The 114163-nt window shown below is 37.6% G+C and overlaps 3 protein-coding genes across 4 annotated transcripts; 2 read left to right on the forward strand and 1 right to left on the reverse strand.

Annotated features, from left to right (window-relative positions):
* The first annotated feature begins 11338 nt into the window (after window positions 1–11338).
* On the forward strand, window positions 11339–29562 carry LOC139115883 (uncharacterized). Its single transcript, XM_070678290.1, has 5 exons — window positions 11339–11676; window positions 12195–12826; window positions 17378–17558; window positions 27139–27271; window positions 28948–29562. The coding sequence occupies exons 1-5, from the start codon at window positions 11392–11394 to the stop codon at window positions 29088–29090; spliced, it is 1374 nt and encodes a 457-aa protein (XP_070534391.1). The 5' UTR covers window positions 11339–11391; the 3' UTR covers window positions 29091–29562.
* A 20464-nt stretch (window positions 29563–50026) lies between these two features.
* LOC139116508 (uncharacterized) lies at window positions 50027–61647 on the reverse strand. Of its 2 annotated transcripts, XM_070679124.1 has the most exons (5): window positions 61337–61647; window positions 60091–60713; window positions 58902–59076; window positions 55469–55601; window positions 50127–50595 (listed from the first exon to the last, which is right to left on the reverse strand). In XM_070679124.1, the coding sequence occupies exons 1-5, from the start codon at window positions 61562–61564 to the stop codon at window positions 50450–50452; spliced, it is 1305 nt and encodes a 434-aa protein (XP_070535225.1). In that variant the 5' UTR covers window positions 61565–61647; the 3' UTR covers window positions 50127–50449. The 2 variants fall into 2 exon arrangements, with proteins under 2 accessions (XP_070535226.1, XP_070535225.1); XM_070679125.1 differs by lacking the exon at window positions 55469–55601 and having other exon boundaries at window positions 50027–50595.
* Window positions 61648–72264: 10617 nt separating this feature from the next.
* Window positions 72265–109203, forward strand: LOC139115884 (alpha-2,8-sialyltransferase 8E-like). The gene is made up of 7 exons (XM_070678291.1): window positions 72265–72419; window positions 87545–88075; window positions 101728–101878; window positions 104417–104529; window positions 106384–106473; window positions 107801–108045; window positions 108666–109203. Exons 2-7 carry the CDS (start codon window positions 87576–87578, stop codon window positions 108887–108889), a joined length of 1323 nt encoding a protein of 440 aa, XP_070534392.1. The 5' UTR covers window positions 72265–72419; window positions 87545–87575; the 3' UTR covers window positions 108890–109203.
* The last annotated feature ends 4960 nt before the right edge of the window (window positions 109204–114163 follow it).

Genomic DNA, 114163 nt, shown 5'->3' on the forward strand with positions numbered 1-114163 from the left:
AAAAGAAAGGCCAACTCTCATATGCTGAAACAACAGAGTGTACACTCTGCGATGTTTAACTAATGTTTTATATGCGATTGTGATTACTAAAGACATGTGTTAGCTGTGATTATGCGCCAGTCAATGTAAACCCCCACCCCCCCCACCTCGGGCGATACGGGAAAAATGTGGGGGATTAGACCGTGTGTGCCATGAAACTGTGCCCGAGGGGGTGGGGCAATTGCCTCGTTTTGATCCCCCTATTCCTTTGACGGACAGGCCCAGAAGATGTTCGTAAATAACTACGCATGCGCACGTATGCAGGGCCTGAAAATTACCCGAGGTCCCGGACCAGTGATTTTTTATCCCGAACCAGTACTAATTACCCCTAAAAAGTCCGCAGACCAATACAAAAAAGAAGACAATTTATTTTGCAAGGGAATGTCCAGTGCTTTTCCCAGATTGTGTTCTAGTGTCTTTTGACGAAAAATTAGAAACTACGTCCCCCCAAAATACCGAAGTTACTGAAACCATGGGGGTAGCAGAGACGCACTAAAGCCAGTTACACGAAAACCAAGAGCCCATTCCATTGAGAGACTACGTCTTTTAGCTACAAAAATTACAATAATTATCGCGTCTTTAAGTCAATCAAACATTTAAAATTTAGTCTATTTCTTTCATCACAACATAAACTCTAAAGGAAAATCAGTTACTCTATTACAGTTTGCGATTCATGATATGAGCCAGGCGATGTGCGTCCACTAGCCACTGCACTGCAAAAATCAAATGACGGGCCACGTACTCATTTTACATGTAAAATTTAATGACGGGCCTCCACGAGTACTCGTGTTACATGTAAAATTTAATGTGGTAAAAACCAGACCATAGCCTCAGCTAAAAATATCAGCAACCCAAAAATTGTGTGAAAATATTATATCTCTGTCTATCAAAGTAGTATTTTGCAGTAAAATTCTCTGGAAGGAGTCTCATTACAACTTTCCGATCGTCCGTAGCACGTGAGGAGTGTCCGTAGTAAGCAAGCTTCTGAATTTAGAAGGTCACCATGCTGAATTCCTATTTTGTCAAGACCCCCTAGCTCGATTGTAGTTGACCTTAACAAGAACCGCCTAGCTTGTCAAAACAGCGTTATGGCAATTTACTATTGCTATCAAAGGAAAAAGAAGTCCCTCTCAGATATTTGGTGTTTTCAACCTATTTTTTACAATTAACTGGAAAAGAATCAACCGCTGGGCAATTACAAAAATGAAGTGAACTTTATAGCAATAGTAAAAAACATGTCAAGTGTGTGTACAAGAACTTGAGAAAACTACCAAGTAAATGTTTATGCAGTGTGTCTGTATTAAAAAGATTGGCAGTTTATGCTGTATGTAAATCCCAAGCAAATCTGATAGAAATGCATATATAACATGAGTAAACTGAGTATGAGAAATGAATCATTCTTGTATTGTTATGCAAATTTTTGAGGACCAGTGGATTTTACCTTTGGACCAGTGAAAAAAAACCCAGGTCACTGGTCCTGGGACCAGTGGGAAAAAACAGAAATTTTCAGGCCCTGGTAATGGTATGTTGTTGTTCAGAGCGGTAGCATGGCGAAAGGTGGCTGTCAAGGCCATGTGGGCCGGTAAGCAGCTTTTCAACTGGCTATTGATGAACGCTGCAGCAATATTCAGAGGTGTGCATGACAGTTCATTTGTGATTGATGGCTTAAATATCGATAACTAAATAAATGATTTTCATCCGCCGTGTATTCTTATTTTTTGGAAAACTGAACATACCTTACGCAAAATTTCCCACATTTTCCCACGTGAGCGTGACATTTCGGATGTTCACGATGCGTCATCGACATGGTCCAGCACTAAAAAGAGCCTCCGGGTCAACTCTATTTTTGATAAAGCTTAAAGGGACTTTTTCATGAATTTTGTTTGATGCGATATACTACTTATTTTGTTTGACATGTTGAAAGATACTGAATGAATGAGTGACCATACATATATTCGACCCCAGTTTTATACAAATTAAGTAAAACCATCGCGAAAACGAATTAATGGTCATGACCATTAATTCATTTTCGCGATGGTTTGCATGTATCGTGTCTAAAACTGGGGTCGAATATAGCATGGTCAGCCATTCTTTCAGTATCTTTCGACATGTCAAACAATATAAGTAGTATCTCACATCAAACAAAATTCATGAAAATGGCCGACTTTGTCCCTTTAAATGCTTGTGTATTTGGAAAACATGTTCGGTCACGACGGGATTCCTTTTTATGTTCGCTAAATGTATTATCAAATTTATTCATGATGACCAGTAGCTAGGGAAACAGTTCTGTTTCATCAGTGTGATCATTCCGATCATCTGTTCTGTTGAATTTTACACAGTATCTTTCTGCCGTGTTTTGTGATGAATAAACACGGATCATTGTGAATTTTCATTCCTCTGCTTGTTTTAAATCAGTGCATGACTGATGTAGAATGTGTCATTGTGCTTGTAGCATGAGAGAGAGAAGACAAAAAAGCTGCACTTGTGAGATTGGACATCATGTCTCTTGTGTATCAGCTTAATTAGTTTATTGAGGCGACATGTCTTGTGTGATACATCTGGTGTTTTGATCTAATTAAATCATTTGTTCTAGCCTGAAATATGTTTATGCCTGACAACATACAAGCAAACTAGACTGAAAAATATTGTAAATGTTTGCTCCAATAGGTGACGTGACAGTGACACACTCAACACTTTTATCTGGTCACAGTATAAGTGGCTGAAAAACAAATGCGAAAAGTATGTTATTTCCTGGATCTATTTGTGTTGATTGTGATAGACATTTGTGAACAGCATAAATGTCACAAAACCTATGCTGTTTTAAATAATAAAAATTGTTCTAAAGTTGAACATGAACTTTTTATATTGATGCAGGTTGTTTACGACATGAAAATTCCAAAGACTGCATGTGTGTAGGAATTTACAAATTCCCCACCCCATATGTGGGGGATTTACTTGGGTTAGGTGGGGATTTTCCGGATTGTCTTGCCCCAGGGGATGGGGCATTTGGCAGATTTCACAGGTCTAATTTCCAAATCCCCACTAAACCCCGAGGTGGGGTGTACATTGACTGGCGCATTACGCAGCGGTGTGTGGCATATCGATCGCGCTCGGGTCAAGGGTCATCGCTACAGTTTGCTGTGATGACCCTTGACCCGAGTGCGATCGATACGCCATGGCCCGAACACCGCTGCGTATTGATAGCTAGTGTATAGTATACAAGCCACTGAAAGAAAAAAGGTTTCTTCACGTATTTTAGCTATTCCAAAGTACTACACAAATAATTTCAAAGAATAATAATACAGATGCTTCAAAATTCAACACCTTTTACTATTTTGGAGAGAAAACTTTCCCTTTCTTGTCTTCTTCCGCATGATCACGACTTCAGCGTGCGTTTACAAAAAAAATGTCGCAACTTCCGTTTTGATGCATGACGGGATAAGAAGAGGCACCAAACTTGAACACCAAGTGTTAAGGAGTAGAACGCCTCTTGCACGCCGATGTTAAAATTAAAACGTTCATGGTGGTTATCTGATTTTCTTTTCCAAATTTCAAAATTTCAACCCGTAATAAATGTGTAAAATTATTTTGTATACTTTCTTTTTTAGAAAAAACATGCTTTCAGTAATTTTAGACCGGAGATATTTTTCACTTGGTGGGAAATTCGTTACATCAAAATCCATGTACCTTTGCCTAACAGCGATGCTATAGTTTATTTTATATAGCCATAGTAAAGTAAAAAAACACTAAAGATTGTCAATTGTTTTACAGTATTGTAAAATTTCTGTAATGCTGAGTTTTTGAACACTTGAAGGAGATGGTTGTTAACACTACGTGTTCAGGTTAGAACATCATTGTCAATAATATGAACACTAGTGTTAACAATATGAACACAGCCGTTCAAATTTGAACACCGACATCTACATTTTGAACGCGTAAAGACGCGTCTGGCGTCCGCTATTTTTACAGTGTAGGTTGATGCAGGGTGATATGTTTGTCTCCATCATCTCACATCTAAAACTCAGGAATTAATCATAAAAAGATCACAGGTCGATTCATGTCGAAGGGCATTATACATTTTACCAACTAATTCTGCTTGGTACAATAACAATGTAAACAGTGTAAACTATTAAATACAAACTTAATATATTTCATCAAAATGCAAATAAAATCTAATCAATTTTTCTTGGCAAGCTGTTCTAACATCTTCATTTGCATTTCAAGTTGCTTTTTCTGTAATGCGAGCCGCCTCTTCTCCACCTCCAATGCATCCTGCTTATATTTTATTTCTGCCTCATGCTTTTGCTGCAAATATGTCACCAGATCCGCTGTTGATGCTCTGCTGCTCTTGTATCTTTTCTCTGTATGAGGAATTAGAAAGACATCAATCATCAGCTAATATATTGAAAATGTATAAATTTGACCCTATTTTTGAAAACAGCATTTCTATAAAGCAAGTGATAATAAGAAATACATCTTGCCATTACTCGTCTGTATTCCCGCGCCATAATTTCTAACATAAAAGAACTGTTTCTTTGATTTAATATAGCCTCATTGTGTTGACTAAAAATTTTACATTTACAAAGGGTTTCAATGTTTGTGGCATCGCTGATTTTGACTAAAATTCAGTTTGCATTTTTATTTTAGGCAGTATTTATTTATGTTGTTGACTTGTAATGATTTCTTCTGATATGCAACCATACAAAAGGTATCATATTAAAAGTTTTTGACAGCTTCGCAAAACTTTAGATTTTTAAATTTACCTTCTGGGTCATTATTTTCGTTAGTTGCCATCCTCTTCATTGCACTTTCTCTGATTGCAAGTGCTTGTTGTCGCATCTCGTGCTTCTTCTTGGACGCCACAGTATCTATAGATGCATTGGCTACTTGGCTTTCAACGTATGTCAGAACTTCCTGACACAGTTGCTGCACCTCATTATACTGCTCTTCTGTACCTGATTTGAAATTGTCACATGTCAATTGTATGAATCAAGAAATAAAGCGTTCAACAAAAAATGTTCAATTTAAAAGATAAATTAATTCCTTAAGAGTATTTCTTTAGGAAAAAGTCAATTATCGATAGTCACCAAATATTAATTTCATAAGTCAAAATTCACTGTGAGTTTGGTGAATAGGGAGTACAGTCTACATGTAGTGAAAGCAGGTGTTTGTTGATCTAGTTTTAAAAATAAGCGATCTATATATATATATATATATAATATTATACATATATATATATATATATATATATATATATAGAGAGAGAGAGAGAGAGAGAGAGAGAGAGAGAGAGATGCATTGGCTACTTGGCTTTATATATATTAAATATATATCTATATATCTATATCTATATCTATATATATATATATATATATATATATATATATATATATATATATATATATATATATATATATATATATATATATATATATATATATATATATATAATTTTGTTCACAATTACCTTTTCATTGCCTTCTTATCATTTTCTATTTAACTTCGTCAACAATATATCAGTATGCTCCCTGACAAATCGCGGTCTAACTGTCGGTTTGTCGTCATTCCAGCCCCAATGTATCATCAAGGTGTTGGCTATGGCTTGCCACTCTGCTGATGTTGTAGGCCTACCAGCGACAACAGCTCTTAGTAAATCAACATCTTGTTGAATAGACCAGCGCAAGATATTCCTTTTCTGTGTTGTCATTTTGTTCCTAATCTATCTACAATTTATAGGGAATCAAACCAATTAAAGTTCAAATTTATGAATAATCATGCCATTACAGTCTGAAAACATACAAAACAAGCAGGGAACAGTGGCATTGGTTATGATTTTAGAAACATGCAATGTTTCAGGTGTAACTTTCAGCAGGATAATTTTTCTAATTTTCCTTCGGTAAAATACATGTAGCAATTTTCAGCTGCAGCTTGATTGTCAAACCACAGTTATCCGTGGTCTATTGCACTCTGCGTCTATGCGCCCCATAGACGTGTGTACATATACCTGAGAAGCTTCTCTAACACGTCTATGGGGCGTATAGACGCAGAGCGCAATAGACCACAAGTGATGTGGTCAAGCAATCACCGTACTTGCAAAATGTCAAGTGATTACTCAAGAGACCCATTTACAAACAATACAATATTCTGTTGATATTCATAGACGTGCCCCCCCCCCAAAAAAAAAGAATAAAAACGAAAGTGTAAAATGACACCGTGGTCGTTGCAAGAGTAAGTGGTCACCCCGGAACGATCTGCGAGGCTTATATTCCAAATGCACAACGACGGGCCGGTGGTTGACAAACCTTCGGCAGAGCCTCCAACACATCAACCTGGGCTACATCATGTGTGTGATCGACCCTGTGTGTCGTCCCACCAAGCTAATGCGTTTGTTTCCAACATGATGAGGATAATAGATGGAAAGTTGGTCTCAACATATACAGTGCGATGCAAGCTGGTGCCAGAAACATGGGCGTAAGTAACATCGTTACGTCCATGGTAGAAATCACTCAGATCGGTCACCGCGCCGAAAACAAGCCATCACACGGCCCTTATTTGCAACGACAACTAGTGTTAACATTGTACATTTTGTGTGTAAAATGTATCAATATCAGTCAATTATCAAAAAACATAAAATATATTCAAGTATAAGAGGTACAACCATAGATATTTAAATTACTGACAAACTAAACAAATGAAATGCTCTCGGGATTGACTTACGAGAAACTTACCTGTTTCACGTAAAATACGACTGGCAGACAACAGGTGAACGTGTGACATAGTTAGATTACGGGAAAGGCGCGCAGAAAGTGATAACGTATCCGTTCACGTTACGTTCTTGTAAGCAATCTTAACCTCTCTATTATATCATGCAAAGTGTACTTTTGTCCCTTTTGGGCCGGGAAGAGGGTGAGTACATTCGTGCTTAATCAGTGGGTTTCGGCCGTATATTATATTTGTAGTGATGAAATTTTGATATTCTAATATATTTTATATTTCCATCATGTTTAAGACTGACCGAAGAGTGATAAAAATTTGGCGGATGAACTTTCAGCAAAATCAAATTGAAACATATCCCCGAGACATAACACCATAATTTATAATGTTGAGAATCAAAATCTCTTAATTATGAAGTAAAAACTCGCAATAATTTAACGGTCCAAAAATCGTATTAACGAGAATATCGCCATTACGGGAATCAAAACCTCGTAATTACCAAAATCAAACACTCATAATAATGAGAATTTAAAACTCATTAATAGAATAAAACTCGTAAATACTAAAATTTGAAATCGGTAATCATGAGAATTATCTGGTCGAGAGAATCTAAAGTCTGTCTTTGTCATTACGAATGAATGAATATTTGTTGTCAAAAAAACTTTGGTCAAGTAATCACGAATTTATTAAAATCTCAAAATTTGTGGTTTTCAAAACGTTAGTATGTGTGCTTAATGATGATGTTACAAATGTTCATGAAATCTAGTGAAAATTAAATTAAACACTGTTTTTTCAAACTGATCGTATCTTTTGTGATCTCATTTTCACTTTTACTTGATAACTTGAATAAAAATATTTTCGTTTTCATTTGCCACTTTCATTTTTTTGTCCTTGAAAGGAGTTGTTGTACTTCAATACGGCCATGTACCGTTCTTTTACATTTGGAGGAAACAATGCAAGGACGCTTATTGTGAAATATTCTTCCCTTTATCTGTCTCAATACAAACTTTAATTTTGTATATCTTTTTGAATAATAAGTAACAATCTTGAAGTTTGGAAATATGCCCAACTTCTTCACTGACTGCTGTTTTGGATATGTTTTTTGTATATGAAAGGGGTGTCGGTTAGACACATAGAAATCGCAGAGCTGTGTAGTGCACATATTTGAGAAGATGTCAGTTGCTCGTCCTAATTCCAGTGCAAACCAAACAGGAGAACAAGTGCCGGTCCATGCTAAATAATAAAAAAATAACATCACATTGGCAGGTTTTCGTAAAATTGGGATTATCTTCGGGGAGGAAGGAAGTTAAGCTTTATGGAGAAAATCCAAATAAAGATGTGAATACGTGTGAAAAGTTTTGACAATGGAATACCAGTGCACAATTCGCTCCAAAAAGGTTGTTTATCCGGCCAGATGAAATTTACAGGCCATGCATGCTTGTCATGATGTTTGGCATGACTTTGATCTGCTGGAATAATACTTACTTATTAGTATACCTCTACCATCGAGAACAACTATATATTATTCCCTAATATTTTTCTTCGTTCAGCGAAGGAAAATACGAGTGATGTAATGACGCTGTCACCACAAGTCGAAGACTGTGACACGGTCACAACGTCACGAGTGTTTTTCCGAGCTGAACGAAGAAAAATATTAGGGAATAATATAGTTATCACATGCACAAACCAAGAATTCGTTATTTTTCGCAAGGAAAAAGAAGTTTTCCATGACGATTCCGCGTTTAAACTTTTGAACTACTTTAGGAATAATATCAATACGCCGTGCGCAAGTTGTCAATCATTTCCAGTCGTCCGTCGCGTGAGCGAGGAACACAGCGTTCACGTTCGTTCGTGTATGGAGCAAATGCCAGACGACCTCTCGGTCTACACGTACCTTCCGCAAAGTTATACACTATTTCAAAGATAGCATAGGCCTAGAAATTTACCTTAGACGAAGATATGCTATTTTTCGGGAACAAAAATCGACTGAATCTCGACGGCGCGAACACTGTAAACGTCGCGCCTGACCCTGTTTGCAATGCTTACGGAACCCACGGTAACGCGAACAGCTTCGAGTTCGTTGCTTCCACAAATTATTCACTAACTTCCTTCCGAATATACAGGCGGTACACTCTAAAACATTGTTCGGACTATTTTTGTCGTATTCTGTGAAAATATCGATTTCATTGCATGACTTTTGGAGGCCTGGACACCTCACTTGACCCCCTTGTTGCAGTGGAAACCGTGATAAAAGTGTCAGTGCGTTGAACGTTCAGGGGTCGGCTTGGTCTATGCGAATACGAACCCCCATGCATATTGGCGACAAAACTAAACCAGAGGACTCAAAAATTGCCTAGTTGATGTATTTTGTCAGACTCTAATAATCATGACTTATGTTTACGATATTTTTTCAAACACATTTTGATCGTGGGAGAAATACCGGCCGCCATGTTGCTTGTTTACATTGACGAGCACACGATTTACGGAAGATCGACGCAAAAAAGGTCCGACGCACCAAAATTGATGGCATAGATGCGGGTTATCTTGACGTCGAACGACCAGAGAATAAATCCCGTATTTTTGTTCGGAGACGACAAACTTTGCTTGTGCATGTGATACTAGAATTTTACGTACGCTAAAAAAGCCGAACGGAACGCCCTTAAGCGTACGTTTTTCAAGGCGCCCCATCCCCTGCAGCTATATCTTCGCGTTCATTGTTGAACGGTTTCAAGAGACTCACATAGGACCAGCACCAGAACATGCATCGCCCACGCTCTGTACGTACGTACGTGTGTAGTGTATGTGTGATCTATTCTTGACTGCGAGGTATCCGGTTACTCGCGGATATTGCATCAAAGCGAGTTGAAAACAAATTTTCGTACATTTTACCTCAATGATGTCACCTCGTAGTCAAGATTCTCACTGTCATTTCTGTTTGCTATATGGCCGGCATCGGGTGACCCTTGCATATCCTGAAAACTTGCTGCCAGCGTTGTGTATGCTGCCAAGTGATTTGCGAAAATGTTGTCTGTGATTCATACATTCATTGTAGCAATTAAATTTGGTATATATGGCTCTCATAGTTCTTTAGACTAACAAAGCTATATTTCCACTCGGCGCTCTCACTAACTGTTGGGCAAACGGTGGAGGCGATTTGCTATGGTAATCCCGGAATCTACGGAATTATCGTGTGCAGCGGTGACTGCGATTTTACTCGTGAAGGTATATCACATGTTGGCTATATGCATCATATATTAAGACAAAAGATAATAATTGAATACTCAAAATCCTCCCTAGGGTGTAAGAGATAGACAAAGTGTTTACCTCCCTGATAAACCATAGTTTCACGAGAATTAAAAAAACCGCCCAGTGTATGCTAATAATTTACGTCATCAGTAATCCTAGTTTGTACACCCACGGCCCTGTACATACGGCGAAAATGAATATGAGCCGGCAACGTCAAAATGTCCGCATTGGTAGTGGGGCATCTTCCTCCTCGTCTTTCTGGAATAAAAAAATGCTTCAATGTTCCTCCTTATCAAGATACTATAAAAAATAAAGCTGTTCAAAATTAAAGGCAGTTTATTGTCGAAAGTTGAATTTGCTAGTTTGGGTCACAATAACAGAAAGTATTTTTGCATTGTCTACAGTAACTTTTTCGTCTTCCTGATATTTGCAAAAGAATATTCTTTCCTCTAGTCTGCCTTGGACATAGATACCTTACTCTTTGTGAAGAACAATTTATTCTTTTAACCTGTTTTGGAGATGTCAGAAATTTGTGCTCTTCCCTGTCGTTCTAAAGATTTCCATCGTTCGGGGTTTTTTTATTTGTCACTAAATTGCATTATGCACGCTTTACAGACATACTAATTGAGAGCCTGTCTAGAATTCTTAATCACGATAGTGCGGCATTTGTTCATGTCTATTTCCTTAATTTTTACTTAAACCTGAAAGGTATTTGTCAAATATCAGTATGTCCATATTAATCCCTTTAAATCCAATTAATTTTCCGATATTAAGTCATAAAATATAGTTATCTAGCAAATACTTTCAAGCTGTTTCGTATTAGAGAAATCATTATGACAGATCACTATCAATACTGGGATAATACTTTTTTACAAGCAAGAAGACAAATGTACTAATACTGATATCGAGGACAAAAACGAGATAAAGAGAGTGAGGGAGAGAGAGGGAGAAAGACAGACGTAGACAGACAGTACTAGACAGATAGACAGACAGTTTATATATATATATATATATATATATATATATATATATATATATATATATATATATATATATATATATATATATATATATATATATATATATATATATATATATATATACGTGGAGTCTTATTTCTTCTCTGTAAGCTTCCAGCACTCTCTGCTGGTGGCCGTTTGATAAATAAAGATGATGATGTTACGCGTAGAAAAATCATCAAGAGACGCTAATACGAAACAGGTTGCCAAACATTTGTCAGATTTATACGGTGGTTTAGTAGCCTGTGTTCATTAATACGGAACAGGTTGCCTAAAGCCATTTGTCATATTAATATCATGATTTAATAGGCTATCATTGCAAAGGTTAGGGGGTAGCGTTTGGATTGAGTATTGCAGATGTCTCACCTAAAGAATGATTGTGTTCGACAGCAACTCCTCTTGTTTGAAAATCACTCTGACCATGCTGCTAAGAGGCTTCGTTGCAATTCTTTCAGTGTCGATTGTACTTTTCTTTTTTACACTGTTCTGGCTAAATATTGATGATGATCATTTTGGAAGATTCAACGTACCACGACCAAATAGTGTACTGAAGATCCTGAAGAAAACCGAAAACAAAATCCCATCTGGTATGAAAGACACAATAAGTAATGTAACCTCTTCGACGTCACTTAACTGGCAGCAGACACCTTTTAAATCTGTAAGTGTAAACAGAGTTATATCAGTAATTGTGTCGTTTAGTCTTATTGCATCTTTCTAGTGCATTAGCGTTGTTTTTAGGACTTCAAAATTAAGTTTGGGCGTTCTGCAATCTAAGGTAATTGAAGCTTCTATTGATGTGTATTCGCTATTTATATATACCTCGTGGAACTCTTCCTCTCAATTAAGGTAGGGCGCTAATACGGCATCACGAAGGAACAACCACATTTAAAATGCACCTTTTGTGAAAACGAGTCTGCAATTCACCAGCCTTTTAAAGAGTCCTCTCCTTTAACTAGTCTGGTCAATAGTCAGCATGTATTACTACCTCGCAACAAGTAACACAGATAAAAAACAATGTCACATCGTGGCGTCTCATCGTCATACATACTGTACTTGTATTAGCGTCATTAACACTAAGATAGGCTTTTATACTTGTCTGATACAGAAGAGTTTGACCTGTTGCTTTAATGGTTAAATTTAACAGGCTACTTTCAATACATCTCATTACGTCCGTAGGTCAATACAAATTCATCTACACGCCTACTGCTATACATCAGTGCCATAGGACGCGGTGGCCCAAACTGTCAATATGGCCATTTTAAATCTGCTGTGCAATACGCTATCACGCAAAATCGTTCTTTGGTGAACTCAGTCGTGTTTTATGAACATTTTATGTTCGCTGCACACGAACAAGTGACAGACACAAGGACACTAGGAGAGACATATGATATCAACCGGTTGAAGGAAATTGTGAATATTGTCTCTCTGGAAGAGTTTAACGAATTTTGCAACAAAACAGTCGAAACTGTCATAGCCATCCGTCGAGAAGAAAAGCTTGTTACACATGCGTATTCAGAATCTGCAAAACTTTATCGTTCTGCTTTCGGTATAGCACTACCAGAGTACGAACAGTTACCGGCAACAGACGATCAATTCATAGAACGACTTGAAGCAGCGTCTTCAATGAACTGTGTTGGAGTTTGGGCCCTACACACTGGAGGTCTTTTCACGCATGCTACTCAAGAAAAAGTCATCAAGCATCTGGTACCGTCACTAGGTATACAGCATTTAGCAGAGAGCATTCGTAAAAATGTATTGAAGGGATGGCCATACCTTGCGATTCATTGGAGGAACAAACCGAATGAAATGTAAATATGTCGATATCCATCTTTCCTCAATTCTGAAGAAAATGTTTACACCTATACGGGCAAACTTGAATGAACTACACGTAGTACGTGTGTGTCTTGAACTGATGAGCTAGTAATTGTTAGAAAATAACATAAAACTCAACAATTGCTTGCACATAAGACGAACGGCTTTGCGAGAGTTTTAATATTGCTTCTTTTCTGCGAAACTGGGTCTCCTTATATTGGTGTGTATGATTGAAATTATAACTAATTTACGATACAAGTGTCGATTGTCTCACATTGGTATGGGCAAACTAAAGCAAGTTTAGAATATAAACTCAACTTAAATTGTATATTTCGATTAACTGTATGTACTTATATTAGGAAACAGTCAGCAAATTTCTATACTTTTAACATGGCGTAAACAGTCATGTTATTTCTTGCACAGAGACGATTGCCAACACTTCCGGTATATTCTTCAGGAGAAGTATGTCATTATGTCATTTTTAAAATAGATAAAAGCTGGAATTACAATGATTTAGTCGCTATGCTATAGCTTCCTATAGAAATTGAATCCGTGGCACAATTCGGCCAACCAATAAACCAACTGGCATTTTCAAAAAAGAAAATAGAAATGGAGCTAATTTTCAATTTTTTAAATGGTTTTATCATCTTGATTATTAACTTTTAGACCTATTTCTAAATTAAACTCTTTGGGCTGAGATTGAAATATAGGAAACAGGTGTATACTGCTGTGAGGATGGCACTTTACGGCCATTCAAATTTCCCTCTGACAAACTCTATTTCCCACAATTCGTATTTCCGTTTTTTTCAATTTCCAATATACCAAATGTCCGATTTCCCCATTTCATTTGGGGCGTGGCAGCTGATAGTATCTATCTTTGGCCTAGGAATGCATCAAATTGTGACAGTTGTTTGCGCGGGCAAGTCGTTCAACGGATAGAGTAATGAACATAAAAAGAACAATAGTGTTGCGGCCGCCGGAAAGGAAAGTCCGATATTATCAGTTTGACCTGACCTGCTGAAGTTTTGCGCGCTTCCCGTCAACGTCGCAAACTGGAACATTGTGTAAATTGTGACAGTCATCAGCCCACGGCATCCACATTTAATTTTATCTGATTAATTTATTCAGCTGTCAATCTTTGTACGCAATGATGTTCTCCTCATAATGATCTAAGTGACCAATCATAGTTTTAATTCGTATGCCGGCTCACTTTATAAATTGCACCTGTTCCAACCCTATCAAAATCTTGACCTTAAAGGCGTTTGATATCATGTTTGAGACATCATCGTCTAACAGTTCGTTCAGAGATACCACTTGCCCTTGGCAAAACATTTTGGAGATGAACACCTATTTCGCGGTGACTTCTTCCTTTTTCACCCATTTCTTGAATTTCTTGCGGCTGAAGTGCATGCGCAGTCTACCATCCAAAGAACAGGTTTTTTCTTGTCTTCCAGTACATGACGATGTTAGGGACTGGCCAATTTGTTCAGCCTCGCGCGCTCTGTACGTACGTGAGTAGTACACACACTCCAGAGCTTGCAGAAGCCGTCTGAGATAGCGTTCTACATTTGCACTATAAATCGGAAGAAAAAATGTTGATATTGCACTAAAATGGTCACTACTCTGACAATTTGTAGCTGTGGAAAAGCAGTTATTGTTGGCATGGTAGCGTGCGCCGCTATGCGGGTCATCAAAAGGCGGGGTTGACCTTTTGATGACCTGCATAGCCACGCACCCTATCTCGCCAACAGATAGCTGCACAGCTAGACAATTTGATGTCCCAGTGAAGAATGTAAGATGTATAATAATAAGATTATCACGAAAATACCGCAAAGGATGCACTATGACATCGGCGCCGTGCATCACCCTCCGCTTCGCGTCGAGCGATACGCTACGCCAATGTACTGTCCTCGTGCATCCTTTGCGGTATTTTCGTGATATGATAACCTCATACTAGTAAAGTTACGCGCCCAAAGGGCGCGCCGAAAAATGAAACTGAATGATGAAATTCATGGCTAGTACGATGCATTTTAGGCAAGTATGAGCCCGTGTCGAAATTTAAAAACACACTGACCCTCTAATTGGGCACTAAAAAATAGGTGACACCATCACCAAAGTGAAAAACAGGATGACCCCCATGAATCCACCGGCCTGCAAGGCCGAAGAAACTGACCAGTCCCTCATTCCCGCTAATTTTTAAAAGTATCTTGTTCTAATTATCGTAAGCCCCGCCCCAGTACATTTGGTCACACTGAGATAAATGTTACACCTTAATTCCAATTCGATACAATTATTTCCGCCATAGTATGAAAAGATACTGGGCCACGCCCCAAATGAAATGGGAAAATCGGACATTTGGTATATTGGAAATTGAAAAAACGGAAATACGAATTGTGGGAAATAGAGTTTGTTAGAGGGAAATTTGAATGGCCGTAAAGTGCCATCCTCACAGCAGTATAACCTGTTTCCTATATTTCAATCTCAGCCCAAAGATTTTAAATTTAGAAATAGGCCTAAAAGTTAATAATCAAGATGATAAAACCATTTGAAAATTGAAAATTAGCTCCATTTCTATTTCTTTTTTGAAAATGCAAATTGGTTTATGGGTTGGCCGAATTGTGCCACGGATTAAATTGGGACCACATTTGTGTATTCGCTGCAAAAGAGTTGTCGATTTGATTGAAAAAGCATTTTTGCAGATAAAAAACATTAGGGACGACCATTAGATCTTGGGAGGGGGTGGTCAAAAACAGAAAAAAAAAATTTCAGAGCAGAAAGTTAGGAAAAAAAAATCTTCAAACTAGTTTGCAAAATAAAAAAAAATAAATAAGAAGACAAAGGCGTAAAAAAAAAATCTGCAAAAGTCTTTAAAATTTTGAATTTTTTTTAGATTTTACCGACAGAAAGCAACTTTCTGTATTTTTAGTACATCCTCCCGGCACATTTTTAATTTTAATTTATACATTTAGAGTGACTGTATCCCTTATACTGGAAGTTGTGATTATCTTATCTTTTCAGGACTTTTGTATTCTGATCACTTGAAATTATGAAATTATAGAGCCTGTTTTCTACTTGTTTCCTGCGTACAAACCAAGCAGGTACACTAGGTAAAACATTGAAACTATGGTATGGTTGTCAAGACAGAAAGTTGTATTTGCCTTTTAAGATCAAGGTAAACAGATGCAGGCCACATCAGTTTCATTTTTTTCACAGCATTTTATTGCAATGATGAATGCAAGAATGGGTGAACAAGTAGAAACACGTCAATAATGATAAAACAACATACCAAGTCATTATGTATTATTTTGCTTTAAAAAGGTATTTAATTCTTTTTTCTCAAAAAACAGCCTCAAAAACAACAGCAACACATGTTTTAACATTCAACAATACACTACGTAGAATGCCATCTATCCAACAAATCCAAACACAAAAACAGACAAAAGGGGTTGAACTTTGAAAGTTTCTCGATAGCAAATACTGAATAAATCTGCATGAATAATCGTTTTTGTGTAGCAAATTTCAAAGAAATTGGACAAGCCCTTTCAGAGAATACAGATGTTTTGACCATGAATGGCATAAATTGCCCTAAAAGACAAATATTGAAATTTCAACACATCTATACACATCCAATCAATTTGGACATGCTGCTACAGAGAAATAGATGTTTTGATCAAAAAAGGGCAACAATTGCTCTAAAAACACAAATATGCAAATTTAACTATATTATTTAGCTTATTTTAGCTTCTCAGCTTGTTAAAATCAATTGTAAATCATGAGATATGCATGATGTTTGGTGGGGTGAATGTAGCCATTTATCCACGCAGTAGAAAGGGAAGCCAGGAAACCAAAATAGTCAATTTTCAAAACTATAGGAAGCTACTGAGGAGCAAGAAGACCATGTTTCAGAGGAAGATGTGTAATCCGAAAAAAATGCTCCCAAGTGCCACCAAATAACACCATTTTTATCTCTATTTTTCAAAAGCTCCAACAGCAGGAGGGGGGACCCCCCTCCTGACCTCCCCCCCAAAAATACTCCCCAAGTGCCACTGAATAACGCCATTTTAATCTCTATTTTTCAAAAGCTCCAACGGCAGGAGGGGGACACCCCCTCCTGACCACCCCCCGCAAAAATACTCCCAAAGTGCCACCAAATAACACCATTTTAATCTCTATTTTTCAAAAGCTCCAACGGCAGGAGGGGGACACCCCCTCCTGACCTCCCCCCGCAAAAATACTCCCCAAGTGCCACCAAATAACACCATTTTAATCTCTATTTTTCAAAAGCTCCAACAGCAGCAGGGGGACACCCCTCTCCTGACCTCCCCCCCCCCCCAGTGACCGCTTGCGTGGCCGCTTGTGGTGCTTGGCACCACATCTTTGCCCTCTTTATCTTCAGACAGCGACGAACTAAAAAAAATTATAAATCTGAAATTACTCTGAAAAAAAAATTTGCACAGCTAATCTCAATTGGAAAAAAAAATTTCAGAAATTTACAATAGTAAAAAAAATTTTTCACAATTTCATTGTGACCACCCCCCCCTCCCAAGGTCTAATGGTCATCCCTTATGTGAAGATGTCGACAGTGGTAATAATGAACGATGTGAATACTACAGGCGCGACATTGCACTAATGATGAATCTCACGCGCAACATTGCTAAATCTATTCAGAATTTCATGAAAACCAACAATTTAACACAAGTGTACGTTGCTACTCCACCTATCTCAACGGTAAGTTCTTGGAATACTATTCTAGTGACTCGTTACTTTGTATCCCTTAATGTTGATATATGTACACTATTGTTAGGATTATTTGAAATGTCATTGTTCGATGTTTCTCAGAGGTCTAAAATACAACATCGCACACTGCATGAAAACCCAATAATTCAGATAAATTCACATTAATGAGTTGCCTGTATTATAGTGTATTATATTATAGCTTTGTCAATACCAGTGAATTTTGTGACGTCATACCCATACATTATTACTGATAATGTATTCCATTATTCAGCATTGCGGCCCCACAGCGAGCAAGTTTTGTTTTGGAAAACGAAAAAAGGACTGCGCATTTAAAAGGAGGGAAAGTATCGGATAAACCATGTAATACACAAAACCATAAATCTTGATAATGGTGCACAATATTGATAATAATGTTTTACTGAACGATTTATCACATTTTTTGAGTCCTCACGCACGCATTTGTCGTCTGTCAGGCTGGCGCTCAGCATGCAGTCCCCGTCCGATAAGCTGGTTGTACTACCACGTTTGTTGACAACATAGTTCGCTTCGTTGCCGTATAGGTGAAACAGAACTCAGTACGTTTGCAAACTCCTAGACGATACTGGGTTTGACACATGGCATATTATGTATGTCAGTGGCATTGTAAACGATGCAGGCATGAAAGGGCCACTCGAACCAGCCAACAACGGCAGCTTGCTGTCATCAACCTTGACCGGAAGTGTCTACGGATATAAAACAGAGCCATTCAAAGTCTCGGTCCAAGGTCAGCTACTACCAACAATCATGACGACCGTTGACTGATCTAACATCTCGGCCACCTAATTCTGATGCACTGACTGTAATCGGAGACAACTTTCATTCATCGTTTGTTTCTCAATGTCTGTGATTTTACCTTGCCTTGTTCTCGATATCGCGACGGTACCGAAACCCTCCAGTATGTTTGTCAACTGTACCTTTCAAGCACCCGTTTACGTCAAGTTCTGTTGTTCGCCGAAAGAAAATAGCTCTTCTCAGGAAGTCATCGAAAATTAAATTTATAGACACAATTATTATTGAAATATAAACACTTGAATAACAATGTTGAACTCTGTTGATATCGTTTGCAATGAATGCTGTACTACTAGCGACATAATAATGATCGTATTATTGATCAGCTGATACCATGGCATGCAGCTCGCTGATCCTGCTGATGAACATTCCGTTTTCTTTATCTCTGGCATTTCACCGTGTCGGCTTTTTGAATGGCATGATATTTAAAGGTGATGTTTCAAGTTCGATATAGACGGTAGGGATGCAGTTACGTTTCATTTCCTTCGAAAATACATCGTTTTTCAATTCAAAATGAACCGTGAAAGTGCTAGTCATTTTTTGTGCTGAACGCGTGTTCAGTGCAGTGCACTGTGCAGTGTGGAGTGCATGTAATATGTACAGAGTCAGGGCCGATCATGCTGTACGACGCTCACTGGCTTCAAACTCAGTTTAAATTTCCTTTTTTATTCGTTTTCTACAACTACAAATTCACTGGCATTGCCAAAACTATAAAATAATAGCAATAATGTACCCCCTCCCGGCCCATAATGGACTCAAGCAAACTTTGCACTCCATAATGTACTCGGCTTCGCCTCGTACATTATGTCGTGCAAAGTTTGCTTTCGTCCATTATGGGCCGGGAGGGGGTGCATTATTGCTTAAATATCCGTAAATTCACATGAATCCACATGAATACAGAGTTGCTGAATACAAAAAAAATGGATTTTTGACTGTATTCATCTGTATATGCACTCTTCAGCTAAAATAAGGGCAATAATCCATGTTAATACAGTAAGTATTATAGGGGTTTTATGCAGTGTCAATACCGGGTATTGATGTGGGATATTCTGAGTGGGGCAGACAATCGGTTGGAGATTACACTATTCAATTTTAAGAAAAGTGTGCAGTATTGAATAAAAGTGTACTAACCGCGATTGTAACTAATTCGGGACATTTAGATAGTGAAATTATATAAGGTTATTCACAAAATACCGGGATTTACGTCCGAGTACATCGAGCAACGGAGGTATTATCCGAGATACGTAGCGTCACAGAGAACAATATCGAAGCGTACGATGTACTCGACATAAATCCGAGTATTTTGGGAATAACTTATATTATTAATTATACGCCTGTTTAGTCAAACTTTACAAGAAAAAATTCTAAATTGAGGCGTCTTTTGGATGCCCGTCGCGCACTCTACTGAGCGATCGCGAGCAGTATGGGAACGCGTTGAGCGCGTCCGCTAAGCGCAATGAAATTGTACGTCAGCATTGTAATTTCAATCGAATTCACAGGTTTTGGACTTGCCATGATTTAATTTGTGAAGTACTGAATGCTAAGAAGTATATATTCTTGTAAAATATGTAAAATATGCTCTTCTTTTCCCCCTTGTTGACGTAAAGGTGTGTTGAGGTCAAAGGTCAAATAGCGTCCAATAACACCTAAAGATATTGTACTCTGCGTCAAAGTTATTGGACCCCGCGTCTCCTGATACCGAAACTTACTGTACGACGAAACTCGATAGATTACAGACGCAGGTGTATAATAATGTAGTTTTAATCTACAAATGTAAGCTCATCTGCTTTTCTTTTTAATTTATACACTTTTACGAGTAATTTGTAACATTGTAACATTCAGCTATAGGGCACCTAACACTTTTGAGAAATTTGAAAAATATCAAGATCTAATTACTAATTATCCCAAATTAGTTCCGATTTTGTTACTAATGAACCTTCCACTGCTGAAACTTAGTGTATATGGCTGGACAAAAGCAATCGACAACTCCTGGCATATGGATTAGCTAACATTCTAACAATAGGCAAATAATGTGAATTAGAATTTCACTAAGCAGACATTATGAGCGTATCTACCGTTTATGATATATAGACAAATTAGTCAGTACGCCTCTCGGTAAAAACGTTCGACAGTGGCCCAAAAGTGCGAGTTCTTCGTATTTAGTAATTTCTCCCCGACTTATGTGTCAGCATTCAATGTTTGCGTCGCATTCAATTGTTTCTCTCCGACATATGTGTTCGCATTCAATGTTTGCGTCGCATTCAATTGTTTCTCTCCGACATATGTGTTCGCATTCAACTGTTTCTCTCCGAGATATGTGTCCGCGTTCAATGTCTGCGTCACAGTCAAATTATTTATATTGAGCATTATCACATACACAAGCCAAGTTTGTCATCTCTTGACAAAAAATACGGGATTTATCTCTGGTCGTTCTTCGTCACGACAACCCGCGTCAATGTCATCAATTCTGGTGCGTCGGAACTTTTTTAACGTTGACCTTCAATGTGCCTCAAATGTAAACATTGTATGGCAGCCATTACCCGCCGGCCTGTGCATACAATCGTACGTCCGAATACGGAAAGAGGGTGGGATTTGAAGACCAGGGAAATGAGGTATTGAATAGCATATTCTAATAAAAACACATGTTAAAATACGAACGCAAGCATCCTGAACGATCAATATTTGGCGAATAGACGGTACCAAATATCCCAGTAACACTGTGTTGGGGCCGCTTGCTGTATGGTGGAATGCGCGCCAGACCGCGGCGCCAATGGCAAGCATTCCGTAGTCTGTGGGTAGAACGAAAATTGGCCTGTGTAAAAAGTTAGACAACTATGTTCAAAAATTTTGAGCAGTTACTACTCAGACTTGCCACGTTTATGTATGTTTAAAACAGTGTGCAATTACGACGATATTTCATAGGTTTTTGATAGAAAATGTGTCTATATCGGTTGAAAGTTAATCAGTTCGAGATCATGGACGAAGACTTCAACATAGCCCAGCTCTTCGCTCTCGCCGATGAACTCACAAACGACGAAATTTTCAAGGAGGCGCCAAAGTCCGATCAAACCCAGCATAGAAATCGATACGCTACTTTCACTCACTCCTAAGAGGATGAATTTATTAGTCTTCTGTAAAAAAACACAAACACGGCCGTCGCCAAGTTTACCGAGTACGTTTGGTTTGTAGACCCTCTGGAGAGCAGGCCAATCTAAGATATGCCGCCGAATGTTCTGGATGACTACTTATCCACTTTTTTTCTCAGCACAAGTCAAAAGGTTGTGAATATGAGCCAGATACATTTATTAACTAATTATCAGAAAGGCATCGACCGTTATCTCCAAGAAAAGAACTACGGACTTTCCATTTCGAAACATAACGAATTCAAGCGCTCTCTTAACGTTTCGCAGCAAAGCGTTAGGAACTGAAAAAACAAGGGAAAGAAACATGCTACCGAAGCATTGACGGAAGACGAAGAAAAGATCATTCGAGAGAAGAATATTATTGTAGTACATTCCCCCAAAGCACTTCTGTATGCTGTTTGGTTGAACAACACCAAATAGTTCGGTTTCCGTGGCGGCCAAGAAAACCGTTCACTGATATGGGGCGACATAAAAACCAAGCACACGGCAACAAACCTCGCGTACTTTATGAAAGAGCTACGAAAACAAGATAGGGGTAAGTCGGTACATCGCCGCGTCTATTTAATCCTAAAGATGTCGCGGCTACGCCGGACAATCCAGAAACGTGTTCCGTCGAAACATTCAAGGAGTACGTTCGACGCCGCCCCAAAGATTTCACCTCCGATGACCACCTGTTTTACCTCGCGATAATCTACAAACCCGACGCCGAGGTGTGGTTCAAACGCCAAGCCATGGGTGAAAATAAATAAGCCACCATCGTTCAGTCAATTGTGGAGGAAGCTTGAATTCCTGGGAAAAAACAAACCATAGTGTACGGAAGGCTTGTGTTTCACGACTTTTACATGCTGGCGTACCTCCAACTCAAGTCCAGGAGTTGTCCGGACATTCTTGTGTACAAAGCGTGAACACATACGGAGTGGAATCGTTCGACCAACAATGCGAAATGTCCGACATATTGAGTAATCCAGAGCCGCGGCAAAGCAAAGCCTTATCGATGGCAAGACCGGTCGCGAACTTCGTTACCACGGCATCGTCTCACAAATACCTACAGCCCCCACCGTTTGTTATCAGCAGTAGTCATCAGCAGGATACCACATCAGGATTTCTCAACAGAGCATTTATTTATGGCGGAACGTTTACGTTCAAAATAACATCGACAAACAACACTGATCACCAGTCACCGGGTTCCCGCTCATTCGAAAGCCCGGTTCGTAAGCGTTACAGGAGAGCGATAATTTATGATTAATCAGACAGTTCACAAGAGCAAATTTGAACATTGTGTTGTTGTTATTGTTAAGAAATATCCAAGTTCCGATTTTCACATTTCAATAGTAAATTTATTATACATTATTTGCTTTTTCAAGTTGCATAGTTTTAAACACAGACGACTCTCTTGCTAGGGAGGTCAAGCGTTCATTGTAATTAAAGTTAAACGTTCTTTGAAAGGTATACTAACGCGTGTTGTGATAATTTCTGGAATGGATATGCAAGGTTAATAACATGACAAATATGTCTACACAGAAATCAATGCAAATGACTACCTGTCTCTAGAATTCGCCGATATTCAAGTGTCAAAAAGCAAATGTCAGGATGTCCATCATCAGGTTCCATCATGTCAACCTGTCTTGTACTTGTGTACACCACTGAGGTACCAGAAAAAGACTCCATATGTGCAAGTACCTGGCCCTTTCCTTCATAGTCGATATAGGGTCATCTCCTTCGAAAACAGATCAAACTAGTCTAAGATGATTGTCTAAACTAGGCAAAACACTGCTTAATCACGAAGCAAAAAGCCTATAAACTTGTCTTGTCGACATCTCAAGACAGTTCATCAATAGCAGACACGCTAGACCAAACATCCAATCACGTGATCAAACAACAGCGAATGATTGACAACTGACGTTCAGCGGGATTGATATATCGAAAAATAGTTCCAATCTGAATATACGAAAATAAGTTGCTAAGATATTATTTTTCGTAAAAAATAAAAACTTGGTCTGTGTATGTGATAAGTATATTATTCCCTAATATTTTCCTTCGTTCAGCTTGGGGAAGTACTCGTGACGTAATGACGGTGTCAACACTCGTCTTCCACTCGTGGTGACCCGGTCATTAAGTCACTCGTATTTCCCCCAGCTGAACGCAGAAAAATGTTGGGAATAATATCTTATTATTTCTGTTAATACATTTTTTTCGTGATTATAGTTGCAGACAAAAAAGAGGGTCCTTGGCCATGTATTGTTAAACATGCAATCCTTTATTCAATTGAAAGCCAGTCTAATTACTGAAAATGAGTGACATTAATGTGTGTTTGAGGATGCATATCCAAACAAATATCGTTATCTTAATTTTGTTTTGTGTTGTTTTCTATGCGACGTTTAGTTGTTGCATTAAGCCCCAAATACGAAAACATGCATTCATCGTCGTAAATGCAATTAATTAAAGCGTAGGTTTCAAGTTTCCTGCTATCAAAATCAAGTAAATAAAGTTTACGATATAGTAATTTGAACCAAGAATTTGTTTTTCTCGATAACACCTCTGGTTATATTGCCAAGTTTCATTCTTTGGTCAAAAAAAACCTCAATGGCTGACAACATCTTTGGGAAAATTTTTGTATTATAACATGTGATACCTGATTCGGTACAGCTTCTTAATTAACGGCTTGATCACAAAAAAGAATCGACTCGATATTACCTAGCTGCAAAGCTCAATGTTGGCCTTAATTCTGCCATTCGTTTAAACTTTTTAAATCAAGGATAAAGTTATCCTGAATTTATCTTACATTGTTTCCAGAGACAAGTCAAGAAGAATGATGAGTACACGATGAAAGATCCGTGTAGAATACCCCGAATGATTCGATTTACAATTATGTTACCATGCCCTTTTCATCGCATTTTGATTGGCTAGGCTGAACCACGTGACTGACCACAAATACAGAGTAATGGTTTGTTTACATACCCGTGAATATGAATAAATAGATTAACAACTCAAAGTATCGTAATTTTATAGCTGAAATCATGATCAATCAAAAATTAAAATGAAGCACTTGTGAGCTAAGTTGAGATACTTTTTCTGAAAATAAACATCTCCGGATTTGCCAAATATTTACAGCGCATTGCTCAGTTCTTTGGCCCAGTTGTCGTTCGCTTGGAAAATTTTCGCAGATTTTGACTAACAGACCCCGCCCTGGCCACTAACGTTTATTTATAGGCGTGGGCTCGAGGAAAGCCAAAATTAACGGGCTCGACAAGCCTCGCCCGTTAATTTTTGGCTGTAATGGTCAGCGCGTCGCCAGTTATTTCTCTATTGAAGTATATTCACGGTAGCGACCTGTTGTTTCCCTGTCGGTCAAATATGATCTGAACAAATCAACACTCTTGTCGTTAAAATCAATTGCTTTCAATGTAGGTAACAAGATGTCATATTCAACCATGTCGACAGCATTCTGCAAATCAATTTAGATCATCCCTGTCTTGTTACCGTGGTAAATTACTGTTTGATTTGATCTGTAATGTTAATGGACACGTTTTAAACCCTTTAAATAATCCGATTAAAATTAATGAAATAAATTATTATTAGATATATTTTTCTACTTTATAATAGAGACAGTTTTAAGGCATTTAATATTTACAGATAACACCGGCATTTACAGATAACACCGACTCTGCCCAGTAGTAGCCTATGGCAGATCTATCACCCTTCTTAAAAAGTAGCACCATGTGCACTTAAGTACACTTAAGATAGCTAGATAGCTTAAGGATACTTTCAGATTTTTATTTTTTTCTCAGTTATAGAAGTCCCTAACCCCAATAAAGTATATGTTTTATAAAAACCCTTATATTTGGAAATCCGACCGTGCACGCGTACGGTACACAGTCATTATTTGCATAATAGTCACGTGACAAGCGTTTGCTGAACCTTCCACAAATCGGTATTTCCTCCCTTTAGCGAACACAATGCACGATTTCCGATTGAAATTTGTGCATTGACAAGCCTTTGCAATACCCTTCAAACCCGTGTCTGGGATTTTCCCTATATCCCTTATTTGAAATGCACTATTATAAAGGTGTTAGACTAAGTTGCTTTTCAAGGAATTGTAATTGTCGCGCCATATAATTTGAATTGAGACTCGAGAAAAAATTGCAGACACGTATTTGATGGGTATTGCTAAGGATTGTCAATTATTTCAACAATCTATCGGCATACCAATGGGTACAAATTGTGCACCCTTCTTGCAGACTTATTTCTGTATTCATATGAAGCAGAGTTCCTACAGTCTCTCTACAAATCAGGGTCTAAAAAACTTGCAAGGCGTTTTAACAACACGCATAGATATATCGATGATCTGATTAGTCTAGACAATCCAGACATATCAAATTACTTACATCATATTTACCCTGATGAGTTGGATATCAAAGAAACAACAGAGGTAGGAACTCTGCTTCAAATCTTGATCTGTTCCTACAAGTGGGTACTAATGGGCTACACACTAAGCTGTATGACAAAAGGGATGATTTCGATTTTGAAATCATAAATTATCCCCACTTGTCAAGTAATATTCCATCTGCACCTGCTTATGGTGTGTACGTGTCTCAACTTCTCAGGTATTGTAGGGCTTGTGATTCCTACACTGATTTTCAACTGAGACACAGTTCATTGGCATCAAAATTACTGAGACAAGGACACACAACAAAAAGACTCGTTAGGACTTTCAAAAAGTTCTACGGTCGATATGACGACATTGTGGCCAAATATGACACCTCGGTCACTCAAATGATTAACGACAGCATTCCCGGCTTTGACTTATTACAGTGATTCATATCCTGTATCTTTTCATACAATATTTAGACGATTTTGGGACCAATTCTGATCGGTGTAGCATGCTAGCATGGTACGCTTACCCATTCCGGACACCTGGTACCACCACTAACTATCAGTGGTTCAGGATGGTCCTACTTAAATTTGTAAATCACAATTGTCCCATGGACCTGGTAATATTACCTTGAATGGAAACGATTGTTGGACCAGTTTAATGTCATATTACTAACATTAGAACAATTGGATGACATTAAAATGTCATTAAATTTTCATTGAATTACCCATCAACCTTTGAATATTTAAAGGGAACCAAAAATATTTAGTCCCCTTCAGGTGGAGCAAAACTTTCAAGTCCCCAACCGCCTCTACTACCCCCAAAATGTTCGTATCCCCCCTGAATTGCTCCAGCCACCCCCAACTGTTTTTTTGTGAACGCATCCTTAGATTGAACGAACGAATCAATACCTTGAGTAAAGCAGCTCTATCTATCAATGTTGTAAGGAAAAGTGTCTTTTGGAGCAAAACATTTTCAGTCTGTTTTCATTGTGAATTTTTAAAAGTTTTAAAAGTGTTTTCAGTTTTTGTTTTGTGATGCGGACGGTTGTTGTTTAGCGTCACATCTAATATTTGAACAATTTCTCGAAATAGACATTAATATGATATTCTATTATTATCATAGAATATAGCATACTCTACGTGTCTTGGATCAGAGGTATTGCTTCGAATATCTATACGTTTATCAATAATTGTTTTCAAGGAAAGTGTTCCCTTATGTTTTGTAGAATTTCTTGCAAGTACTTAGAAGCTTAGGGGTCGCAAATACATTTTCTGCTGAAAATATCACAAATGAAAGACATGCAACAGCGAAGAACGACCCTTATATATGGTCTCTCATTGAACAAGACCTCTGTGCAAGTAAGTTTACATGTGCCAAATCTTAAAGCAAATTCTTACCACTTTCTTTATCTTACCTATAAGAACCATGCATTATATGAATAACCATTCTATGCAATATCGCATTTTAGATACCTTCACAAAATTATCTATCCATTAGTTAAAAACAATACGTCACATTTTAGTTATCAATCTACAGGATTAACCGATATTTGACATTCAGAATGATAACTTTGCCGCATGTTACCCATGTAGAGGAAACTTTTATTCTCGATTTTTCCAAAATTAAGGCGAGCAAAACAACGTTGTCTGAAGACAGCACCGAGAATATATGCCTTTCAACTGCGAACATTAGTTATAATGCCAGTTTGACTTTAATAGTCTGAAATTAGGTCGGTAGTGCTGCGTGTCATTTGATGACAAGAGAGTAAAACTTCAATTTTTCTGAACTCTATGATAATCATCACTTATATCGTCTTATACTACGTGAAAAGTAGGTGTTTTAATCCTTTTCAGCTTTAGATGATTGGTGTTCCTCAACAGAAATGCAACGACTTAAGGAGGCGCTGCCCAAACACAGCGTATTTTACTTTATTTTACTTTTTGTTGCAAATATTCTTTTAATTTTAATTAATTTGTTAAACCAAGGTTATAATGTTGCTAGGGTTCATCTTTTAGCTTGTCAAGCAGTCGTCAGTTGCCTGATAAAGAAATGTTTCCTGGCTTCTCTTTTCTCTCAAAATCGAGAACTCTAAAGAATTTAACTCCACTTTGGCTGGGTCACATTTTCTGAAATTTTCAGATTACGTCCTTTAAATGCCATATAACATAACGACGATTTTGTGTGGCAACAAAGTTCTTATTTTTTGAATAAGAGGCATTTCAATTTTCTTAATTGTGTGTTAGTCACTTTTTGAGTGCCAGTCTTTCGACTTATGCCATTTTAGAATAAGGATAGATAGTGCAAAATTAAATAGTCGTTTTTTTCTATACTCTTGTTTCAAGTGAAATATTTCATTTCAGAAAATAGTATCACGTTTTTGACTTAAATTTATTTTTATCATGAATACAAAATATTCACGCGCTTCATCCTTGGAGTAAACTATTGCAATCATACCAAACTTTAGATTCTCCGCTTTTGAAAATATATAATATGAGCGGGGTTCCTTGTCATCTTAGATGAGAAAAATTCCTGAGAAAACAAAAACAAAAACAAAAACAATATCAAAAACAAAATGTTGGCAAAGTGAAGCTCTACCTTAACATTTTCAACAAACATGTTACCTCGAACATCACTTAAAAATTCTTCTTCAAGAACGTGTTGCCTTCAATGAAATACTCTCACATTAATTTGATTTTTTCTCACCAACTTCTAGTCTTACGAAGGACTTAATAACAACAGAGTTCACAATACATAAAATATAACTTTTTATACTGAATAAAAATCATTAAAATGTCATTTTTTTAACAGTACCTATGAATATTCTCACCAGGAAAAGCAAGTTAAGACAAACCACTTAGAAAAACGGAAACCGAGTTATTGACTAGACGTCCCAAGTCCTTAATAGAATATTTCTTTTTTACTTATGACGCTCTGCAAATGCTGTTCTTCCTTGCACTTGAATATCCCTTGTTAATGATTTTCTTTCATAGAGAAACAATAATGAGTTGATTTTTTATAATTTTTCTTGTCGCAGATGCCGACGTATTTATTGGGCACCACCAGAGTACTTGGTCGATGAGAGTTCGTGAGAGAAGGTTGGGAGATGCGGCTAAACATCTAACAATTAAGGACTTTGCAGCTAACTATACCACTGAACTATTTAGCCGTCGTCGCTAACGTGAAAGCAAAATGAAAAAAAAAAGTAATCTTTCTTCGTTTTATTTAGATTTATAAGAGTTTATTTGGAGAGGTGAGAGACGTTCTTGCTTGTTTTTGCTTTCCTTTTCGATCATATTGTGTTTGAAATATATTAATATCTGCGAGGAATGTCCTCCATTAGTGTGGTATTCGGCGTCAGTAACCCTTATTCAGACGTTTGCAGCGTCTGCGTTTCTTTATAACATCTTCTTTTTTGGCAAATTGATCTCTATCTTAATTTTAATTTGTTTTTGCAAACATTAATACGCATCTTGCACGTATATAAAACTTGTTTGCAAGCCAAATGTTTTCAAAATGATGAAGATGATATACAAAGTTAATGTATGTAATGCAGGAAATAACAATACTAATCTTATGTAATTCCAATTTGCTGTTACTGATTTCATCCGGATGTTTTATCACATAAACATCTATGCTGGTGATATTTTCATCTTTGTTAATTCTGTTTGATATCTTCAAAATCTCATTCATACCTTGCATTGGTTTTGTCTCATGCAAGTTAAATCCGTGGCACAATTCGGCCAACCAATAAACCAAGTTGCATTTTCAAAAAAGAAAATCAAAATGGAGATAATTTTCAATTTTCAAATGGTTTTATCATGTTGATTATTTACTTTTAGGCCTATTTCTAAATTTAAAATCTTTGGGCTGAGATTGAAATATAGGAAACAGGTGTATACTGCTGTGAGGATGGCACTTTACGGCCATTGAAATTTCCCTCTGACAAACTCTATTTCCAACAATTCGTATTTCCGTTTTTTTCAATTTCCAATATACCAAATGTCCGATTTTCCCATTTCATTAAGGGCGTGGCCCAGTATCTTTACATACTATGGCGGAAATAATTGTATCGAATTAAGGTGTAACATTTATCTCAGTGTGAACAAATGTACTGGGGCGGGGCTTGGTTACGATACTTAGCACAAGATACTTTTAAAAATTAGCGGGAATGAGGGACTGGTCAGTTTCTTCGGCCTCGGAGGCCGGTGGATTCATGGGGTCACCCTGTTTTTCACTTTGGTGATGGGGTCACCTATTTTGAAACGCTCAATTAGGGGGTCAGTGTGTTTTTAAATTTCGACACGGGCTCATACTTGCCTAAAATGCATCGTGCTAGCCATGAATTTCATCATTCAGTTTCATTTTTCGGCGCGCCCGTCGGGCGCGTAACTTTCCTAATATGAGGTTTACGAAAATAGCGCAAAGGATGCACGAGGACAATGGCGCAGCGTATCGCTCGACGCCAAGCGGAGGGTGATGCACGACGCCGATGTCATAGTGCATCCTATGCGGTATTTTCTTGATAATCTTATGACATCTTACATTCTTCACTGGGACATCAAATTGTCTAGCTGTGCAGCTATCTGTTGACGGGGTAGGGTGCATGGCTATGCAGGTCATCAAAAGGTCGACCCCGCCTTTTGATGACCCGCATAGCGGCGCACGCTACCCCGCCATGCGCCAACAATAGCTGCGTTTCCACAGCTACAAATTGTCAGAGTAGTGACCGTTTTAGTGCAATATCAACATTTTTTCTTCCGATTTATAGTGCAAATGTAGAACGCTATCTCAGACGGCTTTTGCAAGCTCTGGAGTGTGAGTACTAGTACTACACACGTACGTACAGAGCGCGCGAGGCTGAACAAACTGGCCAGTCCCTAACATCGTCTCACATCATACTGGAAGACAAGAAAAAAACTGTTCTTTGGTTGGTAGAGTGCGCGAGCACTTCAGGCAATGAATTTAAGCTGGTGCGTTCAGCCGCAAGAAATTCAAGAAATGGGTGATAAAGAAAGAAGTCACCTCGAAATAGGTGTTCATCTCCAAGATGTTTTGCCCAGGGCAAGTGGTATCTCTGAACGAACTGTTAGACGATGATGTCTCAAACATGATATATCAAACACTTAAGGTCAAGATTTTGATCGGGTTGGAACAGGTGCAATTTATAAAGTGAGCCGGCATACGGATTAAAACTGTGATTGGTTATGAGGAGAACATCATTGCGTACAAAGATTGACAGCTGAATAAATTGATCAGATAAAATTAAATGTGGATGCCGCGCTCTGATTGGGCTGATGACTGTCACAATTTACACAATGTTCCAGTTTGCGACGTTGACGGGAAGCGCGCAAAACTTCAGCAGGCCAGGTCAAACTGATTATATCGGACTTTCCTTTCCGGCGGCCGCAACACTATTGTTCTTTGTATGTTTGTTACTCGATCCATTGCACGAGTTGCCCGCGCAAATAACTGCCACAATTTGATGCATTCCTAGGCCAAAGATAGATACTATCAGCTGCCACGCCCCAAATGAAATGGGAAAATCGGACATTTGGTATATTGGATATTGAAAAAACGGAAATACGAATTGTGGGAAATAGAGTTTGTCAGAGGGAAATTTCAATGGCCGTAAAGTGCCATCCTCACAGCAGTATACACCTGTTTCCTATATTTCAATCTCAGCCCTAAGATTTTAAATTTAAAAATAGGCCTAAAAGTTAATAATCAACATGATAAAACCATTTGAAAATTGAAAATTATCTCCATTTCGATTTTCTTTTTTGAAAATGCAACTTGGTTTATTGGTTGGCCGAATTGTGCCACGGATTAAGTTAACCCAGAGAAGACTAGAATTGTCATTTTGCGTAAAGGTGGTCACACAGCACGACATGAAACCTAGCATTTTGGTAGCAATCCAATCAGTTTTGTGTCTTATTATAAATATTTAGGCCTATTGCTTTTGTCGAAAAACGTTTGGTCTAAGAAGTATTTAATTGGCCATCTCAAGCCAGCAAAGCACTCAACATTTTGTTATTTACCAGGTGGAAACTCGAGTTCCTCCCATATCAGACTCGCTTTAAACTGTTTGATTCAATAGTCATACCTGTGCTATCTAATAGATTTGAAATTTGGGGCTACCAGTACAATGATGTCATTGAAAAGGTCCACAAAAATGGGTAGAAAATTTCTTGGGGTTCCAAGCCACACATCAAATGAAACAATTGTTGGGGAGTGTGGCCACCTGCCTATTTTCTATTACACGCTTCAGCGATGTATAAGTTACTTGGTTAGCCTTATAGAAATGTGACACGTCTGCCAAAACGAAGTTTACATCATGGTATACAAACTAGATAACCTGAGGCGATATACCTGGGCGACTTCTATTAAGCATAATTATTCATATTGGTTTGGATATGTATGGTTGGCCCGAGAAGTAGGTAACCAGGGTCGTTTGTATCAGCTTTTGAACTTAGAATCTCGGATATTATAAAACAGCATTTGGAAGTAAATCTTATTGTATAAACCAAGATTAAGAACATTCGGATGCTTTAAGAGTATTCTTGAACGAGAAAAATATTTATTGTTTAACTGTAGCTGGAGAGTAACACAAGCGTTTGCTCGTTTTCGAAGACAATAAAAGGAATGGGTGAAGGTAAGCTTCCATCATGCAAAGATATTCTGGTGCAAAAATTAGCACTATTCAACCATATTGCACTTCTATGGAAACACGCAATTGTACAATTTATCCTGACGGCACCATTGAACCATCGGGCCAAGCTTGGAAGAGGTTGTTCTCTACCAGTCAGGCTTACTGGAAAGTCATATGCCAGTTACTTCCTCTCAGATCATTGTATAAGATGGCACAGACAAAGATGATGATGATGATGATGATGATAATGATAATGATGCTGATGATAGCATTTTTTTTGTATTACTGATTCAGAGAGTGAAGATGACAATGATGATGTGATAATTGAATACTGCAAGTTTAATATTTAGGGAACAAATCATTGTTTTGTAATTTACATGTATGTTGGTGTACAATTGGTAACTGAAAAATACCACAAGTCACAGCTTGCAATTAATAGTGTTGCAAATAATTTTACCCATTTTCGTTTTGTGCTTTCAGATTAAAAAGAGATCAGTCAATATCTTAAATGCCGATATATTAATGAATGAACATTTCATACTCTGTAAAGTCGTAATCGTACATTGTACGATAGCAACGATGGACAAGTCAATGAAGTGTGCACTTACATAATCCCGTGTTTAATGATTGAGAACTTTCCAAGAAAACATGATGAATAGAGCATATATCGAGCGAATCAAAACCCCTTATAGCTGTACGTATTCATGTAAAAATATTGTTTGCCAAAAACGTAACATTTATGCTTTTGACAAATTTTGTCGCAATGGTGGTCAAAGATTCTACAATTCAGTCATGCCTTAATAATTTATTTCGTACGTAATCCTGCTTGTATGATTTAGTACCCTTCAAACTGTCAAACAGAGGCAAATATGATTTGCTTCATTGGCAACATTTTTCAATTAGGGGACTAACGTTAACAGCAGTCGCCCATTTTTTCCAATAAACACACTGAATAAAATCTTATTATGTGATACAGTGCCCGTTTAAACAAGTTGGTATGTGCATAGCCATAACCTCAGAATGCAAAGTAATTAAATTGGGCTAAAATGGTCAACAATTGCCACAAAACAGCCTATATTGGGAAAAATTTATAAAAAGTGGCCCGTGATTGCTCAACTTTGTATATCCTGCGTCTTTTAAACAGTACATATTATACAAACAACTATGTTTTAAACATTTACATACATCATAAGAGACACAAATGTAAAGGACATTAATTTTTAACAAATTTGTTCAAATATACATGTTATATCACAGATCGTCGAGAAAAACTCTAGGGTTTATGGTTATATTTAAATAAGGTCAAAAGACTGCATTTTTGAGTCAGTACATTTTGTATATACAGACTTCTAAAACCTTTCTCGCTTTAATGTCTGATAAAAGCCACTGATGTCTTAAAATAGTTGATTTGGCAGTTATAAACGGGGCCACCAAGATTCGATGCATTCAATATTAGGAGGAAACGAAAAATGGATTCCTGGAAACTATCGAAAATATTTTTAAAATTGACTTCTCATTCAAGGACTTTTTGGAAAGAAAATGACAATATTACGAGGATTTCTCTGTTAAAAATATCAGAAATGACAAACATACTGAAGCGAAGAACGACCCTTATATATGATCTCTTGTTGATTCTGCACAAGTAAGTTTACATGTGCTAGATGTTACAGCGGTGGCTACTTTAGTGTTGATCAAGCCTACTTGATACAGACAGAAATTCTGCTTGTATAAAGACAAAACATACCCTGCCAAGGGTTGTAAATGAGAGCTAACGATTGGCACTCTGTGTTAAAAATTGAGACATAAGATACCACTTCGGTTCGTTAAAGCCTCTACGCGGTAATTAGTTTATTAATGTAACACACTTTTATGAGATCACTGCTATAGCATCATTAAGCAAACTTATGTGTCCCATGCAGACAGTATGTCTGGGGAAATTGAAATAAACAAGACTTGTAGATGGACCAGTGCATGGTAATGTTACATTTTATCTCAAACATGAACACAGGGTACAACCCCGGATAGAGCTAGTTTGCCTTTGTACGAACAGAATCTCTGACTGCATCAAGTGGGCTTAATCAACACTAAAGTGGCGAAGGATGCATGTTGAAAAGAAAAAAAGATCTACAACTTAAGCCTGATAATGAATGCTATGCATTATATGAATAACCGTTTTATGCACCGTTGACGGTAACATTTTATTAGATCACTCTATGCGAAGAGTCTATGCAAAGTTGTCCATCAATTATTAAAGACAATGACTTTCAATTTTCATTACCAATCAAGCGGACTTACCAATATTTGAAATTCAAAATAACCGTTTTGCCCTTTGTTACCCATGTAGCGAAAACTTTTTATTCTCGACTTGTACGAAATTCAGACGAGTAGAACAATGTTGTTACAAGACAGTACCAAGAATGCTTGACTTACAACTGCGAGCGTTAGTTGGTTTTGATGCCAGTTGCCCGTTTGATTCTATCAATCCGACATTAGGACGAAAGTGTTGTGTGTCATTCGATGATAAGAGAGTAACACTTGAATAATAACAGCACTATGAAAATCATCACTGATATCGTCTTATACTACGTGAAAAGTATTTGTTTCAATCCTTTTCAGCTTTAGATGATTGGTGTTCCTCAATGGAATGCAGTAAGTAAACGTTTTAAGCAAACATGTTACCTCACATATCACTTGGATTCTTCTTCAGGAACATTTTGCCTTTCATGAAATACACTCTCACATTAATTTAATGCTGTCACATCCTGTACCTCATCAATTATGTCATATGTAATTCTCGACAAGCCAATAGAGCTTGAGGTCTGGTTCTTGGTACAAAAGGATAAGTATGGGAGCCAAGCTGTTCGACAAAATGTCACCTGAGTAGGATGCCCTTTGACCTCAATTTCACCTATAGGAATATAAATCAGTAACCACAATTGCTACACCTTTCATATTCGGTAGGATTGGGGACCTTATGGTGCCACATCCTGTACCTCATTAATTTGCACATATCGAATTTTGGACAAGCCAATAGTGAGCTGGAGGTCTGTTTTGGTGCAGTAAAATCTGTCTATTAAGGACACCTTCAGGAATGGAAAAAGTGTCAGATGTGTCCTAAATAGACAGGTGAAATTCTATTCAAAGTGTAACTTTTGGTTTGATAAATCTGTCATTAATAAAGAGGTGTCCTCATTACCGAGTAAACATACGAGCACAGTTTGAAATACCATTCCATAGTCAACAAAATATCTGTTGATGCGTTAAAACTTGAAAAAAAGTTTTTTAAATAATTATAAAATGTGTTAATTCTTATTACAAAGTGCGAATTAGAACAAAATGCTGATACCCTTGTTAAATTAATGTGTAGACAATTTTTATCACAAAATACTGACACCCTTGTTACAAAACGCATAGACTGCTTTATTGCAAAATACTGTTGATGTTATTACAAAATGCGCCCGTTATTACAAAATGCTGATACCCTCTTTTGCATTTTGCGTAAGTTATTACAAAACATGTCGGTATTACAAAATGCCCCAGTACATCTGTACACTATTTTTCGTATTAGAGAAATCCTTGTGACAGCTCACTGTAAATGCGGGAGCAATACTTTTTACAAACAAGAAGACAAATGCACGAATACTGATATCAAAGGACGAAAAAGAAAGAGTGAGAGAAAGAGAGAGAGAGGGACAGAGAGAAAGAGAGAGAAAGAGAGAAAGGCAGACAGACAGACACTGTCTTTTCAGAGATTTATTATGTTTCGTTTATTATTTTACTTTTATCTTTTGTAATAAACCTTAATTCCATGGGGTATCTCATTAAACCCCTATATCTAAAGAATTTCCCTGGAGGCACATTTCTCCTCTGTAAGCCTCCAACACTCTCTGAAGTAGGAGGCGACCAACAGATTTTGACGATCAAATGTGTTGCCTGCTGGTGGCTTGGTTTTGCAGGCTTTTCCCACTTCTTTAGGGCTCAAGCCTATCGGCTGAGCCCCTATTAGTTACATTGGGGTTTTCTTCACTTCTTCTATGTCAATTTTGCCAGCCTCAGATCCGTAGAAACTGCTGCATGTACACTGTTCAACCAAGCACAGTAATCAGGGCTAATAAGAGGGGATGCACCTGAACCTTGAAGTTTTAATTAGTCACATGACGTGGAGGCCATATTAGAGTTTCCAAACCAGAAAATAGTTTCTCGTGCTAGGGGTCCGTGATATTCTTAAGTTTGTGTTTATCAAGGATGTTATCCATATTGGATTTTTCGAAATTTAATTTTAATCTATAAAAATCTTAAACTCCAGAGCCACGACACAAATTGAACTGAAGTTTTACTCATGTCATTACTAATGTGATTACTTTCAAGATTGTGAAAGGCATTTCGTCGGTCACGTGATTTTGTTGCCATATAGGTGTTTGCCAGAAACCCATGATTACCAGCCAATGATATTCAAAAATCTTCTTCTCCACAACAAACACATTATTGTACTGAAATTTTACTCGTATCCTTCTTAGTGTGAGTACTTTCAAGCTAAATAAAAACGCGACGTGCCAATCGGTCACGTGGTTTGGCGGCCATATTGGCATTTGTGAAAAATTGCAATTTCATTTTCAAAATTCTTCTTCTCAACAATAAACATGCCATTTAAACTTAAATTTTATTCGCATTATCATTAGTGTCAGTGCTATCAAGTGCATGAAATACTTTTGGACCTGTCATGTGGTTTAGCGCCTTATTGTTTTTTGCCAAAAACTTATCACAGCAAGCGAATAATGTTCGAAACTCTTCTTCTCCAAATCCAATATTCAATTTTAACTGAAATATTACTAATATCATCATAGGTGTACATTTGTGTATCTCAAGCACCACTTAACTGCTTTGGCCCCGGTAAAGCTGTTCGCAGCTTTTATCTACAACATTCCATTGTTATGTTATAACCTGTCTAGCTTTACAAATTGTGCATGCCACTCGTTTCATCAATTTCAGTGATTTGTGTTTCACCAGCTTAATCATGTTTGCCTGCAGGGTCTTACCTATTTTATGCTATTGATTCACTGCAACTCTTGTGTGGTTTTAACGGATCTAATATAACCCGTACTAATGCAGACGTTACAGCTGTGCTGACGATGTAAACAGCCAGTTCATGTAACGCATGTGCTGACACCGTGTGGGTGATTCACTGTTACTGTACCCATGTAACCATGCGTGATTGCAAAGTGCACGGTGAGTAATAGTGCAATATGTAAATCGAGATAGCTTGACTCTGCTTTCTTCGATACGAAGTGCATACCAACAGCGAGAGTTCAGGGGCCGTCTTACTCGTCCTCGTCAACGGAAACTATATCTCAATCCTCGCCGCCCAGCTACGCCAGATAGTTTCCTGGCTTCACTCGTTCGTTTCTACGAGGGCATACAAAGAAACAACGACTTTGCAGCCTGCAACGACATAACAACAACAAAAGCAACAACAACAACAATAAAAAAACGACTTTGCAGCCTTCGAGGCGCTGTGAAAGTATCTATGGAAACATGATTATGAATGCAGACGTCATAGTACCTAATGAAGTTCATTACTGTGATCCTTATCGACAGTCTGTGGTTTTGATACATTTGCATAATTTATCTCACGGCCGGGTTCTCATTGTGAACCATGATAAAATCTAAGCTGACGTTTGATTTATTTCATAATGCAATTCGCTTCCGTTGAACTTTTTCAGTTATTTTTACTGTATCTAGGGATTTTATCACAGTAACGTGCTATGCATAATAAATATCCAATGACCCAGACAGTGTGACATTTGATAACGTGACAGAGGGATCTCTTCTTTCTCGCTTCGTGGGATAATATAATACCAAGGTAAAAGTGTCATCTGCTCGTCAGTTGGAATGTGTCATGATGTCAGACATACAATTCCGCAATACTCTGTCCTGTCATGTGGCTGTCTGATAATCAATCAATCAATCAATGCATTCTCCAACCTAGAACCTCTTATAAATGCATTGACAATCCGGCGATGTCTGTGCGATTAATTGCAGACCTAAGAAGTTACGCTATTATATGAATGCAAACTTGAATTGACCATTATACATAGAAAGATCTTCTTCTTCTTTCAACATGATTTGCATAGATATGAATTAAGGTTTTATTCGGCAGCGGTTTGTTTTTTGTTTGTTGAAGAAAAAAATAGAAGAAAAAGCACGCGTCACCGCATCATGTTTGAAGTATGTCTAGAATGAAAAACAACGTTTTTTATTTTTCTTGGCCTAAATGACAGTATTTACTCGGCGACGAACTCTTTGATCAACAGAAAATGAGAAAATGCATGACGAATGTCACAGCACATTAGAAACAACTTACAATTGCAAGCTTCAGGTTCGGCACTCCTACTCGAGAAATTCACTGAGTGTGAAATTTTTCACATGTTTAAATGTGTACTGGATGAACCCTCACAATGTTATTTTTCTGCCGCCTACAGTAACGATAGCCATATCAATCTGTACGAAAGCGACCGTCCGATTACGCAGAGCTGTGCGACATAAAAGTTTTAATCAAAATGGATTTTAGCACGGAAATCGACTTTGCTGCAACATATGCGATACGAATTTGTATTAAAGAATTTACAAAAGTTGAATCAACCGAGTATTACTGATTCGTATTATTTTAACTCGGGGACAATGGTATTTGCCACAAATTTAATAAATCCCCAGCAGCTTTATCGACATTTATTTTAATGTACGTTTTGAGAGATTACATTTTCAAAACAATTTTATTGTCATGCTGTATGCGTTCAGTCGTTTTGATCTTGTGTTGCTCGACGTTTGGCATGTTGATATATAAGATGTCAAGAAAAATATTCTCTCGGCGGTGGCGATACTTTGTCCATCGAATACATCAGTATCGTGCTCCACATTACTTGTGTATACTAAGTATGGTCTTGCCGGAATCAGCGATATCGAGGATAACACGACATGGGCATTTAAAAGACGTGTGATTCCATCGTGTACATTTGAATGACAGCACATCAAGCGCATTTAAACATTTCCCAAAAGGTTTAAACATTGGCCGTCGCTATTGACAGGCACCTGTCAATAGACAGAATCCGGCTATTGACAGGCGCCTGTCAATAGACAAAAGTTGGCTATTGACACGCGGGAGGTTTTTCGCCAAAATTCACAACACTTTAGCCTAACAAACTGCCCAATGCTTGTGAGAATGCCTGATAAAGCCTTTGTACACTAAATGGACAAAGTCGCCGCAATTTTGAGTAATTGTAGACTTTCCCGTGTACGACGTTGCACTAACGCCGCGCCTGTCAATAGCCAATTGCGAGATGTTAACGTTGCTATTGACACGCGGGACGTTTTTCACCTTTACCGTGTACGATGTTGCACCAACGCCGCGCCTGTCAATACTATATCCAAGAGCTTGCTATTGACACGCGGGACTCGATAGCTCTCCAAATTTTAATAGATTTTGTAGCAAAAAACACTGGCCAATGCTCCTTTGAATGTTTTACACAGCCCCTTATTGCACTAAAATACGGACCAGGCGCTGTATACTTTATCTTGTACGGTGTCGTATCAACGCCTGACAGTGGACAGAATCGGGCTATTGACAGGCGGCTGTCAATAGACAAAAGTTGGCTATTGACACGCTAGACTTTCGTGATTTTAGCGAGAGAAACTGCCTCAATCTTATTGGAATTTTTTACTGAGCTATTTGCACGAAAACATTGACTAAGTCGCCGTCGACTTTACCATGCATGGTGTAATGGAACTGTGGCATCTGAGTCGGCGATCGAATGCGATTACACATATTTATCACAGCTTTGAAATTTAAAGGCTTAATCGATATATCGCCTAGTGAAACACTTGACAAGAAATAGAGCTTAACCGTATAAAATTTATTTTTCCTTTTCATTTCCACGTTCGTTTATTTTACTGCATCCCTATTTTCTAAGAATGCATTGCAAGCAAGATTAAATCCAAGTTATTTGTGAACCGATCCATAAAATGTTCATCAGATCAGCTACCTATCTGTAGGCCAAGACACATAATTTGTGAAGTTAACGTGTGAGATTCGCTCACAACTTCCAGATACCTCCAAATGACAAACGTCGCGCTTGGGGTCTCTTCCATGTAAGTGTTCGATTGAGCAATGTTTATAAAAGAATTGAAGTGAAGTGAAGGGGTTATCGCATGCCGGTTCTGTGCCAAGTTTTAGCAGAAGCTCAATTCTATTGTTTGCGAAGGCCGAGCTATAACAATTTATTTGTATTATTATATTATATTTTTAATTATTTAAGTATCTTCCTTTAGGAGATGACCAATAGACTTCGACGATCAAATGAGTTGTCTGCTGATGGCTTTGTTTTGCAAGGTTTTTCCAATTCTTTAGGGGCCAAGCCTATCGGCTAGCCCCTATTGATTTCCTTGGGGTTTTTCTTCACTTCTTCTATGTCAATTCTTTATCTATTCTATTATCTTTATCTATTTGTCTATTCTATTCTTTATGTATTCTATTATCTTATCAATATGATTTGCGAAGAAAATTATTAGCGGTCACGTGACCTTGGCCGCCATATTCAATTTTTCAAAATTTAATTTTAATCCATAAAAATCTTAAACTGCAGAACAACGACACAATTTGAACTGAATTTTTATTCATTTCAGTACTTTCAAGATTGTGAAAGGCGTTTGGTCGTTCATGTTATTTGGTTGCCGTATTGGTAATCGCCAGAAACCCATGATTGGCAGCCACTTATGATAAAAAATCCTTTGTTATGTTATAACCTGTTATGTTATAACCTGTCTAGCTTTGCAAATTGTGCAAGCCATTTGCTTCATCCATTTCTGTGCTTTGTGTTTCACCAGCTTAAACATGTTTGCCTGTAGGGTCTTACCTATTCTATGCTCATTGATTCACGGCAACTCTTGTGGTTTTAATGTATCTAATATGACCGTTACAGACGTTATAGACGTTACAGTTGTGCTGGCAATGTAAACAGGCAGTTCTCGCATATGCTAACACTTTGTGCGTGATTCGCTGTTACTCTACCCATGTAACCATGCGTGATTACAAAGTGTACGGTTAGTTACAGTGCAATAGTATGTAAATCGAGAGAGCTTGACTCTGCTTTCTTCCATACGAAGTGCATGCAATCAGCGAGAGTACAAAGTTTCTTTTTTCTTACTCTGGCTAAAATAAAACTAAGGCCAAGCAAAATAAAAAAGTTTGTTTCTCATCCTCAACCTTTTTTCTGCTCATGAGGAAATAAACTGACAAGGAAAAATAAACGCAAAAATACGCGACGATCAGGAGTGCATAACACAGTGCTATATAACATTCCAATCAGAACTGTACACACATGTCACTATTATATTAAGCTGTTATAACTGTACATTGCTGCACTAAAAGTCGAACTACAGAACAGTTATACTGTTGCTATACAAAATACTAAAGCAACACTGCCATGCATTTAAATCTGCGTGCATTTTTATGTTGTTTTCATATTTTTTTCCGCGTTTTTGCTGATTGAAGAAAAAAAATGGAAAAAAAAAAAACGCCTAACCGCATCATTTTTGCAGTATGTCCAGGATGAGAAACAAAGTTTTTATTTTTCTTTGCCTAAATGACAGTATATAGTTGGCTACGAACTCTATGATCAGCAGAAAAAACGAAAATGCATGAAGAATGTCACAGCATATGAGAAACAACTTACAATAAATGGCAAGTTTTAGGTTCTGCACTCCTACTCGAGAAATTCACTGAATATAAAATGTTTCACATGTTTGAATGTGTAGTCGATAAACCCTCACAGTGTTATTTTCTGCCGCCTACAGTAATGACAGCCATATCCGTCTGTACGAAAGCGACCGTACGATTATACAGAACTGTGCGACATAAGAGGTTTTTAATCAAAATGGATTTAAGCACGGAAATTGACTTTACTGCAACATATGCGATACGCATTTATATTAAAAATTTACAAAAGTTGAATCAACGGAGTATTGCTGATTCGTATTATTCGAACTCGGAACAATAGTATTTGCTACAAATATAATAAATCCCCATCAGCTTTATCGACAGTTATTTTAATGTACGTCTTGAGAGATTGCGTTTTTAAAACAATTTTTTATCGTATTGCTACAGTGCGTTCTCTCGTCCTAATCTTGTATGTTGCTCGACGTTTGGCGTGTTGATATATAAGGTGTTAAGAAAAATATTCTCTCGGCGGTGGCGATATTTTTCCATGGAATACATCAGTATCGTGCTCTACATTACTTGTATATACTAAGTATGGTCTTGCCGGAATCAGCGATATCGAGGATAACACGACATGGGCATTTAAAAGACGTGTGATTCCATAGTGTACATTTGAATGAGCACATCAAGCGCACTTGGTGTGACTTAAACATTTCCCAAAAGGTTTTAATATATACCACAGCTTTGAAAAATGAGAGGCTAAATCGATTTATCGCCTAGTGAAATACCGGACAAGAAATAGAGCTTAAACGTATGAACATTCTTTTTTCCTTTCATTACCACGTTCGTTTATTTTACTGCATCCCTATTTTCTAAGAATGCATTGCAAGCAAGATTAACTCCCAATTATTTGTGGACCGATCCACAAATGTTCTTCAGATCAGCTACCTATCTGTAGGGCATGACATATAATATGTGAAGTCAACGTGTGAGATTCGCTCACAACAGGCAGATGCCTCCCAATGAAAAACGTCGCACTTAGGGTCTCTTCTATGTAAGCGTTCGATTAAGCAATGTTTATAAAAGAATTGAAGTGAATTGAAGGAGTTATCGCATGCCGGTTCTGTGCCAACTTTTAACAGAAGCTACTGTTTGCGAAGGCAGATCTATAATAATTTATCTGATGGGTGGCTGGCTGTGACCCTGCCACCCAGAGGTACAGTCTACAGAGAAATAGCGGCTGCTTGATCAGTGTTTCTCAAGTCGGGCGCGTTCGCGTTCTACATGTACTACTGAAAACGTTGCCTCGAATCTAAACGGAGTGTTTTAGAGGCTAAACCCACGGTTACGTGTGGTTCGATACATAGCGGCCGCTGCGTGGTATGCAGTTTTACTAATAGTATGCACACCCACACGGCGGCCGCTATGTATCGAATCACACACGTGACCGTAGGCTAGCGGCTAGCCATCGTTTTGTTAGGGTAGGACTCCATGGTTTGGGCACTGACTGTCTATAGTTTGGGAGAGGCGGCCCTAAACTGTACAGCGAGGGGATCGCTGGTAGCCAACGTGTATTGTACTAGCGACGGGACCGCCGGCCGCTGGCTTACCATCTCAAGTGTACATTGAGGCACGCCATGAGCGAGGGGACCGCTGGCAGCCGACGAACCACCACGAATGTTTTGTCCACTTGTAACTGTTTAATATAGAATGGGACGTGTCGGTAACTTGGACGTCCATGAGATGATATTGAAGACTAGAAGCTGAGAGTTATCGCTGAAATACCCCAAATATCTTGTCCAACATCCGAGTGTGATGATCCAAAACCCTCTGGCACTGAACTCTAACAATCATGACGTTGAGAATTATTCAATTTACATGCTGGGCTTTTTCTGCGGGGTGTCCCACTCTGTTTTCTTTTCTCGAACTTTTTTTTTCTACTGAGTTTTTTTTTTGGTAACCTCGTTTTGTTTTTTTGCTTTTTTGTAACCTCGTTTTAGTTTTTTTAAACTTGAAGCTGACCTCGTTTTGGTTTCCTTTCATCCTCAACGCCAGCGCGATGATCTCGGTCGACTTTTCAGTTGTGATTCTCTTTTTTTTTTAAGTCAGACCTGATGGTGGTTCGCTTTGTTTTTTGTAGTAGTGGAAGTATTATTTTTGGTTTTGTTTTTAAGCATTTCAATATTTTTTGTATGACTATGTGCTTGATTTTTTTTTGCTTTTTTTACTTATAATCAGCATTCATTGCACCTTTATATCAAATACACGTGTATGTATGTCGATAAGTATGGGAGTGTGGTATTTCCAAATTTTTGCAAATAGTTTATCTTCTCATTACGGTTTAAAGAGTATCTTACAACTAAGTATTATATAACATTCTCCCCTTTTTTGCAATAATAATTCTCTCGTTTATTTTCTTCCGTAATTCCATCGAATTTTTATTTCAATCGAGAAAGACGGTTGCACGTCATCTTTATCTGTACAGACACATTCAAATATTTAATGACACATATTTTCAAATGATTGCTATTTTTATGAAAAAATACATTAATAAAATGCAATGATATGGACGAAAGAACTTTTTTCTTTATTATTCATACACGTTTAAGACTTTATTAAGAAAGAAAATTTGACAGATTATTTTTACTCTATGACGATAAATATTTTTGAAACATTTATCGCGCCGTACGAAACATGTCCGTATTACAAAATGTCCCAGTACATACGTACAATATTTTTTTTTATTAGAGGAATCCTCTTGACATCTCACTATAAATGAGGGAGCAATAAACTTTTTATAAGGAAGAAGACAAATGCACGAATACTGATATCGATGGACGAAAACGAGAGAGAGAGAGGGAGAGAGAGAAAGAGAGAGAGAGGGAGAAGGAGAGAAAGAGAGAGAAAGAGAGACAGACAGACACGACTCTACAGAGTTGTATAATGTTTCGTTGAATATTTTACTATTATCTTTTGTAATAAACCTTAATTCAATGATGTATCTCATTAAGGTTTCAAGACAAGAATTTGACCTTTTTAATCTAACAATTCTCTGGTGTTTAATAAGCTCAGAACGTAACCCGCGTAAATTATACATTTTCTAAGGGCCTAAATATAGGGAAACATTTGGGTAACAACAGTGACACCATTGTTTAAATAATTATCACGTAAAGCTAATTTGCATAACCTTTCAAAAATGGGATTTCCCTATGTTTTGTCTCAATACTTCAAAATATCTTACTCAAACTTGCTGGAATACAAGTTGTCACAACGCTCTTCAAAAGTATGTCTCAGACCTTTTTATACCTTGCTTAGTTTTTTCTTTGAGCACAATTTTAAAGAAATTAACTAGGGTTAAAGTCACTGCTCTGGAAGTTTTCTATTATCTTTATCTATTTATCTATTCTATTCTGTATCTATTCTATTCTATTATCTTATCAATATGATTTGCTAAGAAAATTATTAGTGGTCACGTGACCTTGGCCATCATATTGAATTTTTCAAAATTTAATTTTAATCTATAAACATATTAAACTTCAGAGCAACGACACAATTTGAACTGAAGTTTTACTCATGCCATTACTAAATGTGATTACTTTCAAGATTGTGAAAGGCATTTGATCGGCAAAAAAAACCCCATAATTACCAGCCATTAATATTCAAAATCTTCTTTTCCACAAAAAACACACAATTGTACTGAAATTTTACTCGTATCCTCCTTATTGTTAGTACTTTCAAGCTAACCAATTAAAGACATGTCAATCGGTCACATGGTTTGGCGGCCATATTGGCATTTGTGAAAAATTACAATTTTATTTCCAAAATTCTTCTTCTCCACAAGAAATGTGCCATTTAAACTTAAATTTTATTCGCATTATAATTAGTGTCAGTGCTATCAAGTGTATGAAACACGTATGGATCTGTCATGTGGTTTGCTGCCATATTGGTTTTTGTGAAAAACCTATGATAGCAGGCGAATTATGTTCGAAACTGTTCTTCTCCAAATTCAATATTAATTTTACTGATATCATTATAAGTGTACTTTTGTGTATCTCAAGCACTGTTTAACTGCTTTGGCCCCGTTAAGACTTCAATCTACATAATTCCATTGTTATGTTATGACCTATCTAGCTTTGCAAATTGTGCAAGCCATTCGCTTCATCCATTTCTGTGATTTGTGTTTCACCAGCTTAAACATGTTTGCCAGTTGGGTCTCACCTATTCTATGCTAATTTATTCACGGCAACTCTTGTGGTTTTAATGGATCTAATACGACCTTTACAGACGTTACAGACGTTACAGACGTTATAAACGTGACAGTTGCGCTGACGATGTAAACAGCCAGTCACGCATACGCTGACACTGTGTGCATGATTCACTGTCACTCTAACAATGCGTGATTGCAAAGTGCAAGGTTAGTAACAGTGCAATATGTAAATCGAGAGAGCTTGACCCTGCTTTCTTCCATACGAAGTGCATACCAACAGCGAGAGTTCACGGGCCGTCATACTGGTCCGCGTCAACGGTAACCATATCTCAGTCCCTCGCCTAAGCTTAATTTAAGTTCATGTTACTAAAGAAAATGTTACCAATAAAACAATTTAAATACAAAAAAAAAATCTAAGCTGACGTTTGATTTATTTCATAATGCAATTCGCTTCCTTTGAATTTCCCGATTACTAATACTATATCTAGGGATTTTATCTCAGTTACGTGCCATGCTTAATAAATATCTAATGACCCAGACAGTGTGACATTTGATAACGTGACAGAGGGATCTCTTCTTTCTCGCTTCGTACGCCAATATAATAATAAGGTGAAAGTGATATCAGCTCGTCCGTTACGGATGTGTCATGATGTACATACAATGCCCCAATAGTCTATCCTGTCATGTGGCTTTCTGATAATCAATCAATTAATCAATCGATCGATCAATCAATCAATGCTATGCCAAACCTAGAACCTCCCATAAAATGAATTGAAAAACCGGCGATATCTGTGCGATTAATTGCAGACCTAAAAGGTTACGGTATTGTATGAATGAAAACTTGAATTGACCATAATCCATAGAAAGATCTTCTTCTTCTTTCAACATGATTAGCATGGATATGAATTTTGATTTTTCTGTAGCCGCCATCGCTGTTAATTTTTCAATAAAATATGACAAAAGAACATTTATATTCATACATATGTACTGACAATATTGCTCAGGTTATTGTAAATACGCTTGCCAAAATGGGTTGATACGTAAGATTTGTAAATTATCGCCGGGCCGAGTTGTTCGATCATTAAGTAACAATCGAAGTTTACAGATGCGACGAGAATCCTACACCAGCTCGAAGAGGAAATAACAATACTGATTTTTTTCGCATTTATTCCAATCACCAAAGAACCATGTCGGATCATAATATACAGAAACAAAACATGTCATACAACGATTACAACGTGGACCTAATTTTTATACTGACCTCAACGACTAACAGTTACTGTTACTTTTTTAAATGAATGCCTATAGCGTATAAAATAATATGGAGCTGGTATTTTAGCGGTAAATTAGCAGTGAACGACTTTAGTACATCGCCTCAAATCGAACGATGACTTGGCACGACCTTTGCCTTTGTACAGCATCAAGCACAGCCGAGAAGAATCTTTAGTGGTACGATAGCAGTGAATGTTTTAGGCTGTTCGATCGCTTGCCGGGCCTTGTCGAAAAAAGCGAACAACATGTGTATGTCCTGTCCTGCGCGCGATCTCTTTTAAAGATAAATTTTATTAATCAAAGTGCAATCTGAAATTTTTGAAAAACCGACCGCCTTGTAGTGACTGAGAGGGATGAACCACACCGTTCGCGAGTTCATATGACGATAGTTGCTTGTCTTTAGCATAGTCATTTACGAGCTACACGCTTCGTCAACGGCAAAACAAACCCTTACATCGTACACTGCCATCGCGCGAGCAAAATGAAAGTTTTCCAAGCGCCTCCACTGTTGCAGTAACTGGGAAAGATTTTGTTTGTCAAGATGCAGTCATTTGTTCCGTTTGGAGTTCAAATTTTCATTGATGTCTATTTTTTTTTTTAACAATGATTCTGAGGGATTCATTGCAATAGAAGATTCCATTCAAATGCAGCTCAAACAAGCGCCGTGCAAACTCCCTGTATGCGCTTGAGAATATACCAGCTCAGAGTCGCCTCCGCGACAAGGAAACCAATTTGAAATAGGAAAATATATAAAGTAATAAGAGTGGAGTCTGCCAATAGGCAATTTTTAGTCTTCTTCGTGACTTCTTTTTACTCGCTGCATAGTACGCAGTGTGTGAGTGTGAGTGCTAGCTACGCAATTCATGCACACTTGCTATCGAGGTCCAACGTTTCTTCGAAGGGTACATAAATTGGGTGGGCAAAAATCTCCGCAGCGCCCTCTACATGTACATAGATCATCTCTGAATACACTCTATCTGGCTTAAAACTCTCCGTAACTATCTGCTAGCAGACGGAATTCTGTAGAGGGGATATTTGAAACATCATTTCCCCCTGTCCGCTGGTTGAGCCAAATATGTATATATGTGTGTGTCATCTTTTTAAACAAAGGTGTAGTGATATAGATGCACAATGCTGGCTGAATGATATCAACAAAAGTAGCAAACTTTATCTTTATTCTACCTTCAAAAAAGAGCTGGTATTAGAGCCACACTTGACCTGTATAGATAATCCTGTTTTCAGACATGCTCTTTGTAGTTTTAGAACATCATCACACACTCTGAGGATCGAGACAGGTCTTTGGAATAACATTCCAAGACAAGATAGACTGTGTGAGTTGTGTAAATTGCAGGCAGTAGAAGATGAGTACCATTTTCTACTCGTATGTCCGACGTATAATGACTTGAGAGCTAAGTACATGTCTTCCTATTATTTTAACCCTCCTGTAATGTACAAATTCAAGATACTTCTTTCATCTCAAAATACTGCCACATTGAGAAAACTGAGTAAAGATATTTTTCTAGCAACAAAACGTAGGAAAGAACTTACCATCGATGCGTAAGTTAAGCATACAGTTGTATTCTCTGATGCTTATTTATTTGTAAATAAGGTATTCATATTTTTCTCTCTCTCTTTTTGTAGATGCAATTATTCCATTGACTAGCGATCTGTAAGCAACATTACTGCTACTATTTGTACACATTGGCCGGAGGCCACAAGTACTGAATAAACTGAAATTGAAATTGAATTGAACTTGAAATTGATTAATAATCTGAGAGAGAGAGAGAGAGAGAGAGAGAGGAGGAGAGAGAGAGAGAGAGAGAGAGAGAGAGAGAGAGAGAGAGAGAGAGAGAGAGAGAGAGAGAGAGAGAGAGAGAGAGATCTATATGATTTTCCAGTAAAGCAGACTGGTAGAGAACAACTTCCTTCGAGTATGGCCCCATGGTTCAATTTTCAGTGCCTTTTGGATATATCGTAGACGTGCGTGTTTGCATAGGAGTAGTGCAATAGGGATGAAATGTGCTAATTTATGCACCAGTGAATTTTGTTGGGTCGTTGATTCATATTTTTCTCGGGTGATTTTCAGTCTGGCCTCGTTCAAGGAAGGTAATGCTCCCTGACCACTCAGCGAACACATACATTTCACATACATCACTGAACAAGCTTAAGGTTGTCATCGTCTGCAAAGATGACTGTTCTCTTAAAGGTTGCCGAGTCATTCACGACCCTTCTTTGCGTGGTAAAACATTCACATAGACTCAGACTCAGCAACTTGCAATCTCATAAGATTAGTGTTTTTATTTCCTGCATTACATACATTATGATCACCCGCATCATTTTGAAAACATTTTGATTGCGAACAAGTTTCTTGTGCATGCAAAGTGTATATCCATTTTGCAAAAACAAATGAGAGTTAAAAAAGAAATCCGTGTGCCAAGTATGAAGAAGTTATATAAAAACGCTGCAAACGACCAAATATTGGTTACCGACGCCGACTACCGAAATAATGTAAGACATTCCTCTCGGATTTTAGTATCATACATTGTCATTCAAAAATACGAAGGAAAGGAAGCAAATAGCAAAAGAAGAACTTATAACATTCCAGTAATTTCGATGCCTCTCAACTTTCAAAAATGAAAACTCCCATATCTAAATAAAAAGAAGAAATATCAATTTTTTATTTCCATTTTGCTATCACTTTAGCGACGTCGGCTAAATAGCGCAGTCGTATAGTTTGCTACAAAGTCTTTAATTGTCAGAGATTTAGCCTTATTTCCCAACGACCTTCTGTCAACGACTCTCTGCGACCACGTACTGTTGTAGTGCCCAATAAATACGTCGGCATCTGCGACGAGAAAAAGTACACAATATCATATCATTATTCTTTCTCTGTGAAAGATAGTCATCAACAAGGCAAATTCAAGTGCCACGAATATCTGCATTTGCAGACCGCCACATGTAAAGAAAAAGAAATATTTTATTGACAAAGTTGGAAAGTTTTCCATAACTCGATTTCTGTTCTTCTGTAGTTTGCCTTCATCAACTATTCCAGGTGAGAATACTCATCAGTACTCATGCACACAGACACTTTAACGATTTTAATTCATCATTCTATATTTTATATGTTGTGAACTTTGACCTTTAATACGATTTGAACTAATTTGGGATAATCGGATCTCCGCATTTTTCAAATTTTTCAAAGGTGTTAGGTGAATGATCCGATATTACAAGTTACACATAAAAATGAGTGTATAGTTACGTAAAAAGAAAAGCAGATGAGCTTACATTTTCAGATTAAATCGACATTACTTCACCATCCTATTATCCCAAATTAGTTCAAATCGTGTCCTTCACGAAAATAGGTGTTTTGACAAGAAAATGAAAGTAATGTAAGAGTATGTTTCGTTAAAGGCAAAATGTTATTAAATAGGCATTTTAAGTTATTTATGAGGTAACGTGTTTGCTGCAACGTTATGTAATTTTATTACACTTCACTCATTCATCGTGCACTGCCATTGGTTAAACACGACTCACGTGACATTTAAAAGAACGTGATGATGCCCTCTGCGAATGTGATGATGCCCTCTGCGAACTTGATGATGCCCTCTGCATTTGATATTACATGGATGACGTCATTTTACTTACTGCGCATCCTTTCTGCGCAAAACAAATTGTCGTTCGCTTGTTGTACTTTGGAGTTGGCAACTTATGGCTGCGAACGTCATGCAAAGCTGTCAACGGCACATGTACAGTAAAACGATATTTTGATGCAAGTATACAGCAAACGAATGAAAATGGCAACAAGGAATGCCATTTCTGTGTTCAGCGACTATGCAAGCAACAAATTTGGATACGCCACCGAGGAGATCGGCAAACTTTAGCGGCAACCCTAGACTCGGCACTGACAACATTTTACGCTGAGGTCCGGACTCAAAAGGCGAACTGTACTCGAAGAAGTCTTTGTATTTTTGTTTCTTTGCATGTTTGCTTGTTCGGTGTAATAAAAATAATAACACATGAGAGCTTGGGCAATATCACGATTTTTTGCCTGCCCTCGGGCTGGTGGTCATGATCGAAATACTGATGATGCCCTCGCCTACGGCTCAGGCATCATCAGTATTTCGATCATGACCACCATCCCTTGGGCAGGCAATAAATCGTGATATTGCCCTCGCTCTCATGTGTTATTATGTAATTATATTCCATTGAGGAACACCAATCATCTGCAGCTTAGGGATGCGACTCAGGTTCATTGACACATATTTGCAACCCGCATATTTACATAGAAGAAGAGGTCACAGACCTAATTATAACCTGTGATACTTTTTTGTCAGGTTGGTCACTGTAGAGTTCAAAAATTTTGTGAGTTTTCCAAAAAAGCGCGCATGCGGTTGTTTTACTCAAAACGCTGTTATTTGGTTCTGTTACTCAAAAGAGTGTAATTACATATCCCCAATCGACCTTGGTGATCTACAGCAATCAGCAGCTTGGAATACTGGGCGAAAACCTGTGTCTCGGATTTTTTAAATTTGCTTTTGGTTTTGCACAATTAGCCTTCAAAGTGTCAACGACGATTTCTGAATAAACTTTGGTCTGTGTTCACAATTGTCAAGATATCTTCTCTTCTAGGCAAAATGTGAGACACAGTCTTTCTGATATATATTCATACAGTGTCCACAGGTAAAAATTCAGACAAATCTGTCAAGGCGCCGCCGATTTATACTTGTTGGAATAAATACACGTGGCTAAACATTCACAAAACATGCAGAAAAAGCTTTTAGTCCTTTGCACTGATATTGTATCAATACGACCTAATATGTTTAGAGATTGTACCAAACAAATATGGAAACTACTTGCAAATAGCTGCAATAATTGTAGCCCATGGGCCCACGCCGGCTTTTTTTCATCATGCTGGTTGTGTACATCCATGGGCAATAATTATTCCCCGGGCAATTGTTGCACCTAACCTGCATATGGAGTAATGTTCTAGTACTATGGGCCAGTCAGTCTGTGGTACCATTTTTGCATGTAGAGGGGGTGGCTGTGTGTGTCCGAGGACGGTTGAATTTCAAGCGTAGAAGAGGGTGGGTAATTTGCAGCTCTTGTTTTGTAGCACATCGTGCCGGGTTGTTATTTTCCTTGGTTTACATGAAATTGCAAGCAACGGAGAATTCAAGCTAGTAGAGATGCGAGTCGATAAATTCCATAAGTTTGACTCTCCTACCCCAATGCTCTGACATTAGACTGTGTGTTCAAAGAGAGTATCGACAACAGTCCACAGTAAGTGAGGCTACCCACAATTCTCCGTGATCTGTACACATGGAGATCTTGATCTGTACACACGGAGATCACTCACTGAACTGAAGCAAATTGCTTCTGTACAGAGAACAACTCGGTCCATATTTCAAAATTCTGGCAACATAGATCTGATATTCATAATTTTCAGATTTCCCACTGTGAATAATGAGAAGATCAACCCCTTTTCCGCGGAGGAGATAGCAATTTTGTAATTTTGTCGACGTAGATTTTTTCACAGCCATACACAATATTTTCAAGGAAACTAAGGGAATAAGTAGCATCTGTGTTGGAAAAAAGGGTATTGATTTTTGTTTAATGTTCGTAACAAAAGAAATCTGCATGTCTGACAGGTGGTATGATGAGACCATCTTAGTTGCTGACAACTTTATCTTGGCAAGTGTGCAATTTTTAGCACCTCCAAACAACGACTTCTCATTCAATTTACTCTTGAATTTTAAACATAATCAATAATTTTGGAACATACTTTTAACAAATATACCTGAACTTAAATTGTAAGTTAAAATTGTGAAGAAACTGATGAAATTGAAAAGCCTTTAGCAAAAAATGTCTGAGCGAACAAATCAAGGGGAATTGTGGGTAGCCTCACTTACTGTGCAGTCTAGAGTGGAGTTGCGCAATAGGAAGGTTTCGCTCGACTAGCAATACCAACGCACATTATTTCGCAAATTTTATCGCTCGGTTATTTTTAAGAAAACTTTTAATAACCGACCACATTTTATCCCTAAATCTTTATTCATATAAATTTAAATTGTCAACACTGCTTGTCTAACCACTATATAAGCAGAACCAGCATAAGTTAAAAAAGCAAAGCCAATTAAAGCAGACCGTACCAATCGTTGTCTAGTTAGTCATAGATTGGATAGCCAGAAAAGCACTGCAATGTAAGGCACCACTGGGACGACGATGGCATCCAAAGTATTTTGAATATATTTCTCCCATCACATAATTGAAATGAAAAATGGGTAATCTATATAATGAAATCCTTATAATGATGCGATTGTCATCATCAAAATTCATACCCTCTTACAGATTAATCATAATGTATATAGGTCATTAAATTTAAGACACTAAATTTATTTTACTGTTTGTGATGGGAGATGAAAGAGCTTCTATAATCATACGACCTTATCTTTATGGGGTCATTCGTATATGCCTGTCTACGTAGACACGTAGATAAAAAACATGTGACGTACTGATAAAATGCTAATACTACCATCAGGAATGATACTACCAATTTACAAAGAGTTGTGTGTCGCAAAAAAATGGATTTAATGATGATCTCTTTGGATGGGAGGTGTCAGAAGCAAAGAAAAATAAATTGGCTACTTGCAGATATGATAAAAGCATCATATTTGATGAAATGCAAAAAATATTTTGATGGAAAAGGTTTCACTTATATGTATCATAAAATTTAAACCATCCAGAAATTTTGATCTTGTGAAAGTCCAGATTGTAGCAGTCTAGTTGACCGTTGATCTTGATTGTTGTTGCAATGTGAGCCAGGATCAGCCTGTTTTAAATCGACCTTTGCGAATGTTTCCGTCTTTTTTTCTGGGTAGCTTTTGAGGCCCTTGCTTGTGTTTTCGACTATACTGAGCGCGAGCGCCGGCTTTAATATGCTCATGGAAGTAACAAAACTGGTTCACTTGACGTCAGAAAAGTTTTACAAGGAATCTAGTCACAGCATGGACGAAAAAAGACGTCCGTGGTTATAGTGACCGTAAACCGGCCGAGTTCAGAACGCTTAACATTGCATTGAAGATAGCGCATGCGCACTAACCGGAAATAATGCACATTATCTCTGCATGTTTATCAAAGATATCGTAGTAAGTAATCCGTCACCATTAAGACAAAAGGAAAATAACGACAGGTGGTGCAGCTGATAATTTGCCATTTTAGTAATATTTCAGGACTTTCCCGGTTTGATGTGACCAAACACTTTTCTCCTAAAGAAAGATCTAGCGTCAGTGGTTCGGAATTTGAAATAAAAAAATACTAAAATTGACTTTGAACCTTAGTTGCTACTTTAAAAGGATGGAAACAACTACATTTCACGTAGTATAACACTATGTCATCGATGATTTTAATAGTGCTGAATACATGAAGCATTCTCTCATAATCAAATGACCCTAGACACTATATTTCTCTGTATGGGTAATGTTTGGCAAAACGGCCATTTTGAATTTCAAATATCGATAAATGCGGTAGATTGTTAAATAAAATTGGAAGGTATAGTCTTCAATTAATTTATAGATAACTTTGCATAAAATCGTTGCATAGAACGATCAAATCAAATATGATGGTGGATGAAAAGGTTGTTCATTAAATTCATATTCTAATAGCTAAGCTTACGTGGTAGGGAATTTTTTTACATAACATTTAGCACTTGTAAAACTTACTTATGCAGATTTCTTGTTCAATAAGAGACCATATGTACGGGTCGTTCTTCGCTTTAGCATGTCTGTCGTTTGTGATATTTTCAGCAGAAAAGGTGTTTGCGACCCCTGAACTCCTTAGTACTCGCAAGAAGTTCTACAAAACATAAGGGTGCACTGTCCTTGAAAACAATTGTCGATAAAAGTACAGATATTCGAAACAATACATGTACCTCCGATCTAAGACACACGGAGTATGCTATGACTTAAAATGAAAATGTTGATTTTGCAAAGAGAGCATCCGGATTTGAAAATGTATACATTGAACTAGCTGTGTTATCATGCATTGAGAATAAATTTACATAATTATCAATATCATTCTTCCTGGTTGTGGAGAAAAGCGTTCCAAATAATTAATAACAATTACAAGGATAACCGCTACAGCGTTGGGGACAAGAGTGAGTCCAGGGCCGCATTTCATGTCCAAGTGGCTACAAATATATGAATTTTAGGTTAAGTAAATTCTGTATTAACATAAATAAATTAACAATGAAGCAATTAATTTTGTTTTTGACCGTAATTAATGACCAAACACAACCAAAACCGTCGTCATTAAAACGGACACAATACAGATCATATCAAAAAACAAATTGACAATAGTAACAAGACAGGATATGATTTTTATTGATTAGCAGAAGGCTTTCGACAAGGTTGATTATGATATATCTTGTGTCACAAATTGAAAGCAATTGGTTGAATGACAAATATGTCATAATTGGTTTATATCATACTTAGCGTACAGGGAGACAAAAGATGGTGGTTACCGTGAGTGGACATACGTCAGTGTTAAATCGTATCAATCGGGATGTTCCACAAGGATAGATACTGGGTCCCCTGCTATCGTCCAATAAATGTCAATGACATGTGTTCGGCTATGGATTGTAATCTTTTATTGTATGCTCTTGATTCTACAAAACCTACCTCTGGTAGCATTTTAGACAATTCAGGATAATTTGAGCCTAGAATTGCAAAGTTTTAACGAATGGCTGACTATAGGCTGACAGTTGGCTTTGCAATTTGGTAATATCGAGTCAATTCTTTTCTGGGTCCAACCATAAATTAAGAAGTTGTTCCAAACTAGATATTACCTGTTACAATACAAACATTTTTGCCAAAAACATTTTCAGCTATTTAGGGGCTGGTTTAGGCAAAAGGCTGAAGAAATACAATATAACCTGACACGTTACAGCGAAAACGAATTCTAGGCTCAAATTCCTATGTCGAAAACGCTATTTGCTTGTTTTTGACAGTAGGAAACAAGTAACCGACGGTTTAATTAATTGCACTTACGACTATGCATGCATTGTTCGTATTCGGGGCTAAATGCGACAACTAAACGTCGCTTAGAAACAACGCAAAACAAAAATACCATATTTTTCAATCTTTATCCAAGAACGTACATTATTGTCACTCATTTTGAGAAATTAGGCGGGCTGCGTGACAGTTGAACAAAGGGTTGGATATTTTTGAAACTTAATGCACAAGATATTACATTGTCAAGGACCCTCTCATTTGTCTGCATTTATACTAATGAAAAACAGTATTCACAGATATTGTGATATAGCCCGACGGTTGCTTAGAATTTTACCCTTGAATCTAATTGTAACGGCGACAATGAACTGACTGACAGTAATCCCTACTCGTGATGCACTATGAGAGTGATCTCCCCTTGTTTATTTTTGTTAAAAGTTTGATGTAGCCGATAACTATTTTAACAGCTTGACGACATATCGCTGATCCGGTTTGACATTGTACTTATATGGAACGACCTTCCTTTCCCCTTTTTAGTTAATTTTAGATGTGTACCAAAGTCATGACAAAATGTAGATTAGACGACGATTTAAGTTTTACCTTTTCTAGGGAGAGACTCATTTGACTGAACACAGAAATTTAGACGCTCTGGGACTTTGACGTATTGACTTCAGTTAGAAGCCCAATTTGTTTGACTGTTATGGACACATCTTTGTAGACCGACTCTTCTAGATACTTCAACCATGTAGAAGTATTGTGATTAAACTAACCGAATAATGGTGTACCACTCGCCTGCATGTGCGTTATTACCGGAACCTTGTACGAACAATCCGAATAGCACCGACCAAGCATGATCAATATACGTACCAGGACAATCACGAAACAAACTACCACTCAACTACACCAAGTTACAAAATAATATTCCACATAATAATATTTTGTTTATAAACCATTCGGAGGCAATAGCCCCTAGGTATTTGTTTATTATTCTGCATAACAGCTATTGATTAATTTACCACGTAGCGTCAGGAATTTTGTCTCCAATTGTGTCTTTAAACGAAATGCAAAGCTATATACACAGTTTCCTTGTAGAAAGGTCTAACAATCAGTCCCATTAACTTTACTTTGGTTATTTTGTTCCTTTGTTGAATGTCAATAGTGCTAATGTATTCTTATCGACCGTCCTGGTAGTAAGGCTTAGGATTTTTCATGCCCAAATAGCTTTTGGTCGTAAGTACTATAAGTTTGTGTTTTCACCTGTACTTTTATTATTTTGGTTTACTATTTGTGCAAAATAATTTTATACAAATTAAAAAAATATCAACGAAAATGGCCTACCACATGTGAGGGCTAAATTAAAAGTTTCACTGGCTCATTTTCTTAAAAATGATAAATTTACTTTGCCCAACAGAGTTAACAAAGGGACGATCGTCATTTTGGAATCGCCGTGTCAGTAAAGATTTTGCAGTTCCATAATTTTTTTGTTGATCTACTGTTTTAATTCTTGAATGTGAATGCAAAATGTGTGAAGTTTGCTTACGGAAAGTTTGAAATGAAAGTTTAGTTTTGTTTAATCCCACAATAAATAAAAGAAAATAAAACAAAAACAATAACAACAACAACAACAACAAAACAAAACACTGTACATACACTGCACATACAGAGGAAAGTACAATAAACAGCACACTATGTGGGTAAGAGGTTGGAAAATAGTTAAGAATGAAAGTTTACTACCTAATTTTTTCCATATATCATTAACGCTACGTACATACACTCCGTACTCACCGTTCAGTGAAATCCTCTTTACATTATTTGCTTATTGTTAGAAAGTAAGGTCATTCATATGCCAGACGTCGCCTGTTGATTTTCTCCGATTGACAGGACACACTAAGTTTGAGTTGTGGAAGATTACTTAGTATACTTATATTTAATACTCCACACTTTATAAAAACTTGAATAGGGTGATCTCTAATCAGTTGTTTCCCCTATCAGACGATCCCTGCACATCTAACACCTGGCATTATTGTGTAATAAATCCAACATACATCGGACAATGACATTTAAGATAATCCTAACAATAGTGTACATTAATCTACATTATGGAATACAAAATAATGAGTCAGCATAATAGATTTCAAGAACTTACCGTTGAGATAGGTGGAGTAGCAACATACACTTGTGTTAAATTGTTGGTTTTCATGAAATTCTGAATAGACTTAGCGATGTTGCGCGTTAGATTCATCATTAGCCCAAGGTCCCGCCTGTAGTATTCACATTTTTTATTATCACCACTGTCGACATGTTCACAAAAGTGTTTGTATCTGGAAAAAAACATATTATTGAATCAAAATCAACAACGCTTTGTGCAGCGAATACAAAAATGGTCCAATTTCTGTATGAAGCAATAGCAAATCGATTAAGTCATTGGGATTTCAGCTTTTAAATGTTTTCCACAAAGCTAAAGTACTCGAGATAATATGTTGTTGTTCATAATAACATGTTTCTCCTGTAGAATATACCTCAAGTGTGCGAGAAATTACGTGATAGTTCATGGTATGTTAAAAGCATAGAAATTGGCTTAACGTTTCCAAGGTACATATACGATTTAAGTTTTGAGTTTGTAAAACTTTCTAAACGTGTTTTAGTTTGCCAATAGCAATGTGAGAACATGGTACCAATATTGAAAACTAATGAAAATGTCTAGCTAGAAATTACTCAGTAAATACTTAGACAATTGGGACTCCATCGTTTTAGTAATTCCATATTTTAGTTTGCACATTAGATAGAGTGTGAGAACAGACGGCCCGTCGGGGAAAAATAAATAGTCAATTGTTTACGTCATTATTCCTTAAACGAAACTTCAAATACAATATATAATATTCAAATATAATACCATAGTATCTACATTATGGCACATGTGGCTTCTTATAGTATGCAGACTGCGCTAAATTAGGGGAAGTGGTTTATTTTTTTTCAATAACAGTTGCTCACCATCGAAGCATTGACATTTTCATTTTGATTAAATTGGCAGACACAATATTTGTCATCAGACGCAAACAACTTTTTCTTGTCATCTATATTTCGAAAGAGTGTAACGATCATACACGAAGTTAAGGAGTCTCTTTTTCGCAGAAAAGAAGCACCAGAGAAACTCTCCCAAAGCCATTCGTCTCATGTGAAAAGTGCTTCTTGATTTTGGTGTTATTTCTAACAGTTATTAGCCAATCTTTTCCAGGCGAACGTGTCACTCACTACATGTAGTTAATTCACGTTTTTACTTAATAATTATAAAGTTTTCTTCGGAATTGAGGCATGACCGATATGAAGTTATTTACATTTCCTTTGGCTTGTTCCGCCAATGCATAGCAAGGTACGGTCGTCTCTTCAATACATTTTTACGAATGCTGTCCGCTGAATGCTGTATACTTAGTGACGGTACCAGATTCTCGGTGACCTTTTTATAAGAAGTCCATGTGAAAAATCGTAGGGCCCAAACTCCAACACAGTTCATCGAAGACGCTGCTTCAAGTCGTTCTATAAGTTGATCGTTTGTTCTCGGTAGGTGTTCGTACTCTGGTAGTGCTACACCGAAAGCAGAACGATAAAGTTTTGCAGAATTTGAATACGCATGGATATTATACTTTTCTGTTCTCGGAGATGTTAGTACAGTTTCTACTGTTTTGTTGCAATATGCGTTGAATTCTTCCAGAGAGATCATATTTACAATTGTCTTCATTTGGTTGATATCAAATGTCTCTTCTAGTGTTCTTGTGTCTCTCGGTTGTTCGTGTTTACCGAACATATCATGTCCATTAAACACGATTGCGTTCACCAAAGAACGATTTTGGGTGATAGAGTATTGCAAAGCAGATTTAAAATAATCGTACTGGCAGTTTGGGCCACCGCGTCCTTTCGGATTGATATACAGAAGGAGGCGTGTAGAAGAATTCGTAGTGACCTACGGACGTAAGAAGATGTATTGAAAATGACCTGGTAAATTCAACCATGAAAGCAAAAAAAAAGACAAATTTACAAGCCTATCTTTGTGTTAATGACGCCAATGACGCCAAACGTAGTATACAAGTAGAGTATGTATAACAATGATGCGCAATGACGTGACATGCTGTAATACATGCTGAATATTGACCCAACTAGTTAAAGGAGGAGACTCTTGGGGGAGGGGGGGGGGGGGCTGTGAAGTGCGCTTTCATAAATGGTGTCTGTTGAATGTGAAAATAACATGTGCCTTCGTGATGGCGTGTTACTAAAGAACCACCACATCTCATTGAATACCTGTCGGTCAGATTAATATATCCAAATGTTCCGTAGTATTGCAGGTCGATCTGTAAGCGCCCCATGGTAATGGAGAGGATGAATTTCGCAGAATATATATACATAGTGAATACACATCAACAGAAGATTTAAGCAATCAAATACATTAGTTTGCATAACATCCGAACTTAATTTGGTGGATGAGAGTTAAAGTCCGACAAACAAAGCAAATACACTGCAAAAGAGGCAATCATATCACCATAAAAAACTAAACAACAAAATAATAGCTTAAATAGTGTTTACTCTTACAGATGTCTGCTGCAACTTTTGTGACGTCGATGAGGTTACTTTTCTCCGTGTGTCTTTCATACCATATTGGTTCTTGTTTTCAGCTTTCTCCGGAGTCTTCATTTTCTTCTTTGGTAGTATGCCTCTTCCAAGATGATCATCATCGATATTTAGCCAGAATGACTCTAGAAACCAAATTACAATTGTTATCGTAAGAATTGCAACGAATCCTCTTAGCAGCATGGTCATAGAGTGATTTTTCGAAGAAGAGAGGTTGCCGTTAAACACAACGAAATATGGAGAATGGCACAATCATTCTTTATGTTGAACATCTGCGATGCAATGTGATGTTCTACCCAAACACTATTCATGAATTTTTGCTTAGATAGCCTATAAAACCATTATATTAATCCGAAAAATACTGAGCAACCTGTTCCGTATTAGCGTCCTCTGGATCTTTTGATGATTATTCTGTACAAAATAACAAGATTTTTATCTATCAACCAGCAACAAGCAGACTAGTGATTTGATCGTAGGACTCCCTTGGTCATCTTCTCCTTCAGGGAGCACAAAAGGCTTACAAAGGATTAATGTGCCTGAAAGGATTTCTACAGATATATTGGTGCAATATGATACGCATTTGAATTACGATGCGTAACGAAAAATTATAGTAAAATATTAAACGAAACATAAAACAATCTGGCTGTCTCTGTCTGTCTGTCTGTCTGTCTGTCTGTCTGTCTCTCTCTCTCTCTCTCTCTCTCTCTCTCTCTCTCTCTCTCTCTCTCTCTCTCTCTCTCTCTCTCTCTCTCTCTCTCTCTCTCTCTCTCTCTCTCTCTCTCTCTCTCTCTCGTCCTTCGACATCAGTATAAGTCATTTGGGTTCTTTATTGTAGATAGCATTTTCCCCGTATCAATAGTAAACTCGCAAATCGCGTCGACATGCTTTCTGTGCAAGGATTACTCTAATGCGAAACTGCTGGAACGTATTTGCCAGATAACTATATTTATGAGTTCATATCGGGAAATTTATGGGATTCAGTGTAACTACGTTGAATTTTCAAAGAGATTTGTATAAAATACTAATAACTGTGCATGTTTCGAACAAAATTTGTGATTATCATCAGACAAACTTTTATTTTATTCGAAAAGAATGTATTTATGATCCCACATTTGTATTTTTACCAGACAAAATTTATTTTAGCCATGTACGCCCTATACTGTTACCTTATCATACGCGATGTGAATAACGAACCGACAAAAGTTGTTGATGCTATATCGATACAGACTGTGTGACAAAACTATTGCTTTGTTTATGCATGTTCTTAAAGGGTATATCTCACATAGAAAACATTTTTTGTAACTCAATAATAATACTATTTCTAAGCTAAATGTTGGCGTGTTTTTCCTTTTTCCCGTTGATTAATAATTGCGAAAATGTAAAATATGGAGGCAAAGACACGCATCGGCCTGCCGGAGACTTCATTCAACACAAGATACAATAACCAATGCTATCATTCCGCAACGCAAAATACAGAAACAGCACTGAACAGAGCAAACACATTAGGACACTGAAGATTCAAAGACAGGATACAGGATAAACTGGAAAATAATAAAGCAATGCAATCCATACTCCAACGTCACAAAAATGCAATCTGCGCTACCACGAGAAATTCAGACTTATCAGATATCCAGAAATTTGTCTCTTAACAATAGAAACGAATAAGTATCAACCTGCAGACAAAGGAGAAAATTTCTCCTGTGCAGTCAGTAGCGAACACTAATTTATGCAACTTTTCACACCAACCAAACACGTGTCACCAACAAAAACGAAATAAATTGTTTTCCCGCTAAACATATGCAATCAGCAGCGTAAATGTTTAAGTCGAACAGAGCCACCCGATGAGTGTAGGCGGCCCTGCTGTCTATACGAAACAAATGTGGAGTGGAAATGTAATTTAGATATCCCTGTCCCTTTACCAGCAGATGGCAGTGCATGCACTCCAACAAGATCACGGTAGAGAAGACGTCTGTCTGGTGATACCAGTTCTTGTCCAACACGAGAAATGATGCTTGTTATTGTTTTTAGAATGATGTCCTTAATAAATTCTGTTTGCCATCAGGTAGGTGCTTATGTTTTTTTTTTATAATTATAAAGGGTAATTTATGTGACGAACACAAATCAAACGGAATTATGTTTCTGATATTTTTTCCCAGCAGGAGGGTAGAATTTCAAATCTGTGAGGACAGCAAACAAGAATGTTATTATAGACACCAAACATTTAATATTGATAATAGTACAACTTTACCATTGTACTGCCTTAGTTTCACTTACTTGTTAGGAGAAAATATACCCTAGGTGCATTTCACCAAAAGGAATCTGAGTTTTGGGGGCAACAGGGGATATGACGCCCACTAAGGGTCTGCCTTTTATTTTCATAAGGATATTAAGATCATGTGTGTTATCTTGGATAACCTGTAAAAAATACTAGAGTTAGACAAACAGTAGCTTCGGTGTTTATTGACTTTTAGAAAATACGGTTGCTCTATGTGTTGACCGGAATTTTTATGCCTTAAGGTATGGTGAGGAGGGGCAGATTTTCAGCTTATCAACACAGTCTGTATATATACTGCCAGGGATGCAGCTAATTTTATGAATATCCAGAAGGTTAGGGTTCGTTAGGCCCATCGATATAGTGGGCTCAGCACGCTTTTTGTTTTTTGTCCGCTTTGCAGATGATCAGTAATGCGGTGGCTATTTTACAATGGGTTTCATAAAAATATTTATTTCGCACAAAGGTAAATAAATTAATAAAATAACTTCAGAAAAACACTCACCAAGTCTAACAAGAGTAGTAAACATTCGTCACTTTCCTCTCTTCTATTAAAATATGTATATCAATCTTGTGAAACGGCTCTAACGTCCTTACACTCCTTCAGCACCGCAAAAATTTTGACACCAGTGCTCTTGTAGTTCACCGTGATGCCATGCACATGACCTAGGGCAAGCCCTTTTTCTTGTGATCTTTTTGAAGAGTTTTTCAGAAAGTATGACACTGAAATATTGTCAGAAACGTTTTGCAGACTAGGATTCAGGTTGATCCGTTATTTTCACTCTGAAGGTCAACCTCATGGCCACAAGCTCAAAGCTTGTGCAAGTTGAGGGGCCCAGCAACAGTAACTAAGTAACTTGCTCTGTTCTGCATCTACGGCATCTATTGTAGTCTTGGTTCCCTGCCCCTATGTACCGCTGGCTTCACTTTGCTAGCCAGCGGGAGAAAGCTACATGTAAAAAGGGGGCAGGGAACCGGACTACATCTAATGTACAAAAGCCAAAACTGACGCAAACATTGCCACAATCATGCAACGGCTTTGATTTGCTGATGGAGGTAGAGATTTATAGATGTTTGATTATTGATATAAATATACTTGATTATGCTCGGGTGGTAACAAGTGCATTAGCCTGCAAGAAATTTGATTTTGGAATTTCACCGAAATGTTGATTTACTGTACATTGTGGTCTATGAGGAAACAATGAATATTTTTTTCCTAATACAAAAGTAGCAGAATCTGTGTATTTATAGATGCTTGATTATTGATGTAAATGTCCTTGATTAGGATAGAGTGGTTATAAGTGGAATATTTGATCGAACAGGCCAGATATCATCAACTAATAATAACTGAGAAATTTGTAAATTTATGGCTTTCTTCCTTTTTAAGACAATGATAAGACGTACCGTTTCATATCAATCAACAATACCAATAGGCCTACGTTGTTTTATGCCTGAAGCTCCTTAGCGACAGGTACTGTGTACAACATAATAATTATAAAATTCTTTAAGCACCTCAACTTGTAATCACCATGACCATCATCATCATCATCATCATCATCATCATCATCATCGATTTACAGTGTAACCTGTGATGAACAGTATTACCGTTGAAAATGATTCCATCGGAAATCGTAAAATCTATCAAAGGGGAACGTTTGCAATGGATGTAGTTGGAGTTATTTTCTATCGCCAGAAACGTTTTTTTCTAATCACCCTAGCACGTTCTAATTCAAGCTATTTTTAAATTCACTGTAAGCACTAATGGGAAAAGCCATTCACATTAGGCCACGGGTTAAATTCGAAAGATCTCACAGACTTGACAGAACAATTCAATTTTCTCAAAGTCACAAAAGCACTCCGATTACATCATATTTTTTTCAGACCTGTCACATTGTAAAATATATAGAAATGCTGTGAATTGCGTATACCTTTTTTCAATCGTAAAGAGTAATCTTAATTAACTGCCCATATATGGGGCCTTGTCAACCATATGTAATGGCCGTTCCCCAGATTTCAAATCGATATAAGTGTATGATATACACATAATGATATAAAACCTTAGTATATACAAATGGAAGTAGTTGACGATAGCCAACACCTCAAATTAAACTAAAAAGAATGATCGTCATTTAATCACAAAACGCCATCATTTTTAGGTTCCAAGACAAGACATTGACCTTTTTAAGCTAACAAATCTCTAGTGGTAAATAAGCTAGAACTCCTTGTAAATTATATATATTCGGAAAGCCTGGATATACGGGAATATTTTGGTAACCATACTGACACCATTGTTTACATAACTATCACCTGACAGATAATTTGCATAACCTTTCAAAATTCGATTTTCCCTATGTTTTGTTTCAATGCTTTGAGATATGTGGCTAAACTTTGTGTGAGTGCAAGCTGTCCTTAGGATCTTCCAAAGTGTGTCTCAGAATATTTTAAATCTTCTTAAACAAATTTTATGCCGGAAAAACGTCCAGAGCGGTGAATTTAACCCTATTTGATTTCTTTAAAATTGTGCTCCAAAACCACAAAGGAAAATATAAATAATCTGAGACACACTTAGAAAGAGCGATGTGACAGCTTGCATCGCAGCAAGTTTAAGTAAGATATTTTGAAGTATTGAGACAAAACATAGGGAAAACAGATTTTTGAAAGGTTTTGCACGTTACCTGTCACGTGATAGTTATGTAAACAATGGTGACCCTGTTGTTACCAAAATTTTCCCCTAAATCTAGGCGTTCAGAAAATTATAATTTACGGGGGTTCTGAGCTTATTAACCACCAGAGAATTGTTAGGTTATAAAAGGTCAATATCTTGTCTTGGAACCTTAAGAACAGAACTAGTGTCAAAGACTTAAAAGTTCAATCGTTCAAATATCCTCAAAGTTTGATATTGTGTCGTCTTATTTCCAGACTGACAGATTCAGTCGTGTACATGTGCGGGCGCTCCGGCGCACTGCGACCTACGACTAAAGGGTCGTAGGTCGCAGTGAGCCGGAGCGCCCGCACACGACTGAATCTTTCAGTCTAATTTATTTCCTGACTTGCCACAATACATATGTGCTGATCATATGATCTTGTGAGGTGACTGTGCTCATTAATATACAGTCAAAATGCTGACAAAAATAGCGACCCATACCTCAGCCTATACCTTACCCTATTTGTCGAGCAGCGCAGCCAGCGGTAGCGAATGGGAGAGGAGACCAGACTACACATTACGAATCTACAATCATCTATTCAATATTTTAAAACAATGCCATTACATTCAAATAATTTCACAGAACATTCCACGTTTCTTTGAGTATCATCAAAGGTATCAAAGGATCCAAATATGATACAAAAACCTAAAATGTATTATATTTTCAAAATCTAGGCTATTCTTGTAATAACACAACACACCTGGCATGACAAATGGTCAATATGACTGTGGTAAGTGATATTACTCTAATATATGATCCATTTCAAAACAATTAAACTATTAATTTTATGCTTCTACAGCAAGACCGAGCTAGTTTTCTAGCTACACAAATTTCACAGTATCATTCGAGCTATATTAACCGAACAATCATGTATTTCATGTTAATCATGCCCTTATTTATGAGACCTAGTTTTACACAGTACCCGAAGCTTGTTCTTAGTTACGTTATTACATTTTATGTCCATACTGCCCCAAATAAGGTCAGCAATGTGATGATACAATTGCAGTGAATTTCAAAAAAGCTGGTATTACAACGTGCTAGGGTGATATGAAAAACGTCTCTCGCTATAGAAAATGGCGCCACCTGCATTCATTACAACAGTGCCCCTTCGATAAAGTTTGCGACAATTTACCTAGTACGACGTTCACTGTGCTACAGTTTACATCGTCAGTGCCACCGCTCCCATCGAAAAACTCGCACGTACACTGACTGCATGAACATTTTTAGATTTTCTGTATCACATTTGCCGTAGATGAAACTGCACAGAACGCTAACAATAGCTTTTCCTTGCTACAATGTGTACAGTTCTCTACAACGATTGGTATTTCCTACGATTGACGTGTTCTGTAAGTGAGAACAGTGGACGTCGTATTGGGCTAAATTGTTGCAAAATCTATCAAAGGGGAACGTTTGCAATAGATGCAGTAAGAGTAATTTTATATCGATAGAAACGTTTTTCTAATCACCCTAGCACGTTGTAATTCCAAGCTTTTTTGAAATTCACTGTAAGCACTGATGGGAAAAGCCATTCACATTCAGCCAGGATTAAATTCGAAAATTCTCACACACTTGAGAGAAAAAAAATCAATTTTCTGAAAATCACAAAAGCACTCCAATTACATCATACTTCATCTTTTTAGACCTGCCACATTGTAAAATATATAGAAATGCTGTGAACTGCATAAACCTTCTTCTTTTTTTCAATTGCAAAGAGTAATATTAATTTACTGCCCACGTGTGGGGTTGTCAACCTTATCACAGACAAATAGAAAGACAGACTAGCAACGGGTTTGTTCAAGGTGTAAAGCGCTTACGTGGCCCTCCATGTTCGCCTCGTTTCAGGTAGCTCACGCCTCTCTTTTCCGAAGAGTGCCGACCATGCATCATTCGGTAATTTCCGGATTTTCGCCAATATTTTAGCGAAAGTATGTTCGGCAAAGTTTGTGTTGTTGTTGTCGTGTGGTGCTGAGCGGAATTGGCGTGCTGGCGAAAATGGGAAAGTTTTGAGCTTCGGGAAAGTGAGTTTTACCATATTAAAAATTCCTCTCACATTTTTATGAATATATAATAAGTGTGTTTGAACCAAATTTGAAAGTCTTTTATCGATACTGTATGGTTTTACTCGATGGTTTACGGTTAGTCATATCGTCTTTTAAAAGTTGGTCATGGAAGGACGTGCTTATGAAACTGCTGGCATGTTATGATTTTTTATTGGCGTGAAGAAGTATTTCTGCCCTGAGAGCTCACAAAGTAAGTATGGTTGCTACGCGACTGGCAGCACGATGCCATCTCCGTCGTACTTTTCGCATAATCTCGTGCAATTATCAACCATGAACAAAGTCTCCAAAAAATCAAACACCTGTGAAGCTCATTTTAATATGAAACGGCCATAGTCTACCGAGACGACCATGGAACAAAAGGCATGCCGCGTTGCTAGTCTGTCTTTCTATTTGTCTGTGACCTTATGCAATGGCCATTCCCCAGATTCTAATCGATATAAGTATGTGCATAAACAAGAAAAGTAAATTCATTAATTTTGATACACGCGGTTGGTATAGACCCCAGAGTAGAAACAGAGGACCTTATTTGCGCCTCAAACAAAACTTTGTAGTAGCGTAACTGCCTATGGGTCAGTACAAATGATGAGAACAGCCATTTAATCCTTTAAGGTACGCTTTTCCTGAAAGGTGTCGAGAGCATTGGAATGATCTAACATTTGTACATAAACATCGAGGACAGTGGTGTAAGTGGATGTGTTAAAGTCCCAACCCGACCAGTTTCTATGTTGCGGAAAAGTTGGAAGGCGGGTTAATGAAGTTAATAGCGTATTACTCTTATTGATTATCAAACAACACCGTGAGTTGCTTTTCACCAATGTTTTTCATGGGCACTTATTTCTCCTCAACCGTCTTCCAATTCTGCTCAATACTTTGCTATGTTTCTTATCGATATATTTCGTAATTTATTGATAGACGACACTTACTTTACATTGTCTTACAAATATTGTTTTATTTAACACAGCAGACATGCATGTGTAAGCGGTAATGAGAAAAAAAAGCTTTATAAATAGCAAGTCCCCGTGGCAACATCATACTAATTCAGACAGATCACTAACAGTGACGCACAGTATCAGTGGTGTTCATGACGTGGTGGGTATGGCCTATTTTGGGCAAATCGGCCATACCCGTCACGTCTATTAAAATTCATGAGTTTACTTTTCTTGTTAGCGCACCCACTCATATCTATTGGAACTCTGGGGAATGCTATTACACAAGGTTGACAACTCCCGTACGTGGGCAGTGAATTAAGATTTCTCTCTGTAAGACACGATTCCGAATAAAGCAAGACAAATTTGTTGCTTTCAAAACATTCCCTTCAAACACAACACTAAAGTTCATCAAACAAGGAAAACTATGCAAAACTAGCAAAGCCGTTTGTAACGGGCATTCAAAACAGTGAGCATGTAATCTAAGGTATTCTAGAATGCTTGTCCACGGTCCCTCGACAAACCTCGGCTTGCCGTATAGCATGGAGCACGGAGACAGCTCCGCTCCTGGCTCCATGATCGTAGCTAGCGACTTACCATAGAGGTAGAAGAGAACTCCATGGACTAGCATACCATAGCTTGCCGTACAGCATGGAGGTACTACCTCTGCTCCAGGCTCCATGATCGCATGCTAGCGACTAACAATTGAGGTAGAAGAGAACTCTGCGGACTAACGTACCGTGGCTTTCCGTATATCATGGGCGTACTAGCTCGGCTCCTGGCTCCATATAATCTTTGCAAGCGACTAACCATGGAGGAAGAATAGAACTCCATGGACTAACGTTTCACTTGGTTGTAAAAGTAAGACCACGGAGGTTGCAGTTAGTATGTGTATTTACTAAAAGCGATCTTCCTTCACGGTATCAACCGATGCACGATGGCACGGTCCGTGACGATGGTGAGCTATTAGCCCTACAGCCGGTATGAGTCAATAGTGATCGACTATGACTACGCCGTAGCCGTATTATAACCCTACTGCACAGAACGGATTAGCCTGCTTGCAGACTGACGCTAGAGTAGCCACAGAGGCCCTTCTTTTATTGACATGTAGTCTTTGGTCCGGGTAGAGGGATTGTGGTCCGGGCAAAATTTGCAGCTACCTATTAAGTGTGTGTACGGGTGATTTGTGTTCGTCCACTGTGTTTCCCTCCATTGTGGTGGAGGGTAACGTAGTGAGCAGAACATGTTCATGTACACAGAGGTCCACACAGCATCGTACCTATGGTGCATTAGCTACATTGACAGTAGCTCATGGTTAATGGAATAGACCAAGAGTGGCCCAACTGAACTTTCTTACGGAAATGTTTTTCTTTTTCGGAAGTATATCACAGCATAGACCCTTGAGCGAGAATCTCCTTTAAGATAATGTATTCTTACTCGCCCACTTACCAAATAAAACTTCGTGGATGAGGAGCTCATACAAAGATACCCATCCAATATATCCCATGTATTACTGAAACTAATCTTTCAGACACAAATAATAATCGCATACAATCCAAACAAAAAACACAAAAGACACATTAGTTAAGGACAAACGAACAGAAACCGCATAGTAACAGACTCTTCAGCAAAATTTTGAAGGCTTACGTTGGCGCTAGATTGTCGCATCAGAAAATTTACTTACTAGATAACAATTTCAATGGAAAACAAAAGGATATCACACCTCCATAATCCGCTTACATACTAGTACTAAAGCGATCCCCGAGATCGCCAAAAATGTCTTTAAACGCACACTTACAGGACCGTTGGCGCACAATGGGGGATTACTGATGACGCAGCCATTTGCATACACTGGGCGGCAGTTTTTGCAATCTCATAGCATCGCTTTGACCGTATGATGAAATTTGAATAATCAGGCTGGGCACTTTCGTGACATATGCAAGGAGGGGTCAAATGGTCGTACAGAGAACACTTTTTGAAACATATGCGTTCTCCGACAAAAAACGGAACATTTTTTAAGTTTATATTCGACTCAAGTTTATTCACTATATATATTCAGAGACATCATATGCAAGATTCAATGACTATGAATGCCTGATATACATGGCAAAATTATGGGTGGGACCAAACACGGCACGTCCGATCAGTTAGCGTTGCTTTTTTACATTTGCGTAGTTTTACTATAATCAAGCTTTTATAGGGGAATTTCCTGTTTAACAACTCAAAACATTCTAACAACACTGTTAGTAGAGCAAAGCAATCAAACAAGAACCAAACAAACCTCATAAACTCGACTGATAAAGGAACTACTCAGGGTTCTGAAATGAAAGCGGAAAAAGGATCACAGCGTCTCGGACATAACCGACCCGGCTTCGTTTCGCCATGGTTAATTTCTAACACCAAAAAGCCGACCCACAACACAGTGAAAAGCATAAAATTACTCCACTCAAATAGTCACTAAACAATTACACAATCAGACCATACCACAAAACCTTACGCCACAAGACTCTTAACATAATTTAATAGCCGAAGTGAGCGGCTGCGCATGCGTTCTCTTATTTTACTTGCAATGTGTCATGTTTTCCTGTGTTTCGCTACAAACTGATAAGGAGACTTTTACTTAAGCAACAATTTTGCTTTCCAAGTCACTAACCCAACCATTTTAAAGGGATGGTCAAGATGGCCAGAACAGCCAATTTTGACCAATTAGGTTCAAGAATCTGGGAAACAGTGCTAGAAGCGTACGTGTGCGATATATATATTGACGAGATAAACATTGAGAACAGTAGATTAAGAGAGGTGTGACTGGTCAAACTGGTTAGTTTCTGTGTGAGGAAAAGTTGGACTGAACTCCATTATCGCTACTGCACATGCGCGAATATGCTGGTGGATATAACTTGACCCGAGACATGGGCGTGGAGTGAACACTTGTCAGGAACATTAGAGTAAGCACGTACACCATATTCCTGGACCTAGGTGTATACGATTAATGTTATGCTAGGTGCTACAATGCACTTTTTGTGTCTCTCTCTGTCTTTATTATTTGACAAGCAACAAGCGTCCAACACAAGATCTACACAGGTAAGTGTAACGTTCAAGCAGTAAATAATACCATAACTAGTTTCATACAAGGATATATAAATGCAGATTATTGCTAAACGTTTTGGAAACAAAAATAAGTCGCAACATTGAAAACATTCTATTCTGATCATAACTTTGCTCTTTGAACATTGCAGCGGTCGTCAAATTTCTTGTAATAATTTATTCAAACATAATGTGTTCATTAAGATTATGACCTATGGACTGATAAAACATTTTCGGGTAAACGGCTGACAGCGTTAAATGCTAAACCTTCGTGCTGAAGCCAAGATATGTGTTTGCTCAGTAGAACTGCGCGCAGACAGTTGACAACGATTATCAGAGACGATACTAGTATCTAATTTGCGACCATTAACTTCAAAATATTATTTTACTTCGTGGTCTTACAATGCTAATAAAAATACTTATTTACGCATGTTAGCGTACAGTTTTTACAGTCCACATATTGTTTCAATGAAGGAAAAATCGAGCTTAAGATAGCTGAGGTTAAAGCTTTTCTCCCTCTGATTTCAAAGACGATTAAAACATGGCCGCCATTTTATAATATGTAAACTATTAGAAACCGTTGGAATATGAACACTTTTCCCTTTAAGTTTTTATATCTACGCCCTAACAGCTTTATGTATAGTACTGATGTTTTCAAGCCAAACGTTTTCTTAAAAGGCTTATCTTTAAGCGTACACCTCCTTCGTGTTCTAAGTAGTACTCGGTATCGTGTAGTAGCCCCCTAATACTTGTCGCTTACCGAGCAGCCTATGAATTTACCGTGCCAACATAGATGAATAATTTGAAAACGAAGGATACATAATATTTCAAGCTTAGAGTTGGCACACTTCAGTTCAGATGTGTGCCTTGTAAATCCTCCACAACTCGAGTTTGACATAAAATTCTATGTGTTGAAATAACTACAAGCCTTGATAAACGTTTAGGTGTGTATATATGTATGGGTAAAATTCTCATAAAAAACAACACCCGCTCATGTATTCTCGGTTTCGCTAATCTAGTCTTTGCTGAGCCATCACTGTCAAAGTTCGATTGTTGGAGGAAGACAATATAAAAAATATTGTGCAGCACGGGTACACATATTAATAAGTCAATCAAATATACAATTAAAAACGTTATTTTACATTATTTTCCCTTATCAGCAGATTTAAACGTTAGATGATTTAGCAAAAGCTGAATGAGCTAAACCCAAACTACATGAGCGGGTATAAAATTAAACGTTATTCTGTGCACCACGTGTGTAAAATAAAACACGGCATAGAAGGCGGAAAATAAACGACTTTAGGCAACAAACTCCACCCGCAGACTGTGAAAACGTCAGGAATGGTTTCCTTTACACACCGAATGGCGTCGACGTTAAGGGCTCAGTTTGTTGCTGCATCATGAACAAAAAAATAAACAAAAAGTGCTCTGATTAAAAGACAATGATCGTCGACGAAATGACGGCACATAATAAAACACAAATAAACGCAATAGTAACCACTGTACTAGACTAGTGAAAACTTTCACCTCATCAAATAAGAAAGTGGTAATTACAGAAATCAGGTAAGGTGCGGAAATGATCATAAACTAGTATTTTCTGAAGATTTCACAAATGTTTAAGCGAGGCAGAATTTTTTGTGTTGCCTAACATGTCTTAGTTTGTTGCAATCTATAACAAACCGTATTGGATTTACGTGTTATAAACACCCTTTGCTAATTGCAATGTAAATATTTACATGGTCAATAACGAGTACAAAAATCGTTATTTACTTTAATTTTTCCGCGGGTAAATTACTCACATGTGTTACATTACAGACTTCTAATCGGCTGTTGTTTACACGTCGCGCATTGCACACCTGTAGTATTTCATGCAATTTTAGCGTACTTTGTGGCCAGTTAATTGCGGAGACAGAATAGTCAGGGATCCAAATTTCTCTGAGCAAAATTTATGTAAGCCAATCTTCACATAATTAACGGATGTAGAATTACGCTGTGGGTTCGAATCCGATCAGATCCTGATGAGACAATCTGGTGCCAAAACAGGCCTTTAAACAATGATGTGGCTTCTGACAGGTGACTCTCTTTGCAATCAACACTGTCGATGTGAATTAATCTTGCTATTCTCCCAAACATTGCCCTTGAAAATTAGTGACATCTTAGAAATATCACCTTTTTTAAAAAAGCTCTGACCTTTTTTGTTTCCTTCTATGTGTGTTTTTTAATTCAATTAGGTGGCTCGGTTTGTAAAATTTGAGATGTATAATAATATACCTTAGATCTTTGAATGCAAATACTTGCTACATTATTCATCACACCAAGCTCTCATTACACAGTTTTCCGGTCTCGAAGAATGTCATTTTCCTCTGTTTATATTTTTGGCTTCTTTCCATGGTCATTTTAGTTTCATTGTCTACGTGATGTCTCAAAGGATACAAGAGAATTACTTAAGACTTACCCTTGCAACAAAAAACAGTCATAGTGAAAAGGGAATGCGGTAAATGAAAATGATCAACTTTTAATTTCTCTATGTGGCTGTATGTTCCAGGTGCTTTGTATACGTAGCATAAAGTGTCCAACGTTCATCATGTGTGAGAGAATATTTGTCTGATGATCAGTTCTTACCCAGCTGTCATAGTTCTCCAATCGAACACAATTGGCTTTACTTTCAGTGCACTTCACTAAATACTCAGCTGCTGCACAGTAAATGATACTTTGAGACTGCTTTCAACTGGACCATGGCATAATAATAGCATAGCAGAAATGGCAAGATTACAATCAACTTCTGTTGCATGCCCTGGGAATTAGGCCCAGGGCGGCAATACCGATGGATGCCGGCGGAACTAAGCGCTAAGTTGCCGTCAGTGTTATTCAAGAATATAACCACACCCGTTGAAAATGGAGTCACACCAGAGTCAATAGTCTTACAGAGCTTCAAGTCATTTCTTGATCGATATAATCTGAGTTTTTGTCGTGTGCACAGTTACTTATTGGTTGCAAGTCCGCTGTGTACCTACGCTCTACGTGTAAGTGTGCATAAACACGTAAGTGGGCCGCGTAGGCGTACAGTGAACTTGCAGCCAACAAGTAACTGTGGTCTTTTGTATATGTCTTGTGTACTTATTGAACAACGTACTAAACTGTCATCCTTTTCAGAAAGTGTTCAACTTTGGATACCATTTTCCAGCCACAATTATACAGCAAATACGCGTTGGGCTACCTTGATGGCATTTTCTTATACGCAGAAACTACGCTCACAACAGAAAAAATTGCAGTTGCGGTCGTATATAATTGTATTTTACAGGCCTGTATTTATCTTGCCCCGTTATCTCACTTGTTTATGGCGCATTAGTCAGTTTCAGTGCAGCCAATAATCAGCACGGAATAACTAATTGATCTTTGTAACTCCTTCATCGCATGAAAAGCACACTGACTATAAAAACAAATCATAAATTTTAAAACAGTTTTTTTCTGTCTGTATATACACAGGTTATAAATGTACGGATATACCACTGACCTTTTTTTAAAATATCAGAGATTCAGAAGAAACAGTGTGTACTCAGTCAGTAACAGGTGTTACATGGGCCGTAAATTAATGATTTACAAAACTAGTGCTACCCGCCCTTTTGTAGCATCGTATGACACACACATGCCAAAAGAATGACAAATCTACTAAAGGTGAAGTCGAATTCTGTCCTAAAACTACAGTCAATTTTTCATAAGCTTACCAAACACCCTCATGGCAAACAGAAATCATAGATACATCACCTTGTGACGCCACGTAATCGAAAAGTGAGATGTTTCTGTTAAGATTGTTACTAAAACACGTTGGTAAACTGTGGGAAAGAAAAATACCCTCCAAGACTGCCTTTTACACTGGTAAACATCTTTATTTAGTTGGCCCACGTTTACTGGTTAGCCTTTGTCGGACGATTTTGTCGGACGATTGCAACTTTTCTTTGCTTTTTCTTTGGGGCGATAGGTTTAATTTGTTTGCTGCTTTAATCGGTGTTCAGTCTCTCTTTATGGTCTTTATCTGCACAGTATGATTTCTCATACCGGACTCTCATCATAGTATGTTTTCTGGTTATCATTAACAAAGTCAATATCGCGTTTAATATCTTATTTGATAGATTTGACATTTTATTTTCTTAGTCACACTTATTGAAAGACAGCTGCTTCAATTCACATATTGTCGATTTCACCTGGTATATGGCTATTTGCACTTCAGCCATGGGAGCACGCTTGTAATATAGGTGAGGAACTCAACTCTGCCTTCCTCTGATGACCTTTGACCGATATTTACATTTATCAACAGCGATAACTATGTCCGTAGTAAGTAGGTTTCTGCAGTTAGCCTATACCAGAAATATGCTCATGTGACATTTCAAAAGCTGACTATTGCCGTTCTGAAGTCATATAGGGAGACCAAAGCCCAAACGAATGCTACTTATGTCCCCTTGTGTGAATGACAGCATACATTGCAACAAACTTGAAGCAAATGGTACCTTGTGCAGCATAAACAAAAAGTATCCCATGTCACACAGATTAAGGAAAATAATTTTCATCAGTTGGTAAACTGTATAAAAGAACAATTTTCGTGAAGATTCACTTTCTAAACGGATAAAATTCCTCATTCAGTCTGCATTGTTTACTGGTTAACCTTTGTATGACGATTTCAAGGTTCTTTTCAACACGGGTCAACTAGTTGCACAGAACAGGATCCTTGCTTATTCGATGTACAGATGATTGTTTGGGAGATAGGGTTAATTTGTTTGTTGCTTTAATCGGTGTTCAGTCTTATCCATTGCCTTTGTCTGCTCAGTATTATTTATCATACCATACTTTCATCAGAGAAGTATGTCTTCTGGTTATCATTAACAAGGTCAATATCGCGGTTAATATCTTATTTGATAGATTTGGCCATTGGGTCTTTATTTTCTCAGTCATACTAATTGATGTACAGCTGCTTCAATTCACATGATGTCGATTTCGCCTTGTATATGGCTATTTGCCCTTCAGCAATGGGAGCACGCTTGCAACATAGGTGCGGAACTTAAGTCTCCCATCCTCTGATGACCTATGACCGATATTTTAACATTTTCGACAGCTACAACCATGTCCACAGTCAGCCATAAACAGAAATATGCCTCTGGAGTGAACCAAAACCACAAATATGCTTGTGTGAGATTTCAAACGCCGACTATTGCCGTTTTACACTCATATTAAGAGACCCAAATTCAAACGCTTACTTCTTATTCCCCTTGTATGATTGACCACACACGTATCAACAAAGTAATAGTACCATTTTCAGCATAAGTGAAACGTTTCCGATCAGCAAGTGTTCTACCTAAGTAACACAGATAAGGAAAATAATTTCCAGCAGTTGGTAAACTTAGGGACAGAATAAGTCTCGCTAAGTTTGCTTTTCTCCATGGATAAATATCCTCATTAAGTCTACCCATGTTTACTGGTTAACCTTTATCGGGCGATTTCCAGGTTTTTTTAACATGGATTCGCTTATTATACAGCAACAGGATCTTTGCTTAATCGATGCATTGGTGATTGTTTGAGGTTAATTTGTTTGTTGCTTTAATCGGTGTTCAGTTTCACATTATAGCCTTTGTCTGCATGGTATACCATATCTTCATCAAAGTATGTCTTGTGGTATCATTGACAAAGTCGATATCGCGGTTAACATATAATTTGATAGATCTGCCAATTGGGTGTTTGTTTCCCATGTTTCCGGTCTTTATTTCCGATACGTTAATGTTCTGCCCATGTCACACAGATAAGGAGAATAATGTCCATCAGTTGGTTTCTCTTGCAACATTGTTCCATAACATATTTTACCGTTTTTGCAAGAATACTTTAAAGCTTTCAAACTTCTGAATGTGTTTTATATCCTTAAGGTTAAGTAGCTATTACTTAATATTTATGTTTTCATTCGTTGTTTTTGTTATCAAAGTCAACTGGCTTCGCTAATTATGATTTTGCTACTCGCAAACAATATTGTTACACAATTTTCACCTTGTAAGATCAGCCTGTACATTTGTAGACAGCATTGTTTTTTAATGCCAAATTATTAAATGAGATCACCAGAATAGCAGGCAGGCGGATGTCACAATGTGACAAATAATACCAGGTATAACTAAACAGGCTGTCACATATTAATCATCTTCTGTCACATTAGTTTATCATGAATCTTGTGCGAGTCACGGAATCTTCATAAGTCAGTTTATTCCAGTCTGCCTGTGATTTTACCAGTTTGCATTATGAATTTCAAAAAACCTTTTGTCACGACCCCTGGGCGTACAAAGCGTATGTGGGATGCATGGTTGGTAAAATTTTCCTATCATACACAGCTAGATATTTTGATGTTGATAAGGAAATTTTAATTTTGCTTGAGCAGGGGACATATTTTTAGCTGGTAGGGAACAGATTATAGTTTTTTTCTCGGGCAGGGCAGATGTCGTTTAATTGGTCTTGGGACGAGGATTGGGGAGAAAATGAAGTTACTTGCAAAATTGGGACAGGGGAAGTGGAGCCTGTTATAAAATTAAATATGGAGAAACTTAATCACAAGGCAGGGGAGCTTCATGTCTTCACAGGAATGATGAAATTTCAAGGGCAATTTTTTCAAGAGCAGGGAAATCGACAAAATTTCTTCGCCACAGGGCAGGGGAGCTTCAAAAATTGGCAATGAGGAGGGGAAACGGGCAAAAATATGTGGGGAGTTGGTAAAAATGACGGTTTTAGTGCGGGAGGGCATGTCGAAAAATTTTCAGTTGGAGGGGAAATTATGAACAGATGATTAATTACCCTCTAGACTTAAAATTAGTCAGTTCACATTACTTGTTATGCACAATATATCTTATTATTTATTTTAAAGGACCCCTTTAAAAGTGCAGTGTTTGTTAGCTGAACCTGAACATATTAGGTCTTATAAACATAATCTAGGAGTCTTTGTATGAGAATTGATTGACTAAATTGAAACTAAGATATATATATATATACATGTATGATAGGTATCTGATTGAAACTGACATCTATTTCCTGAAAAAATGGTGCCACTTAAACCGCAATCATAATAAAGCATTTCTGAAAAGCTTGAATGTGGAGATGTATTAGATGCGCGTCATAACAAGTTAATGACACCTTTCAACAGCATATCACCTTTTGGGGGATGAATTTGTAAAAGTGTATTATTATACATGCAAAGAAACTCTTGAAAACTAAATTAAAAAAAAATGGTTATCCCTTATATATCTATTGAATTTTCAAATTATACTCTTTGAGTCGGAGTAAACAAACACATTATATAATGGAAATCACAAGCTTCTGTCATCCAAAAACATGGGTCAAAAGTCACATCACATTTTCATTCTGTACAGAAAAACGAAGCACAGCAAATCACATCACAAAGTACCAGTCATATATTAACGCAATCAAATTCACGAAAGCAAGAGATCTGGACTTCCAGGAAAAAATCAGATGTTATATAGGTGTTTTAAAAGGTTAGGCGCATCTTATCACACATGTAGCATCTGCCACACACCAATCTGTTTGTCCAAAATTGGAAGTGATCACAATATACAGGCTATTGTCACTGATGCCACCGTTGATCATCTGTCTATCAGACACATAATACTTACATTTATCAACAAGCCCATGAAACCTGCCAGAAAATGTTTGTATTTATCATGTATAATCAATGCCTATCAGAGTAAAAATGAAAATGCACAAATTTTCTTGCAGACATGCAATTAATGTCCTTTAGACATCTACTCATGAACATTAATGACACTTTGTTTTCTTGTCATATGTTGGCGAAAAGAACATTTTACGTCAGCGAGATTCACGTCGTGCAGCTTATGGTATGTATTTGCCAAAGGCGCTTCGTTTAGGATGTTTGTTTACCATTAATTATACAATATGCATTATGGAAATGTCTAATTTTGGTTAAACGTTAGGATAACACTTGGTGTATGGTGTGACACCTGATATGGTGACCCCTTACCTAAGCACCTGCACAGATTAACCCTATGTATGCCTACAGCTTTGGCTAAAGTTGGAAATCGTCTAGAATGGGAGCATAACCTTTGATGTCCTTTGACCGATACCTACATTTATCAACCGCTGCAATAATGTCTGCAGTTAGCCATAAACACAAATACACCCTTTTTGCTTCCGCAGCCACATGTAGGGTACCTATGTTTCCTAGCATGAATGACATATTCAGCATAAGTAAGACATCCCTTGCAGGCATATAGTCTACCTATATCATAGAAATAAGAACGATTATTTTCATCAGTATTTTTCTATGTCAACAAGCACGTGATCACGTTTACCAAGCCATGTTATAATAATTAAGGTTTTGTTGGCATGCCACATCTGTCATAGACAGTACAGCCATATTTTGTCCCGTTTCACGTACTTTTGACTGCTTAGCATGAACTGGAAAAGCATCTGTCAAATAGCTTTCTTTTCAAATTTGTGTCAACTTTTTTTCTTGTCTGTTAAGGGTAGCTATTACTTTTCATGTATTTTAACCATTATATATTTCCTACGAATGTCACTGGTTTCAATAACTTTTCAACTCGCCCCGAATATTGTGTTACACGGTATTCGCCTTGTCAGCTCAGCCTGTACTTGTTGAGACTCCATTGTTATTCTAAATGTCAGATCACTGAATGATCTCCCATAACAGCGGGCAGGAGGGTGTCACAATGTGATATATAATACCAGGCATAACAAAAAAGGCTCTCATTAATTCATCATTATCTGTCAAGGTAGAATGCTGTGCAATATAACACAATTATATTACCATGCCCTGGCCGTCGCATTTTGAATGGTCGAGCTAAACTACGTGACTGACCACAAATACACAGTAATGATCTGTTTACATGCCCATGAATATGAATAATAAGATTAACTACTAAAAGTATCGTAACTTTACAGCTCAAACGTAAATCATAATCAATCACAAATTAAAATGGAGCACTGGTGGGCCAAGTTGAGATACTTTTTTATGAAAATATCTCCGGATTTGCAAATGTTTTACAGCGCGTGTGACATTTTGTCGCGTATTGCTCAGTTCTGGGGTCCAGTTTCGTTCGCTCCGGAAATTTCGCAAATTTTGACGATTTTCTCGGTTCGTTGATAATATGATGGAAATAACAGACTCGGCTCTGACCATTAACGTTTATTTATGGGCGCGGGCTCGAGTAAAGCCAAACAGTCTCATCCTACATATTTGCGAACCAATTAACTATGTGATACAGACTTACTGATCAATGTGCCCGTACTTTATAACATATATGGCGTTCTTGATCCTCTTGCCAATAAAAAGCAGACATTCATGAACAGGTAGCAGCCATTTGATGCTTAGCCATTCCAGTTTAGATTAAAATAAGCTGTAAACACAGACTCTTATTCAACATCAAATAGTCCTCATTTCAAAGTATGTGTTTTTAACGCACGGTTATTATAACTTTTGCAAATTGTTCATATGTTTTTGTTGCCTGTGTCAGCAACAGTTTCCATGTATACTTCGCCACAGCATGTTCAAATACCCATTACCGAGGTTGTTTATACTGACATTATACCTTTGTCCTGTTGTTTTGATGATCAAAGTCCACTCCAGACTTCAATTTTTAACTTTTCACCAATTTTTACAACAACATGGACAAGTAAGATGAACGCTGTAATTGATGCATGCTGTCAATGGTTACAGTTACTGACGGTTTTACAGATTGTCAATTATTGAAATATCAAAGTTTCCTCAAGCGATGGAGGGAGAAAGTCACCTTTTTTATTTTAGGGATCATTTAACATTTTTAGTGAGTAGATTGGTTTCTGTTATTTAAACGGAGATGCAGAAGGAGTTTGCAGGCCCAACCCCGGCTATAAAGATGACCGTTACCTAACTGTAATGCTTGGGTCCAAGAAATGCTGCTTCCAGCTTTAATTTTGTATTTTGTACAGGTACAATATTACCTTGAGCATGGGATAATGAATGTTACAATACGATTAATGTTAAAGCTAGCTGCTGAATGTTTGCATATTTGATAAAGTTTGCGACAATTCTCTAATTCATAAAAGCAGTACACGTCTTTCCATTAACCTTGATTCCAACTCACCTATTTATAGTAGCATGCTACTTCAAATCAAGCGACATAATGACGCCTGTAATTGCATTCTGCTGGCATACCACTAGAGCTCTTTTGTTTGCTGTTTTTTGTCAACTATGGTCGTAGATCATTAGAACATCATGACAAGCTGTATTTCAAAGCGATGAAAGCATTTGTCCATTGACGATATTATCGATGACCAATACATCTTATTATTGCCTCGATGTGAGAGTTAGCGGGCCGGTGAACGGTGTACTGACTGGTTTCCATGGTTACCCGGTCCAGTGAAGCCCTTCGACTTTTTCGACGTCGAAGTAGACGCTTAACGCTATATGTAAAATATCCATACGCGCACTGCTATTTTGACTTTTTCGTTAAAATCTGTTTGATACTGGTCGATAATGGTAAAATTGTTTAAGTAAATGTCAAATAGCATTAACTGTGAAGAGGTATGTAATAAAAATATTGTTGCCTGTATACATGAGTTTATATGCCCTCGTAGCAGGAGACAATTTGCCCTCCGCGCGTCGGACAAATTCTCACTCTCGGGGCACATAAACCCATGTATTTCAGGTAATAATATATAACATTTGTACCTTTTGTTAATTTCACCGGACAACCATAAGTCGCAAAATGCATTAAAATGCTAAAACTTCACATTCACCTCTAGCAAGGCATCGATATACGTTGTTCAATATATATTTTCCACCAGATGTTTCTTGAAGAATCTCTACCATCATAGCCACATCAAATATTGGCAAACTATCCATGAAAGTATACGCTGTTAAGTTGTAGTGCGGATTGATAAAGTAATCTAATTTGAGTTGCTTTATTCGCTTCCGGCTTTCATCAAGTATTTGCCGGTCGTGCATGTTGTTTGTTTAAACTCCTATTTGTTTGAACTCTTTTTTACATACTGCCCGACCCTTACAGTTGATATCTTTAATTTACAGTATGAATCCAGCGAACAACGAATATTATGTATCAGTTTTTGCGGGAGCCTTTAAGTTTCCTCTTGTCTTGGTTGTAGTGAATTTAATGGTTGCGATCGCAGAGTTGAAATGGATAGCGTCGCGTTTCGTTTTTGGAGTCGCAACATACAGAGATCCAAATAAAGGGTAACTGAGTTTGACAAAGTGCGAAAAGTAATATTTTAGAGGTAACGCGGCCTAATGACTCTTAACCTCAGAATCACAATAAACCGGAAAAGAATGCAATGCAATAGTATATGCGCGAATGCCAATTCGGATCAAAAAACTAGAACAAACATGTGTTATTTACATTCGCCGATACTAAATTTAATGGATAAATCTGGCTTTGTGTATAAAGTGCAATGTGAAGAGTGCTCTGCCCACTACATAGGTGAAACCGAGAGACGGCTGCGTAAACGGATTCACGAACACAAGAGAGATTTGCCACCGGAGGGTCGACCAAGCACACGTTTGATGATGACAATATTTCAGTTCTGGACAGGGAATCCAATTGGTTTCTACGTGGAATCAAAGAAACAATACACATCGCTAGCTCTTATCCAGAATTGAATCGTCACCACGGCCACTTTACCTTACCATCAGTATACAGTGGCCTAATTCATCTGCGTGATATACGTGTGATCACTGAACCACGTGACCGGTGCCAATTGTCCAGCCAGTGTCATTCATGCTGATGAAGGGTTACCGGATGGACCCGAAAGCTAGAGACAGTAGTAACTTTATTTGTTGAGTGAAACGGTTAAAACCACATCATGACTAAATTTAAAGTTTGCAATGTGGTGTCTGCACAGACAATGTTGGTATTAGCATTATATTTCCTCCGCACACAAGATTATCTTAGTTTGTCAAAAGCTGTCAATGAATAACACATTGTCAGTGTGGATTGTGTCGTCAATGCCGACTTGTCCCTTGCTTTTCATTTAGCGCGACAAAAAGCGTATGATCATGGTACTGGTAAGGTAAGCGCCAACAAATTAATTGCTTCTACTTTCGTCGTCATTGAAATTCATATTTATTTTTAATTTTTACAGCGTTGGCTAGATACTCAAACGGTGTCCAACATTGCTACAGTGGACTTAAATGGGTGCGCCTGTGTGTGTGTTTCAGATTATATTACCATGCCCTGCCTGTCACATTTTGATTGGTCGAGCTGAACCACGTGACTGACCACAAATACACGGTAATGGTTTGTTTAAATGCCCGTGAATATGAATAATAAGATTCACAACTCAAAGTATCGTAACTTTACATCTCAAACGTAAGTCATAATCAATCACAAAATAAAATGGAGCACTTGTAGGTCAAGTTGAGATACTTTTTTCTGAAAAGGTCTCCGGATTTGCCATTTTTTACAGCGTGCCTGACAGTGCGTCGTGTATTGCTCAATTTCTTGGGCTCAGTTGTCGTTCGCTCCGGAATATTTCGCAAATTTTGACGGTTTTCTTGACTTCGCTGATAATATAATGGAAATAACAGACTCCGGCTCTGACCATTAACGTTTATTTGTGGGCGCGGGCTCAAGGAAAGCCAAATAACGGACTCGGCAAGCCTCGCCCGTTAATTTTTGGCTTTCCTCTCGCCCTTTCCCACAAATAAACGTTGATGGTCAGCGCGTCGCCCGTTATTTCTATAATATTAATCCGTAGGCAGACATAACTTAAAAAATATTGTACAAATCGGTACATTGTATGATCATGGTTTGCATGATTTAATACAATTTGCATAATAACGAAATTTTTGCACTGTATTATATTTCAAAAATCTTTATCAGCATGACATACTGAAAAATAGGTCATTTGCATACTGACTCACTTCATATATCAAAGTATATGTACTGATTTTGAGCTGACGTCTGCATGTGTCATACACAGCTTCAGTTATATTAAACGTTTGATTAGTGTGGCACGTGATATTCAAGATAAACATTGAAATTTGCATGTCAAGTTATGATGGACCTGCAGTATTTAAAACTGCCAGCATACAGCTGCACAGATAAATTTTGTAGAATTAGGTAAATCGTTTATGTAAATAATAAATAGCAAAGGTAATGGAACATCGGAGTTAATACATATGTTACCTGATTCGTGCTCTCCTGCGATATCCCTTTGTTTGAGTTACGGATGTAGGCAGGAAATGCATAAATCATAAAATTGCGATTTATAAAATACGCGTTTTACTGAATCAAATACTTTGGAAATGCCTGAATATGGGAGAAATGAATGTAAGTGATTATATTTGTATGTGCATATATAAAATAAGGATTTCTCATGTGCTTTTCTTGGAAGGAAGCCTTGTTAGACCTCACTGATGGAACATATAACATGGCTGTATGTATCCATGAGCGAAAATTTCCAAAGGCTTGTAAAAGTAAAATAGGCTTATACTTTAATACACAATTTGTCTACGATTTTATTGGCATAGCCGAACAATAAGGCCAACAAAGAGCAGAAAAGAATAAGTATAAATGAATAAATATAAGTAAATGAATACGAATCAATAAATGTTGTCTTGTATTGTAGTGAAGAACATGGTTATTGTATAAGTGTTTGATTTAAAGGAATAAATAGGCGTATTTATAGGTATATTTTCTGTATGCTATTATAGCACACAGTAAAGTTACGTATGGATCTAACAGCTATTATAGAAATAACGGGCGACGCGCTGAACATTAACATTTATTTATGGGCAAGGGCGAGAGGAAAGCCAAAAATTAACCTGCGAGGCTTGCCGAGCCCGTTAATTTGGCTTTCCTCGAGCCCGCGCCCATAAATAAACGTTAATGGTCAGCTCGGAGTCTGTTATTTCCATTATTATCAGCGAACCCAAGAAAATCGTCAAAATTTGCGAAAATTTCCGGAGCGAACGACAACTGGGCCCCAGAAACTGAGCAATACGCGAGGCACTGTAAGAATTTGGCAAATCCGGAGATGTTTTCAGCAAAAAGTATCTCAACTTGACCTACAAGTGCTTCATCTTATTTTGTGATTGATTACGATTTACGTTTGAGCTGTAAACTTACGATACTTTGAGTTGTTAACCTTTTTATTCATATTAACGGGCATGTAAACAAACCATTACTGTGTATTTGTGGTCAATCACGTGATTCAGCTCGACCAACCAAAATGCGACGGGCAGGGCATGGTAATATAATTTACATTATATAGAGGTAGACCTGTGTAGAGGAAAATGGAGGGACGTCGACGGATCTTGCAATTGCAAAGTGTTTAGCTTATAATATAATAACAGTCCCTATATAGTTAACTTCGTTGATATTGATGACTTTGATGCAAAAGTCGAAAGTAAAACTTATAATACACATAATTTTATAACAATTGATTATATTATGAATGTCGTCGAACCTGTGTTATCGGATAATGAATGGATATGTTTATGATTATTTTACATATTAAACAGATAGAGCTCACTGAAGGAATATTGTAAAGACAAATGTGATTTTCGGAGTAGATAGTGCAAGAAAATCTAAGCAATATACATAATAGATGTGCTGGTAAAGTAAAAGTATACAACTGGCGTCCCTTAAACTTCGTTAATGTTGATAATTTAACTTTTGTCTTTTCATTCGGTTTGCCTCAATGGTTAAGTTTTTTACCAGTGTTTCGATACACTTTGCACAACACCTTGACACAAGTTGAACGTAAAATTTTACCTTAGGGAAATTAGTATAATTAGCGAGACAGTCTTTATCTCTTAAAATGGTACAGGTATAGCACTGTAGTATGTCTTCTCAATTGAACTTACACTTGCGTCACAGCTTATCAGACAAAAAACGCTTTTATGAAATTCGTTGTTGCTATGGAAAAGGCTGGGCAATACTTTCCTGATACAACACTGTGTACAATGCTAATTATGTTCGGCTGTCGCGTTATTTTATCTGCACCTACGTATCCTTTTATGTAATGACGTCACGCTAATGCACACGAAAAGTGATCGGCGGTCATTGCCCACAACTTATACTGTATTATTTTTTCCTCTCTTTTAGATACCGGAGAGCGGCCTATGCGACTTTGAATATGCGTTGCACCAAATCTACTCGTTCGCTGGCTTTTTTTGTACTCGTCTTCTTCGGACTTACCAATTGCATTGTTCTGATAACACTTCTAGACCATAGCAACACAAGGATTACGATAGCAAATTATGCGAAAGCGGGAAAACTTTTTGGCGGGGCCTTGCCCATTCCAGTCACTGTCAGTGGCAACCCAAAGAATATCGATAACAACACCATCATTATTCCCAAATTTATGAACTTACCTGCAGGAATTGTTGTTACAAAGAAGAGGAATTTTGTGACTGAAAGACAGAGATGGATAAACCATGATGTTCATGGCGTCATGAACTCAAACGTGAAACTGAATAATAATTTCGGCGTTCCGGTTGATAAATATGAACAGGTGACAGTAATGAATTTAGAAACAGCCAAAAATAATACTTCGCAAGCAAAGTGGCTTTTGGATATATATAACAGCATCAAACGAAATTGGACTTTCAACGCAAAGGTTGCTGAAAAGATCAGGTAACTGCCAATCAGTGTTCTTTTCGAAGTTGTTATACATGACATTAAATACAGGAGATTTGTGAGCTACGTTGACCTTAGAGTTAGGTGATTAGCAGACGGCGTGCTCTCAATAGCCATTCATCGCTCTTACAATGTCATATTTTTTCCTTCATTGCCACATGTTAATTCAACACATATTTCCCTTTAAATGACGATTAGCCGTTAGGGATTCAAAGGTCGTAAAAGTCAGTGTTTTGGTTCAAATGACTTCTATCTTTATCCATTCATAGTTAATTATTATTCATACATATATAATTAGAACAGAAGATATGTAAATGTTTGTAAACAGCCTACTTTTCAATGTTAAATGGGCGTGCTTTATTTGAAGCTTGGGAGAGGTCTCTCAAGAGGGTGTCAATGACAAGTGGGGATAACAGGTGTGAATTACCAACGTAACCTGTTGCATGACCTCTCTTCTTATTCATACATATATAATTAGAGCAGAATATATGTAAAAGTTTGTAAACAGCCTACTTTTCAATGTTTAATGGGCGTGCTTTATTTGAAGTTTGGGAGAGGTCTCTCAAGAGGGTGTCAATGACAAGTGGGGATAACAGGTGTGAATTACCAACGTAACCTGTTGCATGACCTCTCTTCTTATTCGTTGTCCAGGATCCATATTATACTTCTCAAAGCCCTGGCCAACAGTGGCATGCAATACACTAACTGACGAGCCTAGGCGTTTCCAGTCGGATCATTGCCAACACGACATAAGGTCGCCGGTTTCACACTTATTAAACACCGCTTTGCGTGCGATTGTATGCCGTATTAAACATTTCCTATTAGTAAAGGTAGAATAAGTATATTGAAAACGTAGAAAGATGTTTGTGAATCATGGCCTACGATTTTATTTCCATATACTTAATGTTTTGTTTCATTATGCACTTAACATGTTTGTGAATGTAATCCGGATTGACCAAAAAAGGTCTTGATAAGCATTTTAAGTGAAATCGTGACAATGTTTGTAATGAATGCAGGTGGTGTCATATTCTATCGCCAGAAACGTTTTCTTATCACCCAAGCACGTTGTAATTCCCAGCTGTTTTGAAATTCACAGTAACATTGCATTGCAGTTGCCCTAAACCGTGGTGATAAATGCTTTGTGAACAAATGGTGCTTTACGAACCCATAATAGTTTCTGAATGATGGTTTGATAAGTTTGCCGGGCTATCGTTTTCGCTCACGTCGTTGTTGGTTTTATGTCAGCAGTAGGTAGTTTTACACAGTATGTAGGATGCATGCTTTAAAGTACAAAATTGCTCCAATAAATTCTTTAAGTGTAGGGTGGAGTCGAATCGTCGTTTAGAAAAAAAACTTCAAGGAGTCCGATGCGTACACGCATCTCCTTGAAAACACAATAATTTTAATTAAAATCACAAAAAGCAAAGGTCACAAAGATCCAATAGCAACTGTCACGATAGCACAGCTGCACAGTATGTCACACTTAACAAAAAAGACACTCATGAGTCATACTACAATCGGTGTTCTCTCTAATCTCTAATAATGTTGATAGTCATGCATTCTGAAATATGTTTTATGTCATATGGCTTAGTACAAATTTCATGAATGAACCAGGTAAAATAACATATGTCGGCATCTGCACAGGTTTGTCTTCTCTCAGTAAAACTTACCAAACGTCATAATTTTGAGTTGGTGTAACCTTTACTCTTGCTGATGTATGATACTAAGGGTTGTGGGTGTTTGACAATCACAAACTCGATTAAAGAATTATAATTTAGTGGTTTACCACTGTCATATCATTTGTGTTGATGAACCGTTACATGCATGGTTTTTAACAAAACGTATCTGATCTCAATCTTATCCAGAATATGCAATGTTCGAGTATGGCACACTGTGGACGTTTCCCTCTGAGGAACCAACTCTTAATTTTGTAATTAAAATGTGTGTGAACTAAGGGTCAAAGTGTCAAAGGTTGTTAAGATAAAACAAGTCCTAAATTCAAGTATATACGCAAGATAAACATAGTAGTCTGATATGAAATGGACGTCAAATGTTGCCAAATGTTCCATGTGCGACAGCTTCTGACACAAATAAAAATATCGAAATATCAAAATTTTCTCTCGTTGGGATGTGCTTGGGGTCATTAAAGTTTAATCATCTTCTAGACGGGTTTTTAAGTGCTAATGACGCACAGAAGAATTTGCCTGCCTTTCCCCCTGTCATAATAAGCGAACGCTTCCTCTGTGACCCGGAAGGTACTAACTATTAGAACTTCGATTTATTTGAACGACAACAAGCTCGTGTAGGCATCCTTGCATTTCACTAAAAATCTCGAGCCACAACCCCTACATCATTCCCGAGCAGTGCGCACACAGAACATACACAAATTTTTATCCATAAAAAAATCTTTGAATTCTTGTGGCTGCAACGGAACGGGTAAACTTACTCTCAGAGTAGAACGCAACAGGTATTCGGACTCTCAAACGTTTACAGTACTCACAACTGGTGGAGGTTCCTTTTGAAGGTCATTGAGTATTTTAAGTTTTCAGCAGCTTATTTTTGAGAAAATCGAAACATTTTCCCCATTGAGTTGGCAGAGAATTTATTCGGCAGCCAGTTTGAAATTGAAGTATGGCTTAATGATTTACTTTGTTTCTTTATAGCAAAATTTTACACAATGAGCCCTTATTTTCATTGTTGATTTAGGAGAGGGAATCATTCAAGGTTTCGATACGGAAAGTTTGAGCACAAGACCACATCTTTCAATTTAGAGACGCATTCTAACTAAAATCACACTTGATTGTGTTTTGCTCTTAACAGCTGCCACGTTTTCCTAATTTTTTTTTCTTAATGCCATCTGTACCAAAAAGTCACGGTTCTGTAAGCAATATATTGCTTAATTTTAAATTATAAATTTTATGTGAATACTTCCTTTATTTTAAACTAGCGGCAATCCCTTTGAGCTTGGGTAACGCATTTTTCTTTCGACTGTGGTCGTCGAAGACCTCTCGAATACCGTGAATACATAGTGGAGGGGAGAAGCAAAACATGCCGGAAAAAGCTTTTAGTTAAAATAGTCGACTGCTTTAACCTCGAGGTCATACCAACTTCCTACGTTGCTATTTGCCTGAAATGGCCATACCTGATCGTCAGGTTTCGAAATCTGATTTTGAAGTTTATATGTAATGACCATGAAAAATAACAACAAATAATTTTGCCTTCAGTAAGGCGAGACTTTCTCTGTTAGCAGGCACCGTCCCGTGAATGGATTGCTCCCAACCGAAGAGTTAAAAGCTAACTGTTGACAAATTTTAAAGGAGAGAGAGAGAGAGAGAGAGAGAGAGAGAGAGAGAGAGAGAGAGAGAGAGAGAGAGAGAGAGAGAGAGAGAGGGGGGGGGAAGTGAGAGAGAGAGAATGAACTATCTGTGACAGAAAATGGCAGAGAGACAGACTTACTGACGGACTGAGTGCCACAAACAGACAAACAGGTCAGACTCACAAGATTCTTAGGCGTCAAAATTTCCGATTCAGTTTACAGAGCGTTTTATCCGGCAGGGTCACTATTGTAACGCTACATTATCGTTAATATTACCGCAAGTTTATGATTCATAGAGCACTGGTCAGATAAAGTTACAACCTATCATCGGGGCCATTATGTTCGAAGCATAAAAACAGCAAGTATACCTAGCTAAATCATTTGTCAACTGGCTTCGAACTCCGCCACTGTTGTGCCATTGGCCTTAAAATTGCAGACTTTTTCTACTTGAAATTTGCGAATAGCAGCAAAACCGTGAGACTTAAAGTATACAAAGTGAATATTATCAGCTATAACTAGTGTTCTACTTAAAGTATACAAAGTTAATATTATCAACTATAAATAGTGTTCTACTGACTTGGCCAGTCAGCATGTTGCATCTAAATATTGACAAAAAACTTCGTATGTTTCCGGTAAATAATTAACGATAACGATGTTCGAAACAAGTTTAAACGTGGGAAACTCATGAAAAGAGTGAAAATCCCCTGAAAGATACAGAAACCACGCCGATCGAGTGTGCTCGGTACCAGAGGAGCCAGCAGCCGCAACATTTACAGGAATATAAGATCGCCTAGCTGTGGGTCCGTAGCTGTGCTGGTTACAGCCGGGATTCCTGCCTTTTACGGGCTGGTTTTGACTTTTACGACTTTTAACCCCTCCACCACAGCTGCGAAAACTTCCATAGACAAACGTCCAAATCCAACCATAAGCACCCTTCGTTCGACGACATTTCGAAAAGTTTACATTCAAATTACAAATTGCCAACACTTATCGATAGCTTAGATATTGGGGACTCATCATGACCAGTCCGCTCAAAATTCACCAAATATCACCTTATTTCTAGCTTTACCTGACGTGACTACGCGGAGAAAGCCATTTTACTAGTGTAAAACTGTTGGTTGAAGCTTAGTGCAACACGTCACTGCAGTGACGTGATCGGTAACCAAACAACTTCTAAAACACAAACTGATGTGAGATTATGTTTGGCATCTGCGCCCTTGAACAACCACAAATTCTAGGACTGGACTTTTTATATCCCGGGTAAAGGTTTGATTTCAGTTATGTGAGACTGGTAATGTCCAGAATACGAATGGTGGTCATCAATATCAAACGATTAATCACTCAGTTTGTGTTTAAAAGTTGAGAGGTCTCCGATCACGTCACTGTAGTGACTAGACAAACTAGCATCACCAATGTTGCAAAGGTCACCGCTACCGTTACCTTCGTGATGCGCTGCACTGAGCCTCGTCTATCGCTTGTACGCCAGAAAGAGAACGGCTTTCACCATGTTATATCAGTGAAATGACTGTTACTTTGTTCTTTGTTCTTTTCAAGTGCATTTTTGCAATTTCATCTGTGGCATGAGAAGACTTGTTAATTGGTTGTGAAAATGCGTTTTTATAAGTCTGTTGATTTTCTGATAATATTTGAACTGTATAAGGTTTAACAAATTTCCCAAGAGAACATATAAATTAAAGTCATTTGATATGCTTGATCTATGAGAAATCATAACAGATTTGATTAGCAGGTATATATTAGTGGGATGCATTTTCATATTAATATTGAATTGCAGTCAGTTGTCTTGAACCTTGGTGGTAAATGCTGTGTGAACAAAATTTAAGAAAAATCTGGCGTTTTTCGAATAGTTTCTAAACAATACTTTGCTAAGTTTGCCAGGCAATCATTTTCTTTGTGTTGTTTTTATGACTGACTCAACAGAAGGTGGCTTTCGATGGGACGCAGGATGCATGTTTCGAAGGCAAACAAAGTTTGCTCAATGCAAAAGTAAGTGTAGGGTAATGCAAAATTGAAAACAAACTTCAAGGAGTACATGCGTATTTGTACCTCTATAAAACCCGACATTTTTAAATTTAAACCGACGATACAAAAAACAAAGGTCAAAGATCAAATGGAAAGTGTCCATTTATCAGGACAACTGCACATTATGTCACATTAAACCAAAACGACACTTGAGTCACACTACCGATTGTACAAAATAAATTATAGAAATGTTTGGGCGCACAATTTCCCTAGAAGGTCGGTGTTCACTCTCATCTCTAATAATGTTGATAATCATGCTTTTCTGAAAAACCTTTCATGTGGGATATATGGGTACAAATTTCATGAATGACCCAGGTAAAACAACATATGTTGGCAATCAGTTTTACGGTAGAAAAATGGCGGCTCAGGTAGTCATGCTGGGTATAGCTAGACAAAAGTTACATTTTGGTGAATTTTGAGTGGATATCTGGTCGTGGTGAATCCCTAATATTTCAGCTGATAAATGTTGGTAATTTGTAATTTGGATGGAAACTTTTCAAAGTATCGTCAAACAAACTTACGCAAATGGTGCTTGCAGGCGGATTTGGATGTTTATGGAAGTTCCCGTAGCTGTGGTGGCGGGGTTAAAAGTCGTAAAAGCCAAACCAGCCCGTAAAGGGCAGGAATCTGCGGCTGCATCCTGCACAGCTATTGACCCACTTATAGCGATTGCTTAGGTCATAGTCAGGTGATTGTACTATGTAGGTCTTGATGTACGCTCACCGTGACGTGTATTTTCATCGAATGCCATGTGAATTGTCCTTTAAATGACCCTATGATTATGAAGGCTATTTTACACGTAAACAAGAAGATCTGCTTTAACGGGTTATTTTGTTGATATTTTGCTGTTGACAGGAAAGACAGAATAGTGTGGGTTGTTCAAATATAGTATATTTCATTTACGTGTTATGACACAGCCTTTAAAACATAACCAAGATCCTTGAGAAGCATTTTAGTGACTCTGTTCACAAGTGTCTTAAAGCTGACCACTCAACACTATGTGTTCACATGTAATTGATGGGAACATTTGTGCATCGGACTTCTTTCGGTAGTTGTCTTAACATTAAATATATATATAGCATCATGAATTACAACCGCTGAAGTAGAGACTCCGCCTGTAGGATAAGATTATTATCTATCTTACCATACATAGAACACGTTTTCAAATGGTACTCTATTAATCTGAGTGGAGAGTCACTGTTATATTATTTGCTATGTATTTTGTTTTCACAATAAACTCACTGATACATCTCTTTGCAGTATGACAGTATTCCACGTGATAAGCGTTTGACATGTAATCAAAACAATTCTTTCTCACTGTAGAAACTTAATACAAACGTACTGCTCCTTTCCAATATTGTTGGCTAAAACGTACATGAACTAAGCCGCTGTATTTGAAAATTACGTTTGATATTTTCGGCTGTCACAATTTTCTTCCCTTATTGCCACACATCGATTGAGCACACAGGCAACACTCATAAATCTGTTTTCCTTCCTATGGCGAATGGCGTTCAAGGAGGTTCAAAGATCGCAAAGGTCAGTGTTGCAGATCAAATGACCTTCCTCTTAATAAATGCATATTTCCTTTTGCCTTGTGTGACATAAAGATGGTAAAAGTGTCGCACAGGAAAATAGAATGACAACAAAAGGCAAGTGGGTTTTTGTATTTGAATCTGTTTTATATGTAAAAGTACAGAGGGGTTATAGTGCTCAATTGTCAGAAAGTTGTACTGCAGAGTTCTCAATTTTCATCATTTATCATTGATATAGAGCGTGTACGGGTTGGTACAACGATTGGTATTTCCTACACTCAACGTGCTCCGTAAATGAGAACAGTGGATGTCGTATGTGGTTAAATTGTTGCAAAATCTATCAAAGGAGTACGTTTGCAATTGATGCAGTTGGCGTTATTTTCTGTTGCCAGAAACGCTTCTCTGATCACCCCAGCACGTTGTAATTCCAAGCTATTTGAAGTTGACTGTAATATTTTGCGCGCAAAACGAAAGGCTGTTTATCATCCAGCCAGAGCTCGTGTAATGTATACTGCAGAGTGTGGGGCGATTTCTGAGAGTGTTGCAGGGTCTGTGCTAACGCTTTGCAAATACAGGAGATTAGTCCCGGGCCGAGGAAATGACACCGACCTAAACGCCCTCCAGTCTACGGTCATGTTGGGCATCAAGGCAAAAGCAAAATCGCTTATGGGTATCGCCGGTCGATCGCCAAGGGTTTCGCGAAGTTCATCAAAGAATGGCATGGTCTTCCTTCCGCTACAGTTTCTGTTATTATGGTCAATTATATCTTTGCATTTTGCCTTCATGGTTCTATTTTTCGGTAACAATGCTCAGGCCTTCTCTTCGTCACATGGCTGCTGCTTTGTTAGACTTGGTTCAAGTCGGTGAATTTCTAAAAATAAAATCATTTGCAGTAGTTTCTCATGTATCTCTCCTTTTTCATAAAAAAAAACCTATTTGGAATTTGGTAGCCCAGGCCACTGGCAGGTTTTCCTGGCGACTGAACGCGTTACCTTTCAGTCTGCGCAGTCGTGGGTAAGTTTCCGCCGGATTCGCCGGATTCCGGGATAAACTCCCCTGTATAGCGTTCACACTACTCATCGCGTTCACCCTACTCACACGTTTCACATTAAAACAGAACATAAATCATCGCGTTTAATACCCCTCTCTAACATTCACAAATCACAGTCTTGAACCAAGTGTACTTCGATCGCAGCGTCACAGTACATTACCGACGTCGAAAAACGTCCCCAGGCGGCGACTTATGGGCGCTTTCCGAGGTAATCTATGACATTTGTTCTGTTGTCGTTGTGAGTTCAACCATGTCCTATGCAGGTGGGCGTGGTAATAATTAGTTCGAAAAGCAAGTAGCGCTTTTGCTTGCGGTATTGCGAGATCGAAGTTACGTTGGAGCTCCAACTCCGGTCCAGCCCTCGGAGTGGAGGCTTCGAGAACAGTTCTCACGTATTTTCTATTATGTTGGAATCGGATCAGGGGCGTTGCTGGGCTGGTGAAAACGTTGCAGTGAGAACCCCCTTTATTACTACTGTTTTCGATGTTTATCTACAAATGTTGGATACGGTCCCTTGTGGAGAGACCGTGGTTAGATCAACCCAATGTTTTGACACCTTTAACAAAACGAGCACGTGATTGGATAAAATGGCTGTTCTCGCCATTTTAATGACCCCAGGCCTTTGTACTGCTCAGTTGTTTATGTTAGATATCCTGTTGCCTATAAATAAGTCCTTAACTACAAAACTCTAACCCTATAACCTCACTTTTACACAGTAGCTCGATCCTAAGGGAGCCGTCATTATTTACGGCGTGGGAGTGTGTAAAATGTGATAAATTGATGTGTGCAATGGCGCAGTCTGTTGCAATATGACAGCTGTTTTTGATTTGCAATTTTAATAAGTAAAACTGTTTGAACACATACCCAAAGAGAGGAGTGTCCCCCCTCTGACATCGAAAAATTGAGAAATTGATGTGTGAAATGTTGCAGAAGGTGTTTCGATTTATTTTGCACCAAAATTGAGTAATGTTAAGCCCCTTCTTTCTCTCCACATTTCGAGAAACCTCCCCTTGTAGTTTTCAATTTTTGAGTGACCCCCTCACATTCCTAGGACACTCCTTGGACCAAGTCTAAGTGCAGTGGTACCTCTGGACATTGCTAACCGCAAGAAATCTGAGTGCTTGCGGTTTCTTGCGTCATTTTTTTCAAGTACGGAGGGTTAACGATCGAACGTAAGGGCAAACTTTTGACTTTAGGTGTCATCAGTTTGATAGCGGAGATGTAATACTGCAAATTTATGCATAGATGCCTCTCCAGACTGCGTTAGCGACATCTGACCAAGTCTAGACCTGTGTGGGGAAATGCAGCCATGTTTATTTATAGTCTGGGAGATTTCAAGAGGATGCTATGTCAACTACGTAGGGGTTGCAAATATGCCGAGCCTGTCACTGTGCCAATATAGTCATTGTGTATCTTAAACCTAAAACACACCCAATTTTTTGAAATTCAGTAAAAATTTTACAACACTCGATTGCCTATCCCCAATGTTGCAGCTGTTTTGGACAGAATCTAATCTGTCGGTACTGAGAGGAGTCATCTGAAATCAGTATTATTAACATGTCATGCATACACAGTAGGCATGCAGAGCTGTAGAAGAACTTTTTTTATTGAAATAATTGATTGGAGAGAAAGGTCAGTCTGAAGGTCGTGTTAAACAGTATAGTGCTTAACTATAGCCCAGAAGCTCATTGTCGCAACAAAGAGCATTTAGATATCTAGATATTTTTATTCAAACAAAATTATTGTCTTTAATCTATCACAGGGTCCACATGAAGCTTTTTTAATTTATGTTGTCTTTTAGGACTGTCTCTTTATATTCGGCATGCGCTTCGCAGCCCATAGTTTAACATTCAAACATTTCGTCGCCTGTGTCACGTCCGTTTTCACATGACCATATACCCATTGACTTCCGTTACTCGATCTCGGGCTCTCAATGTCCGTTCAATCGACACTTGTTTTTTGATTATGCTGTCAGTATCCTCCCGCCCAGCGGCATATACTGCATTGCGCTCATTCAAACCTTTGTCTTTCCCTACCTACGGCGGGCATAATTGAAATCCATATACTAATGCATAGTTCTGAATTGTTTACAAAACTACGGAAACTGCTGTATATTTATAGGATATTGCATCGTCTTGTGCCGAATGCCAATGTTTCGAATAAAATGGTACTTACAGGAAAAGTCAGTCTGAACCATGTATCTTGTTTGCCTATTATCACACATAAAAGAGCAAATATCCGCTGCTGCCAGCACCGTGCAATTAAGCAACAGTCACATACTGTTAGCATACAGGTTGGGTTCTAAGTGAAGGCAACCATCTCGTACACAACGTACATATTTTCCACAGAGTTTTAACCGAACGAGAGTAATATGACAAATCTTTACATATCTTTGGATTACCGACGCTGCTAACAAGTCAGAAAACGTTATTAAACACAAAGCCACTATTGTTTCTTTTTCATCACAATTTTCAAACCAACACTGTTTATGTCATAATTCCTGATTGTTGGATACTTGTGATATCGAGAAATTTCGAGTCCAAGCACCTGCGTGACAGAGTTTCGACTCATATTTGGGCTTCCCCGCAATGGTGTGATGGCAAGTGGGGGCGTACCTCAAATAAAGGGATTTAGCATCAAGTTTATCACGACTGAATGACACTTAAGTGATGCTTTATATCACTTTACCTTTACGTATCTCTTTAAGCTATGTCTTGGTAACATGACTATGGGATCCATTTTTTGAGGGAGTTTATGAGTTTATCACCTCGCATATGTGCCATTCCACTATCTTGCGAAGAAGTCAGAAAACAATTGAATCTGCGCCTGTATCAATGCTTATTCATTTTTAGCTCACGTGTGTAAACACGTGGGCTATTGTCATAGCGATGTCTGTCTGTCTGTCTGTCCGTGTGTGTGTGTGTGTGTGTGTTAGTGTGTGTGTGTGGTGTGTGTCTGTCTGTCTGTCTGTTTACACGCTAACTCAAAAACGCCTGAATGGATTCATATCAGATTTGGTAGAGAGGTACCATATGCTACTTGCAAGAACTGATTAGATTTTGGTTAGTGTGGCTTGCATATTAATGAAGTTATGCAATATTGTTTTTTTCCGTACAATGGTTTCCCTATGGAGACGGTAAGACAATGTAGACATATATCAAGAAATACTGCACAAAATTTCATGAAACTTTTCACAGATGACAATCTCAGAACATTATGATGATGCTGTGAGTGTCATGTCAATTACCTTCTCATTTGCATATTTAATGAACTTTTGTTATTAGTGAGATAACTCTGAAATTACTGCACCAAACTTGATGATACTTGCAACAAATATTGATCTGATATATATCTAATTATACTTAGAAGCATTGGGCAGTGTCAAGTTAATAAATAGGTCATTTGCATATTTTATGAAGTTTTGTAATTAGTCATATAACTCCGATATAACTTCACCAAATGTGATGAAATCTGCTGCAGATACTGATCCGACAGATATCTAATAGTGGTGTAGAGCATTTACTTGTGTGAAGTTAATTAAGGGTTTATTTGCATATTTAATGAACTTTGTAATTAATGATATTACTCCAAAATTACAGCGTTAAATTTGATGAAACTTGCTACAGATGTTGATCTGATAAATATCCAATTGTATTGAGAAGCACTGAACAGTGTCAAGTTAATAATTAGCTCATTTGCATATTTCATGAAGTTTTATAATTAGTCATATAACTCCGAAATAACTGCATCAAATGTGATGAAAACTGCTGCATATACTGATCTGACAGATATCTAACTGTGTTGTAAAGCATTTAGTAGTGTAAAGTTAATGAAGGGTTCATTTGCATATTTAATAAACCTTGTAATTAGGTATATAGCTCTGAAATTACGGCACCAAATTTTGTTAAACGTGCTACAGATATTGATTAGATAAATATTTAATTTTGCTATGAATCATTGAACAGTGTCAAGTTAATATAGGGATTATTTGCATATTTAATGAACTTCGTAATTAGTGACACTACTCTAAAATTACTGCATTGAATTAAATAAAACGTGCTACAAATGTTGATCTGATGGATATCTAATTGTCCCATGAAGCATTGAGCAGTGTCAAGTTAATTAACAGCTCATTTGCATATTAAATAAAGTTTTGTAATTAGTGATTAAAATCTGAGAGTACTGTGCGATGTTGAAAAAACCTGCTTCATTTAGTGATAACATATATCTTATTGTTCTGTGAAGCGTACTACTATTAATGAACCTGTTGTAAAACACGTGAGCATATTCAGTTCATATCTGGTTCTGTTATATTTTCTTGGGAAAGCAGAACGTATGAAAAGTTGCAGTACCCGTCACTTCATTTTGACAATAATGGTAGTCCATCAACATTTCAAACTTACAGCGCTTGTGTGTTTTGTGTTTATTAAAAAACAACGAAAAGGTTTGTCAATTTTTTCTGTTGTGGGTAATCTTAGAGAGGCTGTTAAGGATATAAAATGGCACCAAACTTTGAAAGAAGTATTCTGCGTCCTAACTGTATATAAAACCAAGAAAATAGTCGTGACACATTACAGTTATCTCTTCAAATAATAAAACCTTACTCACACGGGTGTCACATTCCAAATACATGCACAACTGACCTAAGGAGGGCGCACAACATCAGTATGAATAAAAAGGCTTAAGCACATATGTCGGTCGTCGATCATGGCGCAATCATACATACATACATACATACATACATACATACATACATACATACATACACACACACATACATACATACATACATACATACATACATACATACATACATACATACATACATACATACATACATACATACATACATACATACATACATACATACATACATACATACATACATACATACATACATACATACATACATACATACATACATACATACATACATACATACATACATACATACATACATACATACATACATACATACATACATACATACATACATACATACGCGTGCGTGCATGCGTGCATATATATGCATGCACACAGACATACGAAGGAGTGGGTCATAGTGGGACATAGCACGAATGACACTCATGCTTACGTTCCAAGAAGGTATTGCTTAAATTGGACACGAAACCATTACGTGCACCAATGTCAAGAATATAATAAGCAGCGGTTCTCCTTAATTATCTTGACCGTTGTGATGCAACAGGATTTTTCGCGGCGGGTGACCGTTTTAAGCGTGTTTTCACCGAGATTTGCCATGTCAGGTAAAGTGAGAGCGACATCACACTGTTTCGCAAGACCCTCACTACGTTTGTGTCATTTAAATAGTCCCTACATTTATTTCAAATTACAAGCATTACGCAAATCTATCAAAGGTACTAATTGAACTTTGAATGTGTAAGAATCTGAAATGCTCGTCACTGAAAACCATTCAAACATTAATATTGGCAACTTTGTAGGCAAAAGGTCATTTCGTTTGCTTATTTTTCATGTTGGAAGTGTAGCTAGGATAAACTAAAATATTAATAAGTACCCCGTGCTTATCTTGACATCAAAAGCAGTCTTATCTCGTCAAAGGTATACCGTAATACACACATACCTTTATTTAGTACATATTTATATAAAATATATAAATATTGGGGATTCTCCTTTTTACATTTTTCTTGCTTGAATAAAACCATAAATAATTAAATAATTCATTCTCTTACAGATTCGAGCTGGATAAATACTGCAAACCGTCCCAACAATTTGTACTTACACAGAAAATCGTAAATTTGAATATCAATGGTACATTGACATATGAGGGCAAAAAGAAATGGCGGACAAATGTGACATTAGAAGAGTTTAGCAGATTGCCGAAGGTAAGACAACTTCATAGATACTTGACCCTTCCAATAATAATACTATGTGCATAAAATTATTAAAAAATGCGGAGAGTTGTAGACGTTGTGCTATAGAAGTCATTGTTAACGTTCTGTAAAGATTTGGCATTGCTTTACGTACATCAAGTAGTCCGACTGTCACAACAGAATCGTATTTGTAACAAAAGATCATAGATGCCCAATCTCACAATACGATTAAGATAGTACTCACCTCTAAATTGGAGGACATCAACTTTTGCTTCAACTTTGCTTTTGCTTTTGCTGCTTATACGTTCTAGGAAAACAAATATCCACAATTACCCATAGTTGATATCCAAAATGGCCGCCATCTACGGAGAGCCAAATGTTTCAAAAATATTTATCGTTAGAGTATAAACTGTCAAAACAAATCCTTAAAAGCGTATAAATAGTACAGTGAAAGCTATTTGCCCTGATGACCTTTTTTATTTCTGTAATTTTTCATAAAAAAGCTTTCATCTTAAAATATGAAAGTATTATTAAACGTAAGTACAGATTGAATGATAAAGATTGCTGCAATACAACCCATAACAGCTTTTCCCAACACGGATTTAGTGATGAGTATGGCCGTCGGACTTGCCCTAGTCGGCCATACCTATACATCTATTGAAATTCATGAATTGACTTTCTTGTTTACTAACACGATTATATGGATTGGAAATCTATGGAATGGGTATAGCATCCGATTGGCAACCCCCACACATGGGCAGTGAACTCGTTGTCAGACAGAAGACAAATTTGCTTGTTTCACAAATTTCCCTACAAATACAATACTAACGTTCACCAAACAGGTAAAACTAAGCAAACCTAGCAAAGCTGTTTGTCAGGACATTCGAAACACAGTGAGCATGTAATGGCAAAGGTATTCCAGAATGCTTGCCGTGTATAGCATGGAGGTACTACCTCCACTCCTTGCTCCATGATCGTAGCGAGCGACTATCCATGGAGGTATAAGAGATCTATTTTACCTGCACGGATAAACGTAAGGGTGACTGAAAAAATAAAACCACGGATATTACCACTAGAATCAACTGACGCGTGATGGTCAGCTATAAGCCCTACGGCCGGTATGAATCATGTGTGCCCGGCTATGTCTACGTCGTGGTCGTGTTTTAGCAGAGAGGAATAGAGTGTGTTGACGCCGATGCCCTTCCTTTATTCTAAATGTCGACTTCGGCCCTGACAAAATTTGCAGCCACCTAAATCTGTGTACGGTGACTTGTGTCCGTCCACTCCGTTGTGGTAGAGGCTAATGTAGCATGAACAGAACAAGTACGAAATTGACATTGAAGAAATCGGCAGCGTTTTAAGAACGTCAACGTTTTTAGTGTCCGACGCAACTACAAACATGCACCATTATGATGCAACCGTGTTCTATCTGGACCGGCACAGATCGTTGCTCACAAACGATATGACAATCCCCATCGCAGAACTGTTTATCTCCATTCAGTTCTATTGTATTGGGCTACGATATAGGTGCAGTTACAGAGAAAGAGCGGATGCTTGTTCATGGTTTCATATGATAGTTGGTGTGTGATCTGTCAGTCAGTATCTTCAAAACTATATGGAGTAATCGCCTGTACCTCCATGTTTTCTATTAATGTCCTCTTCCGTCTACAAGAATGACTAACAAGTATACTATCTATAACATTTAACTTCCATATATTAATTAGATATTAATTCATTTTTAATTTCTCTTTCTTTGACTCCATTTAGCCTTATTTTAATCGAGAAAGACAGTTTTATTGCACGGTATCTTTATCTGTACTTATATCTTTAACACTACCTCGATATTTTATGATAAATGCTACCTTCATTAAAAGTCACCACTGGGCAAATGCTTGATATACGTTAAGTATATTTACGTATATTGACGTATATGGAAAACAATATTAATTGCATACGTAACGCATATCTTTGTACATGTAACATTCCATTACGTTGATATGCGTAACGTATATCTTTGCAGATCATGAGTATACGTAATGCAGATCTTTGCACACCAAGTGTACACATTCACTGTAGTTTTGCATTTTATTAGTATGCGTACGTGTATACTTAACATATTTGACATATGTACGGAATCAGTATATATGTATATATTGTTGCATATATCAATCATTTTGCCCGGTGCACATACATATAGATAAAAAGTAATCATATTGACAAAATAACTTTCTTTTTTATTATTTCTACTGTTTAGAAAGAAAAAATAACAGTTTATATTTTATATCCTAACGTTTAATATTTTTGAATCATTTTGCGCGCCTTACGTCATACCTGTTATAACTTTACGAGAAAAATATAGATTTTAGATTTATAAAAAAGTAAGCCTCTGTAAACTTAAGATACTGAATACTGACTGGAGCAAGTCTGAGTAACCCCTGCCGACAAAGAGACAGATATCTGCAGCTATGACACTGCCATCAGTCATGTGAAATCCTGACAGGTGAATTTAGAAAAAGACAGGTTTCACTTCTATATGTTTATCTTCTTCAGGAAATGCCATTTAAGAAACAAATGTTCAGAAAGTGTGGCGTTGTTGGGAACAGTGGCATTTTATTGGGAAGCAAATGTGGCAAGTTCATCGATGAAGCAGACTTTGTCATCAGGTAAATTTAAATGTGTTTTGATAACATCATCCATAATCAAGTGGATTTGATCTTGCTTTAACCAAGTTTTTTGTGCTCACGAATGTCTTAGAGCTATTAAGGATGCTCTTGAAATGATACTTGGTCTGATGGTTAAGGATTTCATGGTTCACATTGTGTCGGCAACTCTGTCACAATCGTAGGAGAGTTTCGACCCTTAAATGTTGCTCGTAAACTGTAATTTCATATCCAGCTTCGTATAGTGTTCCACTTGTTGTCATTCCAACTGCTAAGCCTACAGCATGACGTTTCGATCATTTCTGGAAAATAATCAGTTAGTTTAGGAGAAGAGAGATTTTAGAGCGAAGCAATATCTCCAAAAAAGAAAGTATCCAATGCAATTATTAAGCTTGACCCCACAATTATATACATTTTACATGCGGAACAGTTCTTTTAAAAAATCAAAGGCAAGAATAGTTGGATAGATGGTGACCTGAACATTATTCATTAAACTATTAAACGGAATATAAGCAATGATAAAGTTCAAATGAATATGTTGTCCTACTTTTTATTTAATCTGTATTTCAGAACACAGCAAATGTGAACATGTTTTCCTTTTACCTTTATTTCGGTATTTTATGACATCTGCAGCACAGAACAATGACTTCAACATGCTCAACTTGAAACACTGGGTGTCAAAATAACAGCCATCTAAATATGTTTAAATGCTAAATTTAAACTTATAGTATCATTATAAGAAATAGATCAATGTAGGTAATTTATGTATCATGTAAACAGTCAACCGGGACAATTGCAATATTAACTTTTCCAGGGTTGATTGGGATAGTGTATGAAATATTTTAACAATTTTTGGCAATGGAAAGTAACATTAAGACGATCTGGCATGCCATCTTCACAGTAGCAACCTCAAGTTTGTGCCCTGTAAAAAAATTAAACTGAGCTTACACTTCAACCGTAATGAATGATTGTTAACTATGAGGTAAGGAAGATATATACCATCATCATTGAAACATTCTCTCAATCAGTCTTTGCAAGTTAATCATGGAAACCCCATAGACTTTGTAGTGGCATACGACCATTGTTGACCTTACGCTGTGTATAGCTTGTAAATTCATAATTTTCTAGTTAGCGCACCAGATTAGCCTCGCTATAGGAAAAGATTATCCTATACAGGAACAATAATGAGTACACATTTAGAGTTTTACAGTTTTACACTAAAGGAATGAGAGTGGTTGTGTGCATTCTATTCTAAGATCATAAGTTCAAGTAGTTCAAGATGGCCTTATTGTCAGTATCACTTTTTATTTGTTCCTTGGGCCTGATAAACTATGTATATACCTGGAATGATATTGATTATTTGACCTTTTTTGATGTAAAATTCGTCCTTTTTGCATCTTGTTCAATAGATTTAGCAATTTTCACTCCCAAGTGTTGCTTATTTTAAGGAACGTTGCATTCATCTGCTAGTATCAGTCATGATATAAAGAATATTTCTTTGTGTCTTGCGGTTCAAAGTTCCTTAAGTAAATCTGTCTCGCTTTTAATCAATGAGACGATACAATGTCAGTGAGTATATTTTTCGCTCTATATGTGCGAACACTCTAGATGTCTTTTCCAGGTGCGTAGCAGACACACCATTGTGCGAATATCTGGAATGGAGGCCCTCTCAGCAGTATACCATAATCTAATTAGGTCTGAAAAATATTTGTATTCTCTCTGGCCTCAAGCAGTACTCTTTTACGATTGATTCAATACTACATAGTACCACTCTTGCATCCTTGCTCTCGCAACTATTCTTTATTGAAAATGTTTTTCTGAAACTAACATTGCTTTTATTTTCGATTTTACCGTCAGACTAAATATGGCGAGGGTCTGCAATTATACTGACGATGTTGGTGCTAAAACACATCTTGTAACGTGTAATGCGTCTCAGTTTATTTCTAAGTAAGTAACAAGTTTTTAACAGGGAAATCAAACATCAGACAAACCGACCAAAACACGTTCTAGCTTTGTATGCATAAAACACTCCTAGTCTACCTATAAAATTCTATATCTGCATGCTAAAAAGTGCTCTATCTATATGTATATTTACCTATTTGTCTACCAGGTGTGTCTCAGGCTGTCCCTTGTCTCTCTTCTGTCCGTACGTTTGTCTCTGTATCTGCAGTCCGAATAATTTATGTTTATATATTATATATATATATATATATATATATATATATATATATATATATATATATATATATATTTGTGTGTATGTATGTGTGTGTCCGTCCGCCTACCCATCATTTATTTATCCACAATATATTTAAGTAATTTATATCGATCTTATCTGTCAATCTGCTAGACCGGCTGGATGGCTGCAGGCTGGCTGCCAAGATACCTACCTAAAAAATAAACATATCTGCCTATCTATATATCTATCAATCTATCTATCTATCTATCTATCTATCTATCTATCTATCTATCTATCTATCTATCTATCTATCTATCTATCTATCTGTCTATCTGTCTGCCTGTCTGTCTGTCTGTCTGTCTGTTCTCCGTCTCTCTATCGACATTCCTGCCTGCCTACCGACCTAAACCAATAAACATATGTCTGTCTGTCAGCTTGTCTGCATGTCTGCCTGTCTATCTGTCGCTGTCGCTCCTGCACACACACACACACACACACACACACACACATATATATATATATATATATATATATATGTGTGTTGTGTGTGTGTGTGTGTGTGTGTGTGTGTGTGTGTGTGTGTATGTATGTCTATATGTATGTATGTATGTATGTATGTATGTATGTATGTATGTATGTATGTATGTATGTAGACAGATAGATAGATAGTTAAGTTAGTATAACATATGCTCACATACTATATGAGTACATCGCCTTATTATATTTGCTCTTTTTAATAACATTTAAAAGAGTGAATCGTTAAGCAATAAAACATACCCAGCGACGGTATACAACGAGATTATGACCAGTTCACGACATATATATGAAGTGAACTGGTCAAAATCGAGTGGTATACCGTCGCTGGGTGGGATTTATTGCTGTTATATCATAACAGTACATTGAAATTCTGGCGTGGAACGTCTAAAACGGATTTTTGCTCAAGCTGAGAGATCGCATGTATGCTAGCCGTGGTATATCGCCAATATACAACGGTTCTTTTCTCGTCTCGACCAATCAGATCGCTGTATTTGCGCCATCAATGTACTGGTATGATATAATTATGCTTAATGCATTGTTAACAATTATATATTACAGTTATACAAGATTCGATGACAAAGGGAAACAGAAGTATAAGAACGAACTGATCAGTCAATTTCAAAATGCCACCGTCTACACAACAGGGTTTTTATTCCGGACACATAGAGGCTTAACCTTCCGTGCACAAGATATACATAAGTCAGTGAACAGCGATGTCCTCTTTGCTTATAACCCCTATATTTCTTCGGTGAAAGGGTTTTTTAGGAGACAGTATCATATCAAGGAAGACTTTGTGTCATCAGGCGAGTAAAGTTATATTGAATACTTGTATTCACACGTTCACGAATGGTACACACTGCAAAATTAAGCAAGTGAAGTACACAGCGCAACGGGAACAGCAAACAACATAACAGAGTTAAAATCTACAAGCTATTATGAATTGATTTCTCGTCGTAAAATCGATTATCCGAATATCAGCAGACAATATATCACACGTGATCTCACAGAGAAACGGATATAAAGTCTATCTTCATCAGATTACTTTGCGTCTTGATTGCCATGACATTTCCTCACGTACAAATAAAGTGATGGTCAAGTACCCTTTTGCTTCCTTTCCCTAACAATCTATTTGTTGCACTGAAATAACAAAAAAATGGACCATAAGATATTACACGCTTCGAAAGTGAAAGACTTGAAATTTTTCTTAACCTTCCCTAAATTACACTTGCAACCATTCTCTCACCAAATTAAGAAATAAAAATGAGGGGGTCACCTGACAAAGTTTGGTACTGGAGAAATAAATTGCCCCAAATTACTGTTATTTGAAATTCAAACTGGAGGAGCATTCTACTTAAATTTGAAGAATCCAATGCTTTGTATGAGAATGTCCTGCACACTATTACAATAATCATTCATCTTGCAGGTTTACTGCTATTATCGGCTGCAATGAGTTTCTGTGAAGAGGTTCATCTTTTTGGATTCTGGCCTTTCTCAGAAGACCCAGACGGCAAACCCCTTCACTATCACTACTACGAGAAATATGCCTACATGAAGCAGGTCCACAACATGACAGCCGAGTTTGAAACGCTGGTGAATTTACACAACAAAGGAGCGATTCGATTACACGTCGGAAAGTGTGAGAATTAAGTTTATCATCAGGCGGGACAATGACATTTCAAGTGCTGTGCTAATTACATTCACGCGTTACACTAACTGTTACACTAACGTAAACTCTTGCAACATAAAGTACATTAATGTCGTTGGTCACAAATGATGTCGCACAACATTTATGATATTATGTAGTGGTGTCCTGTGATTTGAATCATAAGACATGTTGAGCAAGCCATACGAATGAGTTTTGAGTATGAATCTGTATGTTATAACTATATTAATATACATTCCAGACCTCATCTACTGGAACAGATAATATACCCAATAAAACCTGTCTGAATGCTACCAAATGAGTGTGTTATTGTGTTCGGAAATATAACCTCATCCCTTCGCGAAAATTATGATTCCCGTTAAAAAACAGGTCAAAGTACTCACGCCGTGCGGGTGTTAGATTTCAAGCTCGGTCGATTATGAACTGCTGGGACCATAAAGCAAGCAGCTCTGCGACATCTATGGAAGTGGATATAGCAGCCGTACAAGTCAATTGATCTCCAAAAATTACACATGCCCTTAGACGTCAAGTATGCAGAATTTACCATCATAAAGGAATTTTCGAGAGAATTAGGAAAACGTGAAATGAGTACAAGTTGTAAAGCAACGTTGCTCGTTCATGTGCATTTTGTTGCTGTACGAATAAAACATTTCAAAAGTAATTTACATCAGCTGCTCGTTTTTCGTCATCAGCTTGCCTAAATAGAACAAAACTTCTTTCAACAACCTAAAGCGAAAGTTTGACTTTCCCTGACGCATGGGACACGATCATGACTAGTGAATCTCACTGACGGGTACAAATCGGAAATATAATACGTGCTTCTTCTCTGTCGCGAGTATTTTCAGTGTGGTTGGATTTTTGTGGCTCATTTATGGCTGTAAACGATGTAATTCACCTCTTAGACACTTAAATTCGACAACAGGAAACTTGTCGTAGCTGTTGTATCATGATTCATAGTCGACCGGGACCGTAATCTTCATTGGCGTAGACATGAAAACACTGGACCGTATAGGACCTGCCGTGAATAATGACAGGTGTCAGTCGCAAAACGTACAAATTTTCAATGCGTTTGTTTGTATGTTTTTTGTACCTAAGTGCAATGCCATGAATTGAATGCAAGCAAAATAATTTTGACGACAATTATGAGTGACATTTCGGGGTGTCAGACCAGCCTAAGGGATGACCTCTTGAACTTCACCACAGGTGGTGTTGTATAAACGTTTGCAGGAGACAAAATTCCCTGCTGTTATAATTTCTTATGTAATGTACCGATCAATTGAAAAGGAACAATCTGCGATTCATTCATTAATCGTGCTTAAAATCGATATCACCTTAGAGCAAGTATGTAAGGTCCAAATTGTTATCAATCTGTAAGTCCGTTAAAATGGTTTTTCGGGGATTTGTATGACTTCCTAAATCCAGAACGCACGAGAAGTCCTGAGCCGTACATTTTACTTGAATACTATAAAAGTATTTACACGCAACACCGAATACAGTAACGAGAATTATACGAAGAGATCAACATACGACGACAAGCCAATATCACATCCCAAGAGCACTGAAAAATTCATTCAGAAACATCTAATCTATCAGTGAAGCCTGGGTTCATTAAAATAGTCTGTATATGTTTTAGTCATTTGCATTTGTTTAAAATTATTTAATATCGGTCTGCTGGTGTCTTCCACAGTGTTATGGATATATTAATACCTATTGTACAACTGCTTTGTTAACTCATGTTTCTCTAAAGCTTTCTTCATTTTATTGTTACATTTATGTATTTTCATTAAATTAATTAAAACTTAGATAATTTTGCTCTGGTTAAGAACTCTACATTCGAGGTCAAATTCAAGCTGATATTCATAATATAAAACCATTTTGAAAATCAACTTTAAATACGCTTCTAATTTATAGGAGACCGTTAGCGCAAGTGTTTATACATTTCGCTTCTAAACTAAGAAATCCCTGATGATGAAAACTACACCGTGCTTCTGACACACTCATTCTGGTACACATGGTGTTCACTCAAGTCAAACTTTGACTTATAACTGCACTGAAGTTCATTATTGCACGGAGAAACATAGACAGAGTCGCAACGCTTGCATGCCTTTTGTTCCATGGTCGTCTCGATAGACTATTGGCTTTTCATATTAAATGAGCTTCAAAGGTGTTAACTTTTTGGAGGCTTTGTTTGTGATTGATAATTACAATAGATTATGCGAAAAATACGACGAGATGGCATCGTACTGCCAGTCGCGTAGCAACCATATTTACTTTGTGAGCTCTCAGGCCAGAAATACTGCTTCACGCTAATCAAAATATAACACGCCAGCAATTTCATAAACATGTCCTTCCTTGACGCACGTGTAAAAGACGGTATGACTGACCGTAACCATTGAGTAAAACCAGACAGTATCGATAAAAGACTTTCAAATTGGTTCAAACGCACTCATTATATATTCATAAAATATGAGAGGAATTTTTAAAACGGTAAAACTCACTTTCCTGAAGCTCAAACACACTGCCGTTTTCGCCAGCACGTCAATTCCGCTCAGCACCACATGACAACAACAACACAAACTTTGCCGAACATACTTTCGCTTAACAATTGGCGAAAATCCGAAAAGTACCGAAGGATGCATGGTCGGCACTCTTCGGAAAAGAGAGGCGAGAGCAACCTGAGGCGAGGCGAACATGGATGGGTTACGTAACCGCTTCACGCCTTAAACAATACCCGTTGCGACTCTGTCTATGTTTCTCTGTGATTATTGTACACAATTATGACTTTCTGGCCAGAAAAAAAAGCCTCCGTATGCAGCTCAGTGACTTGTTAAGGCTATATGGATTGCTTGAGAACTTGAGAACTTTTACATCACAAGAAGAAAGGGTAGAACTGAAAGGAAACTCATCAGAATGTATTTAAAACGTAGTTCTCGATTCATCAGCTGGAATTTTAGACCACAGGAGTGGCAGGATAGTTGGAAGTACACAGCATTGCAACGATGCCAAAAACTCCCAAGGCCCTGTAACGACTATGCTTTCATTGCAGAAATTAACCTCATTTTTCATTCTCGAAATTGCATTGATTTTCGTTAAGTTTAAATGTCGTTTTCATTTCCATTTTTGTTTATAACACAAATTTATTTTCGTTTCCGTTTTCTTTTGCATTTTTGCTTTGACTTTAAAAAAATAACCCTGTGTGGAATGCGCAAGGATATTGCAAGCAAGTACGTGTCGATAAGTCCCAAGCCCGGATGGCTTGCTCGAGGAAGACATATTAACTGGACGACCGAGAAAACCCACAAAAACTGAACTAGGTAACAACTGGACAACATACCTTCATGTAACCAAGGTGACCATGGTATTTACATAAGTTATAAACATATTCGAACAGGAAAAACGGAAATAACGTAGCAATTAGACAAAACATCAGCTCAACACAGCAAGACATCAAGATGTTATCAGACAGGTACTACCGTATCAGCGGATTATTTGATCAAATCAACATCACAGCTGTCCCACGCGTGTTAAAATAACTACGTATGGGATACAGACAGCCGATCAGACAGTTTTCAAATGCTTGCGGAGCAATTAAAGCGGTGTGTAAACAGATTTTAAAGGAGATAACGCACTTGTAGGTGATGACAGAAAGAGGTCTGTTTGGAGTCGAAACCTTTATTTGCAATATCACAGTCAAAGTAATAAAAAAATGAAATAACATAAAATTAAACCGTCGCACAAAGAACTACATCCTCCTCACCCAAGGTGACAGACTCCTCTCCCCTGTGTCCACACACACACGAATTATCGTCTTTGCAGTCAGTTTTCAGTCTTATTAATAACGAAAGATTAAACTCGTCTACGAACAAGATCTGATCAAATACCGACATTTTGGGTCGCGTACCAGCCCACAACCGTTGTTAAATTTATGAGAAAAACAACACAATATCATGCTTTTTTGCATAGATAATTATATGCGGACAAAAAATTCTCGAAAATTCAGCGTAATTACTCTTAAACTCGCATCAATTTTATAAAATATACTTATCCGACAAATACGGGTCAAGCTACTTCGTATTAGAGTAAATGTAGAACTTATCAAACGGACCAGATATAGCAGCTTATTATAAATAAGGGGACAGTACTATATCCCTTTGCACCCTGACCCCTGGTACTCTATGACGTCATCGGACATTTCTGTCCGAGCCGGGTTCAAAGGGATATAGGCCTACAGGCAAGAACCCAAATTTAATAATAGATATAACGAAGGGCAAAAACAGAGAAAGAGGGGACGTTTCAACAAGGCAGACAGACAGACACATAGGCAGAAAGTGTAGCTTTTATTGTGTTTTGTTGAAAAATTTGCAATTACCTATTTAAGGCACCGTAATTGAATAGTGTATATCTTATTGCACCCCTATATCTGTAGATGTATTTCCCGAAGTCAAATTTCTCTTCTGTATGCCCCAAGCACTCGTAGAGGTGACCAACGGACTTCTAAATCACCGTCTGGTGTTGACGGGTTGATAAATAAATATGATTTTGTTATGCTCAGTATAGAATATCAAACTACAATGTTGATACAAAACAGGTTGGCTAGATTTGTTAAATTAATGTTATGGTTTAGCTCATTGACTCTCTTTGCAAAGGTTGATTAGAGGCGTCTGGAGTGGATAACAAAAATGTTTCACAGAAAGTGATGATTTCGTCGTTCTCCATACTTTTTGTGTTCAAGCTCTCTTTGGTTGAAAATTTATTACTGTGCTGGCCAAGAGGTTCGTTTCAATTCTAAAGATAGCAGGACGTGTTTTCATGCGTGTCTCTGCAGTCATTGATTCGTTTGCTGACAATTTTGATTTCGTTAAGTTTCGTTAAGTTTTATCCACGATGAGACCATGCGAAGATTGTGGTGCAACCCGGGGCGTAACTATATGTCAAGGTGACCTGGATTTGTGTGCTTCTTGACAACGAAAAACGGTTTCATGTTGATCGACGTCTGATAGCAGATGAGTCATCCAACAATGGCCGCGATGGCTTGTGCAGTGATCCATTGTCTTCAACCCGGCCGGGGTGGACAGGCAAAGAGTACTACGGAGTTCAAGTTTTCAGCATGGCTCTCATGAGAAGTCTTACTATGTTGGTAATGTGATCATAAACGAATTGTTGTGCTTTATAGTTAACAAAATGGACACATTGCCTTTCGATATGGTTGTCAAAATATGTGTAGACGCGTTCAGCGACCAAGACATCGAATATGCTAA

This window comes from Ptychodera flava, chromosome 17, assembly GCF_041260155.1.
Source record: "Ptychodera flava strain L36383 chromosome 17, AS_Pfla_20210202, whole genome shotgun sequence".
NCBI classification, from domain to species: Eukaryota; Metazoa; Hemichordata; class Enteropneusta; family Ptychoderidae; genus Ptychodera; species Ptychodera flava.

What these genes read in the sequence shown, in the direction of transcription:
- LOC139115883 (XM_070678290.1), top strand. Translation starts at nt 11,392, where the DNA reads ATGATTGTGTTCGACAGCAACTCCTCTTGTTTGAAAATCACTCTGACC. An exon ending in AGGAACAAACCGAATGAAAT is followed by an intron (nt 12,827 to 17,377) that starts GTAAATATGTCG and finishes CCCCCTCCCAAG; the next exon opens with GTCTAATGGTCATCCCTTAT. An exon ending in TGAACAAGACCTCTGTGCAA is followed by an intron (nt 27,272 to 28,947) that starts GTAAGTTTACAT and finishes TTCTTGTCGCAG; the next exon opens with ATGCCGACGTATTTATTGGG.
- LOC139116508 (XM_070679124.1), bottom strand. Translation starts at nt 61,564, where the DNA reads ATGACCATGCTGCTAAGAGGATTCGTTGCAATTCTTACGATAACAATT. An exon ending in CGGAACAAGCCAAAGGAAAT is followed by an intron (nt 59,077 to 60,090) that starts GTAAATAACTTC and finishes GTTTTTTTCCAG; the next exon opens with ATACAAACACTTTTGTGAAC. An exon ending in TGAACAAGAAATCTGCATAA is followed by an intron (nt 50,596 to 55,468) that starts GTAAGTTTTACA and finishes TTCTCGTCGCAG; the next exon opens with ATGCCGACGTATTTATTGGG.
- LOC139115884 (XM_070678291.1), top strand. Translation starts at nt 87,576, where the DNA reads ATGCGTTGCACCAAATCTACTCGTTCGCTGGCTTTTTTTGTACTCGTC. An exon ending in GCGTCTCAGTTTATTTCTAA is followed by an intron (nt 106,474 to 107,800) that starts GTAAGTAACAAG and finishes TATATATTACAG; the next exon opens with TTATACAAGATTCGATGACA. An exon ending in GGAAGACTTTGTGTCATCAG is followed by an intron (nt 108,046 to 108,665) that starts GCGAGTAAAGTT and finishes TTCATCTTGCAG; the next exon opens with GTTTACTGCTATTATCGGCT.